This window comes from Emydura macquarii, unplaced genomic scaffold (genome assembly GCF_026122565.2).
Source record: "Emydura macquarii macquarii isolate MOO-44397 ecotype Brisbane River unplaced genomic scaffold, CSIRO-AGI_Emac_v2 contig_2897, whole genome shotgun sequence".
Taxonomy (NCBI): Eukaryota; Metazoa; Chordata; order Testudines; family Chelidae; genus Emydura; species Emydura macquarii.
This window is the reverse complement of record NW_027133034.1, coordinates 3,898,867-4,024,244: the sequence shown is the minus strand read 5'-3', so window position 1 is coordinate 4,024,244 and position 125,378 is coordinate 3,898,867. Positions and strand designations below refer to the sequence as shown.

The 125,378-nt window shown below is 41.4% G+C and overlaps 1 protein-coding gene across 1 annotated transcript; it reads right to left on the bottom strand.

Annotated features, from left to right (window-relative positions):
- Positions 1-6,061: 6,061 nt before the first annotated feature.
- On the bottom strand, positions 6,062-77,131 carry TMC1 (transmembrane channel like 1). Its single transcript, XM_067568565.1, has 20 exons — positions 77,050-77,131; positions 71,330-71,386; positions 69,407-69,782; positions 64,133-64,273; positions 52,504-52,594; positions 51,489-51,570; positions 46,711-46,817; positions 44,826-44,924; positions 41,446-41,588; positions 37,693-37,837; positions 34,217-34,411; positions 24,915-25,094; positions 24,006-24,158; positions 22,358-22,486; positions 18,384-18,451; positions 13,469-13,708; positions 9,632-9,757; positions 7,810-7,888; positions 7,584-7,707; positions 6,062-6,564 (listed from the first exon to the last, which is right to left on the bottom strand). The coding sequence occupies exons 1-20, from the start codon at positions 77,129-77,131 to the stop codon at positions 6,281-6,283; spliced, it is 2,901 nt and encodes a 966-aa protein (XP_067424666.1). The 3' UTR covers positions 6,062-6,280.
- Positions 77,132-125,378: the final 48,247 nt, after the last annotated feature.

The following is a 125,378-nucleotide window of genomic DNA, read 5'->3' as shown; positions in this document are numbered from 1 at the left end:
GACACTGTAATTATGAGTTTATGGGAAAACTGAAGAACAGAAGATAAAAGACTTGCCCAAGTTTGAACAGAGTGTCTGAGGGGAAAGAGGGAATTGCAACTGAGTCATCTTAGACGCAGGTTAGCTCCCTGACCACTGGACCATCCTTTCTTCCACAATAATAATCACTCACACAGAAAAACCCATCAAAGAAGAATTACTCACATGAATTCGGAAATCTGAGCATTAGCAATAATTGAACTTCATTATATTTTTTCCTTAAATTGTTCACAGAATGCTAATCCAGAACTGCATGAGCACAGCAATACAAATGCACAGATACTGTGTCCATACCCAAGGCCTTAGTCTTCATGAGGGGCAAAAGGAGCCAGCCTGCAGGCAGGTGAGGGAATGAGGGAAACAGAAAGAAGAAAGCTAAGGGGTTCGGGTGGCTAGGATGGATAATTATGATACAGACTTTCACCTCCAAGGTCATTAAGTCACATCTGGTATGAGGCCATCTGATGGCTATTGAAATCAATGGAGTTCTGCTGACCTACACTAGCTGAGGATCTGGCCCTGGGTTTCAATATTCCAGAACAATATTCCAGCCTGGAGTAAGGGGGGTCCAGTTCATAGGTTCCAAGGCCAAATGGGACCATAATGATCATCTAGGCTGATCTCCAGTATAACACATGCCATAGAACTTCCCCAAACCCATTCCTAGAGCAGACCTTTTTGTAAAACATCCAATCTTGATTTAAAAATGGTCAATAATGGAGAATCTACCATAAGCCTTGGTAAATTGTTCCAACGGTTAATTACTCTCTGTGTTAAAAACTTAGGCCTTATTTCCAGTCTGATTTTTCAGTTCAAAACAGAGCTTTGTTTTGAAATTATTTCAATTGTATTGTCACCACTTGGCTAAATGTTATTAGGGGTCAGGATAAATGTAAAAAAGCCCACGTAATCAAGTGGCTGAAACAATGGCAGTTATACCCCAAAATTAAAGAGCAAAACAAAAAAACACAGGCCCATCAAAACACTGAGTAGAAGCTAAATCTTGTAATCCAAAGGGGCTGAGGCTTTGACTAGTGTGTGGAGCAGGGGTGGGGCCATCACTCAGTTAGGGAATAGCCTGGACAAGTATGTGGTATGACCCTGGAAGGAACTACAGAGAGAGAGTTTTTTGGGTTTGGTGCTGGCTAGAGAGGCTTGGGGCTATAAGCAAAAAAGCTCTCTCCTGGGTTTGGGTCCCCTTGCATTCGGAGAAGCAGGACTTTGTACATTCCTTGTTAATTGAACAAGGTTACATCAAAGAAAATACCAGACTTCATTGTCAATCTCTGTTCCCAACTGGAAAAATCTACAAGGCACCAAACTTTGACTAACCACTTAGGTTGGATAGGGGAACATTATTCCTAAAACCTTCAAAAATACGTTTTTGTTTTTCAATAATAATAATTATAATTAATAATTAATAAAGCAAACTCAAAAACAAACAAGACACTTAATTTGACCCAAAACAATTTTTTCAATTTTTTTTTTCAGACTGGCCTGAGAACCAGGGGGAAAAATTTTGGTTATTGGCACAGTACTACATACCAGTCACACTTCCCAGGCAGCCCCATTGGGTATGTCTACACTGCATTCTAAACCCAGATCTGTGGGACATGGCTGATGCTTGAGAGTCCACATTGCATTGTAAACCTGAGCCTGGTCTCATAGCCATGCTAACATGTCCATTTTACATTACATGAGCCCCCATGTCAGCTCTGCGTGTGTTACTCACCAGATACTTCCTGTGGAAGCAATACCTCACAGCGCCATGAACTGCCCATAAGCAGAGGTGCTAAAAGCTTTAGTAGTGGAATAATTTTTTAAACATTTCTAAACTGATCCTTGGTCCCTGTTAGTAGCTGAGCTCAAGGGCTATCCATGTGATATGTTTCATGAGCGTCAGAGCTGTCATTTCTTTCCCTGACTCTGCACTAAGAACATTGTAGGAATCTGAAAATGTTAAAAGCAACTCATTTTGGGGGGAATGGGGACAGGCTATATCTCAGGAATCCCTTGATCAAATTATACTAAATTTGCATCCAAAACTTTACCCCAGGCTTACTTTTCAAAGAATACATTTCAAAGATTTATTGGACTATAAAAAGAAAGGAGAACCCTGTTTCTCCATCACTGGGAAGGTTTCAGGGGCCAGAGCTCTTGAAATCACAGAATGTTGGGTCCTTCAGGGAGGTTGAACTCTCTAGGAACTGCATTAGGTAGAAACCTGCTTAGGTAGAGACTGTAAACTGCTGAATTAAGTTTTAGTCTTAGAAGCATTTTTTTACTTTCATTTGTCTGTAAACATTTCTATCTTTACTCCTTATATTTGGTATCACTTAAACCTATGCTTTTTTGTTTAATAAACTTGTTTTGTTTTTCTATTGAGTCCGAGTTCTGTGACTGAAATGTGTTTGTCAAGCACCAGTTAAATTAATGAGCTACAGTGCATTGACTCTTTGAAGAAACAATGAACTTAATAAGAATCTGAGTGCTACGTCAATAGAACTGCGGGGGGGAGGGGGGGACACACTATAGGACAGACAGTGTGGAGGAAATTCAGGACTGGGGGTGTATTGGGTTGGTGAAAGTCAGAGTGTGACCTGCATGCTTGTATGTGGGCTGTTGTTGTTTGGGCTTCGAGCTACAGCAGCATAACATTTAATGCATCCAGAATTGCAGCGTAGTCAGTGATATAACCTCTCACTGGCCTGACTTAAACTCCAAAATGTCACAGCAAAATAAATTCTCTGGGAAAGTCAGGATTAGAAAAGACGGGTGCCTGACAAACATGTCTCTTCAGGGTGTTAATGCAATTACACTTTCTTTTTTCCCTGTGGCAGATGTTTTTGGTTTTTTAAGCAGACTGGGAAAGACACTAATATACCATGACGAATCACAATATGTATGATCTCCTAAGAGCATAACAGTGGTGCTGTTATGTTTTTCTGCAGGAGTGCCAATAAAGGTAGAAGGGAGAGGAGTTTAAAAGAAAAGATGAAGAAGAGGGGAACTGAGAGACTCAAAAAAAGGGGTGGGGGGGGAGATTACACTGAAAAGAAAAGTGAATTGAAATGTGGCACTGGTAGAGCTGCACAAAAAAAAAATTCAACCACCATGGAGCCAGCTGTACAGCGTAAAGAACAGGATTTATCAAGGACAGATTCAGTTTCAAGCACTACAGTACTAGACTTCATCTGGTAAAATCCTGTTACTTTAACAATGTCAGCAAATGATGGAGTAACATATTCATGTTCGTGGTAGAAAGTGGCGAAATAAAAACTTATGATACATAAAGATAAAATATCATTGTTTAAAGGCACCAGACAATGTGGATGAATAGTCACCAGGGTAAACACTGTCACTCACAGCGACCTGATGCTGATCACAGGATGCAGATAACAAAGCAGGTGTGTTCTGCAAATGCAGTTACTGTTGAGGAACAAGACAAAGTATAGATACAATAGAAAGTTCTTCATAATAATTTCAAATGAAACAGAAATGATGGCTTTCTTGCCAGAGTTTTCTCTCTTACATTCCTATAAAACAATAACAATACAGCATTGAATATGAAGCCTGTTAATGATGAAAGAGTCTTTGATACCCACAGGAATTGTTCATTCCTAATAAAAACAGTCAGAAACCTTATTTTCTGGATCAGCACATGTGATATAAACCTCTTTCCTAGTTTTAGTGAAGTAGCTTGTACCCTAATTTGAATTATAGTTGCATCCTATTCCCATGCATTTGTATCAGTCAATTTAATTTCTTTTGTTGATGGTTTATTTATCTATCTGGGAAGCACCCGTGAAATCCATTTACATATTCTATAGTTTAAGCACATGCTGTTCAGGATGCAATCCACTGTCCTGATTTCAAACAAAAATTTTAATCCCACATTCCACTGCTTTTTATCTGCATATCTAATTGCCCTCTCGTTACAGTACACAACTACAATGCACAAAAAGTATTTTAATGCTTTTACCCAGTCCCTATCATTACACATTGTCAAAGAATCCCAATTTAAAAAACAATCATAAAACTTTGATCAAGCAAAGCATTTAAGTACCTTTGAAGTCAGTGGGACTACTGACCCACTTACAGGTTAAACCCATGCTTAAATGCTGTGCTGACTGGGGGCTATAAAAATGCAATGTCTAAAAAATAGGTATGTTAGTGAAAGGTTTCACTGGCCCACTTAGACAAAACACAGTTCAGGTTACTGTGGGCATCCTCCTATGTGTCAGAAGCCCATTCATTGGGGGTCTCCACTGGGAATGATGAATCAATTTACATTGCCCCAACTGTATCTTATCTGACAATTTGAGGCTCTAACTGCACTACAAATATAGCCATGCTTGGACACCCTGTTACAGTCTGATTGTCTCCTGACTTGGTAATAACATAGGTCCATTTCATAGTGTAGAAAAAACCCTCTCTTGTAATACTTATAGAATGATTGTCTGCTGATTTGGTTACATCATATTTAAGTGTAGCCTAAATTGTTTCATGACATGTCACAGATTTGCCCCAGGCTTTGATTACAAAACATGGTTAACATTCCTTCTGCACTACGAAGCAGAGCTGTGTTATAACAGAAGTTCCTGGGTATGGTTGCATTTGTATTTTATATGAGGGCATGTTGACTAACGCTTTTCTACATTTTTTTTATAGATATCGTGGTTCAAATTCTGGCCAGTGCAGTGAAGCTGTGTAACCACTCTCAAACAGGTGTCTGTATGCTCGGGCAGGGACCACCTTTTTGTTCTTTAGATAGCGCCTATCACAGTGGGGTTCTGGTCCATGTCTGGGGCTCTTAGATGCTACCACAATACAAATAAGTCATAATTAAGCAGTAATATTAAGTGCCTATTATCTGTCCCTAAACACCCCCATGCAGGATACCCCAACCTTGAAAAATGTTTTGGAGGCAGATACCAAAAGACAGTGCTGGACTGTTTTCTTCAAATGTTTCCTTTTCCATGTGAAATGCTTTTTTTTTTTTTTTTTTTTTTTTAAAGATGGTGTAACAGGGCAGCTTGCTCCCTGGGCTGAAAAAGTTAGGGCTCTGGAGAGCTTAAGGCTAAGCCAGCCCTGATTACAGGATCAGCTACACCTGGGTTGAAACAGATGATCCCAGGATAAACAAGAGCAGGAAGTTGCTGTAAGGGAGAGTAGGGGCTGGGGTAATTGTAATTGTAGTTGTAGTGAGCTAGCAGATGCCGGGTAGGGCCCTGATTTAACAGTGAAAAAAAGCTGAAAAAACAGGAGAGCATGAGAGGCAAGCTTTCATGCCAGAAGGCCTCTGAGGGCCCCTGACTAAGCAAGGGAGATACTGTAAAGGCCAGGTGGGATGAAGAGTGTGAGTTTGTGTTTTGTATTATTTTGGGTTAATCAGGTGAGATATAGTGAACTGCTTGGGGCCTAGAGGGCAAGTAGGTACCAGAGGGCTAAATAATTAGGACTCCTTGGGAGGGGCTGTTTAGAACCACTTTTGAACTGTGAGTTTTTAAACAGTCCTGAAGAGATAGAAACAGAGGCAAGGTGTTGCAGAGATACTTCTACCTATGAGCAGGTGCTTAGGGAGGTGGTTGTAGGATATTACATATGGTAAAAAATTATTACTGTACTGACAGAAAAAATAGGGATTTTAATAAAATAAAAAGCTTAGCCACATAATGCCTCTGAATTAGGAAGCACATACTTCAACCACTAGGCTTTGTGATGTCTGTCCAACATCTCTGGGCATTTAATGGTAATAGTTTGGTTGTTGAAAGGCAGACATATGTTTCCACTGTAAACTAAGCAGGTGAGTCTCTGCAGAGGGCCACCACAAGCTGTGTGCAATTACCTGTGGTTTTTAAAGTAAATGAAGTAAGTAACAAGGAGATGCTACAGAAACACTTTGAGAAACTTAAGGCAAGAATAAATTAACACTTTCATTATTAGCATAAACATTTACATGTTTAGAAACACTGTGACACAGATTACACCATATATCTTTCCAAGAGGTTGAAATTAACAAGCAGACAAATGGGGTGGTTTCTGTTCAATGTGGGTACTGAAGCCCCCACTCCTGAAAATATTTATGCACACTGAGCAGCTTCATGCCCATGAGGAGTCCCATTGAAATCAGTGGGACACCTCACATGTTGACTGGGTCAGGGCCATTTTTTTTCCTCCAGCATTGTACCATATAATCCTGTTGCTCACTTTTACTAGTGGAAAGCATGGAACAGCTTTATTATCTATAGTTAGGAGTGCCTCTTGGCATTCTTGGGTGTCCTCCAGGATAACTTTCAAAGCATGGATTTCGGGGGAGGTAACTGGGCATGCCATACCCTCTTGGCACTGGTGGTCGAGTCACAGCTATGTGTGGGGGCGGACCAAGGCTTCCTCCCCTGCCATGTGAGAAATAATGAGCATTTGGGCCAGGGCTGTGCTGCTGGGACTGCTGAGAGAGGTTTGTTTCCGGTTGGTGGCTTGGCTTTTTCTTAGACTCTTTTTCTCCTCGTCCTTTCTGGGTACCTAAAATGTATTTAGAGAACCAAATTGAACCATAGAACAGAGATTGCCTGTTAGAGAGGGGCTGGGACATGTCAACCACAGACTAGGAGCAACAGCAGGCTCAGCGCTTACCCTGCCAACACCATCTCTAAGATTGGGGTTAAGGGGAGTGGGCCAGTAGCTTCCCCTGAAGCTTTCCAAACAGCTCTTCCCCTTCCCCAAGACATCGAGCAGGGAAAACAGAAGCCCTCCGCCTTACAGAAGGCAACACCAAGTGGAGTTGGTTTCTAAGTCTACCGGGGGGGGTGAGAGAGATGGCAAAAGTCAGCAATTTCATTATAAAAGTAGCCAATTTCAGTGGGGTGCACTTGGAATTCCGGGGATGGCGCTTCCCAACAGAGCTCTGCTGATGGGCCTCATTCCTGACCTACAACCTCCCTGCTATGCCAGCCCTGATTTCTCCTGGTGCCAAATGGTGTTCTTGTTTTGTGTCATGCACAATGAGGACAGTACTGCCTGAGTACAGAGGGGAGCGCGCACCGCACCCTCTTTAAGGCAGGTAGAGCTGCCACATACACAGCCCGGGACCACATGAAGGAGGAAGTTTGTCTGACTGAGCCAGAATTCCTCCTGAGGATTCCTACTATATCATGTTCTCCCCCCACCCCTCCCCATGCATCCCCTCCAGGAGGAGCCTGGGCTTAAAAGCTACAAGCTGGCCTCAATATTCCAGTATAAAAATGAGTATAGTATTCTGCAGTAAGACTTCAGTCTAGCAAAACATTCAGGCACATGCTTAGGTTTGAAGCATGTGAATAGTCCCACTAACATTAAGAACCTGCTTAAATGCTTTGCTGGACTGGGGCCAAACAGTCCAAAGTACTACAACTTGCAGCTTGTGACTACTGGAGGGTCCTGGATTGTTATTGAAGGACAGTAGTATTGTCCCTCTCAGGATGTCACTGTACAGTAAGTAGAGAAGTTGAGACAGTGTAGAGGGATGGTAGCAAATATACAGACAGCTTGAAAGCGGTCGGCACCTTGATCTGCTGTGGAGTCTTGTTTACTTCCTTGCTGTTTGGGTTTGGTCCCAAGGGGGTTTTCGTCTATCTCCCGTGATTGTTGAGCTTTTTGTTTGTTTCTTTTTTTGTTTTCCTCAGCTTGCTGGCCAAAGGGGAGAGAGGGAGTTACTTTAATTATTCACATTTCTCTCCTGTTTAACAATAATAAAAAGTTACATTTCTACACTTTTTGTAACATCCTTACACTTTGTAGCTTCTTTTTGAGATCCAAGTTAGCTGCCTTGTAGGATTTGGATGTAGCATTCAGATAATAGATACTCAAGCTAAATTTTAAAAGAAAAGGAATATATTTTGTTAGATAACAATTGTAAAACTAACACAATTCTTAATAAATCTAAATAACAATAAATAGGTTGTCCTTATCCTATAATGTGGTAATCTGAGGAGTGGCTTTTACTCCAATACCTTGTCTTGTTAATACTAGCATTTTGACAGTTCAGTTGTGTGCTTCCTCACATGAGAGAGTACATCTTCACTTGAGATCCCAGAACAACCCAAGCAAAAAATTCACTTTCCCTATTTCAGAACCCTCCATTCAGTTGTTTTGGAGTTATGGATGAACAGCTGTGTGGAACTGCCTCCATAACATGGCTGACTTGTAAGAGCTGTATAATATTTTTAAAATGAGTAAATGTTTATAAAATCCTTTAAACTCGCACAAAAATAGGCAAATTCGAGTGCTATAGTGACAGTGAAAACAACGAGCAAAACCATGGAAAGCAGTTGAGCTTTGTTCTAAATTATAATATTCATCAAGCAAACAATCACGACTACATGGCATAATTTTCTTTTTAAAATGTATTGTGCATTTTGGAGATAATTTCTTAACACATTTTTCACCTTATTCTCACCTAATGAAACTCTAACCAGAGATCCAGCTATGTGATGTCTTCACTATGTCATGCTTGTGGTTGAAATAAGTGATTAATCTTCTCCCTATTTTGTTGTCTCTGATTTGCCTTGACTTGTCTTTGTTTTGAGCCAGATTCCCCTATTGCACATTATTAGTAGTTCTCCTTGAAATCAGTGAGTGCTACCCATATCCTTCAGTGGAGACTTTCTATATGATGTAGTACGATTGTAATCAAGTCTTTGCTAAATTTCATCTCAAAATTGCATTCTGCCTGTGTCCGTTCCTTCTGCAGTTTCTATTACACTGTTTTTCACTTCCTGTTCTAAAATATTTAGCAGTGTAACTGTGCAATGTTAAATCATGACTGAGTTTACCCACGAAGTAGCTGCACTTTTGTGCGTGCTAAGTGATCCCATATGTTTATGTATTAACTTTGTAAAGTCCTTTGGGAAGAAAGGTACCAGGATAATTATTCTTGTTCAGGACTGATTTATGGCTAAACATCCATTCCTAGTTCAAAGCCTCAGAAAGCTGGCTTTGGACAGGGAACTTATAGTACAAGGGGGAAGCAATTGGATTACTGCACACCTCTTACACTGGAGTTTTAGCCAAAGAAACTAGATTGGAAGCTCCCTATGTGGCTTCTCTGATACATGCCTCCAACTCTCACCCCTTGCCCAGTTTAGTAAAATCATAGTCGTTCTGCTGCTTTTCAGGCCTCTTTATTATTACGGAAAACCCCAGATGCCCAGGAACAGGCTTTCTAAAAAGAAAGCTCTGTATCAGGGGAATACACTGAGAGTTCATTACTAAACACGCTAAGTTTTATGATGTGCAGTTCTCACTGCACTTTGGACCCATGTTGGTTGGTTGGTTGGTTGTTGCATCTTAATTTTTGGCACTGTGGTAACAAAACAACAAAAAATAAGCCATTGAACAAAGAGAGATTGGGAAGCCTGCCCTCTGTGCAACTACACACTAATTCTGATCAAGCAAAAGGCTCATGAATTCAAGTCCCTCAACACAAGGCAATTAGTGTTGAACCTGATTATGTTTCCAGTGGACACCTAGGGTTGTGGAGGCTTGAAATGAAAGGAACTGGGTAGAGATTCACATAAGAAATTTTTTATCTGAGTTAAGATATTGTACATACACCATAAGCAAAATGAAGGGCAGGATCAGTCCAGGATTAGAAGCATAACTAAATACTTTCCCAAACCAGGAAGGGAAGTCATTCTCCAAGGTTTCTGAAATGACCTCAAACATTCTGGTTTTCCCACTGTTAAAAACAAAAATTAACACTGTATTACATATCCTGCCAATGCCAGTGTAGCATTGTGTATCAATCTACAACGTGATTATAGCTGACCAAGACTGGAGCCAAGAATAAGTTGTTGTAGTTCACATTATTTAAATGCTCTTTACTGAGTCAATTTTCAGGAAAAATATATACCTTTTAAAGCATGTTAATAGATTAGGACAGTACTGAAAAAGCTAAAACTGGTAGTTTGTTCACTCAACTTGATTCTTGGGGGAGGGCGAAGGGAAGGGAGAGAATCTTACTGAAGCTGTTCTAGTATACGTAATCCTAAATTACACATGTTCTGGAATTGCAGTTACACAGACCAGTCCCCAGATGTCACCCTCTATGTCTTCTCTAATCTGAATTACTAAATGAAAATTGGTTATCAGCATCACCAGCTTTATCAGTTCTGTGAAATCCAATGTTTCGTGTCTCACCAGATTTGCTGGCATTTCTTGCATTTCTCCCAACAGTGATTGTGAGTGTTACACTCTACTGGAAAACGTCTCCTGAATGATTTACCTATACCCAAAGGAACTTTTAGAGATAAGACGTCGAGACTTCTGTGCTTTAGAAGATGCACTGCGATCACTTTACTCATGGCATTAATGTATATTTTTCAAGTCCAGAATGTCCATTTTACTGCTTTTCTCCTTTTACTCCATTAACACATTTTTGCAAGCAGGTATCAAAGACTTAAATGTTTTAAAATCTGAATGTCATGTCTATTGCTTTCTTACTAGTGTAATATATCACACTACACAGCAAACAGATGCTGAAGATTTCTCCCCTGATATTCTACTTTTGTAATGCACAGGGTGACAAATAGTGGTGTGGGATCAGATTGTCCTTGGATAGGCAAGTGTCCTCATAGCTATACCCCCTCTGCTGTTAGGCCTGCCTTCCCCTGTAAGTAGATATCTTTTTCAAAAGCAACTCATGATTATGGCTGCAAAGGGGCCAGATTTTCAAAAGAGTTGATGTTCAGCACTTTCTGAAAATTCCCTTTCAGATGTTCAAGCTGGGCCACAAAAAGTGAGGTGCTCACAAGTACTAGTCCTTTTTGAAAATGTAGGCCACATTGTCTCGGATGTTATAAGAATGGCCATACTGGCTCAGACCAAGGGTGCATCTAGCCCAGTATCCTGTGTTCTGACAGTGGCCAATGCTAGGTGCTTCAGAGGAAATGAACAGAACAGGTAATCATCAAATGATCTATCCCCTCTCACCCATTCCCAGATGCTGGCAGAGGCTAAAGACACTTCAGAGCATGATTCTGCACCCATGCTAATCCTGGCTAATAGTCATTAATAGACCTATCCTCCATGAATTTATCTAATTCTTCTTTGAACCCTGATATAGTCTTAGCCTTCACAACCTCCTCTGGCAAAGTGTTCTACAGGTTGACTGTGCATTCTGTGAAGAAATACTTCCTTTTGTTCGTTTTAAACCTGCTGCCTATTAATTTCATTTGGTGACCCCCAGTTTGTGTTATGAGGAGGAGTAAATAACACTACCTTATTTACTTTCTCCACGCCAGTCATGATTTTATAGAATCATAGAAGATTAGAGTTGGAAGGGACCTCAGGAGGTCATCTAGTCTAACCCCCTGCTCAAAGCAGAACTAACCTCAGCTAAATCATCCCAGCCAGGGCTTTGTCAAGCCACAGCTTAAAAACCTCTAAAGATGGAGATTCCACCACTTCCCTAGGTAATCCATTCCAGTGCTTCACCACCCTCCTAGTGAATTTTTTTTTTCCTAATATCCAACCTAGGCCTCCCCTACTGCAACTTGAGACCATTGCTCCTTGTTCTGTCATCTACTACCACTGAGAACAGCCTAGCTCTATCCTCCCTGGAATCCCTGTTCAGGTAGTTAAAGGCTGCTATCAAATCCCCCTCATTCTTCTCATTTGCAGACTAAACAAGCCTAGTTCCTTCAACCTCTCCTCATAAGTCTTATGCTCCAGCCCCCTAATCATTTTTGTTGCCCTCCTCTGGACTCTCTCCAACTTGTCCACATCCTTTTTGTGGTGGGGGGCCCAAAACTGGACACAATACTCTAACTAGGATAGACCTCTATCCTACCCCCTTCGTCATCTTTTCCAAGCTGAAAAGTCCCAGTCTTATGAATCTCTCCTCATATGGAAGCTGTTCCATACTCCTAATCATTTTAGTTGCCCTTTTCTGTACCGTTTCCAATTCCAATACATCTTTTTTGAGATGAGGTGAGCAGATCTGCACGCAGTATTCAAGATGTTGGCATACCATACATTTATATAGAGGCAATATAATATTTTCTGTTGTCTTATCTATTCATTTCCTAATGATTCCCAACGTTCTGTTAGCTCTTTTGACTGCTGCTGCACATTGAGTGAATGTTTTCAGAGAACCATCCTCAATGACTCCAAGATCTTTCTTGAGTGGTAACAGCTAATTTAGACCCCATTATTTTATATGTATAGTTGGGATTATGTTTTCCAATGTGCATTACTTTGCACTGATCAACATTTTTATTTCATCTGCCATTTTGTTGCCTAATCACCCAGTTTTGTGAGATCCCTTTGTAACTCTTCAGTCTGCTTTGGACTTAACTATCTTGAGTAGTTTTGTATCATCTGAAAATTTTGCCACCTTACTGTTTACCCCTTTTTCAGATCATTTATGAATATGTTGAACAGTACTGGGGCCACCACTACTTACCTCTCTCCATTCTGAAAACTGACCACTACTGATCCAGGAGAGGACCTTCCCTTTTATCGCCTGACAGCTTACTTTGCTTAAGAGCCTTTGGTGAGGGACCGTGTCAAAAGCTCTCTGAAAGTCTAAGTACACTATGTCCATTGGGTCACCCTTGTCCACATTCTTGTTGACCACCTCAAAGAATTCTAATAGACTGGTGAGGCATGATTTCCCTTTACAAAAACCATGTTGACTCTTCCCCAGCAAATTGTGTTCATGTGTCTGATTCTGTTGTTTACTATAGTTTCAACCAATTTGCCTGGTACTGAAGTTAGGCTTACCTAACAGAATATTGTTTATACTTATCTCAATCTGCATAGATTTACATACAATTGCTGTCAACATGCACACCCTTTCTTTCCATTATTCCTGAGAACTTCAGAGGATGACTCCCAGGACCAGAAATATATTATAATAGTGCTACTGAATCTAATTCCTTGAAGTACTGAAGAGTCACAGAAATTTTAGATGAAAAAGCCCAGTTAGGTCATCTAGCCCCCCCCTCTGCTACTGCTAGATCCCTTCCTGCAGTATGCTTCCTAGTGCTTGCTACAGCCTAGTTCTAAACGTTCTGTCTCCCAAGCAATGAGTCTATACCACACTTTAACAGATGATCTCAAGCACGTAGAGCATGTATCTCTAACAGAATGGTTCTCTGTTCCCTACACGTTTCAGACTTGATCACACTTGTAAGAAACTTTTTATTTAAAAAGAAAATTTCTATCCTACCAGTTAGTGAACCACTTTTTAAATAGTTAATCGTGGCTCTAGGGTTTGATTCAACTTCAAAGATTATGGTCCTATGCACCAGTAAAATAAGTGTCATTTATAAAGTGCCAGCACCTAGTAAGGAATTGGGTTTTGTTATCATGTCATTCACTGTGCAGTAGTCATACAGTGAGACCCTATCAGTTAATAACGAGATGGATGTAAAATCTGAAAGACCTGAATGGGCCGCAGTCAAAAGATGGTGGGATAGAGACAATGGTGTACACAGCAGGGAGAGTGGAGAGGAAGAGAATAAAAAGCAGCATGGCCATGTAGAAGTTATTGGATCTAGAGGCTTTAAAGACCCTCTCATGGGGGACATTGCAGCACATCACAGCCCAGCACTGCAGATACATCGAGGTGTGGAGACGGAACACGTTGATAGCTGGCAGACATGGGGCGTAAAAAGAACCCATCCTAGAAACAAACAAACAGTCCTCTGTAAAACTCTGCAGCGTTAGATGCACTGTAACCTTTCACCCTTCCTGAGCTTTCATATCCCCTTGTTTTACAGCCCCACACACTGCACTCCTTTTTGTAGCTTATGAAACCTTGTTTAACCTCCTTTTATTGGTCTTGGCTCTGCTCCTCCCGTTGACTTCATGGCATGTGGATAAAATACTCTTTAAATCATCTCTTTCCAAGTCTCAAGACTCCCTCCCCTTGTTTTCTCCAAATGAATTTTAACCATCCACTCAGAAAAATGTTGATTTTTCTCCTCTCCCCCCTTTCACTTTCTTCTTTAAATGGTTCTTTCACTTTCAAATCTGTTCAGCTAGATTGGGATTGTCTATTCTACAAATGAATGACAAACATTATACCCCATAATTTCTTACAGGCTCTGATTGTTTGTTTTATCATAATCCGGACTAGTTTTAATTTAATTGACTTTTTTTCTTAAAGATATTTTTGCTGTCTCCTAAGCTGACATTTTATTTCACTTATTCTGTTACCATGATGTGACTGAGAGCACCCCAGTTTTCACACACTACACATTACTGTAATAATCTTAGTGCAAAATATGCCTTGTCAGGTATCATTTAAAGACTAATAACACATTGATCATTAATATTCTTGTGTAGTAAGAGTTATGAACATAAACTTGAAATTATGACTACAATCTGTTTACCAGACAAGTCTGGGCAAACTGGTTTCCCAAAGGCAAAAAAGACAAGCTGATGACTCTAGCCAGGTGTCATCAAAGTTGATTGGCAATCACCTGTCCAGTGGCTGTTCTTTGAAGGGGGATATGAACAGATCAATCAGCATTTTAGCATATAACAGCATGGAACCTCTTTCTCCATGAGACTCTGTGTCTCCTTCCTCACACTTGGAATGAATGTTATATAGGGGTAACCCTCAGGAAAATGCATTTCAAAGGGTGACTGGACTACACAAGTGAGTGGCAAAAGCACTCCAGGTTTGTTCGTGCACGCGCTCTCTCTCTCTCTCACCCCCTCAAAGATGACAAAGGAATCAGCCCTTTAACTTTGAGGGGAGATCCTGACCTGAGAATTTAGTCAGCCCAGTTGCTGGGAACAGATGATAACGACTTTTACCATGAACCAAGTCTAGCTTGTCAAGTGTTAGCTACTAGAAAGTGTCGTCTTTATTTTTCTTGTAACCATTTCTGACTTTACCTTGTACTTGTACTCAATTAAAACCTATCTCTTTGTAGATAAATACATTTGTTTTATTTTTAATCTAAACTAATCCACTGTTATGTTTAAAGTGAACTGTTTGGTAACTTTGGTTAAAGTAGCAAACTGTGGAATATTGACCTTTTACAGGAGCAACAAACCTTTAATATCTGAACTTTCCAGGAAAGGGCTGGACAGTGCAGAACACATGTTTTGGGGAAAATCCAGGACTGGGAATGTGATGGTGTCACCCTGCAAGTAGCACCCAAGGCTGGTGGAAGCCAGAGTGTGACTGGAGCGTTGCTGACAGGTTGCTGGACCGGAGATGCAGCTTTACATGGACACTCAGGGTGTGACCTGCATGCTGCTAGGCTGTTTGTGAGCAGTCCAGGTTGGGAGCTACAACAGCAAAACACTGTGAGGCACCCAAGGTTTCAGGGCAGGCAGGAACACAATCCTTCACTGGCCTGGATTGCACCCCAGAATGTGACACATGGTTATTTAGTGCTTGATTCTAATTAGGTACCTAGTAATTCTAATAAATGTTAGTTCATTATTTATAACTACATGTTTATGACTTTGAAACACTGGTCATTCATGTTCTTTGGCCTGACCTCACTCTTCTTGTCCCTCTGATTGAAGAGCTAATTCTGTTTATCAGTGTCACTCTGTGGATGGGACTCAAAAGACTTGGTTCTATTTCCAGCTCTGCCATTGACCCACTAAGTGACCTTAAGCAAGTCACATCCCCTCTCTGTGCCTCAGTTTCTCTATGTGTAAAATTGGGATAATGGTATTTCCCTCTGTGGAGTGCACCTGGAGATCTGTGGATGAAAATTGCGATACAAGATCTAGTTATAACTATTATATTGTAATTTTCTCCTTCTTTTTCATCTCTTCTTAACGGAAGACTCTGCTAGCCCTTCGCTGAGGGCACATACTATATATTATGGCCCTGATCCTACTCTTATCAAAATCAGTTGCAAAACTTTCATTGACTCCAGTCAGTTGAGGATTAAGCTAATTTGTGTCCATTATCATTTTAGGTACAATTTTTGAAGCAATGCAGAATAAATTTTGCAGATGACTCATTAATATGCAAATTTATATGAGAAGGCTTACATCCCATTCACTTTGCATAACAGACTGCTTTTCTGTAAAGAGAGAGAGGAATCTCCCTGGATACACACACACACGCGCGCCTCTCAATTCCTCTCCAAACACAGATAGACCCATCCCACACCTAAAACTCTTGTCACTACAGTTCAAATGAGTACGTGTGTGTGCAGCTTAAAGTAAGAGAAATCATTCTAGAAATATATAACTACTAATTATATATTTTAAAACTTTAAATAAAATTGTTTTATTGCTTTCATTTTTATTCTATCTCTTAGTTTCACTTGATGATCAAATGTTTGTTACAAATGAAAAACACTAAAAAAAATAGTTAAAGTTCACTGCTTGATATAAGCAACATGGGTCTCACTCCTGTAGTATGTGGCAGGCAGGAGGACTACCGGTTTCCCACATTGGGGACCACGCTATATTGTATATGTATGTGAATAAGGTAATAAATGTATATGAGAGCAATCAAAAATAAACCCAGTCTGCTCCCTAAAGCCACCTCCCAACTTCTCTCAACCAGAGGCCGACTTCCAATCCCTTCCCATCCTGCATTTTATACTGCAGCTTATCATCTTGATGAACAGCAGAGTGAGTGCAGCAGAAATGTTAAGTAGGATGTCAGTTACTGCCGCCTTTATGAATAGACCATAATATGCTGTTTTAGAAGCTAATTTTTTGGTGTAACCTTGAGTACATGTAAACATACAGTGTATGTCTGCTTGGAAAGCACCCATCTGGCCCTGAGGATTTTCATGTAGCCAGGGCCAAATTTACCAACAGGGCCATATCTCTGTGGTCCTGTGATGTGAGCGATAAACAGACTGGCTGCAGCATGAGGCCGCTCCTCAAGGCCCGTATTAGATACGTAGGCAGCTAGATACACAGGAGCTTTGCTGTGAGTACTGGGGGCTGTCCACTTCTCTTGGTAGCCAGGAAAGGAGACATCCCCAGCTGTTGTCACTGCTATCTGGATAGTCAGAGGAAGACAAAACCACCAGAATGCACTAGAGCAGCAGTTCTCAACCTTTTTTTCCCGAGTACCACACGGGGAAAAAAAGGGGTGGGGGGGACTTTCGGCGGCGGCGGGTTACATGGGAGGGAACAATGCCCTCCGCCGAAACCCTTCTGCCATTTGCCCCTTTTCGGCGGCAGGGTTTCCCGGGGGTGGGTGGGTGGGCACTTCCGGAGGCGGATTCGGCGGCGCGCTACGGCTCGCATACCACCCAGCCTTCTGCGAAGTACCACCGGTGGGGTTGAGAACCGCTGCACTAGAGACTTGGGGCCTATGAGTCTGATGCTACTCTCACTTGCACCAGTATAGAAGCTGAAGTCCAATTAAGTTAAATCAGAATAAAAATACTGTCGGTTAGATCATAATCGGTCCCTGTCTTCACAAGTGAGGGCTGAGAGGCATGCCCAGTAGTACTTGTTTGTACTATAAACCTGTAAGAAATTATGGGATATAATGTCTTGTCGTTCATTTGTAGAATAGACAATCCCAATCTACTTCAGTGGATTTGAAAATGAAAGAAGCATTTAAAGAAGAAAGTGAAAGGGGGGAAATCAATCAGTGCTATCCCAATAATGGAGAGAGGGATCATTCCTGAGCGATGTAAGTCACTCCACAAAGGGACTTTGCATGCTGCCCCGGTGCTCCGAACACCTACCAGCCCAGTTCATGAAGCCCAGAAATGGATATCAAACTCATATCTGTCGTATAGCAAAGCTGAGCGCTACCAGTAGGTGATCCGTTAGTTGACAGTGGCAGGTTTATTTATATATTTATTTAGTGTTTATCTCTGGCATTTTTTCATAGGATACTGGGGTAAGGAAACAGCTTTTTCGCTCAAATTCTTTGTGCCACACTCCTCATACATGGTTAATTTTCAATATAAAACCACATATCAGAGCACCCAGAATGTTTCAGCAGCTTTGCACGCTCTGACAATGTGCAGCAGCTATAAACCTGGCTTTACAGCTGCTTTGTATCACCAGAGCACTGCAAAAGATAGCAGAATATACTCGTGAATCTGGCCTCAGAACCTTAGCTGGGGCTGCCTCACCTCTGTTACCCTAATTCTATGCTGATTTAAGTCCATTGATTTCAGAGTACCCAGTTTGATCTCTATTGAACTACATCTGCATACAGCAAAACTGCAGTAATGCAGTGGTGAATCCAGCCCAGCATTTCAGAAATGACAGATATGTGAATTCCTGTGTTTCATGCTGGATTTCACAGGCTATGTGAAAAACTTCACACAGCCCTGCTGGCTAAACTAGTATACAACCATAATGTTAATACCATAAATGTTCTCTGCCACACCTACCAGATCATGCCTTGGTTAAAGATCAGTCCCAGTACGTTTCCACTTATATCAAACTCTGAATAGGAAGGCTGCAAGAAAACACACAAATCTTCCATTAGACTTGCAGAAAAAGTTTTAAAGTGGGGAGCAGATTAAAACTGTCATCTACAATAGTAGCAACATACTGGCAATGTCTGCTGAAGACTCTTCTGTCGCATATTAACAATGATTCATGAAACAAACAAGTATGACTCAAGACCAATGTGCTGCCTTCAGTACAGCCTGCAATATTCATTATAAATCTTATTGAGCTCTTTGAGGAGGTGAAGGTACTACTGGAGAGTACAAAGAATTCCATTCTTACAGAATAGGCTTTGAACTTTCAAAACTTTCAAAACAATGGTTCATAGAGTCTAATGCCAGAAGAAACCGTTGAGATTATTTAGTCTGACCTTCTGTATAAAAGAGGCCTAAGGATTTCCCTGTTTAAACTAGAGGACAAATTTTTAGGGGGGAAAAAAACATTACATTATCCAGTGATGGAGAATCCACCACAACCATTTTAATTGTTTCAATTAACATTTGCTAATTCACATCACTGTTAAAAATATATATCTTATTTCTAACCTGAATTTGTCTAGCTCCAGCTTCCAGCCATTAATCTTCCTATACATTTGACTGTTACATTGAAGAGTCCTCTATTATCAATTTTTTCCCATGTAAGCAATTAGACTTTTAACCTTTTCTTTGATAAGCTAAATAAATTGAGATCCTTAAGTCTATTACTAGAGGGCATGTTTTCCAATTCTTTAATCATTCTCATGGCTCTTCTCTAAACTCTTTCCAATTTATCAACATCCTCCTTGAATGGTGTATTCCAGAATGGGACATAGTATTCCAGTACTCTGTGCATGTATCACGTATAAATACATACATAAGGAATGTATGTGTGCATGTGTGTGTTTGTATTAAAGCTAGAGAAAATGGGAGGGCAGGAAAGGGAAGATTGTTCTGGAAAAGGTTGCACAGGCAACGTTAGGAAACACTGTAATTAACCTGTGTACTTGACTTTGCAACCTTAATGGTCTTTTAACATAGCTTTTTGTATGAAATATACATGTCTATATATAGTTTTGTGATATGTATGTTGTAAGTAAAATGGATTTTAGTGTACTTCATACAATAGCAACAAAACCATCAATTAAGTTCTATTTTCTGAAGCTTTATTACTGACGATGATGGAAGAGGCAGAATGAACACAGCTTGATTATTATTATTATTTTAAATTAAACATTGTCAACAGTGGGAAAATCTGGGGCAGATTTACCAGGAAATTCTGGCTGCTTTGTGCGCTCCACCAATGTAAAGCAGCTGTAAACCTGGTTTCATTGGCTTGGATTTCAGCTGCTTACATTACAGGGCAGCACAAGGTATCTAGGTTGCACTGGTGAACCCGGACCCTTAACTTTTGACTTGTAAACTGAGCAAATCTCTTAAATAAATGTGACCCTGCATTATCCATAGCTGGTTCATTTAGCTTCATCAACCAGCAAATGCATTAGTGGCACTTAATTAATAACAAAAATAAGGAATCCACTTACTCCCAAGGAAACATTCCATAGTTTTAATTAACACCATTTTATCTGAGCATCCCATTTGCTGGTTGCCCCAGGATGACTGACAATGTATGTTCCCAAGGGAGCAATCAAGAGTGTGTGACTGTATCCTGTCAAAGTGTAGCTGTGCATGGCTGGCCTGCTCAAGCGTAAAAGACATGAGACCTAGTATTGCTCTTTTAGTCCACGCACTTAATTAGAGCTCGTGTCCATCCACGCTATACCTGATTGATTTATTTGTTGTTCTGTTTCCATGCTCGAAGGTAACTAAGAGCAATAGGGAAGTGAAATATGGGCAGCGGTATGAATACTAACTGGAGAAACTGAAATGCCAGCTGGCTTCATAGAACTCCTGATTCAAGCACAAAAGCTAGAAACTAAGACCAGCCAGTTTAATACTTCACACCCACGTGAATAAGATAGTGTTTATGCTATCTTTTATGAGTCAGGGAAAGAAGGAGGAGGAGTGTTGCCTGAATAGCTGGGTCCAGAGGGATGATCTCTTTGTAGGATGTAATGCCTCCAGGGCACTGGACGGCCCACAATGAGCAATAGGACTTGCTTCAAGTTTAGGGCCATTCAGCAATGTACTGAAACATATGCCATTTTTAAATGTGAGTCGCCCATTGACTTTAGTAAGACTATTCCCATGCTTAAAGTAACAGTTTGGTGAAAACCTACATCACCTCATTATCACTTGCTCTGAAACAGTACCACAGGAATCTGGGTCAGGATTATATTTTGGGGTAATGATGGTGAGCTAACAAGTGACACTTACTACTGTTTGCCTTTGGCCAGGATTGAGAAACTACCAGAAAGCAAATTGGCATTTCCCCCCCGTCTTTTTCCTAAAGTCATCAATGACATTAGCATTTTCTGCAGAGAATGATAAAGGAGTTCCTGTCACTCTGGTTCAGGGACTGTGACTATGATCCATGCAGTAAGACTTAGAAAGTGTCTGCTCCCATGGCCTTTGGTACCAGCAACATGCAAATGATCCTCAGCTCTATATTTCCTTCACATCAAACTGTGACACCACCCACCATTCCCAGAGCTTCAACTAAATAGCTCCATTTGTCAGGGATGCTAGTGTTAACAGTGTTAAGGCTGAAACTTGCCAAAACAGAGGGCTTTCTCCATGGCTTGCTCATAGCTATAGAACTCTTCCACCAAAAACTAGAATGACAACACATCCTAATCACCTTGCACTAGCTTTCCTGAGTAATAACCCTACCGAAAGGCTCTGTGTCCTGAAGATAGCTCCTAATACAATTAATAATTCATGCACACGTCCATGGCACAATATGGAGAGAGAGGAATGGAGGAGGAAAGAAAGGAGAGTACAGTTTTACACACTGATTGTCTGCACTCTATTTATTGTGTTGCTTGTTAAATAATACCAGGATGGATGCTTTAGAAATACCAAGAAATTAACGGTGCAAGGGAACACCATTTACACTTAGTACTTGTTTATAGTAGGAGTCCTTTTCTGCTATAGTTATACCTGTGTACTATACCAGCAAAGCACTCCATTCATATCAGCAAAGCTGTGCTTTTACCAGTAAACCCTTCGCTGAGCAAAACTAACTATACTGGTAAAAGCACAGTTTTGCTGGTATAACAGCCTCTAGTGTAGATTGCAGGTCCATCTAGTCAGTCTGAGATCACACTTCATCACACCCCTGACAGACATACCTATGCCTGCAGAAGTCTGTATAGAAGACATAGGCTTAAGTTTACATCAAGTTCCACTTTGAATGCTTTCTATTGTTTGACTTGCTGATGTGGATAGTCAAACCATGGAAAACTGGCTTTAGAAAACATTCTAGAAACTAAGCATGAAATCCTGGCCCCATGGAAGTCTGAGATTTTGCCAAAGATTTAAATGAAGCCATAGAACTTCACTCTAGGTATTCCCAATCCACCTGTCACCAGATAGATTGTCACTCATCTAATCAGTTGAATGTTATGGGATCATGATTAATCTTAGTTAGAAATTGTTTTAGCTGGAACATTGTTTTAACAGACATAAAAACCAGTTCTTCTATACTTTTTTCCCCATCCCTCACTGGCTTAATCATATTAGAAACTATTTAAAGCTTTATCTAAAGCTCTCAGAAGTCGAGAGCCTTTCCAGTGATTCAGTAGGATGTGGATTAGATCCTTTAAAGTGGAACAGTATGTAAACAAAGCAAAGGAGGAAGATAAACAGAGACAAAAGGAGAGGAGAAAAGATAACGTTTAATGTTCAGGGTATTTGAAGTTGATGTGACTTGTCTTTAAACTTGGGATGCTCAGTAGGAAAATACAAATTACTACCAATATGTCAAGTGATAATCTGACAATGGAAATAAAAAAGAGCGAGGGAGAGATACTTACAAATCCATACTCCAAGTCCCAGCACCAGCAGTAATTGAAAAATCTGACAAAGACTGCTCTCAGGAAATCACCAATTAGAATTGTGATATATGTTGTCATAGTGTCAGAGATTGTCAGTCGCACAAATTCCTGTTGAAGCAATGTTTTCTTTTAAGAGAGAGTGTAGGTTGGTAATAAATAAATAATCAATATTGAGGTACATCCCCAGATGTGCGCAGCACATTTTAAAAGAGAAGAAAACTTTCTTCCCTCTTACCATCCCTACTGATCCTGGTAGTTGCCAGGGGCCAAACTGGCCCCATGTTAGAGTGTCCCAGGACTGTTGTAACATGGTGGACAACAGTCTGCTAAGTGACCACTCTACCAATTCAGATTGCCAGTCCCCACTGGCAGAAGGGCTGCAACAGTGGCATTCTTATGCGGATGAGATCCTAAGTCCCCTTTTGACCTCTGATAGTGTAAGCATTCAAAAATGTAGGGTGCACCATCATCTCTTTCCCCTCCCCAGTTCCCACAGGAGGTGGAGAGGGTGGGAGGTGTGGGAAAATCCAACATAAATGTTGCTGTCAGCCCAGATCCCTCTAAGAGGCCCCGATAGATGCTTCACCGCTTATCAGGCCTCGCTCCTAGACCCACTCTACCCTCAATTTTTGGTCCTATTATTGTAGTTTCCAGAAAGTCTGTCACTGTCTCTGATTGGTCTCAAATGCTTCTGAATTAAAACCTTTATTCCTCTGGGGCACACAACAGATTGAGTTTCACAGCTTGTAATTCTGCACCCGTGCATCCAGCAGAGAGCCTGCTAAACTGTTATTTTCTGCCAAGCTATCTGCCCCCTACTGATGACATCTCCAGTGGGCTTTTTGAGGTGGCTGTAAGATTTCCCAGTGAAAATTCCGATTTCCAGGTGGGGAAATAGTCTCTGTGACTGGAGCATCAAACACTGGGATTCAATGGAGACTTTAGTCTCAGAGAGAGAAAAAACTGGAAATTAGGAGAGGGAGGAAAAGAGACTATGGGGGATCACAGAAGCCACGTAGAACATGGATAGTTCAGATGAATAAGGATGTTCTGAACCAAACAGAACTGCTAGGTACATCCATCACTAAACTGTGCTGACTGAAACGGTCTAGTCTTAAATTCCAGCAAGTCACCTGTTGTTTTAAAAAAAGAAGAGAAAAATACTTTCTTAAATGCACAACGATGGCTATTCATGATTTTGTAACATTTGCCTTTCTGAACTACACATTCTGTATGTTTTGGTTCACTCATTTTGCTGTCGCAAATTAGTCTTGGATCATCAAAATTCCAATCAAAATGACTCCTTTCATCTTCCACGTGGTCAATCCAGCACCTTTTATGAGTGCTAAATATGATGAACATGACAGAGAGAAGGACAAGAGACTAGAAAAACAGAAGAGAAAAGAAATGTTTCCAGTCATTGCAAGCTATAGCTGATGTCTGAGGGCCACAGAGAATTCAAAAAAGGAATATATCTCTGACCATGAGCTAAGGAGTGACATGGGACCTTGTCTTCCCTGACCCCTAAGTCTTTTTCCTACTTTAGGGAAATGTCAGATGATAACAGAACTAAGGAGAGGTGGTGATGTAAAATCCTGTTGAGAGAGTCACTAATAAATTGCATTACCTGCCCTACCATTGTTTCCCAACATGGCCCTCTAGGGACGTCTGCAGGATCCACCTGTATTGGAGGAGCAGTGGCATTTTCTGATATTGTACCATTGTAGAGGCTGGCTTCCCATATTGTCATGTTATACTTCACTATCTTCTCTTCTTCCAACTAGAAACATAAATCCCAAATGTGTTTTTAATAAACAGGATGTCAACAGTATGAAATTAAGTCAGTGGTCCTCAACCTTTCCCATTCCCAGATCTTCGCCTAGAACTTCTCTCCATTATAGCTGGGCCTTCCTCCCATTTAACAACATGGGACTGGTGGAGTGATCACTACTAGAGCTGGTGGTGGGAAGCTGGGGAACATTTATCCTATCCTGTGAATATTTTTTTTTGTTGAGATTTTGAGAAAAAGTAACATCCTGAATCAGAATGAAAAGTAAAACTCTTGGGGTGGCAGAGCGGGGGGATTGCAAAATAAAAATAAAAAATAATTAAGTTTAGATCAAAATGTTTTGTTTTGATTTTGACCATTTCTTTAATTTTTACCATAATTAGCTTAAATTTCTGAACAAAAAAATCAGTTTGAACCAGAGACTCACGTTCTGAAAATGTCAAAATGAAATATTTTGACAATTTCAGAATATTTTTTTCAATTTTTTTTTTTCAATTTTTTTGAGTTGAGGAATTTTGTTTAAACCAACTTTTTCCAAAAAGTTTCAGGTTCAACAAATCAGCATTTTTCTGACTGGAAAAAAAAATTATTTTATTGAAAAATTCCTGCCCAGCTGTAGTCACAACCCTTTGTCACCTATTTGATCTCCCTGGAGGTCACAATCCCATCTTGGGATCCCTTGATTTAAGTAATTAGAAGTTTAAAAAAAAAAATCAGTGATGATAGAAGACCTCCTGGTTAGCTTGCCTTGAGATTGATTTCATCCATCAGGGCAATGATGAATGTGTATAGATTGCCCAGGAAGAGAGCAAAGATGCGCCCCAGCTGCCATCTCAGAGCTATTCGAGGGTGGTAGTTTTCCAGAGAACTGATTACATCAAATAAAGTTGGACAGAACATTCCCAACAGAGACATGACCATGTTCACCTGTAAAGAATCACACAAGAAAAAGTTAGAGACAAAACCTGGGCTTTTGCTCTTCCCCTCTCATTTTAGCTAGTATTTCACTCAGTGCACAAACAAAACTTATTGTGGGATTTCACATAAGATGTTTCTGTGGAGGGATGGAGGTGGGGGAAAATCAGCTGTAATCTACTGTAAAAGGTTAATTGGGAAATTTTTCTTAATTTCTATTTTTAAAGTTATTTATTTAACTACTAGCACTGATGGGGCCATAAAACAATAGCTACTTTATTCCAAATGGCCAAATTCTGTATCAGATCTGAAGGACTGACTCATTTCCAGTAATTTTTCATGTCAAATCCACCCCTCTTGCATGTTAAGGCTAACAGATTGCCAAAGGGGTTTGGGTTTCAACAAAAAGAGGTATTTAGAACATTGCACAACCAAATCAACTGTAGCTAGCATCTGGGCTCTTTTATGGCCCTTAAATGAGCGGTAATTTATTGATTGTCCACATTGCAGGCGCAAACCTGAGTCTGTCCTCTCCTTTCTAACTTTTGTGACTAGCATTCTGTAACTACATTAACTCCTCTAGCGAACTGTATGGAAGAGTATTGAGTTGAATGGTCCTAGAGCATAAAGATATCTGCTAACAATTTTGAAACTCAGTATGGATTATACATTCCACTGACTGAATCTAATTCCATTTGGACTCAGAAGGGGTTGGTTGCTGGAGCATGAGTGAAATAGATTTTTTTTCCTTTGTTTGATTTTTGCCATATATCTTGGGACTGCTCTGAAATTAACCTCTTCTGTGCCCACTCTTGCCAAAACTTACACAAAATGTAATACATGTACAACGTCCTAATAACAAAGGGTAAAAAGCTGAGGTTACTCTTCTGTTTGTACATATAAAGTGACACCAGAAAGGGACTTTGCAGGCAAGTAAAATTACCCCTTGCAGTTGCATATACAGAGCTTTGGTGTCTCATAGAGTTTCATCAATAGAATCAGTGTTCTGAATTGTAAGAAATAAATGGCATTTCTATTTGCTGCTTTTCTATTTTTGGATTTTAATGAGTGCTAAGTACTGGATTTTCATATTTATAGACAACCAGTAGCATATTCTATTTGGGGATAGTAGCACAGTGAACTCTCCATGAATAGCTGTTTCCTATAAATATAGAAAGGTGTTTAATTATCACTATTTAAACAACTAATTCTAACAAAAAGAAATCACACTTGTTAAAAATAACAAACAAAGTATGTAGCTGCCAATCCTTGCAGCTCCTGGTTTTATAATTGAAGAAGGCAGAATCTATTTACCACCATGTGCTATTAATTTAGCAGACGCTGGTTCTCATGTGCTTACCTATTTGGTATACCTAAATTTTATAGAAATTCTGGGTATTGGTTCTTATTGTTTTGAGTTAGTGTGAGGTGTTCTTACTTTTTATTGGTGGTGTTGCTGTTGAACAAAACAGGCATGTTGATAACAATACACTATCCAAGAGAATCTCAAAGGAAACTTTACACTTCTGAGTCAGTACTGAACCAAGGATCTAATGTCCACAGAGAGAGAGAGAAACACATGCAGACACATGCGATAGGTGGATTGGAATTACCAAATTTGTCCAGTATCCTGTCTGACAGTGTCCAGTACCCAATGCTCCAAAGGAAGGTGTAAGAAACCACCCAATAGTCAGTTACAGGATAATCTGGCACCCAGCTTAAACCCTGAAGTATGAGGATTTATATCTCTTCCAAAATTCTTTTCTTTGTAGTGTTCATTATCATAACTAGGTATTCTTGTTATTAACATAAATGTCCTGTCCCTCTTTGAATCTTGCTGAATCTGCTAACTCCAAATCTTTGCTAAATCTGACCTCCGTGTCATTCTGGGGCAATGAGTTCCACAGTCAAATTATGTATTATGTGTGGGGGGGAGAGGGGAGAGGAATATTTTCCTTCTGTCAATTTTGAATTTGCCGTTTTCAATTTCAGTAACTGTTCCCTTGTTTCTCTATGATGAGACAGGATGAATAAACAGATATTCCTGAACTTCCTCCGCTCTGCCGTTAATTATTTTATATACTTTTATCATGTCCCCCTTTATTAACCTCCTTTCTTAAGTAAAAAATCCCATTCTTTTCAATGTCTTTTCATATTGGCATTTTTCCATGCCACTAGTCACTTTTGTTCTCTTTCTCTGAACCCCCCCCCTTATTCTGCAATATCCTTTTGGATAATTGCACCCATCAATGAAATGCAGCCATTTCTGGGATGGAAGGTGTAAGTCATAAAACAATGCACAGCAACAGTATGGCTGTTCAAGTCAGAAGACGAAGAATATGGCATACAATTGAAAATGCAAGGAGAGATTGAGGTAGTTCATCAACATTTCAAAAAAAAAAAAAATTAAAAAGTGCCCTAGCTGTCTGGAACACACCAAGCTTTTCAAGCTAATTTCTTTGGTTTTGTTTTCACTTTTTTTTCATTGAAATTCATGATTTCATTACACTTTCTCCAAAACTCAAATTCAGCTACATCTAATATATGTGTATGGGGGGAGGCAGGACGCACCCTGGACATTTGCTGTGCCTCAGGATCAGATACTGAGGCTGATTCTCCCCTGCTATTCACACCAATATTATTACACTGAGGTAACTGCAGTAGTTTAAATGGAATTACACTGGCAAAACAATAGTGTAATGTAGTGGCAAATCAGGTGCTCCATTCCTAGAGGTGCACGTGCACAAGTGAATTAATCTGATACCCACCCCCTCCAATATTCATATCTGCTGGATTTTGCCAACCACTAAAACACTTCAAGGAGCAGGAAATGAATTGCAAAAGTAGCATCCACCCAGAGGAGCTGGGATTATAGGTAATCCCACTAACTAATGTGCAAATGCTAGCTCCAAACACATTCTTTCCCTCTCACTGAGAAGTCAACTACTTTGGAGAGCAACCCTTTGCATGGTACTCTAAGGCAGGGGTGTCAAACTCATTTGCTATGGCGGGCCAGATTTGAATTAAATGTACTTCAAGTGGGCCATACATACCATAAATCGAAATACTAGGCACAACCATTTTTATGTAGTATTATATTTTATTTGCTAGATATCGGCGATATAAAAACTGCAGTAAATTCACTTCTATAACTACTACTGTTTTACGATTAAAAGAATCGATCAATGATTAAGAATTATAGTGCTGCGCGATGCCCCATGACCACACTGTCCCTCTCCCGCCTTTTGGAGCGCTGTGTCTCATGCAGCATTGTACTCTCTGCAATCTCGCAGCATTGTACTCTCTGGCGGCAGCGTATGCTGCTGCAACATCTTGCTCCAGAGAGTACAACGCTGTGAGATATCACGGCAGCACACGCTGCCGCCAGGGGCTGGACCAAAAAGGTTGGTGGGCCATATCTGGCCCACTGGCTGGGTGTGTGACACCCCTGCTCTAACAACATGAAAATAACAGCTGAACAAGCAGTGCTGATTTTCCCGCTGCTAAGTGAGGCTATGAATCTTGTAAGTGGTGCTGTGGCTGCAGTGAAGTCTAAACACAAGCCCCCAGCATCTTAAATCATGCCACACCAACAATGAATACTGAATGCTGATTACTTGCTCTTTAAATTGTAAAGTCATTAAGAATAAACAGTTTAGTAAATATAAATCATGCTTTCCATTCTTGCTGAATGCAGTAGTAATAGGCTTGTCAAATATTCCCTACTACTGAAGGCAGCAATAAAGATCTATTTTTTCATGTAAATATTGTATCCATTTTTCAAAAATTAATTAGGAGGATTTATATTTTATAGTAGCAAAATCTTGATTTCTAGAATTAAAACTGAATGTTGATTTGATGATAACTTAAATGTAAATGTCGTGATCTACTCTATCCCCACTGCTCAGAGCTCTTAAATAAGTTGGAAGATTTTTTTTAAAAAACAAATCCACTGTGTTTGAACTTGCAAGAATTTAAATGTAAAATCTATTTTTTTGCTGCTAGAAAGATTTTTAATATAACAAGACCTCCTTCTCTTTCAAGTGTTATTAATGATTCTGTTTTGGCTGAATCGGTCTGTCTTCTCACAAGTTCTTTATGCTTTTATTATATGCCTTTTGTTAAGTAGTTTTATTGCTTAGGTAGCATGGACACTCTGTAAGTATGTAAGATAAAGGAAGAGAGAGAATTTATGGATGTGAATTCTCCTTCCATTGCCTATTTTCTACCAAATAATAATACCTAGTTTTTATAGAGGGCTTTCCATTAATAGATATCCAAGTGTTTTACAAAGGAGGTAACTATAATTATCCCCATTTTACAGAAGGGAAAACCGAGGTACAAAGAGGAGACTTGCCCACATCACCCAGCAGGCAACTGACAGTTTCCTGAATTTCCAAGTTTCCTGAATTCTAGTCCAGTGCACTATCCCCCAGGCAACATTGTCTTCCACCACAAATCAGACTCTCAGTTGTACAATTGGTACAGCTGAGGTATATGTGGCTCCCAGAAAAGGAGCCAGTTATGGCTCCCTGATTTTGAGGCCAATTCTACACTGGCCCTGGATTATGCCAATGGAGAATAGCTGGCACACAGTAATACTCTAGACATGCTGGGAGCTGCAGGGATGGATGGTGTAGTAGCCAGCTAGGGACCCATTGTACCAGGGAATTTTTGTACCCTTTGGCCGTTCTGTACCACAGACTGGTATCAAAAAGTTGGCTTGCAAGAGAGAATCTGGCCCAACATTGTTTAGAAGGAAAGCCATGAGTATTATACATCATTGTGCCTAATACAGACCCTGGTTTATCACTCCTTAATCACCCCTTGCTCTGAAACTTCTCCCAATGAAGTCAGTGAGAAATTTGCTGGAATAAGGTACTGAATCTTCTTAATAAACCATAGTTTTCAGTTTCTTGCTAGGTCGGATGTTGTTGTGTGAATGTGACCTGTAAGTTAAGCTGGACAACAATAAATAGAGTAAATGCTGTCAAGCACCAGCTGAGGCTCTTCCCTTTTTGTGGCAGAAAAAAGAATTTTGCCTCAGCTGCCTGTAATCAAATCTCCTTGGTTTTAATCTCACATACACCAGTGTAAATCAGGAATAACCGTAAAGACAATGGAGTCACGCCGATTCAGATTCAGTGAAAGTGAGAGGATAATCAGGCTCAAAGTCTCTGCTGTGGAGAAACGTGCTATGTTTGCTAGACCTAGACTTGCATTATGGCATTTGGGGGTTTTCTGTGAACGTTAAGTATCCTGTTTAACCAAAGACTTAATGGAACTCTCCTGTGTCCTTTAATTTACTTTCATTTTGCTTGAAACTGTGATTTATTACTTCTCTTTTTGCTTGTCTTTACCTGCAGGAACCAATAACAAAGGTTTAAAAGACAATTGTTAGTGTTTAATATACAACCCCATCCATTCTTCTGGCTAACCTACTCACGTGGGCTCCAGATATATATGGTGCATTTTTACACCAATATGTTAAATTGCATGATCCCACACAATGCCATTAACAGGCTGTATTAACAAAGTAGGTAAGGCCCCGTCACTAGTTGCTTTAAGTGTGTGCAAGAAATTAGACTGGTGTAGTGTTACTCTGTGTGGGGGGATGTCAGGCTTTGGTCTGACTAAGGGATTCAAAGCAACATCTGTAGTGCTGAAAGACAGAGCAAGGGGAAAAAGAGTGTGGTGGATATTTATAAGTGCACTGAGGTGATTCAAAAGAATCCAGTCAGCAAACATACAGGAATGAATCTTCACGTTCCTCTTTCCTTGTGGGTGAAAAAGGATCAGTAAGCAGCAGAAGGAGGGTGGTCTTGCTGGAGGGGTAGCAAAGGATGCAGGGAATGTACACAGGGTGTCTACAAACCTTACAAGTGGGAACTATGCTTTGTAGGGACTCCATCTACGTCATTGTGAAGGAGGGCTTGGTGGTAGAGTCATCAGTGGTAGCTCTACGGGCCAGTCTCCTCATCTCCATCTCATGGAAGTGAGTGACAGCTGCAGTAACGACTGCAAACCATTCTGTCTCAACTCCTGCAAAGTCTCCTGCCCACAGGTTGTTTACCGGGGCTGTATATGAGGAAAAGGATTTGACTGTGTGGGTAAAATCTAAAACCTAGCTGCGGCTACAGCAAGGGTTAGATCAGCTTAGCTGTGGTACCCAGGGGTGTTAGCTATGTTGACTTAAGTTTTAAGCGTACACCAGCCCTGAGAATCTGTAACCACAACCTGCAGTGGGAGTCAAGACCACTGTAACTTCTACTGAAGCACATGGGCAAGTGTAGCACAGAAGATGCTGTTCCCTTTGTGAAGCTTGCTGGACAGAGACTCTATAGTTCGAGCCCTGCAAATCTGCGGATATCTGCTTTGTATCCACAGAGAGCCGCATTCGTGGATGTGGATATCCGCAGATCACTTTTTGGTGGATCAGATGCAGATCTCAAAGGTGGAGAAGCAGCTATCTGCAGATCATAGCCTTTGAGGCTGTTTCCTTGCCTTTGAGATGGGGGTGGGAGCTGGCTGCTGATCAGTTGTTCCACGGGGCTCCCCTGCCAGCGAAATCAGTGGCTGGCAGGGGAGCCCCACAGAACAACTGATCGGGAGAGGGTAGGAAGGACTCCCCTACAAGCCGCTGATAAGCTGTTGGGCAGCTGCTTGGAGGGGCTGGTTCCCAAACAGCTGATCAGCGGTGGAGGCTGGAGCAGGGATGGCCTTCAAACAGCTAATTGGAGGTCCCACAGCTATAGGTGCATGCAGGTGTGGATGACTGCACTGTGGATGGTAGTCAGAGGTAAGCTGATTGGGGTGTATGCGGATCAGATGCGGATCCATATTTGTGTATGCGTGCAGGGCTGTAGCTATAGTGGGGTTTTGATCTCCAGGCCTTGTGTTCAGTAGAAAGTTGTATCGCTTTAGCTACATTGATATAGTTAAAGTGGTACAAATCCTGTTCTAAGGTGCTTTGTATCTGTATAACTATTCCCATAAGTGAAGGTGAATAACTGTACCTTTATAAGTCACCTTTATATTGGTAGAACTGTGTTTGCCCTAGTGTGTGTACCAGTATATCCATATTAGGACTGGTCTACACTAAGAACTTACATTTGGCATAGCTTACATCATTTAGGAGTATGGAAAATCCACACACATGCGCAACATAGTTAAGCCGACCTAACCCCCGCTGGAGACAGCAGCAGGTTGACAGAAGAATTCTTCCATTGAGCTAGATACCATCTCTCGGGGAGGTGGATTAACCACACAGAAAGGAAAACCCCTCCCATCAGGGTCGGTAGTGTCTACACTGAAGCGCTACAGTAGTGTAGCTGCTGCTGTGCCACTGTAGCATTGCAAGTGTAGACAAGGCCTCAAAATCGCAACCCTAACCAACATAGTTATATCAGTACAACTTCCAGGTGTAAACCAGGCCTCAGAAGGTGCTGAGCACTCCTGTCAGGTTAACTCCCACTGGTTTGAATGGAAACCTCACAGAGCTGCTCAGTATTTCACAGGATTGAGTTCTTGCAAACAAAGCTCTGCTCAGACCCGCAGTCTGCCCCACCACTCCCCACATCCATGCTGTTTTAGAGAGGACTGCTGCAGAACACAGCTCTGTGGTCCAGCCTCTCCTTAGCAGAAAACTCAGCCTTTTTAAAATATGTAAATATCAATCTGGTTCGCTGTGTTCCAAACATAGACTTACTCTGAGGTAACAGCTTTGGTGGCACAGGCTTGTTAGCAAACATCTGTTATCCCACCTTTCAGAATGGGAAGAAGCTGAATTCCTCCTGAACTGTCCTCACAGGGCCTGTTAGACAGTTATAACAGTTAATCTTTGGGACTCATTGGTTTTTAAATCAAGCGGTGCTGTGTTTGACTTTTGTTTCCACAGAATTTAAATCAAACTATTGTTGTCATACACCTTAGACCAATCTTAATATGCCTCCCCCCACATCCAGGATTCTCTTGTGTGGTGCGGGTCTGTCTTTTTTGTTTTTGTTTTTTTCATTTTGGTTTTGTTTAGTGCTTGCTCTTTCCAAAGTAATTCTGACTTGGCTGCTTTGCGTTCTGTGTGGAAGGGCATCCTTTTGACTTGTGCTAAACTCTGGCCTGACCTACACTAGAAAATTAGGTTGGCATAACATTGTAATGAACACGGTCACTGTCACCATTGCCCTTAATTAGATAGAACAAGAATTGCTGAAGCCAGTAATGAGCCCGTTAGTGATCAGTGGTATCAGAGATTCTCCTCTGGCTCAAGTGTTAGGGCCCTGTGCTTTTTGATCAGGAGGTCATGGTGAGTTCCAGGCCCACTGTTGACATCAATTTCTGAATAGCCATGACATGCTGCAAAGTTATAGCTATAAGGCCCTAGGAGCTGTGGATTTGTAACAGCGTACTAGTCATATTGCCTTTATCATAGCTTGGCAGAAGCGATGGACCAGAATCTCAACTGATGTAAAACAGCATATGTCTGTTGAAATCAGTGGTTTATGCCAACTTACTCCAGCTGAAGATCTGGCCCAGTGTTTTCACTTTTAAAGCCCTACACAGCTGTCTATTTTCTCATACTGAATTCCTTACAGTGCTTGACACTCAAATCACAGTGAAAGTATCTCTTCTCTCCCAGTGTACCAGAATTGCATTGCTCACATGCAGACAGGGAACAGTCTAGTTCAGCAGCTGAGCATTTCTGCAATATCACCCACCAGCCCGGCACCTTACCTGAAAGTTCCCTAGTTCACAGTGATTCCCCTGATCATCTCTCTGAGAAAGAGTTTTCCAGGTAGAGAGTTTTCTTATACACCTTTAACACGAAGGCAGACTCTTTGAAGGGATTTTGGGAATCCCCTTAGAAGCTGAAAAAACAGCCTTGGACCAAAAGGCAAGGAGGAGGAGTTTACAGTCAAGGCTGAAATTGAGGTGGGGTTGTTAAGTGTGAAAAGCTATTTTAAAATGCAAAACTAAACATGACTGTCTTAGTGAATACGAGAACCAGGGGAAAGAAGAGGAAATCCCATCTAAGCCTTAATTAGAAATCTACCAGAAAAAAGCACCATGCAGAGCAGAGAGAGAGAGAGAGAGACCCATAGCTTCAAACCACCTCTATTTCATAAAGTGGAACTAACTTCATTTCTCTCCCACCAGCCATAGTTATCCAGGCCTTCCAGGGCAAACTTCTGGGATCTCCTCACAACAAAATAGATGAGGTAACCACTCCCGGCCAGTGTGCAAAGGGCCAGGAAGTTAGCAAGAACTCTCAAGAATCGGGTTAGGTGAATGTTTTCTTCTTTCCGGTTCTCTTGCTCCTCCAAAATAGCTTCCTGCACTTATTGGAAACAAAAGGGTAGCTGTAAGTGAGTAGCATTAAAGGCATCAGGCTCTATATTGTCTGTGAAGCTATTAGGTAACCGAGTCTTGTAAATGAGTTGTGATGAATGGAGTTTACTCCTGGGCTTCTGGTTTCTTAAGAAGGTGACATTGTTGTATCAAAATCTCTGTTGGGGCTATGGGACCTTGCTGGGTTTGGCTTGCGTGGGTATCATCAGGCTAGTTTTTCTATGGCTTTGTCCCCATTGAGTTTCATTTTGAGTTTCTCTTACACCTGAACTCACATGCCAAAGCTATTTTTCAAAACAAAGCCAGCACTGACTGTGAATTCAGAAGGCGCTGTGAGTTTGGGAGACACAGAAGGATAAGTGTATGACCAGCTGTCAGAAACGGTTCTGTTCAGGAACCTGGAAACTTGAAAAAAGTGTGTCTGTGGAAACAGCAAGGTTTCATTTTAAGGGTCTGCAACTGAGGGGAACAGAAAAGGAACCCCAGACTAGAAAAAGTCAGGATGATTTCAGATTTTGAAATGAAACATTTGCACAATGAATTCCAGGGCTCTCCAGTAACTCTAACCCCCCTCTCTAATCCTCTTTCCTGGCTTCATCAGCAGAAAGAGCTCACAGTCTCACCGCACTGTTCTTGTGGAGGGAGAGTTTAGTTGCAGCTTCTTATTAGTGTACAAAAATGTATCAGTTGTCCAGTAGTACAGCTGGATTACTGCCTTCTAATAACTCTGTGGCTCTGCTTCCTCTACACCACTTTAATGAAATGAGGGAGCAGAAATTCTTGGGTGAAGCCTGGCCCCATTGAAATCAGTGGCAAAACTCCTGCTGAGTTCAGTGAGGCCAGGAGTTCACCCCTTGACTGTTCAGTTCCCAGCCTGTTCACAGAAATGAAGGTAGGATGGGTGCAACATGGGATATTCATCAAGAAATTTTTTCTCTCAATTGATTTTCATTCTTTTCACACAGGATTTTAACTGCTCCTGCACAGATGTAGGAGAATGTGAGGAGAGGACACAGGCAGATCTTCACAGCCCTCCAACCTTCGTGTTAATCTGCACAAAGAGCCACTGTTGCTTGAGCTCCTTGGGCCTTATTTTACCCCTACAGGACCTGAGTAACTCCCAGTGAAATGACTTGTATTCTTGAGTGGGGGAGGGGTGCCTTTATTTTGTAAAGTGAGAGGGATTATTGGCATCCTTGACAGTACCACAGAAAGCACAGGGGATGTGGCTGACTGAGTAGTGTGGAATAAGTGAAACTCATAAAGTTCTTGTTCCTCCAGTTCCTTAACACAGCCCTGGCCTCCTGCACCCCTCCCACTAGCGGTGAAGGAGAGCGCAATGAAGTGCACGTAGAAGCTGCGACTGAATGCACTCCCCCTAGTGCCCCTAAGGTGCCTGCCTCAGCACTCCACAGGTAGAATGCCTCTAGCCAGTGCAGCTGTTGCACTACCCCTCACACAGCCAAAAGCACCCCAGGGATTCCTGAAGTCATCATACAGTCCTATGTCTGGAGTCAAGTCAGTGAATGTGCCGTACTGCACAGGGAACCGGGCTGTGTCTCCCGGGTCACTTGAAAATAACACAAAGTGACCCTTTTTATCTTACTGAGATGCAGGTGTGGTGTCAAACTTCTGACTCAGTTGGGGTTTTTTTTGACATGCCAAATGGGCCCTGGTGGCAAAGACATAGCTGTCTATGGGTATCTCTTCTGCATAGCAAGACAATAGGATAATGTCAGTGCTGCAAAATGTCACCAGCATATTTAAAACAATGTTTTGTTGGGAAAAAAGCACCATAGAAACTGGAAGCTAGGAAAGGTGAGGAGGAGGAGAAGAAAAACATGTTTGTACTGGAATAATTTTGCTTGTACATGTACAGCAACCCTCACAGAACACAAACATTGCTACTACTACTGCTTACCTGCAGTACTAGAAGGAAAGAGTGAGTGAGATACCACAGGACCTATGTCATGCTGGCTGCATTGGGGGTGGGGATGTGGGGGGCATTTATTATATTATGTGACATCAGTATGGCAAAACCATAATAATTCATGTAAGACATGCCGTGTCAGGTACTGTTAGAAAGGTTATAATATGCTAAGTAAGATAATAATACTTATGCTCATGTGTTATATTGTGTAATGGAAGTTATGGATATATTTGATATAGCTGCATTTCAAATTGTGCTGTATGAGACACACCCTAGACATTTCTACCAACTGCATCTGAGGAAGTGAGTTGAGGCTCACGAAAGCTTATGCCTACTGAAATTAAATTTGTTAGTCTTTAAAGAGCTACAGAACTCACATTGTTTTTACCCTAGACAGGATGGCGGCAGGACAATAGCCTGCTTAATGGCTCATTGAGACATCCACAGATGCAAGGGGCCCAGGGGAAAAGCCAGAGACATACCTGATGAGGCACCAGGACTTGCTCCTGTCACTCTGAACTCCATTTTGTTCCTGTAAAATTCCACAAGCAGCATGGCAAGGACAGAAGGTATATAAGGCAGAAGCCTTGGGAATCCATGTGGTCTTTCAGCCAGAATTCAGCTTCAGCTACCTATCTACCTCTGAATCAAGCCATCTGCAGCTGAAGCTGTGCAACCAATTACTGGATGTATTCCAGAGGGACTATATAAGCCTGCAACTCCACATTTCTTCTAGAAACCTGATGTACATGGACTTTCAAATCATTTGTATGTATCTGATTACTTTAATCCTTTAACATTTCTCTTATGGTTTGTTTCTTTCTTTTTATAATAAACCTTTAGTTTTAGTTACTAAAGGATTGGCTGGCAGCGTGGTATTTTGGGTAAGATCCAAACTTATATTGATCTGGTACTGTGGCTGACCCTTTGGGGTCAGAGGGAAACTTTTTAGTAAAGAACATAGAGTTTAAATAACTAGTCTCTTTACTGGACCTAGTGGCTGATTGGGAGCCAGAGACTGGAATGCAGTAAAGGGGGCTGTGTGTATTAGTGTACTGGCTTCTTGGTAAACGGTTTTGGGGAATCAGAAGCATGGTTTGTGGTTGGTTGGGAAGTCTGGCTTCAATGCCACCCACCAGCGTTGGGAGAATCTGCTCTCCTTTTGCAGCCTGCCCTAACCTTGGCATTTTCAGGTGGCTACCCTAGGCATGAAAAAGGTTACAACCTAGTTCTACTTTCATACTGGTTTTACAGTGGCATGTCTCCACTTACTGACTTTGTTTGTGAAGAATGGGGGAGAATCAGGTTCCCACTCTTCAGTGAGCTATATCTTACCTTAAAGCTCGTTGTGATTGAGGCAAATTTATTATCTGCTGTTTCAGGATTGCCAATCAAATAATCCCAGCTTGTGAACATTTTCCAGCTGAAATTAAAACTTGTATCATCCCCACCACCTTCCTCATTTGCATTCCTTGCCATTCTGTAAAGGCCAGAAAGATGTATACAGTTAGAGAGAAGCACACAGCTTTGTTAAGTGATTTAGATTTTCACATGTCCCTAATGTCATAGAATATAACTTAATCATGTCATCTCAAATCCAAGAATGCACCCCAATCCCATGATGATGAAGAAATGATGGATAGGTCACTTCCGGTGGAGTCCATTCATTTTCTCACCATAGAATTTTCTTATTTGTTTCTTCAGTGGCACATTAGAAAAATGTAATTGGATGAGAAACTCAGTAGGAAACAAGCTGTCAAGAGGGAGGACTAAGTTATTTTAAACAGAAACCCCCAGAACAAATTAAAACGCTGCAGATCAGATCTTACGTTTGACAAAAGAAAAACATAAATTCTAATAACTGGCCAAGAAAAAACCCGGGTTGTACTAAATAAACAAATTACAAATGCTGCTTTCTTTTATGCTGCTAGTCTGTTATGTACTTGTAACTGGATTTCTAATAGCATCCACCAATATCAAATTATTTCTTAAGTAGCTTGACTTCACCTTGGACTGCTAACTTCCCTATTTCAAGGTCTTATCAGCCTTGTAATGTTGATAGTCATGTTGCTGCATATTACCTAATTCAGTTCAATAAGCACAAGGAGCGGAGTATATTACTAGGGAATGATAAATTTGGCCTTGGATACTTCATTGATTTCATGCTTAGGGAAAAACAATTTCTATTTCAAGGTTATGCTGTGGAATAGAATCATATAATTAGAAATAAACAATGCAAACCATGTTCCCTAAAATCAACTCCTAAAATGCACCAGAAAACATACATGCATTAACCTAAGTAATTGTGTCTGCTATACAGCATTCCTGTTTTCTCGTCCATGAAGTTGTCTCTAGCTGAGCTGGTGTAGAGTTGAAGCCCTGGGAGGGTGGGGATGGAGGGAAGTTACTAACAGTAGAAAGGGCTCATGAGAGGGCCTGTATAGCTTCTGCCCTGCTGCTGTTCTGTGACACTGTAGAAGGATTCATTTGCCCCAGTTCCCAAAAAGAGTCAGTGAATAACTCAATTTGGGGGTGGGGAGAAGTGTATGATGGAAAGATTTGGTCCAATATGCAGGTGGTCATTGTACCATGGGAAATTTGGATATTAAAATAAAATAAAAATAAAATAAAATGTGTGTGTGCAATTACTATTTTGTATCTGCATGCATTATTACTACATGGGTGTCTAGGCAACTAATTTTGAGTCTGTTACCATATATGTGTCTGAGACTCAGGGTCCTGTCTCTGTTAGTCATTTGAAGTTGTATGAAAATAACCTGCTGTGAATACTTCTTCTGACACATCTTGTCCTCATCACCTCCTTCTCTTCTGGAAATCATCAGGGAAAATACTCTCAAGTATTACGTCCCACATGCATTTAAAGAATACAGAAACACTGCATGGTCATCATGCAGCAACTAGATAGTGGATATATATATTTACCATTACAGAGAAGAAAAAGAGGCGGGAGGGGAGGCACAGTAGTCTTTCCAAATCTAACTGCTTTCTTGTGACAATTTCTTGATTCTATCATACCTATCTTTCTGTAATCTGATTCCTGAGCATCCTATCCAAAGATTTTCATTAACATATGGAGCCATTCTTGTATGGAGGCAGGGAGCCCACAGAGTAACATAGAGCTTCTGGGCATGGGTGAATGCCCAGACCCTGGAAGAATGCCCCAAGAACTGCAGGGAGAGCCTGTGGATTTCAGAATGGCTCCGGGTAGGGGCAGCCACATCCCCTGTCCACTTCTTGGACAGCCAAATCTAGTCCCAAGTGCATGATGTGTTGAAAGCTCCTTAGGAGTTTGAAACTAAAATGATCTTACATATGTAAATTATGCAACCTTAAAGCTGTGGATTTTTCCACTTTGGTGTTGGGTGAGGTAGGTGTTGATTTGAGTCCTACCTCAAAATGGTCTCTATAAACATAATAGTCAATTCCTCTCTCTCTCACATCTCTCTTCTCTGTCCCTAACCACCAGAAAAACAACAACAACCTGAATGACATTAGGTTTTAACTTCTGTGCTTATTGTATTGTCTTCTGAAAAAATGGCCTTAAGCAGAAGATTATATAAAGGCTATTTTAGGGTTATCTTAGGGTTGCCTAAATGTAGATCACATTAGAATCTTCTGGCCAGTAGGAAATTTAGCACATGCCATATATATGCTTTCCCCAAGTATATTTCCCTTGTTTTGGCCTCCTATTCTGTGTTTATAAGACTTTTTTTTTCTGGGTAATAGCCATTTCAGTATAATTCCCTGAGAGGATTCAGTGAGAAGAATCTTCTAATCTTCAGAGATATACTATCAAAGAAACATTTTTTTAAGCTATTCTAGGTCCAAAACTATGCCTGCTGCATCAAAATGTTTTTTCCAAACACATACTTTTTAAGTAAAAAGAATGAGACTCAAATAAATGGTTAGACCATTTTTTTTGGTCTGGGAATAATGCTTATCTTAGCCAAGAAACCATGTATTATTTGAGTTAATCTAGTGCTTGTGAAAGTGAAAACAAACAGCCTGATCTAGCATATGAAGGTTGTGTATGAGTTTCTGCTATCCAGCTGCACTGCAATGCCCAATAATCCTGACCGGCGAAGGTTGGACTCTTCCAATCCTGAGCTTGTTCTAAAGAAACTTTATTATGCTTATTTATTTATTTATTCATGTTTCTTATGTTAGAGGACTTTCTGGTGTGAGCAAATCGATAGTAGGGACCAAATCACCACTGGCTTACCTCCTTTGAAGCCAATGGAGTAGTCCCAGTTTATACCGGCAGTGAATTTGGCTCTAAAATAAGACAAGCAAACTCATTTGCACTCTGGACCTAAGCCACGATTTAAACCCAGAATTCCAGAGGTGAAAATGAAATTGGTTAATGCACTAGCCTATCCAGCCTCCCATTTCTTCCTACTGTTTTTAGTATTACGCTCTAAATACAACTTAGTGGAGAAAGCACAACTGGAGACTAATTTATCTGCCACAGGACACTAATCTTTTACCATGACCAATGACATTAATTCTCCTACACCACTGTGCAAATGTAAACTAACCACTATACTCTTGCTGAGAATCATTTACTGCTCACTGTGACTTATACAGTTGAATTTTTTGCTACACGTTTTCCTCTTCCTTTTTGTATAAATGTATTTTACACAGGGTATGATTAAAACAGGAACAACTGAATGGCGTGGATGTTTTCTGACGCTGTGCTAGATGCAGAGTATTGTGAAAGGAAGGGTTGACAGTTCTGTTCCCTGCATTATACGTTCATTTCACACCTTTAAGATGCCAGGGGAAAGTGTTATGTTATTTCAGTAAAGACTTTTTCCCCCTTACCTCTGCCAGACTGAGACAAACTTTCTGGTACAAATAAGTAAATACTGTCCTAAAAAACGATAGATGGCTTTAACATAGTCCAGCATTTCCTTGCGGCTTTGCTCCATCAGAACTGCATCCATCCTGTATTAAAACTACTACATTATCCTCTCTGATGCATCCTTTGAAAGAGAATTGCAGCTGATAATAAAATGGTTTATTTTTAATTCATTCTTTACTTCCCTAACGTCAGAAGGAACTTACGTTCGGATGACAACCATGAAGCTATAGGCAATGGTCCCAACTCCCACAAGGAAATAGGAAAGAGGCAGCCTGAACTTCAGCCATCCAATTGTTCTCTGGTTGTTATAATAGCCATAAAAGAGCACCGAATACTGTGCAAGGCCCTGAAAAGTAAATAGCAAGTAATAGTTTAAGTAGCCCTATTATTTATTTACATATACACACTCCAAACCTCAAGAAATTTCACCAAAAGCAGTGAATTCCAAAGAAACATTCATTTCTACGCCTTCATAACATCTCCAGACATCATTATGATAAACCTGCAAGTTGGGGCATGACCATTCTGTGAGAATTCAGAACAGCCCTATTTTGGGGCCTTTAGCGAGGGTCTGGAAAAGATTTCATATTTATTTTCAGATCTATAACCTATAAGGTATTTTATAGGTTGGGCACTTCATCTACAACATAGCAGCTGAATTTTTTTTCCATCCAAGTAGCGGCTTTTTTTGTTTGTTTGTTTGGTTGGTTGGTTGGGTTTTTTTAAAGGAAAGTAGCTTTCCGACAAAACAGAAAGTTGGTTACTAATATTCCATGTTCTTAAAATTTCCCTGCAGTTCCAGTTTGGTATAAAATTCTTTACTTCCTGTCCTAAAATACAGTGTAGTGTTCCTGTGTGCTAGTTAACAGTTGATACATTTCACTCAGCAGCTCGCTGGGTTTCATTGGATACTGAAATGATTCTTGTACCTACAGTTTGTAAGGTTGGTTATTGAAATTATTAGGCTGGTATTGAAAAAGTTTATATTTCTTTAAAAAAAATTCATATGATGAAGTTTCTGTTGGTTTGGTTTGTTACTTTTTCAAAATAATTTAACAATAGGCAATTGCTGGAGTCTGAAAGTAATCAAGATAGTTGGCTCAGCCTCGTCAAAGACCCTTTTGGTTAAAATAAGGATTCACCCCTTTGGAGAGCACTCTATTTAAAACCCTTTGAACAGCACAGCACATACAGAGCAGCAGCAAATGGGTATAATTAATTCAAATCAAACACTAGAGTTCAGCATGTGGAATTTGTCAATATACTGTTGATGAATCTGAGATGTTTTGATTATTAACTGACTATGTTAATACAAAGGTCTTTAGGCCTCCTAAATTAAAAGGTCCATTTACTTTCCTTCTGTTTAGCTGCTGGTATTTCTTAAAATTCTACCACTGATAGATTAAGTTGTCAATAGACTAACATCCTTCTATTTTGTGTAATCACAAGCTATGCATTTGATTTATTGGAGCTTTTAAGAGTCTAAGTCACACACACTGTTTGCAAAACCTCATTTGCAATTCTTGTGAAAGTGAAAATGAAATATTAATATATGGTAACTAAAGGTAATATCCACAGATTTCTTGGTTTGGTAATTGATGTATCTCCTTAATTGTATTGGTATCAGAATAGTTATTGAGATACGCATACAGGAGAGACACTATTAGGCATTTGATTCTAGGATAAAAGGAATATTATTTATTTGTATAGCGCCAACAGTGTGCAGGGCACATCCATACTAAATGATTTGTCTTTAGTATCTATCTTTCTATTAAGAAATGGTATAATTCTATGTAAGAATTTATACTGGGCTTGGATTATCTAATCTGTAGTTGTATACAGACTCATACATTTCTGAATGGCTGTTTAGATCATTCCATGTATTAAAATATCTCTAAAGTCAGTGTTGTTGTAGGTGTTTAAGCCTTTAGATAATCTCTGCACTGTGAGTAATTAAGGATGTTGTTTCCTGGATTTTGGCTACTGTATTTAACCATGGAGCTTGATATATTTTTAGCTGTGAAGCAGTAGCCATAAGTATAAAGTCTCTCTCTTCACCCTTCTCACAATCTAACATCAGACAGACAAGCATATATTCTTTAGTTTGAATGCATGATTATAATGAGCCTTGAGATTTTGATTGCTGTGAATTAGGGTAATTGTTTGATCTGTGGAACATATAAATATAAAAAATTCAATTCAGCATTAAAATACAAAGGCAACAGATATTTAGCAATTTCTGCGGGATGAAAATAGCCACATTCCTAAGGATAATCTGACCACACACACTTTGGCCCCTCATGTTTTGCTAAACATTTTAGAGTCCTTTTTAAATGATTTTTGAAAGAAATATTCCTGAGAAATTGCTCAGGATAGAAAGAAAAATGTTTGATTAAATATACACATTAGTTTATCATTTTTATTTTGGATCTGAAAATATTAATTTTAGAGGCAAAAATATTCCATCTCCATCTCCAAAAATACTCCATCTCCACTCCATCTCTGTCTGGATAAAGGTTTCCTTGTTCCTTGGCAATGTTCTTTGGCCTGTATTTCATTTGTCAAAGTTCATCACCCTTCCCTGCACCAGGGTCCAGACCAAGGAGACTTTAACTCCTTCATCTTCTAAGTACAGTCATTTTTAACACTTCTCCTAGTGCTTCAGTATGAAGAGAATGAACTATTCTAGAGCTGAGTTTGCCACGTCTGCGCTGTAAGTTGGTGGAACTTGACTTGTTCAAAGAAACGGAGTCCCAGTTTCACCTCCCACATCTTCTCTTATAGCTATCTTTGCTGAAATCCATAACAAGGGCTTAAAGTTAAGCATGTGCATAAATCTTTGAAGGATTGAGGCCTAAATGCAGAAGGGTGATTGTACAGAAGCTGTAGGAAAAGTCAACCTTATCTAAATGCCTATTTATCTGAGGAAAACCTATAATAATGATTCCACCTTTTTCATTTGTGCAAAATCCTTTAGAATGACATCTGCTGCTGCCTGACAGACAATCTGGAGACTTTATTTGCTTTTTAACCAAGGTACTATTGTCTGGACTCAGTGTAATATGGAATTTATCCTCCGCACAGTCATCTTAAATTTTGTTTAATGTTTACAAAAGTAATGAAACTAGGGAGGCATGCCACGTGTGAAAGGTGGTGAAAATATTGTAAGTAGGAGTTTTTGACTTACTTGGAATTTATACTGCATCACCAATTTGAAATCTAAATGCATACAGTCACAAAGGGTCAAATTCATCCATAGTCCAACTCTAGTGAAGCCAATGGAATTACACCACAACCTAAATCAGTCTAGACCCTTATTCCCAAATACCTCTCCTTTTTTTCTCCTAAAGACACAATAATGGGTATGGAATTTTCATATGTTCCTTTTTTAGGTCAAGAAAACCTCTACTCTCAGAATTAATGAAAAAGTTATTTGAATTGATTTCTTTCCATCTGAATTATCTCCTGACATTTCATATTAAACTAATGAAATTGAACAGTGAAGCACTGAACATTGAAATCAAAGCCTTTTAGAGCCAAAATAGTCATGATAACATGCAGTATTGCAATAATGCACACTTACACTAAAGTCCCACAAAGTTGCAAAATTCATAGCACTTCCTTCTTCAGCTCTTGGGACAGTTTTTCTAGGTAATGTGCCATATGGTTTCCCCATCAGTGCCTGCAGCCAAAATATGATGAATGTAGATAACAGTTCAAAACACAACACCAACAATCAAAAGTGTAAAATGCAGATGTGAACAGCTGCACTGAAGATTTGATTTGTGTTCTCCTGAACTCCCTACTGATACGAATCCACCTCTCCCAATTTTTTCCTTCACCTCTTTTATTAGTGATTGAGGCTATTATTGAAGTATGCCACACCATTTTTTTATTAAATGGAATTCTACTAAAATCAATGGAATGTTAAGCTGTATCTCATATTCAGCAGCAACAAAGAGGTTAAAAACATTCATCAGATCAGAGAGTTCTTTCAGTGATGCAAATTCATTTTTCTTGTGCTATTGATTTTGTAGCTTTTGTTAATAGAAAATATACTGGGTGATCACATGCATATCATTTTCAAATGATGACAGCCAGGATTCTGAAAGTATTTGAGCTTCTGGTGAGATTCTTGCACAACCATTGAAGGTACTAGGCCAGATTCTGTTTTCAGCTGTTTCGTAATCCTGTTCCATTGCAATCACTGGGATTTTTTCTGTTGACTTCAATGGGAGCAGGACCAGGCTTTTAAAGTGGTGTAAATCCAAAATAACTCCATTGGCTTCAATTACTTTACTAAAGGGTAACTGAAAGCAAAATTTGGCCCATCCATTGGAAACATTTTGGAAAATGTCATATCCTAAATAAATCTACTGGGGTTAATTGTTAGCTGCTGCACTCACTTCCATCTACATACTGGAAGTAAGTGTAACCAAGAGAATATTCTCTATGGCTGAAATTAGGGGCCAGCCCAAGGCCTATGTACCACTTAAATTCCATTGAAGCCCTCTTTTGAGTCCTGCTTAAGTCTTATGCTGGTCGTTTGCATGGGAAGATTTCAATATGAGCTGAAATCCACATTATGGGTGAGATTCTGTGCTGCATTTTGAAGGCTATGTCTGCACTTCGATCTGCACCTACAATTTCCAGCTTGAGAATACATACCCCATGCTAGCTCTAAGCAAGCTGACAACTAAAAATGGAATGTAGCCATGACAGAACTAGCAGGGGGAGGGGCTAGCTGCCCTAAATATAGTCTCATTCAAGATGCTAGATACGTATGTATGCAGGGTGGCTAGCCCTGCCTGCCCCAGCGCTGCTGTGGCTACACTCTATTTTTAGTGCACTAACTCTTGATCACAGCTGGCACAGAGTATGTCTCCTCAAGCTGCAAATAGTACCTCCAGCTCAAAGTGCAAGCATACTATTAAGGATGCAGCACAGAACTCACAGCACGGAGGATGGGGGCTAAGGTAGCTTTAAACCACCTTTGTGTTCCTGCCTCCACTCCCTGTGCCAATCCTGGCTGCTCCAAATTTTGGAGATGCCTCTGGAATAATTTAGGTTTCCCAGGTTGCCCTAAGGGCTACAGCAGTACCTGGAATATCCCCAGCACTGCGTGATGCAGCCCTACCCCCACACACTGCTCTCACCCTCAGCCCTGCTCTCCTACACTAGTTCCAGGGGTTGTTAAGTGGCTCTTGGGAGGCAGCTTTATGGGCTGTCTTCTGCAATGCCTATGCCTAGAATGCATCCCTGGGTAGAACGAGGGATTTTAGGTCTGTTTGACACCCCTCTGTCTCTTTTCCATGGCTTAAAGGGGCTGGAACATCGATCTGTAAGGATCCTGCCCTAAGTGTTTGAGTCAAAAAAGTAAAAATTTAAGCAACGTTTCTCAGTAACATTTATTCCTCTATAGAAATAAGAAAAGCAGTTTGAGAAAATCCCAAGTCACCCAGTCTCACCTCAGGCACCATAACAAGGCCAAATGTCAATCCAAAGAGAATCATGTTTATTCCATACATCCAGCGCAAAAATATAAAATAAGAAGCTACTGAAGAGCCAAAATGACCTGGGAAAACATTTGCAGTAACAAAAAGACAGAACAGTCAATCCTTTTGTGCTCTTACTTTGAGACAAGATTACATGAGCATTTTCATGAGTGTTTAAGATACAAAAAATCAGATCTTTTTCTTCATTCTATATTCATTCCTATAATTTTATCATGTTAGTAATTTTTCATGATTGCAGACTAGTATTTATTTCATTGACATAATTTAAAAAAAACAGAAGCCCAGACACTATATACCAGGATTATACATTTATACTGAAGATATAAGGAACATGACACCAACACAATGGAATAGTACCGCAGGATGATGTCCCAGGACCAGGTTTTCAAAGGTATTTGGTTGCCTAGTGAGATTTTTCAAAAGTGCCCAAACAGATAAGGTACCTAACTCCCATTTGAAATCACCAAAATACCTTTGAAATTGTGGTCTCCAGAGCTTATCAGTTCTTTTCTACATACGCTTTGTTTCTAGCCTACTCCCCAGGGAGAAAGCAAAGTGTTGCTGGAAAGATAACTTCCTGAATTTTCCTGAATTAAAAACAAAACATGCGTGCGCACACATACACACGCACACACAATACTACTATTATCATTATCATGTAGAATAGGGTAGTATTTTTAAACTAAATCTCTTCAAGACAGGAACCATCTTTTTGTCTGTTATGCTGAAACAGTTTATTTATCTATATCAAATTACAAGGGAGTATATTTTGAGGGTTACAGCCTGAACAGAAGTTTTTGTTTGTACTTTGTCCCCTCTCCACCCCCCCTGTTAAAAGCTGCTTAGCTCAAACTTATGACAATAACCATAGGGAGAAAAATCTTCCCATGAAAGAGTCTTACTACTGATGGTGGGCAACTACCAGGCTTGCAGATCTATGCACATCCTTACCATCTTGTTCCCAGGTCACACCAGAAACAAGTCCCATGCAAGGTTTAAGTATGCTAATACCACAGCCTTGCACTTACTTTTTTGGCTGTTTGTAATAAGAAACTGTGTCAAAGGTCTCCGCAATTTAGCTTGTCATATGAAATAGAGCAGGGGTCCCCAAACTTTCAGCTGTGAGGATCACACCACTCAGTCATGCTCTTATAGTAGGCTGGAGCAGCTGGGCCCACATCACATGGGAGGAGGTGGGGGAAAGGGCCAGGGCCTGGGGGGGGTTATGATTAAATGCATTATGATTAAATGAATATCCAAAGAGATTTTTATCCCCATGTGGCTCTAGTGCTGTAGCTGCTATAACAGAAAACATTGGTCATATGACCTTTTTATTTCCTGCTAAAGTGTTTCCTGTTGGTTTTGGACCTGTGAGCATGTACTGTGCCTGATGATTTCATCAACTGTTTTGTTACTATGTTACCTATTTTCTCTGATAATATATCAGTTAAGATTAGCCTTGTGCCCTAGTTAATTCTAACGTTTATTGACCTGTAGTTATCCATTAAAACTGTCACTAGCTGGGACTGAATTAGGGAGGGGAGAATCATCCAAAACCCTTGTTGCAGAGGAATTGAAATGCCTAATCCTGTTTATGTAGACCTAGAGCTTTTATGTTAGCATTTGCAATTGGCACCGCTTATCCAGCACATTAAACTTTTCAGCTCCTATGAGAGGAAACCTTTATGATTTCTAATATTAGTTTCCCAGATACTTCCACTAGTAACTCCATTTAAGTAGCAAACTTTTACAAGACAAAGGGACAGGCTTTGCCTCTGACTTGTTCTTGACCCTTTGTGCCACCAAACAGCCAGAAAGCTAACTTAACTGGTTTCCCCCTGTATAGGAGAATCCTCAGCTCCTATGCCATCCTGTCATGGGGTGCATAGCTGCATAAAAAGGAATCAGGCCAGGAGTCACTAGGTGTAATTGATTCTGGGCTGACATAAAGGACCTTAAGTTTCACATCAGCAAATTCCCAGGTGTTTTAATGGACCTAAGTACACATTGGGACTGGACAAGCACCTGGTGGCTCCAGGATGAGTGGACTGGCATAGAGGTATCTTAAAAGTAACTTCATGTCCACCCTCCCTTGAGCTGTGCTAGGTGGGGGACAGCCAGTTCTGAAGATCTGACTCAGTCATTTCATCATTGCATTATATGCTTTGCTTTGATGAGCTTCTAGATTTCAAACTTTAGACTTCATTGTTTGATATGGGTTAGATAATCATACATGCTATCCATGGAAGCCTGTATAGTAAAAACATGTTCATTTGCAGTGTAGTGATCATGCTAGTTCATGCTGCAAAATAGTTTCCCCTGGGGCAAAACAGTTTCCCATGCTTGGTCTCTGTCCAAACTTAATCTTTTTAACAAAGATAAATTTCACAATCCTACTTCTTGAGGGTCATTATAAAGGTAACATTTATACTGTGATATTCTGAGTGTCCAGGCATCTTTAAGCTCATGAAGAGAGAAAAGAGCTTATTTCATTGCAGGAGAGAGAAGAAGTGTACATAGACACAGTATCAGTAAACTATCCAGGTCTATTTTTACATACTTCTCCTACTAATGTAACTTGAAACATATGTGGGTTTTAATGGCAAAACAACTCAGTTCAGGCCCACTTATTTACCAAATGTAATCAAAGTATCATTCACATGGGTTCCCAGAATGAATTCTATTCTGTTACCAGCCCACCAAAAGAACCACCTGTCTCCTGCTCTCAATTTGATTTATCTACATTTATTCAACAGCTTCCTTTGTGTGTGAAATTATACCCCCCATGATTGAATAAACTGCTTTGTTCTCTGCTGATAATGATGCCATGTGTTTCAAGTTATTATGTGATGAGTTACCCTTTCTTTTTGGTCTGGTGCCACCTTTCCTCGGATTGCTTTGCAACACAAAATACAAATCAACAAATCAGCTAAAACTCACAGTTGACCATTTTCCTGCTCATGGCCACCTTGACACTATCTATTGCGTGTTCAAAGCCCTCTTCAGCAAAGCAATCTTGCATTATAATTGACTGATCAGTGACTAGGCTCCCACTCAAACCCCTGTGATGTTAAGCCAAGTTTCCTTCAGAGGGGATTTGTTCGTGATGTAAGTCATTACTGAAAGGCCTTCTCCCTGTGAAATATAAAGCTTACCTTATGATAAAACCATTCTCAAATTTTGCAACGACACTAATCGCAAATACTTTGCAATATTATATCCACACTGTGATATCCATGATAATATTCTCTTTTTCTTTATTTTGTATGCTATGATTTAAGAATGCTTAAATAAATAGCATATTATAGGCAAACAACACTGCCAGCCTATAAACTGTATCCCAAGAACACTTTTCCAGAGTTATTTTCAACATTGGGTCATGAAAATTGTTTAAACTTATCAGTGGCATCTGTAGTGGACATTATTATCTGCATGGTAGCTAAGACTTTAAAGGATATTTCTGATGATTAGTTATTAATGCCTTAGCAAGCCAAATACATTTTCACAAAAGACTATATAATATATACATTTTACAATGAATTTTAAAGTATTTTTAGACATACTTCTCTGTGTTTCAGGATCTCCATTTAGTGAATGCGGCCGGTGATCCGGCACGTAGTTCCCAGAAAGAACCCCATACCCAGAGTAGGTCACAATAAATAAAAATATAACTCCCTTTTGAAAGTCATGGACATTTCTCAGTTGATGTAAAACTAAAGTAAACTATAAATAACACTGTAAAATAATTTCAGCATTGGTTAGATAAACAGCTCTTTCTCTTACTTTATTGAAAGAACCTCTCAACAAATTTGAAACCCTCTGATTTCCAGTTCTTTCCAATGGCAACTGAATTCTCCCTACCCAATTCTGCACTACCAAATAGTCAACATGATGATTATATGTATGATCTCTGCAATTAGATATAGTGGTTACAATGCTGTTTATGGTACACTGGATTTGTCCCTTTAAAATAAGAAAAGTGCTATGCAGGCAGAGTGATGGAAGTCATAGTTTGGGTATAAGTTATGTGAGAAACAGTCTGTTTCCGCATACACCAGCACAGCAATTTAGATCAGCTGATCTACTTAAGAGAACAAGTTGTGTGAATTTAGTGGTACTAAAAAGTGCCAGATTGAGAGCCAGGATCACAGAAGTCTAATGCATTTTTTCTATACAACAGGTTCAGCATGGGTAACGGCACTGCCACACCAAAGTGAATTACTCCTAACTGCAGAAATGTTTTTAAGGGTCAGAGGAGTGTTTAGTTTTCAGGTCCAATCAGTCCATTGCCTCATGGCTTTCTCTATGTGCCGCTTAGTCCAATTTCAAAAAGGACTAGATCAAAGCATGTTAACAAACTGTACATCAGCAGGGTCCATGTGGATAGTTAGTCTGGGGCTGGCTAGTGGGAGGTAGATTCATGCTCCAGCTTGCTATAAGTTAGACAAGCTTTGACTATGAAGATTGTTTCATGAAACATAATCTCTTGTTCAGAATGTGACTGTGTCCTGTGCTGTGATTGCTAGAATGAGTGTCAATGCTCTAGAAGGATGACAGAGATCATTTTGGGTTCACTGATAATTAAGAAGCCAGGTCCATCTTCCCTTCTGAGGAATAAAACATTTGGAAAGCTATTTTTAAAAGCAGTAAAAATCTTCTTGGGACCAGGGATGCATCTGGGGTACACCTGCTGCTAAGTTCCAATTTTATTGTTTTCTGCAAGTACTTACTTTCAATCTCTTTGATTTTCATTTCCCATGGTATGCACGCTGTTTTAAAATTCTCAAAATCTCGTTGAAATTTCATCCATTTCTGTAAAGGATCACACACAAAAAAGATGCAGCATTCTTTGTATTCTCATATACATTCAGTCACTCTTCTGAGATTCAGCAAAGAGCTGAGTGAATCATTTGTAACAAATACTTAATTTGTTGTATTTTGCCCTTTTTTTTTCTGTTTGTGGAATGTCTGAACAAATTGTGATTTTTCTTGACTATTATTTGAACTTGTGAACTGTTTCTGATCACTTAACACGTTTTATTCCAAATCTGAAATTCAAACTGTATTCCTTAGTTGTGGTTGGTCTAAATGGTGGTGTCTCTGTCCCTTGATTGAATAAATGTAACTCTTATAATCAGGTTTTCCAGGCAAATTTCAGAGTGTGAAAGTTGAAAATTTGTTGGGTTTTTTTGTGAACATTAATGCTAGTAAAATGTGGTTGCACAAATGTCTGCAGAAAATGAAGCCAAATTGGTAGTGAATATGGTTAAAGCAAAATGTGTTTAAAAATTTGAATAAATATTTGCAGAGATTTTTGTAGTATTCTCTCAGCTCTAAGGCAAAGAGAGAATCTATCAAAGCACTGTCTAATATGCAAAGTGCAGGTTTGCTATATATCATATGCCATTAGTATTTCTGTTACAATGAGGTGAGTGGATCATTCTGAATCTTTTCAAGAAGCATGATCTTCATTGGCTTTCTTTATTCTGGGCCTAATCCGAAACCCGGTCTTAATCTCCAGAGGATGAAACTCTTGATGGAACAGTTTGCAAGGGTCTGGAAGATAGATTCTAATCAGCAGGTATGGATTTGGGTAAAGACTTCTGCTTTGGGATAATGGAGGACAAAAGTCGTCAAAAATGCCAGTGAATTATGGGATGGTATTTATGAGGATGTAGTGAGAGTGATAATCTACAGCAATCTATTGCTTTGCAAGGTTTGAAATTAATTAAATAAAATCCTTACCTTTGTCATCATCACTTTGTATGCATAAAACTTTTTCCCTTTTCCTTTTCCAAGGGCACCTTCAAATTTTTCTACAAAAAGCTGGGCTTCCCTGAGAAATAAGGACAAAGAGGCATGAAGGTTATATTATGGTAAAACAAGAATTCCTGCCACTTCAGTGTTTGAAAGACATGTCATATTGCTCCATACTCAAATTTCATATATCCCTGTTCCCTTAATGACGTGTTAAGAAAATGCTGTTATAGTTTGTATTTCTCAGAAATTTAATCATTCATAGTGTAACCAAAGGAAACCAACTTGAGTCATCTAGTCTAAGCCAACTCCATTTTCCAGAACTGAACTCTACTTAATTTCTGCTAATGCCATCTAGCCTGTTCTTGAATATTAGCAGTCATGGTGTCTTGTTTTGTAATCTAGCCTATTGCCCAGTAGCACTTCCTCTTAAGAATTATTTCCTTTTCTTCAGGCCATTGGTCCTAATCCATTCATCCATGGAACTATATGAATTATTCTTCTTTCATTTCATTTCAATTGTTACACTGAAGATATTTATAGACTATAATCATGGTCCCTTGTATCTGCTCTCTTCTAGACAATATATATTTTACCCTCTCAATGCCTCCACGTATGTCTTGTCCTATTGTACAGTCTCTGAATTATTTTCTCATAATTGTGGGTTCAATTGGCTTCAGAAGATTAGAGTTTTGACTGACAAAATTATTAGTGTTCCCTAGTCAGATAGATATGATAGAAGAGTGAAAGGAAAAAGAAAGAGAGATCCTTAAAACGTTTTTAAGTTTTTTGTGTAACATCGGCACTTTAAAATTATGATCAGATGAGACGAGTCATTTACTAGTCTCTTCCACCCCCATTTTATTCTTATTTGTGAGCACAGACTCTAAGGTACCAGCATAGGTCCTTTATTGAGGAGAGGTGGCAGCTTTAACTGCTGAATGACCAGGTCAAAAGTGCTAGATAAAAGAAAGAAGACTTCTTAAAATCCAATGTTTTCACAGTCATATCAAAAACTTTATATGGTTGGTAGTCACCAGATGGCATTAATACAGAGTATCCTATGCATTCTGATTAATTGCTGTTTAGACATTTGGAGAATGGTGGGCAGTTGGAGAAATGCTAGCTACTAGTTGTGGTGCAGTTCTTTTCTGGAAGTTGTGCAAACAGGCTCATTGCCTGAGTGCGTCTGACTGGAGATATTTCTTATGCATAGATCTGCTGCTCACAGGTTTTATCCACACAAGCAAGGAAAACCATTACAATGTTTCAAAACATTACAAAAACTGCAGGTGAACTTTATGTAAGAAGAATATAATTAACCAACTTAGAATTGCCATGTAAACCAAAGCTAATATCCTCTATTTTTATGAAAAATATTGTGGGATTTGAATGACTGCAGGTGTTTAGAAATAGCCCTGACGCTTCTAACACCATTTGTTCAATTCAGAAGGGTGTCACCTACTGAATCAGCATCAATACTACTTACTGTAGCACTAGTTGATTCTTGGAGGCTTGACATCCAAGCACAGGGCTTAGATTGTGAAAGGGTTGAAGAAATTATAACCTGTAGTACCATGGCTAATATATATGCTTTTGGCCATTCATTCAGTTTATTTTACAGTTCTAGTCTTCAAAATAAAAAAATACACTCCTCAAAGCGAAGCAAGAGGAGATTAGAAAGTCAAATGGATAATATTCAAACAAAAGCCTGACACAGTATCACCAACATGAAAAAATTTCCTCTGTAGTGTGCATTAACACATCATACATCCATAACCAGGTATAAAAATTCTCCAGAAACTTCTCTTTTTCTGTTATACAATGATCATGAGTTTAACTAAGCCAAAACAAATAAATTATTTTCCACAGGCAAAGATATAAAAAACCTGTCTTTTAGATCATGAATGCCAGCCCTCAATCAAATCCAAGGGTTTAAACTGGGCATGCCTGTTTGTAGTGCAATGAATGTCACCTTAAATGCCTATTACATTTTTCCTCGGCACTAAAATATAATTTTTGATTCCTCTCTGGGTCCTGGATTCTCTGGCAAGGAAGGGTTAAAAAACAAATAGCATTTAAAACTAGTGAGTTACCTTGGTAGTCTACAAGCTTTTCTGTGTTGATCTCTAAAATGGTTGCAAATTTCTAGTGCAAACTGACTTCTTGCCCTTTGGATTAGTAATCCAGGTTTCCTAGACTACTACTGGTGTGTTCCCATGTCTTTCCCCAGTGAAGTTCCCATTGCTCTTCCTCTCTCATTTGGCTTTCCCCTCCTCTTTATTATTGACTGATAAGCTTTTCTTCCTCTCCACTTTTCCTCAGGTGTCTGGCTAGGTCCCTGGTGGTTCCTTGTGCATGTTATGAAAATTCCATATCTGCATGACAGTATTTAATCTGTCTATATATTTTTAGGGCTTTAATTTTACTAATCACACTGGGCCAAATTCATGAGCATACACACAGCTCAGAAGATTATACATGCCAGTGGTTATTTAGGCTCCTAACTAGGCATTTATGCATGCAATTAACTGATTTGTACACAGAAGATTGTAATTAACATACAAAACGTTGAAACTATGCATACAAATGCAATTTTTTTTTTACTTGTACGTGGGCTTATGCGTTGTAAAAATTTGGCCCAAGGCAATCTCAGATGAAATTAAACTCCGGCAATCAGTTTCACAAAACAGGTCTTTTAGATGCCTTTCAGCGTTCCATGCACAATTCTAGTCTAGTTAGTATACACTTATGCAGATCTTCTCTTTTAAATAGAAAGGGAGGCCTTCACTTTAACAGGGCTCCACTGTATATTTAATACTGAAATATTTGCTTATCATAATCTAGGTACCTATGCAAAGTATGGGGCACTTGAATACAGGTCTGATAACACTCACCATTCCTGTTAAAGGTTCACTCAGAAGCCTCAGACACATCCCACAGCAAACAAAAGGAGACACATACCACATGGTATTATTGGGTAGATGAAAGAAGCTTGCTACTATTCAGCATCTTGTGTCAGAATGAAAGCACTTTGAGTCAAAATGACACTTGATGTTCTACATATGTGCCTTCTCCTTTGATGGGCAGTGCATTTTTGGTTATAGCTGACTTTTAAAGAGCATTTTTGTGTTCTCATTACAGCTTTAGGAAGACCCAGTGCATAACATCCTCCTAGGGGGGACCTGCCACATGAAAACATATAGAAAAGCCATTACATGCTCTGCAGCAGTCCAGCCATGAGCAGCATCCAGGAACACTTGCATGACTAATTTCAAGTCCCTATTTAATTAGTAGTTGAGTGCAAATCTCAATAACAAGTGGATTCCATGAAAAATTCCCACTGGAGTTTTTAACAAAAGAGATGACAAGCAAATCTAATAGTGGAGCAGAGCTTGAAAGAGGGCACATGAGTGATGAGACAGAACATGTATGCAGTTGCATGCAAGGAACGAATAAGGAAAGCATAAGCCCCTTATGATGCTGCAGCCGTCAAACAGCTACTGCAGAGTGCTTTCTCCTTGCTCCTGCTCATCTCTCCTCCCTCAGAGACTCTCAATGGCTTTGTTCCAAGTTAATTCCACTGAATTAAAATGATTACTTCTAGGTTGTTTGCTGTGAGATCAAAGTCAGGCCCTCAATGATTTGTAGGTCAGGGGGAAACTATGAAAATTTCCTGCACTCCCTCCAAAACTTCCTGGGTCCTGCCTGGCTTTAAACATGTGACAATCAGGTTATATCTAGCCAATGAATGTATTTCCCTGTCCTCTACGTGTTTGTATGTGATGCACATTGTTATTTCCTAAACATATTTTGAAATGCTAATTACCTCAGTCCTCAGTTTTGAGAATAAGAATTTTTTATTTGTGCATCCCTGGAGCATCATAACAAGCCTCTGCACTTTGTGCTAAGAAAAGTGAGAAGCAGAGGAAAAGCAGTCCTGTCATTGCAACAATTTATTAAATTCCTTCTGCACATTTTTGAGAAGCATCTTCAAAAAAAAAAAAAATCAGACTACATGCAAAATGATACAATCTCACAAAAATGAGGCAGTGTCAAAAACAACACTGAAAGACAAAAGTGAGCTTTGTAATCACTGGTATCGTGTTATAGGTAAATTATCTATATCACAAGATAGGCCAAAGTGTACCCCTTTAGCTAACTGTGAGAACTTTTTTGAGTTCAGAGAAAACTTATTAATCTAATTGCCAACACAAGGAGCTAATAAATATTTCATGGGACCAGGTAATATTGCTCTTAAGTAGCCCAGGTTAATTATTAATCCTAGGTATGCGGTTGCAGCTTCCAAAGTGCTAGATATACTGCATGTAGGGCAGTTCAGCATTTACAAGGTAGAGGATGTATTACAGCACTTAGAGGTTGCTGCTGGTGAAGAGGATTCAAGTGGCTAGCTCATATTTTTCAGTAACAGTTCAGGAAGGTTTCAGTCACCAACATGTAAAAAGTCATTAAAAAGAAATGTCCTATTAATATTGATCACCTTGGCCTTCTCCACGTAAGCCTTAAGAAGACTGGCTAAAAGTTGACAGCAACACAATTGTTGCCAGGTGGCAGTTAGCTTGGAAAATGGCTCAACAGTAATAATGGACAAACTCTGGTGCCATTTAATGCCCAGCTGGGTTTGGTGGCTGCCAATAAATTCATAGCAACAGAATCAAAGTACAGATACATGTGGATGATGATCATAGCTGAAGATGAACATTTTTTCCTTCATATCACAGAGAAGAGAAGCTTGTGATTGTTGGTTTGTTTTTGTCATGTTGCATTTATAGAATATTCTATTATCATACATCAATTTTCATGGCTACTTTGGATTATAAAGAAAAAAACTGGATAAAAAAGACAAATTCTAAACACCCCCCCCCCCCCACACACACACACACAAAACTCATCCCTCTTATTTAGAATATCAACCACTGAAAAAAGTTGGTACCTATCCACTCCCGCTGGAGTCAGTGAGAGAGTTAACAGTGATTCCAGTGGAACCAAGCTCAGTGCCTGTAGAACTCAGCACCAGCAGCTGGGCTCTACTTCCCTTACCAAGGATACTAGTAACAGCCTGAAGATTCTCTCCCTCCTCCTTTTAACTTTATATGAGCCAGTTATGTTTTAGGGACCCTCCCAAATATCCTTTGTTGACTGTCACCATTCCTACAGCCACTCCAAAATTGCCTTATGATTCTCTGGGCATTCCATATTTATTTGGAGCTGCTTTGTGAATGATACAGGCTTGATGTATGTCTGCCATCTCCTTCATATTTTGTTATCATTCATTTAATTGCAGTTCATACATTGGTGTTGACTTTATTGTGTAGCTTTACCTTTAACAAAAAATGTTAAACAAGGGAGAATTATAATAGTTACAAGGCACACTATCACATAATTGCAGGATTACATGGCAATTTAATAGAGTACGCTGCCAGATCTGACTACGTAGCACTTAATGGCCTCTGTAGATTATACAGTCCATACCTCGTGTGTGTAAAATGTAACTGACCAATGCCAGCAATGAGAATTAGAACTGTACTCCAAAACCAAATACAGAAGCCCAGTTTTCAAATGTGTTCCTGTCACCCCCCAAGACCTAAGAAACATTGGAAAACTAGGTGGCTGGATAGATGTGGATACACCCATATGTCTCACATCCTCAGGTGATGTAAACCTGTGTAAATTTCACAGAGTTAAACCACCTTGCCCCATCTGAAGAGCTGGCCCATAATATATTATATCTAGGACTAAGTCACTTGTCTAATATCTCTATAAACATCATTTGTAGGTTCACTTTCTTCAAATCCAGTTCAGGTAAATAGCAGCAAAAGGTCATTACCATTGGAGTAGCCTTTGTGAAACATGTTGGTCTCAGGCCAGTTCCTAGAGGATAAGTATCCATATCACAGAAAATACCACCCCCCAAATAAAGAGAAGAGGACAGAGGACAGTTTGCACTACCTTCTAATCCTTAAGGACTCTCCCTCCATTTCAGAATTAATACACATGGGCTTGGTAATGTGGAGAAGTTTACACAGACACTGCCCATGCTGTAACTTTCCTAGCATAAACAAAGCACTTTATTCACCAAAGTGGCCCATCTGACCTCTCTCGTAGGCATTACACTCAGCAAAAGGAATAGGCACATCCTGGAATAATGGTCTGTCCCACGCCAGCTGAAACCAGAAAAAGCCCAGGTAGCTGAACAAGAAGGAGGAAGGAAATGCAAAATGTCTAATCTCACTGAAGCCAGGAAATTCAGAGAGGCTGAATCACCATCCTTCACTACTTCAGTTGTTGGGGTAGTGCAGAGAATCTGGCCTTCTATCCAGTAAATGAGAACAGAATCTTACATACCATATAGGTTAGATCACCCCGCAGAGAAAAAATTTTTGGGATTAGTGGGGGTTGGACTAGCAAGGGACAGAGCATTCCATCAAAGGGTAAATTTTGCCCTCAAATAAATTAAGCAGGATGTTCAGCCACCCACTATGGATTTCTTGAGATTACCAAGATGCAAAGCCTTTGCATAAGCTCTTATTGAACATTACCCATATCTCAGCATGAATATTCCTTATGAGGCTGTTTGAAGGATGATGCACCTAGTTAATCTCTTTCTCTCTCTCTCACACACACACACACACACACACACACACCCAGAGAGCTGTCTGTGAAATCTGAAGATTGGGGAAGAGTGCTACAGAAATTTAGAACCCCAAATTTGTCATAAGCAAGTAATGTAAGTGTGTCTTTTGTATGTGAATTCTAGCTTTGCACCAGAACATTAAAAATGTATAGGCCATACATTTTCAGAACAAAACTAAAGAGCAAAGAATAAAACAATACACTTCCTTCTAAAAGCAGAATGAAATTCTTTACAATGCGATCACCTTTTCTGGTCAGTGTGATACTGGCGTATTACTCTAACTTTGCCATGAAAGTTTAACTAAAGCTTCTGCATTAATGTTTTTTCACCAAGGAAAAGTGGAAGCAAAGGAAACTGATAGAATTGTGAGACAAGCTCCAGTGAAATCTCACTTTCTAGAGATTGGAACAAGCAAAATGGAACAGCTTCCCTCCCTCTAACTATAGAGCATTGATGCACACACTCTCTTCCTTCATTTTATAATTATTTGAAATTAATTACACCAATCCCCTCCCAGCTCAGGTAGTCAGATGGTACAGCTGCTCAGAAAAGAGCCAGGAGGTGGTTGAAGCAAATAATTACTAAAAATTAAAATCTAAGAACAACATTCTCAAACTTGGGTTATTAAAATTAAGTACCTAGAGGTAACATTTTCAAAAGCACCTAAGAGACTAAGTAGCCTAAGGCCCATTTTCAAAAATGACTTTGGCACTTAGGGCCAGTCTATATAAAGTTTTGAGTTTCTTTTCCCCCATACAGGGGTAAGCTATGGAGATATAAGCACCTTCATATCAATATAAATGTGTCTGCTCCAGGGGGTTTAATTTTGTTTCTAAAGAGATATAGTTAAAACAGCATAAAAACTGTGAGTAAACAAGCTCTAAGGCTGTTATTGAAAGTCAGTGGGACTTGGAGTCTGAAATGCCTAAATCACTTTGGAAAATGGGATTTAGACACTTTGGAAAATTTTACAGTAGGTCTGTCTTTTGGTACCTAAATAACTGGCTTCATTTCCATAGGTGCTGCGCATTCACTACTCCATTGATTTCAATGAAATCTAGTGAAATCAAGACACTTATGGAGGGGAATCAAATATGGATTTAGATGCCTAACTTTAGGCACCTTCATTTGAAAATGGGACCTGGTTATTAGCTTTTAGGTTCTAATTTTTGTTTTGTTTTTCTCCACTGAGCAGAGGTCTGAATCTCTATACATAAGTGGCAATCTAAAATAGGATTGTCTGGTATAAACTCTAACTATTTTTGGAATCGTATTGATATAGCTAGAAGGTAACACATGTGAGTCATCAGTTTATAAAAATAGATTTCAGTATAAAGAACTGATCTGAAGAACTGTCATTTCCTCTTGGAACGCAGATATTTTCTGGGGTAAGCTATTACAATGCTCCTAGGCCTACTTTAAAGAGAACTGTGTGTTTAGCACACCACAAAAGAAATCATTGTTTTGGAAAGACACTAGAGAACACATTGGTACATATTTGTGTATTCACATAAACCTTTCGATATGAGAAAATAAAATTTAACACACTTCTAGTGTCCCAGTCTGGATATCAGAAATATAATAATTTAACTAATCTAAATTTAAAATTGAATAATTAAATTAATTTACATATAATTAAAACGGTTAAAGGAACAAGAATATCTTGATTAAAAAATTGACATCATAACATCAAAAAAGAACAGAATATCCCAGGGTGGGATTTTTAAAAGAGCTCAGTGTTTGCCTAACAGAAAATCCCACACTCAGAATACCCAAAAAAAGGGGGCATAAACCACAGAGAAACAATGAGAGAACTTTAACAGACACTGGAGAACATATCCACCACATTATAATAGCAATAGAGTCAGGGGACCTGTTTACAAAACAGTTCATAGATCCACAGATCTTAAGGCCACAAGGGAACATTATGATCACCCAGTCTGATCTTTTGCATAATAAAGGCCCTAGAAAATCACCAAGTGGCTCCTGCTTCAAGCCCATAACTACTGGTTGAGCAACTGCATATATTTTAGAAAGGTCCAGTCTTAATTTAAAGACTGCGGATGATGCAATCTGCCCTGTCCCTAGGTATGTTATTACAATGGCTAATTACTCTCATTGTAAAAAATGTGCATCAGCTGTCTCCAGACAGTTATATTTTATAGTATCATGACAATAAAATGAGAGAGAGCATGTCCGTGTTAAGGCTGGAAGAGAAAACTGAACTTTAAGATGAAATTTTTGTTCCTACTTAAAGACTGTAACTACAAGGGTTATCCTATCTAGGTGAGGATTCTACAGTCCTAGACTAGATAAAGAGTATTCTGCGGAGCTTTGATTTTTCTGAAATTTCTCTCCATTTTCTGAATTCACAGATTCATACGTTATAAGGCCAGAAGCGACCATTGTGAAAATCTAGTTTGACCTGCTGTATAACACAGGCCATAGGATTTCCCTGATTTAACTCCTGTTTGAACTGGAGCATATCCATGGGGGTGGGTATAAGAGGCTTAGGCCCAAACAGCTGCTATTGTCGGAAGCTCCCGCTCGGCCTCTGGCCCCGAGGCCCCCACGCTTGCTCCGCTTCTCCCCACCCCCCACAAGAGCAAGCAGCAGGAAGGAGGGAGCTTGGGGGAGGAAGTGGAATGGGGGCAGGATGAAGCGGAACAAGAGCAGGGGGGCCAAGAGGAGTAAGCAGTGTGGGAGGGGGCTGAGCAGGGGTGAGGCAGGGTCTCAGGGAGAGGAGGCACAGCAGGGGTGGGGACTCAGGGGGGAGCCAGCCTCCCCAAATTCAAAAGTTATGTGCTGCCTATGAGCATATCACTTAGAAAAACATCCAAGTCTGATTTTAAAATGTCCAGTGATGGAGAATCCACCACCACCTTTGGTAAGTGGTTCCAGTAGTTAATTACCCTCACGGATTGCTGTTTGCCAGAAGCTAGAAATGGGTGAAATCATGATTATCTGTTCTTTTCATTCCCTCTGAACCACCTAGCATTGACCACTGTCAGAAGACCGGATACTGGGCTAGATGGACCATTGGTCTAACCCGATATGGCCATTCTTAGGATGTTATGTTAGAGCCTTATTTCTAGTCTGAATTTGTCTAGCTTCAACTTCCAGCCATTGGATCTTGTTACACCTTTCTCTGCTAGATTGAAAAGCCCTCTGTTATCAAATTTCTATTCCCCATGTAGGTACTCAAAGATGCTTTATATACCAAGATATTCTTGACTTAAGATAATTTGGAAGTACTGGACACTTGGAGTAACTTTGCTGGGGATTCTCAAGAGAAGAAAAATGAATTGCAAGATTCAGAGGAGCCTGTGTGTACAGAAGTACCTGCCTGGAGCCCTTGGTCAAAAGCATGGACCATAAGTCCCTTTCCTAGAAGATGCTGGCCGGACAGTGCTAGCAGTCAGAGAGGGTACAAGGAGGAGGGCAGGCAGGCACAGAGGAAGCCAGGTTACCAAAGCACACTGCAGGGCTGCACAGTTTCCTATTCCTATTCCTGTTCATTTCATTTAATTCATAGTTGCATTGACTTCTGTATTGCAAAACATCACTTAACTCAACATGGCCAAGTTGCTTCCCACAGAAAGATCAACATTTCATGTGTTTTGCCAGTTCTGCTAAGGCATAAATGTTCTACCTTTTTCAGATGAATTTTTCAGATCATTTCAAGAGAAAATACATGAGACCCAGGCCTGTCTCAATTAAACAGACTCAAGTGGGTGTGGAAACAAAACTATAACCCCTGAGGGCTCTGCGTGGAACTATATAAATTTCTGCTAAGCAAACAAAGCAGCCAAAGAAGGGACTGCTACATGGGGGGAGGGAGGGGAGAAAATGGGGCCCAGCTAGAGCCACCTCAACCCCCCCCTGGAGCCCCAGAACTATCCAAAGCAGGCCTCCTCTACTCTGGGGGTACTAGAATCCAGGTGGTGCCACCTGTCTCTCCCTCTCAACACGTGGCCTTGGGAAAAAAATGCAGAGAGGAACAACCAGCCAAAGACTCCAGAGGCAGACAAAACAGGGATGTTAGGACTTTCTGAGAACTTTCTCCAGTTTTGACTGGACTTTCTCTGCCCTGTGCCAACTGGCTGTTTGCTCCAAGCCTGGTCCTCTGTCACAGTCTCTTCACTTTCACCCTTACCTTCCTTTCCTCTATCTTGTCCCCCCCTTCCCTTCAATGTCTCTTCTCCCTTCACCTTTCTTTCCATTTAGCTGATCCCCTACTAACTAACCCTAAGGACCCCCCCCCCAAAAAAAATAGTGGCACTAACATGACTGCCATCACATTGTTCACTCTGCTTGTGTGTTACACCTCTTCCCTCACCCTGTGTCTGGTTCATCTATTTTGATTGTAAGCATTTATTTCCACTGGAAACTTATTTGCTAGTGAAAACAACCTTTTAGCTTTAGTGAAAATGGAAGTCGGGCATTCACTAAGGCCAAAGGAAGTTTGTGCTGGCAACAAATGCATAAAATGTGAAGTCAAAGTTCCCAATGTCTTGTTTTTCTCAAATTCAATTAAATTTTTATTCATTTCATTAGCAGACAGAGAATTTTTCCATGAATCTTGAAATATATGCTAAAATTGCAGCATACAAAAGCAGACAAATGGCATTCAGGGCAGCTCTTAAGATAGTGACCTTTCTAATTGATGGCAAATGATCATGATCAGAAAAGTCTGATCAGGGTGGATAATGGAAAAAAAACCAGATCTGACTCCTTCATAATTTGAACCCAGATCTAAAGGAGGTGAAGGAGCATTGGGCCATTGAAGTCCCAAGGATGGTCTTAAAAAAATTTAAAAGAGTCTGATTGCTAAGGCTGCTTAAAGTTGATTAGGTAAAAAGATATAGAAATAAAGATAAAACTTGAGAAAAACAGTAAGAAGAGAGTATACAGTGCAAATACCAAAGTGACAGTGTTATTCATTATCAAATCAGACCATACTTCAGGACATCTAGTTTCTTTTTCATCTGCCATGGTTTGTTTCGTAACGTGGCAATTAGTTTCTTTTTCTCTTCCACCTCTTCCTTCAGCTTGGCCAATTCCTCCTCTGTAATTGGCTCCTCTTCAGAGTCAGAATCAGAGCTTCAAACAAAAATGGAGGAATAAATACAGTAAGTTAAAAAACTTAAGGGTAATAGGAAGTGTCACTTAGGCAGATATTTGGTGCTAGCTCCTTAACGTGAAATACTAGATGATCCTCTAGGTCTGTGACTTGCAATTGTAACTCTGAACTTGAATTTCTGTAACCCTGAACCTGAAATGAAGTATTTGGAGCCTGAAGTACTGAAACTGAGCTGGACTATGACAGTGACAGAGATGTAGGACCTGATCCAAAGGCCATTGAAGCCAATGGGATTTTTTCCATTGCCTTCAATGAGCTGTGGATCAGGCCTTTACAGAGCAAGAGATCTCCTCAAGGGTAACCCAATCTGTTAGATATAAAGGTTCAAGTAAGGATACCCAGTTTGAAACACTGTATAGGTTCTTTTAAAAGGGTGTTTAAACCCAGTGAGGGTGGGGGTGTTTTTTCAAACTGAAGTTTTGAGAGAGTCATTTCCCCCCCAGTTTTTTTCAGTTTATGATTAAAGCCAGAATTCTGTCTGAGGCTCTAGGGGATGGAATGTGGTCAGCAGCCCCAAACCCTGTTAAACAGTACAATATTCGCGCCCCCCACCCCCGTGAAGGCTCATCTCTGTTGGCTAGTTTGAAATGGGAGGAGTCATACCCTCTCTCTCTCTTCCCCAACACCTGCGAAGAGCTAGTCATAATCTGAACTTTAAATTGCAATAATGATCATCACCCATCTTGTTATTAATACCTAAAGACAGACCATATGGCTTTTTAAATTATGCGTGTTTTATAGAGAGAGGAGCTAAAACCAAAAGTTCAGATCTGAACCACTTTGAATTTGGGAGGAGCCTGTGTCATATTCTGCTCTCTGGATTTCAATCCCACCCTATGGCTTTGGTTCCAAAGGGCTTTATTTTCTAGTCTTAGTTTATATGTGACTAAAATCTTGTGACCCCATCTGTTTGCATGAGAAATTGATTTGGCAAATGTACAAATCTCGGAACTCTCACAAGATCATCCAATTTCACATGACTTCTGCTATGTAGAAACAAAATGTCATGAGATTTTACCTCTGTCAAACCTATCCCTGAATTAAACTTAAACCCTAGTCTAAAACCAATGAAGATGCAAACATCATTGCAGTGGCCCATCTCCAATTATATATAAATACAGATACACTACCACAGTAAAGCTGAGCTGGTACCACGCTGTTAGTGGGTAGTTCAGAATGTACTGGATATGAGACTGTGCTGAGTAACATTCCCTCCACTGCATAACTATCCCTGACTGCATAACATGGCTAAAGATAGTTATGACAGATATGGTAATTTCCTGAAATATCATTGAACGATCGTTTGGTATTAAGCTTATGTATTATTATGGGCTGGAATTGTATGTATCTTTTTTATGTGGGAGATGTGACAAATATTGCAACCCCATGTAGTATCTTTGGGCTCCATTGTTTTAAATGAATGGTTGATAGTATGATTATGTTCTACTCCATGAGGGAGGGCTACGATAGTTCCACCAGGAACAAAAAACAGTGGGTGGTGATTAAAGCAAATCAGCCATGTTGTAACCCCCCAGAGAGGTATCACCTCCTGGGTGGCTTGCATATCCTAGCTCAATCTAGATTCTCCAGAGACCAACAGACAAAGAAAGGACTTTTGGATAAATAGTCTTAATTTAAACATACTCTTTCTGATCCAGCAAATGGACAGAACCTTCTGTCCAAGGGGAGCCCAATCCTTCTAGAAGAGGTGGAAGGACTGACTCCTACCAGAGTTCTTCTTGCAGTTGGGGGTGATCTCTGGTGTAAACTATTGGCATGTGTGTAGTTTTTTTAATTGTTTTTAATATGTCTTCTCTGTAATGCTTTCACCTTAAGAATAAATGTGCTTGCTTATAAAAAGTTGTGTGGTAACATGTAACTGTGGGCCCATAGCTTCTGAAGAGAAAGTAAAGTGCAGATGCTGCCCTGTCTAGGCAATCTGGCTTGCTGTGCAGCCTGAAAAAAACCTGGTCAAGAGGGAGAGAGATGTTGGTCTCTGCCAAAGAGAGATGATGGCTGAGGAGCCAGGAACCTAAAGTGATGCTGTCAAGGGATCATGAGAGGGAGATACAAGTGTGGTCACCCTGAACTGTGACAATAACTACTTACTGCTTTCCCTTATATGACTACAAACAGATAACTGTCAGCATCAGAAATCATTTTTTGCAGCAGCGGTATGGGGAAAAATGCTTAAAAATTGGTGAACTCAACTCAATGCAGAGGATAGTGGCTAAAGCTGAACAAACAATTCACAAAAACAATATATCCAATGAATTTAGCCCTTTTTCCTGTTCTGAATTTTCTGTGAATGGACTGAAGCCTTTAGGAAATTGTTTGCTATTTGAATTTGTTTTAGGAATGGATTATACATGCAAAGTCTAGCCTATGAACTTCAAAAATTGCTTGCTGACATTACATCTTTGAAAGTTTGATATGCATTAACTGATATTTGAGCTGTGATTGGTTACTTAAGTCATATAATGTGTTTTCTGTTTCCTGACGGGATGACCAAGGATTTATAAACGGTTTCAAATTTCCTTCAAAACAAATTCCATTTGCTAATGCAATGAATTATGTGATGAACCGGACTTCAGCTATGGACCTAAAATGCGCTTTCTATTAATATTTGCACCAAAATGTTTGTCAGCATGAATGATTATGAAAAGCTAATAAAAAATCTTCATTTTGACTGTGCTGGTGTACTTCTTTTTGGAAGGCATCAAAATATTTTTTTTTTTTCAATCTTCACCCAGCTCTAGCTTTGGCAACAAATGCTATGTGGGAAGAATATAAAAACAGCACTTGAGATGACTGAGTCAGAAAAAAAGAAAAACAGGATCCTACAATTATCAGAAGGTTGGCTAGTAAAGAATCAAATGCTACATATTAGAGACAGCTGAACGTTAAAGAAGTTGAACACATCATCCATAAAATTTCAGCATGCACATGTCATTAAAAAATCACACTGCTGGAAATAAACCTCTCCAGAAAGAAAGATCCTTGCGGAAAGCCAATCAGACATATTTATTATTTATTTGGTGTTGAGATGAGCAAGTGGAAGAACTATATGAAGACCTAGGCCAATCTACTGAAAATCAAAAGTAAGATGTTTTGTGGATAACATCATGAGGATCTTGAATGCTAATCCTTAAAAAAAAAAGAGCAGAAAGACTGGCAAGAAATTGAATATTATTCTATTTATGATAAAGGGGCTACATCTTTTGTCCTTTTCCAGCTGAGGCAGCACAAAGCAGCCAGAAACCTTTCTTACCAAGGCAACTGAGGAGGATTCGCTTTGACACAGGGGAATGTCTGTGTTGTTAAAAGTGTTGTAGCTAGTTCCAAGAAGAGTGTGAGAGTGGGGGTCAGGGAGCTTGGGTGTATGAAAAATAAATCTTGTTACTGTGGAACCTGAAAGGAAGGGATGCTGTACAGAATGAAAGAGAGATTGCAAATGAGGCAGAATAAAATATATATTACAACTTCTACTAGTCTGATCTACTAAAGCTGGTTTAAAAAAAATATTTCCTCAAAAACAAACATTGATTTCTTGTAATCAAATTCAAAATGAAGCAAAACAAATATTTTCATCTCTTCCATTTGGAATTATTTTCATCAGAAAAATAAAAAACGTAATTGAAATCAAATTGTTTTGTGAAAAATTTTGGTTTCAGTTAATTTTTTTTTTAATTAATTTGGGCCAAAAAAATCTGACAGTTTTCCTTTAACTCAAGTATAGGGACTTTTGGAGCCCAGAGAGCTGTGTTCTGTCTTTATTTACAATCAATTTAAATGCTGCTTATGTGAAATTAGTGGGACAACTCATAACGTGCTACTCAGTGCAGGAGTATCACAATCTGGCCCTATAATAATGAACAGGTTTAGATGGAAGGCTTTCAGAGCTTTCAAAAAGACCTTGACAAGGTTCTTCACGGAAGGCTGTTAAGGAAACTAAGTAATGTTAGGATGAGTGGTAGAGTTCTGTCATGGACAGAATATGGACATAGACAGACGAATGTGGACAGAAGGCAGGGAAAACAAATTATTGTACAACATTACAAAAAGTTAGCAGTGTATGCTCCAAGGTTCCTCATTATGCTTTTCTTTTTTTGTTTATTTTTTTCATTCCTAACATCTTATTTTCTCTCAGCATGCTTATCCACTCTGCCTGAGAAGCCAGAAGCAGTGCATCAGTTTTAAACCAGTAGGTAGTCTTTCTTGGGATGAATCCACATGGACGTACTAAAGAGCTCATACCTTCTGCCCTCTCCTCCTCCCCCAAGGTTTGCAAATGCTCTATCTGAATTAATGCCAGACTGATCATCAGCACATCATTCTTTGTTCATATGTTATTTGTGCTTGCCTATAAAAATAAATCCTTTAAACTCCTTCTGTTGTTGTATGAAATTGTCTAAACAATAAGCGACTTAAAAAACTTTCCTTGACTCATTTCAACTTTCTTACAATTACTTTCTAAAATCTTTAAGATGTCAATTTGTGACATACCTCGTAAGCTAGAATATCAGATGAAAGGACAGCCCCCCTACTCTGGTTGTCCTTATTTACAATAGCTTGTTCTCTCAAATAAGTTTGTTAGTTGCCCCATTCACTGTCTAAGAAGACAATGTTGTCGAGGTATCTCCAGGAATAGATAGCTATATTTAGTTATTCCTCAAACATTATCATTGCTATCCCCATGAGCAATGTTCTAGTCTGTATAATGTTTCTAATTATTTAACCTAAATGAATATATCCTCCTGTAATGAAATTTATAATCCAGTCCAAAACATTCTGTTTTCATTCAATTTTACATTTTTTCCATCGGTCATTTTTATTAACAGAATTATGTAATGTTTATAATAGAAGATGATAACAATAAGTGGAAGAATATCTATTGGCACAATGGGAGCTGAGGGAACTAAGCTCTTGAAAATGTGGCCTCGATTGTGAGTCCTGAGTCCCTGAAACTCTGACCTTGATCAATTCTGAAAAGTTGGCTCTGATAGTTAAGGGAGTCATGTTGGGTGTGGGTACTTCATAACTATAACCATAAGTACAGATACGTTTCAGATGATGATAATAATATTAATTACCTTGAACCGTTCTTGTTTTTATCCTTCTTTTTCTTGTTGTCCTTCTCCTTTTTCCCTTTCTCGTCAGGTTTTTTTCCCTGTTTGGTCTCATTTTTGCCTCTTCCTTTTCTGCCCCCTTTATTGTCTTCGCCTCTATCCTCTTTGGGCTCCTGCTGCTTGGATATCTGATTTGCTCTGTTCTTCTTGTTTTTGCAGGATTCATCATCAGAATCACTGTCTTCATTCCCAGCCTGTTTCCTCTGTGCTCTCCTGTTTCTCTGTCTGCGTTGCCCAGCTGTCCTTGTCTCTTCTTCCTCCTCCGAATCCTTCCTGACTCTCCCTCTGGCATTTCCTTTTCTGGTTTTGGGTGCTACTTTTTTCTCTTTTTCAGATTCTTCTTCATCTTCACAATCATGACGGAGGAAAAAAAACAGCAGTTCATCTCCACACACACATACACACACAAAAGGAATTTCTGTTATCAATATGGTATTCTGCAGCTGCACATGACATAACAAAATGATAAAAATTTTAGAAAACCTGACCTATGAGGAAAAGTTACAAAAACTGGGCATGCTTAGTCTTGAGAAAAGAAAACTAAGTGGGGATGTGATGAAGTGTATAAACCTCAGACTGTTGAAGTAAGAGTTAAGGAGCAGTTCTGGGCCCAGAAAGACCTGCCCAGCCACCTCTGCTGGGAGTTTAGCTCAGTCTGAGGGGACAAAGCAGGGGAACAGTTATGTGTTGCAGGCTCATGCTGAGAAGCCACCGAGGCCCCGTGCGGCTGGACCCAGGGCTCAGCGCCAAGCCACTACAGGCCAATCAATCATGGAGATCGATAATGACAAGTCGTGACTGTGAGAGAAAGACCCTTTGGAGCACAGACAGAGAGAATTCCAGAAGGGACCCAGAGGCAAACCAGTGACACCAACAGAGGAACAGAAGCTGGTATAGGAAGTGGCCCACGGAGCAAGTATAGGGTCACCTGCCCTGTAGGCCACACATTTTTGAATAACTGCTTCATTGGGCCCTGGGTTGGAACCCAATGGAGCAGGGAGATCCTGATAGAGGGAAAATTAGAGCATCAAGGCTATCCCCAGCCATTGACTCTCACAACTGGACAAAGTGGGCATTGACTCTTGCCACAGGGCAACGTAACCCAGAGCATCACCACCAGATGGTGCTGCCGGAACCCGATCTGAACTCCCCTGACATGGGAACTGATAAGTCTTCAAATATGTTAAGGGCTGTTATAAAGAGGACATTGACCAATTTTCTCCATGTTCAGTGAAGGTAGGCCAAGAAGTAATCTGCTTAATCTGCAACAAGGGAGATTTAGGTTAGATATTAGGAAAAACTTTCTAACTATAAGTATAGGTAAACTCTGGAATAGCCTTTCAAGGGAGATTTTAAAGTCTCCATCATTGAGGTTTTTAAGAAGAGGTAGACAAACACCCATCAGGGAAGATTTAGGTATATTTGGTCCTGCCTTAGCACTGGGAGTGGACTAGATAGCCTTTCAAAGACCTACATTTCTATGATTACAGCTCACCGCACTCCTATACCCCTGACAGTTTAAAATACCGAGCTCATTACATTATCATCCTAGCTGGTACACTGCCCTGCTGCCTTCCAAACACTGGAGATATTTTCCAAAGATATTAGTTTAAATATAAAATTCAGAGTGAAGTACAATCAAAACATGGTTACAATAATTCATAAACTATGGGATCAGGATGTCTCAAAAGAATGGTAATAGGCTATAGACTTCTTCATTTCAGATGATTAGCTTAAATCCACCCTATGTCTTTATTAGAACCAGTCATTTTGTTAAGCGGAGACCTACCCAACTGGATTAAGCCTCCGCATCTCGTGTCATGCACTGCAAGAAGAAAATATCTGAATGTAGGCTAGAAATGGTCTATCACTGATTACCTGTTTTGCTGTCCTCTTCTTCACTCTCAGCTGCACTGTCTTCTTCATTGTCAACATCAATGCCCACTATGAAAGAAAAGCATATCATGCTGTACATGGCAAGTTGAATAGTCATTAAAGACTTTTTTTAAAGATGTGCTTAGAAATGACTTGACTGTGTCATATTTTGAGCTCTTAATTACATAAACCCAACATACTGGAACATTAAGAGGTTTTAAAAAATACTTTTTAGTCACGACAGCCAGGGATGTATGAACAACACAGTTGCATATGGCACCCCTTAACCCCTTTCTGCAGCCAGAGCACTGGAGCGGAGAATGGAGGTAATAAAGTGAGTTTTTCTTTCTCAAATGGGAAGAAGATGGAGGGTGTGAGAGAGGTAGGAGTCTCATGGAGAGATAAGCTAACCAGCAGCAACCTCCTGGTTGAGAAAAAGCAGAAAGAAAATGGAAAAAGGATTGGCTATGTAGGCATTTTCAAACTTGCTTTAAAAATATGCAAAACTAGCAGTGACTAGAGCTCTGGAATCTTCTAAGCCATAGTTTCTCAACCTGTCGTACGCGTACCTCTGGGGGTACACGAGACACAGGCAGGGGGTATAGGGCAAAAAACCCAGTGAAAGGAGGCAGGTGGCAGCCGCTTGCTTCTGGGGGAGACGGCAGCAGCTACCGGCTTCCCACCCAGTCCCACCTCCTATTTGGGAGGTAAACAGCAGCTGCCCCAGTCCTGGGAAGCTGGGTGGCAGCCGCTGGCTTCTTGGGATGCCAGGCAGCAACTGCCTGCGTCCCGCCTGGTCTCAGCTCCCAGGTAGGAGCCCAGCAGCCTCCTGCGCCTTGCAAGCTGGGCTCACAGCTGGGTGGCTGCCACCTGTGCCCAGGCTCTGAGCCGAGAGACAGCCTCCCACACCCTGGCTTGAAGATGGGCAGCAGCTGCCTGCCACTTGACCAAATCCCCGGGTCCCAGCCTGCACGGAAGCCTCCTCCACCCCAGCTCGGAGCAGCTGCCTGCAACTTACCCAGGTGGCAGCTCCCCTCCCTGGCTCAAAGCCCGGTGCCCAGAAAGCCAGGCAGAGAGCCCAGTGACTTGCCCAGTCCTGGAGCCAGGCTCTGACCACAGGCCAACTTGTCAATTTCATGGCTCTAGTTGTGCAGTGAAATTGACAACTCTGAAGCCCCAGATCTTACCAGTATAAAAATCTTAAGTGGGGCCCACACAGTGTGATTTGCCCCAGGCCCGCACCCCCTAGGGACGGCCATGGGGAGCGCTGCTATCCACTCTGGTGGGCCACTAGAGCCTCCTCAAACCTCACAAGTTCCCACCTGTGTGAGAACACCAGGTGACACCACCATCAGGCCATAGTGATTGGCTGGCATTGACCTTTGCTTCTATATGGAGGAATAGGAGAAGGGGAGAAACAGCAGGGGGTTTTGTGATCTGCCACAGCCACACAGCACTGCAAAACTCAGAACTCTCCTGCTTTATGAGAAATACAGTCATCCAGCACTAAAGGGGGAAAAGATTGTATTTCTCAGAGTGGAAAATTGAGTGTTGGGGTACTTATTAAAATTTTCAGAAGTTAGGGGGTACTTGCTACTTAAAAGGTTGAGAAATACCATTCTAAGCTCATCTGCAAGCTTTCACAAAGAGCCATTTCCTGGTAAGACTGAGTGGAGGGGGAATGAGACCTAGGAGAAGCAGCATAGCTGATGGGTAAAGGGTACCATCAGAGGGGAGGGGAGTTTCTCTCGGAGGTTCAGATTCAGAATTCAAAACTCTAAGCAAAGTGGCAAGAACTGATTTTGCTCTTTCTTGGACAGGCAATTGCCGTACCACATAGCCCCCAAGAGACAAGACAGGGAGTGGAGACTCCAGGGAGAGGATCCCATATACTAGCCACCTTCTACTCCCAGGACAACAATACTAAGGTTGGGGTGGGTTCTCTGATCCTGAGTGGAGGGACATGGCGGGGGTGTTACTGTCTGAGGGAGTCCATTAATGCAGTGAGGGAGAAAGCAGATGGTTGGCTTAAGGAGAGAGGGGTGCTTATGGTCAGTGGTTGCAATGAATAGAGTTTGGTTGAGTTGTTCTATTTACTGAGACATGACTGAAGGGTATGGTTCTATGGTTCTGCAAATGTTATCAAGCCTGTTACCTAAATGTTTATGGAACTGGGTTTATTATTTCTGGAGAGATCTAAAACACAAACCTATCTTCATTTTATGGAAGTTGTTGTTCTAGGGATATTATTCACACTGCTAGAATAGTGATTACTGATTAATACAGCAGGATATTTCTGGTACCTGCTACCCACAAGTACCCAGGAGTATATCCCAAATAATCTACTGGGGCACATTGAACCAGCAGTGGTGATGGAGAACCCTGTGTATTTAATTTCAATGAAGGCCAGCTATAGAAAAGAACTATTTGGTGACCTGTTACAGTGTTGGCCAACTGGTGTCAGACAGTGATGTTCCCTCAGAAAGATTTCTACTGGTGTAAGAGGAGTAGGTTGCAGCCAACCCCCTGAAAAGTTCTCAAAGTATCTCTGACTGGGCCTGGAAGTCCAGATGCATGACAGAAAGGGATTGGGGTGAGCAGGTGGAATATATAAGTAGATATGTGGTGGGAAATGATTAAGGAGGAAATTATTAAATATTGTCCATTAATATAACTATGCAGCAGTTATTCCATTACCATATAGTTTTCAGACATGTGCTACTTAGCTTCCTACCTGTAAACTCAGGACAGTAAGCCTAGAGTGAGCCATACAACTTGATTTTTCTTAAACAACCTTTCAGCCAACAGGAGACTAAAATTATCATTATTATTCTTCCTTGTGCGCTTTTCTTTATAGTAGCTTTTCCCCCCAGTTTCTGTCATGGACTCATATTAAGCAGCTCATGACCTCTTAAACTATGATGTAGAAGTTAATTTATCCAGTGAAAACCGTAATCAAACAATCAAGCATTGTTGGTTAGCTTTACCGAGATAGGAGATTATAAATAAAAAAAAATGGTAAAATATGTAAAGCTGTAAACAAGAAACAACCAAGAGTCTTTTTTCTGTCCATGCATTAACATGCAAAGGGTTATTATCCAGAATTTGACAGGCATATTAAAATAGGGACATATGCACAGAATTTAAATTTCCTCCACAAAGCCTCTTTGTAATAGTACTTTCTGTCATTTCCACAACATCTGCATAATAATTTTTTAAGATTATGCAAAAATGTAATCATGCAATATCATCAGTGGGATGTGAAAATAAGTGCTCTTTTGTTCAGCCTGGACATATGCCTTCTGTTGCTGGCAGTAATTGGATCTACATTTGACAAAGATCATTACATCGCTATTGAGAGCCTGCAATGACGAAGACAGACACTGCTAAAAAGATACGTTGCATGCAACAATAGTGCATATCTTTTATTTGCAACTAATTCCTTTGCTGAGCTCCTCCAGCCAAAAAGAAATTCCCAAGGAAGCATTATAATAATATAGGATTGGCCTAATTGCAGATTCCAATGAGTGCACTCAATAAGCAAACAGCTGGGGGTTTAGAATAAATTCTGAAATGTGTGTTGGAACTAAAAGTATATCATGCAGAAATTAACATTATATCTGGTACAAATAAAAACAATGCACTATGCAGCGTAGAGACTTAAATGCAATAGAAAGTAATTGATTGAATTTAATTAAATATAGTGGCATAAGGTAATAAATGTACTAAACTAAATCCAACATATCAGGCAAGATAATATGTTGTACTAAATAATAGGTTCTACTCATCATCCTGACTGGTGAGGGGAAGGAGGAGGGAGGTCTATGTCTTCCAAATAATAGAAAGTCAACATGTTTACATGCTTGATTATCTATGTGGCCAGCAGTAAAAGTGCTAAATAGCAGAGATGATAAACAACAAACCAAGTAAAAAGCTTAAAGCCAAGTGGAAGGGAGTATTACTGTGAAAAGGAGATGAGAAAGCACTGGATTGGCCTGGAAGTGCAAAGAGAGGATTAGAGAGGATTCCACAACTACAATAATAGTGAGTTCATAGTGCAGACCCTGTTTTTGGCAAAAACTGACAATTGACAGCATTAGATTGAAAGGTGGTTGCTGCCTCCATGACCCCATTTTTCTGCAAAAACGGACCTTGCAAACCTGCCAAATTCAGTTATCCTTATGATACCCTATAAAGAAATAAATTGCCTGCATCGCAGAAAACATTGTGGCAACAGTTAAGTGGCAAATTATCACAGGTTTCTTTTATATTTGCTGGAATTGCACATTATTGTGCTTCAGTCCACAAACACTCTGGTCTTCTTTGCACTAGATAAGAATATAAGAATGGCCATACTGAGCCAGACCAATGGTCCACCTAACCCAATATCCTTCTGACAGTCTTCTGACGGTGACCAGTGCCAGATGCTTCTGAGGGAATTAACAGAACAAGGCAATTATTAAGTGATCCATCCCTAATCATCCAGTCCTAGCTTCTGGAACTCAGAGGATTAGGGACACATGGAGTTGTGTCCCTGACCACCTTGCCCTTCACAACATCCCCTGGCAATGAGTTCCAGAGGTGTACTTGGACTTTCAGAAGCTTTTGACAAGTTCCCTCACCAAAGGCTGTTAAGCAAAGTATGCAGTCATGGGATAAGAGGGAAGAATTTCTACATAGTGAAACATTCTTGGAGTTGAAGGACATCAGAGTTTTTTTGTTAATACCCCAGAATTCCCAGGCGTAGTCAGTATCCCTACCAAAATGAACAGGAAAATAGGCCACATCCTGGACCAGAAATGACAGTACTTGACACAGCTTCCACTGTATAATTGCATTGGTGCTGAGGGTTGAAAAGCATTAAAGGCAGAATTCAGGAACAGATAAGAGCTCTTGAGATTTCAGTTAATGTGCACTGGGTCTATAATGCCCCTTAGCACTGTGTCCCAAGCTCAGCTGTAGGATAACCTACGGCAGCAGGCAGGTGTAGAAGAACAATCTTGCCTTCTTTCAATCCATGAATGTTGCCTGAGTGGAGCACCATTCTGGATGAGGCCTCTGTGTATTTTATGTTGGGATGAAAGCTGGATGGGATGAGAGTGGCTGATAAATTTTCAGATGAAGATGGATGCCTGTTACTATCTCTTTGAAGAAACCATCCCACTACTACATTGATGGTATTGGTATTGTTAGTTTCTGGATGTCTTCTCTCAAGCACAAACAAATAAAAAAAGTCAATAAGGTACGATGACATCATATAGAACACAGTTTGTCTATTATTATTAAGCATAATTATTATAGAAGCACCTTGAAGCCTCAGACAGGCCAGATACCCATTGTCTCAATCACTGTAATACATAGTAAATCACAATCTCTGCCCCAAAGAGCTTACAGTCTGAAAACAGTTATGTCAAAGTCTCCTCGTCTTGTGGCAGTACATCTCCATTTCAGTCATCCTCCTTTGTCAGCTGGCCCTAGAACTCCAGGACACTCTCTTCCTGATTCTTGGCAATTTTCATCAGCCCCTTCCTCACCACACCCCTCCCACCCCCACAAGCACCAACAATCTAGAATAATTGCCTGCATGGAGACAAACTCTACATAAAAGGGCCCAAGATGGAGTGCCAGTGAATCAGGCAGCCCTTTTATTGTGCTGGTTCTGCAGCAGCTTGATCTCGTCCCAGCACTGTTCAGCCCTACACCCAATTCGCCAAACTTCTGTGACATCTTACTGGAGACCTGCTGATTGTGGACCATGCAAGTTAGCACCACCTGGAACACCTCATCATTGCATATCCTGTCCATAGCTGTCATATTGTCCTCAGGCCAGTTTTCAGCTCCATGAGAAATTTTCCCAGAGCAGGCATGGTAGGAAGCAAAAACGAGAGTTCATCTATCTTCCAGAAATTGATGCTAGAAAAGCAAAATCTCCAACTTGCCACCCAACTTACATAGCTGATGCTTGCAAAATGCCTGAGCAGCAATTGTATGCATGTTGTGTAGTTGTTACCAACTTAAGCAATTATACTACATTGCCTTTACACCACATAGATGAGGCCTAAAGGGATCTACCTAATGAATGTGCAGCTGGTGAAACTTGTTAGATCTGTTTTGGGAAACCACTTTTTTGACTAAACTGTTTTTACAGAAATGTTAGGCAGATACAAACAAATATATGCTAAAGTATAAACAAGACAGGAATAAGCAGCAGGGGAAATTAATTTCACAAGGATAAAAACCCTGATCCATGCAAATGTCACTAGTAATTAAAAAAAAGAGGAAGTGGGGGGAGGGCAATACAGGATATATGGTATCAAAAGTTCTAGTGTGTTCTGGACGTTAAATTTCTTATCTTTATTGATTACCTAAAAAGCTCATAGTGTAGGCTGATACAAAGTTATTTATCAGGGTGGTGCTTTTGGATTGTAACTCAGTATGTTGCTGAGCAGAGAGTATTAACATCTGCAGTTCAATGATAATTGAAAGTATCCGGAGAAGAGGTGCAGTCAAAGAGCACCAGACTCTGGGACATAAGAATTTCATGCTAATCAATGTCAGCCATTGCTACCGGTGCCAATTTATAAAATGCTTATAAGACTTCTGTCCTGGAATGATGGACAATGCAGACTGAAGCAAAGTCACATGATCCACACTCTAACTCCCTGTGGCAGAATGCAAACCAGAAAGAACAGGTATGATGTATGTGTAATACAAGGTACAGGGTGTAGGCTTGGCAAATTGCACTTGTTAGATGAGTGCCAAAAAAATGTCTGCTCCACAGGAGCATGCACACATTACAATATCTGTTCAGGTTCACTTGAAAATATGATTTATGATAAACCTAAGTTTAGACTGTATAAGAAAGCCAGAAATCAGAAGTGTTTCCCGTGGCTTCCTCGCAAACATTGCACGTAGCTCTGCACTTCACTGGCAGTAGAAAAGCTGGGTCATGAAAGTGACCATGAAACTATCGAATATTATACACATTAAGGAAATGGATCCCTTGTCAGCTGCTACTGTCTTGAAGACCACGTGAAGAAATACAAATAACTTTAAGATATTTGCTGTATTAATAATTGGCTTTTTGGTTTTGTTTGTTGTTTTGTGACATATCTAAAAAAACAACATTATTGGTAGGTTGGACATTTGAGAGATAGAAGCAATAAATTATGAGAAATGTACTTACCATTATTACTAGAAAGCTACTTCAGATCGTTAACGCTATAATATTTTTCCAAGAGGAAAAGAAAGGCTAAGCAGTCTACAATTCAATGCTCCCATTGTTCATGGCAAACCCTGTCTTATTGAATTATTAGAGGAGCATTCCATCTATATACAAATTACATTTCATGGTGACACTAAATCTTAATGTTGTCTAGCGCTAAACTTAAATGCACTTCTATATGAGACAGCCTACAGAAATGGCAAAGAAGCATTCCTCAGACAATTTACTATTACCCTACTATCAAAACTGAAGGCTTCATGATACACTGGTTTGTTGAAGTGGTTATTTATAATGTTTGGTGCAAGACCACAAACATCAATATGTGGGATGCTTTTTGCTGTATAATTGTCACTTCTTTCCAGCTTTTTCAAGCAGGCCTACATGTGATCAGACTTGTGAACAGCTTAGTAAATCAGGGCAGAGCTATGAAGCAACATCTAGAATGACTCAGTGTTAATGAGAAGGTTTGAAGGGGACGTCACACATCTTGGGGTATATCTTCACTGCAGAATTAACTTGTGTGACCAGCACTAGGATCTGAGCAGCCAGGTTAGTCTAGCCCAGTATGCACAGCCACACTGCAAAGCTCTGCCTGAGTTACTGGTGCTGCACCCACCTGGATGTGTTGCTTGGACTTCTGGAGGCATATCCTGTGGTTCTTTGTGCAGCGGTAAGATGTGTCACTCTGATTTTTTCCCAGTGAATTGTGGGAGAACTTGTCTGTTCTTCTGAATGCATGGAAGGAGTTGTGGGAAGGCACCAAAGGACTATCACTGCTCAAGTGATTTAGGCTGCATCCTCAATACAAAGTGCTCACATTACTAATGAAAGAGTTGTTCAGGTTATAGCCCATAGCCCCAATCAGGTGAGTTATCCTGGATTGAAAACACTGCCAAACTTAGGTGAGAGGATTTTTGTGTGGATGGGATGCGGGGTTAGGGCAACACCCAAAGAAGAGCCTGAGTTAATGCTGCAATTAAGACCTGCACTTACATGGCAATAGACTGCTCAGAGGGAAACCTGCGAATTTTCCTCAGAACTAACCCATAAAATATGGTCCAGTTGTGTAATGTTCCTGGCAACTGTTAACCAGTTGCCTGCAGTCCGCTCTGGAGGAGGCTGCATTTCAGTAATATGCAAAGTGATTTGTATGTAGTTTGGAAAAGCCTGTCAGATTCTTCAGGATACTGACATCATAGAATCATAGAATGATAGTGTTGGAAGGGACCTCAGTAGGTCATCTAGTCCAACCCCCTGCTCAGAGCAGGACTAACCTCAGTTAAATAATCCCAGCCAGGGTTTTGTCAAGCCGCAGCTTAAAAACCTCTATAGATGGAGATTCCACCACCTCCCTAGGTAACCCATTCCAGTGAATAATACGATGCTTTAATATGTAATCATTAGAACAATATACTGGACAGACGGATAGACAGACATGCACGCAATTACCTGGTGTCACAGGGCTGGCCCTTTCAGGGAGTCAAATACCCAGCTACCTGTGGCAGGCTCTGCTGAAGGGAATGAGCCAACCCAGCTCCACCTGGGGGTAGTTAGCTGCCTCTGTAACTGGAAGGCAGTTAAGTAAGTGAGAAGCCTAAGAAAAGGTTTAGGACAGCTCAGCTGGAAAAAGCTTCTGAGGAGAAAGGAAGCTCTAGGGGCGGGGAGCTTCTAGGGACCTTGAATGAGATGACAGCCCTCCAGGCGGGGAAGGCCTAAGAGAGACCTTGAACAAGCAGGGGAAGTCTGCAGAGCTCTCTAGGCAGTGGAGAAACCTGAGGCTGTACAGCACAAGAAGCTGCTGCTGGAACCCAGAGAATTTTGCTTTGGGATTTTTAAGTTGTATCTGGGTTCTGAGGTAAAAGCCTTTTAAACCCTGGTATAAGTGTTCCTTTAAAAGGCTTTATTACAGGGAGCTGTACTGCTGTAAAGTAGAGCTTTTGGCTTCTCCTGGCCAGGCTGTTTAGTGACCTTGTTGTTACCTCATTAAGGAGGTGGTAAGTTTCTAGTGAGGCAGGCCACAACAAAGTTATGCTCCTCCATGGGGGAGCGGTCAGGGGGTGACCGTGCCCTTTCCACATCTGGGCCTGGTAAGCAGAACTGGTAATGTAGCTGGGTCTCTTTCACTGGATACTAGTGAAATTTTCTCTCAATGTCAAAGAGATACAGTCCTCCATGCCACAGAAGAGTTACATCTAGTTGCTTCAAAAAAATCTGAAATTCCCTTCACATTCTTCTCCCACCCTTAAATAATAGACTAATGACCAAAATAAATAGTTCCAGACATCCTAAATTCCTCACCAACCTCCCATCCACTTACAAGTCTCCCTGCAACCCAAGCCCGGGGAAACAAATGGGCCTTGCAGATGACCCGAAGACCCTGGCAGATCCAAGGGGTCAAGGTATGCTGAGCTCAAGTATCCCTCTCCTAGGATGCCAGCATCCCCATCTCAATTAACTAAGGGACTGTCAGTGGAAGCATCCCATCTCCCATAGTATAGCATGTGGGAAGAGAGTAAGTCCTTCAAGTAGCCAAGATCCAATCTACAGAAATGAAGAGATTATTTCTTGATATTTTAGCAAACAACTCACCTCTACTTAATTATAGATCTATTCTGCAAATTTAATGCACATTGAGAAGTTCCAGTTTTCCTTAGCATTTTAGTATATTGTCAGATTTTGCTTGTCAGTTATTTGATATGACCTCATATGTGAAGCTAATCAGATGGTACTTCAAAACTCTAGAAAGTTGACAGGGACTCTGCAACCCCCACTTGCCTTCACTGTCCTCCCCACTTCCACCCTCCCCCCCCCCCCCCACATCTACATTTCAAATATGCTGATGGGAGATGGTTAAATAGACTGTTTATCTGTGTCCAAAATGTCATCACTACATACATTTAATGAGGTTCAGTTTTCAGTAACTAGGCTCAGATAACTAAAGGGAGGTTTTTTCTTTCTGCCCAATAAATACTTTCCCAACTGCCAAGTTGTCAGTCATGTGCCTTCTTCTTATCCATCCCCTACACCAAGCTTTCACGGAAGAGGATTTGCCAACAAAGTGCATCCTTATCAAATGAGGGACACATTCTTTCAACTTTATTCAGCTCTGCAGAATGGGAATTGGTTTCTGTTGGTAGAATGGGAAAGTGGTAAATGTTTTGCTAAACCGATAGGAACTGTTCTGGCTAACTAGGCTGGGTTGGCATCGTGTCATGTACGTGTCTGATATCATACAGTCTGGCTGGCTGCACACACTTGCTTCCAGTTTAGCCTGTACTTGTACATCAAAGGTTTCATTTGTTGCTCCTTTAAGTTTAGGGTGAGACCCTAAACTCCTTATTCAGGCATAGTTCTCATTTAGCTCAAGGGTAGAGAAGCCTATTGCAAGGCTGCAGAATCAGGTCTTTAGTATGTCCAACAATTTTCTCCTTTCCAATGTAAAAACCAAGAAGCAGGCTAAGGGAGGAAAGAAATTGATTGAAGAGCCCCTCAGAATTCGCCCCCCCCCCCCCCCCCCCCCCCCCCCCGAATTGTTCCATCATGGGAGGCATAGGGTTTGTCCTTTTCCTAGAACAGGCTACTCAGAGTTGGTTTTTAATTAGGCCCCAGCTGAGAATCTAGCGTTTTGCTGCAATACACCTAGTGCCATGTGGAGAATAGGGTGCAAGTTCATCATTTTTCCTTGATCAGGCCAGGAAGAGAGAGTTAAAACAAAAACAGGCCCAGCCAGTGTTAATCAGCATAGCTCTGTTGAAGCCCTTTACTTCAGCAGAGCTATGCTGACTTGTACCAGAGGAGGAGCTGGCCTATAGTGCTTTACAGTAAGTAGAATTTTGGGTCTCTGAAGCCTGCAGAACCCCTTAAATTACACTATGACAGGAACAAGAACAGGTTACATCTGTATCACTTTCTATTTTTCTTAACACTTTGGCAAGTGAACAGATTGCTGTAGGGACAGTTCCCCTTCTCATTACAATCTTTGTCCTAAGGATGTAGGATCAGAATATCAATGCCCAGTATAGTCTGTGAAAATTGAGAATGTAGTAAATTTATGTCTCTTACATTTTACAGTTTCCAGAGTGTGACTTGTTTATCTTATTCCCATTCTCCCATTTACAGCATTGGTATTACATTACAGGTGGTATTGCGAGCTACTGAAAAGGATTATGTACAAATTCCAAGTCCAGTGTACATAAAACAGACCAGATCCCAATGCTGCCCCCAATGCCTCACTATTATGAGGGTCATCTCCACCCACTTTTAGCCACCTGAGCACCGTAGCGGACACTCTGGGTCAATCAGATGAGTGGGCTGGCCAGGACTGAGGGGGCAGGGAGCTTCACTGACCCTCTAGAGATCAGGAAAGAAAGTTTGTGTGACCCTGGGTTGCATTACCTTTCTTCTGGGCTCCCTCCATCATAGAGATGCGCTTGTGTTTAGTACCGTAAGTAATCCCACTGGGTGATGCTTCCCGTGAGTACCCAGGGCTGTGAGGCAACCCGCTCCCACCTGCCCTTAGTGTGAGAGAGTCTCTTCTGGGCTTGTCATGAGTCAGCTCCCTGACTCCATGGCCCATGGAGTCAACACAAAGTCTAGGTCTACCCAAGCCATGCTCTTTCTCTCTCCAGATTACGGATAGGCACGGTGCAGCCCCAAGCCCTCTGAACATCTGCCTGGAGTCTCCAGCTCCTGTTCCACTGGAGGCCTGAAGTATTCACTGCTGCTGTACTGCCAAAGAAGCAGCTCACTCCAACTGACCAGGGACACCTCAGATCGCTACTCTGCTTGACACACCGCATTTAGAGATGTGTACAGTGTAAACGTGGAAAAGCTTGAAGTGTAGCAATTCAAGTGATAGCAGGTAGTAGTACTGGAAACGAACGTTTATATATAAAAATCATAGCATGCATTCTAGACCACAAACTTACTTAACAAGATCCTTCATGTCTCATAAAGCAATGCTCACCCGGCTCCAGGCTTGGCTGTGAGCAGGGTCCAAGCATAATTTTTTCATGCCCAGTACAAACTTGTAACACGGGCCCCCTCCCACACACACACCGCAATCTCTCATCTCATACGTACAATCTCATGAGCCATGACAGTTTTTTTCCTCATGGTAATGGGGATTGCAGCCTGGACCAGGGCCTCCGGGTCCTGGTAAAGTGTACCCTTCCCCCGCCCCCCATGTGGGGTTGCTGGCTGTGACCCTCCATTGATAAGACACAGGTTGTTGTTAGCTTGCCTCCTCAGTGAAGGATCCAGGATGTACCTCTGCATCTCCAGATATACCCCAACAGTCCATTGTCTATATTCATTACCAGGATCCCTTTCTGTTGTTTATTTCTTCCTGCAAACTTTCTCTCTAAGATTTTGCAATCTCTTGATTAACATTTGGCTCAGTATGCAAACAAGCATCTGCTGTGAGACACAGAATGCCCATACACAGATGACCAGAGAGTGAGAGAAGCATCTGTTATCTCCTGCTTGAAAGGGACCAGCCTGAGACATGTCGCCTCCTGGTGACATGCCTGACTTTAAGAATATAAATTTCAGTATAGATGCATAATTTCTTAAATATTATCCATACATGCATTTTGCAGAGATTATGATAACCAGCAAGCTACTGGCTCTCAGCAGAGTCCTCACTTGCCACCCTTTAGTGAACTATTAAGCATATATCTGACCTAAAGGATCCCTGTAAAACTCTGTGCACCCACTGTGCCTTCTGCCAGTTGGCACCAAGAGGTTACTGGATCACAATTGGTAAGCATGGCAGAACTGAGCCTTGTGTGGCTTGCTGTGGGTCATACACCAAATCAGTCACAGAACCAGGAATAGAAGATGAGTCCTGATTCCCATGTCCCTGCTTGGTTCACCAGACCACATTCAGGTTTCCACGCCTCTTACTGATATTTTAGTGATCATTTCACATCATGCAACATGGCAACAAATTATTTTATTGCATCACCATGAACGTGCCCCAGAGAACAATGCATCTGACAAACATTTGAGAAAAGCTACACTTTTCTAAATCATATGGATGTCACTGATTAGAGACATGTCTAAGCCACTGCTGCTCCTGGAAAGAGGTGGATCTGGTGTCTCATACCTAGCCTTGAAAGAATTAGGCAGGTGCTGGTAAACATCTATTTCACCATACACAGACAACCCAATGAAAAAATACTTCCATCAGTGATGATAGAAATTTATAGATAGGCAAAGTAAGAAAAATGCTTCTTGGAATCTTATTAGAGTCAAAATCCAGTGATCTAGACTAGCGCATTAGCCTTATTACAAATGGACTAGTCAATGAACTGGTATGATTTGTTGATTTAAGGATATTTACTTTTTATATTTTGGCATGTGATGTTGACAATGTGTTTTAATGGTTTGTAAAGCTTTAACTTTTTGAATCTCAATACCTACTGTTAGTTAAGAGTTGTCTGACCCTCCTACCCCACCCCTCAATTTCATGCAACAAGGAACATTTAAATAGATAAAGAAAAGATTTTTAAAATCAATGTTATCCATCAAAATTATGTTAAATTGAATTCTGCTAAACTTACTTCTACTAAATTGTTTCTGATAAGAATCAATTCAGACTGATAAACTACCATGATTGATATTCCTACCAAATTCTTTTTGTCCAGCAATAATCTAATAGAATTTACCTTTTATAGCAATAAAATTGGAGATGAGCCTGAACTAAAGCACCAGAATCAAACCCCCACCCCCAGCCCTTGAAGGAGTTTGAAATCCAAACATGGATCATTTCTCAGATGGTTTCTATATATTTATAATAAGCTGAACTGATGCTTCCAAGCTAAACACAACATAACATTGGGTATTTGAAATCCAGATCCAGACTTGAATTTAGTAGCATGGGTCCATCTCTAAACAGCGTCAAGGTCATTTCATTAAGACAAATGGATTTTCATATAAATTGTGAAGTGAACCTTACTAATAAAATCTACCTAAAGTTTAATTATGATCCTTCTTTACAAGACAGAAGATATAACACAGTTCTTGTTCACCTCAGGAATGTTAATTCTGGTAAGAGTCACTTCTTTTCTTTTTCTTTTTTGATGGATACTAATATAACTGAATTATTACAGTCAGCTATCTAGAACTAGAAGGCAGATGCTTGCAGCTGACTAGCAAGCTAGAGGCATTAAAATTTAGCACAGTACCAATTTCTTACAAATCTGGGTAAATTCTGTGGTCATTTTGTCTGAGTAAGAAATGATTAAAGATGAATAAACTCCCACTGTGGTCAGTAAGAGTTCTGGCTGAGTAAAGACTTAATGACACTTAATGAGGATTTGTGCCGTGCTAAAACTAGATTCCACTGATACAAAACAACTTCCTGAGCATGCACTATTTGAAAATTGTATCTATCAATTCAAGAGAATAAAAGACTGAAAAAAATCATACAAAGGTATTCGGGGAGGAGGGGAAAGGATGTCATATATATAAATTAACTCAAGTTACTTTTTTTAGAGTCCTGTCCTGCGAAGTGCTGAGCAGTTCTTGGAGCTACTGGCTGTAAACGTAGAACCTACTGCATTATTTCTGAACAGGAATTTGCTAAAAATTTGTTTTTGTGGTATCAATCATGGTACTTAATGAGACTTGATGAATTTGATATAAGACTCCTGACCCACCTCCTTCCATGAGCAAAATCAGATATTTCATGCCCATTACACCTTTAGAAAAGTGCAATATTGCCCATGAGAGCAGAGGGCATGCCACACCTTCAGAAGCTACTCAACACTTTGCAGGATCTAGACTTAGCTAATACAGTCCTAGAAAAAACACTTTTAATATCCAGCACATAATGATGCAGCATCATCATGGAAATACTACTAAAGGCTTTTCTTGTTATTAATGAAGTGTATTACATTTAATATTAAATACTGAAGCAATTGGGATTTTTGCCTGTGTACAGAGCCACCAAAAATTCCAAAAATTCTGTCTTCTTTAGCTGCACCATCTGCTGATAGAAATGTGGGTCAAGCAATGGCTGTTGTTGCATTGTTTTGATTTACAAACTTATGAAATACTAATTTGGCCTATTATAAGAAGCAAGCTAAAAGCAAAGGTGCTTTCAAGTAAAATAAATTTCTAAACAGATAATGAATTACACTTTGATTTAGATAAAGTTCTGCCAGGAAGAACAGGGGAGAAAATAGTTTCAAGCAATCCTGCAGAATGTTGAGCTGCATGCAGTAAGTGAATTGTATAAGATGTATAATTATATTTGTAATTACCAGCACTCTCAACGGTGGTTGGCTTTTCGTGTCTAGGCATCGTGACTGTATTTCACAGAGCTGCTCTAGCTGCTGCCTGTACAGGAGATTGCTTGAAGGATAAGTGGTTCGAGATAAAGTGTCTAGCACTTCATCAGAGTTTTGCCTGTCAGTGAAAAGGAGGTGCTGCTTCAGTTTCACAGTCTGAAATATAAGAAGGTACTAATTTACCGAGTGATTAATTTTTCATGAATGTTTAGTTTACCATTTAGAGTTGGAGTACTGGGGTCAAAAGGAGGGGAGGGCTTGCTTGCTTTTTCTTTTTAATTGGAGAAGGAAAAACAATTATTTTGGAATACACACTCCTATAGAAGCTAATACAGTTGTTTAAATGATTAAGTGCTTTGCTAAATCAGGTCCTCATGCCTTGGATACACAGGAAAGGTTTGCCAATACAGTTCTAGTTGTACCAGTATCACGTCCCATGGATGTTCTTATTCTGGTACAGAGCGACTTTTTGGGTCCTCTTAAACCCTTTCCCAAGCAACATACTCTGAACCAAAAAAAAAAAAAAAAGTGCTTTTATACCAGAATAAGAGTGTCTCTGTTGGAGGAGGGGGAGCTTATACTGGTATGTTGGTTTAAATTAATAAAATAGTTTATATTGAAAAAGCTTTTCCATGTTGACATGGGCGCAGGAATATAACTAAGTAGCCTGATTTTTTCAAAGGCATTGAGCACCCATGAGCTCCTAAGTACACCTGAAAATCAGGCCACAGATTTAGGTGTCTGAATATGGGTTTAGGATCCTCTTTTTGAAAATCTTGACCTCTATATTTAGTAGGTAAGTACTTCTAAAATTCTCATTGCGTCTCCAAACGTTGACTGACAAAGCATTAGAAGAAAAGAAGCAAAAGGACAAAAAGAACCTCTTCCACGGCTAGGATAACCATAGCAAAGTTCACCTTTGAAATGTATTTTTATGCTGCTTTTCAATAGAACCTTTTAGTGCTTGGAAACAAATAGTTAATAGGGCAGTCATAAGTGTATAGTTCCCTTATTTTTTTTTAACATTTAGAGTGAATAAGGTGTTGTTTGGATTCTACTGAAGCACAATTTATTAACAAAATATATAAAGATGTTCAGTTTTAATTTCTACCAGACCATTAACCCTCGGCATTACAAATGCTCCCAGTCAAAAAGATTAATTCTTCATTTTTAACCATAAGAATCATGTTTCTTTGACAATCATACAACAGTCCTAAAAATGTGTCTATAAAATAAGTTTCCTGAACTATTTTCACTTAACTTATTGCAATTTAAAATTACTCAGGATGGGAAAACATAGCTTCTCTTGATCTTTATGTGATTAGGAAAAATTTACAGTGAAAAATTTCTGATCTAGCTACACTTCATATAATGGAAGATTAAATTGCATATGAGATGAGCCTGGGAAACACTTGTAATTCAGAAAGAAATACAAGGATAGATTCTGACCCCTGCTATCCAGTATAAATCCAGAATAATTCCAGTCCATCCACTCTTGTTTTTAAAAAACTGCAGTGGAAATGACAGTACAAAAAATCCTGTAAATTATCCCGTGGGTTTAATTTAATATTCTTTTCTTACATTAAAGGAAATACGAGCATGACATTCAATTTCATGACACTGCAGACATTTAAGAGAAGCATTATAATCATGCATGTTTCAGTTACAGCACAAGCGAAAAACATCAATCTGTTATCCAGGAAAAAACCTCTTGGCGGAGTTTTAAAGTTCATCCTGAAGAACTTCAGGTCAATAAACCCTCATTTCTGTTTGTCAATCACACTGAAAATGTTTGGTGAAATAAACCACTCATCTATATGGAAAAGGGGAAGGAAGGGACGATAAATGCAGACCTGGCTGGCTGACTTTTCTGTTGTGTATGAAATTAACAATAACATTAAGACTGGAAAATCAAGCACTAAAAGTTAGGAAATATGAGAATTAAGACTGCCTATGCAATCTTAATTCAACCACCTGGTATGTACACATTATAGTATCTTATTACATGATGTGACAGGGCCAGACTGCAGGGCTATGAAAGGGTACTGGAAGGCATGTATATTAGCCCCAGGCTCCATAAAGCCCTCTTCCCTGGGTAACCCAGCTGGGGCTAATTGAAGACAGTTGGGCCAATTAGGCCACCTGGAGCCTATCAAAGAAGCTGCCCCGGCAGTTAAAAGCCTCCATTTCAGGCAGGCCAAGTAGGCTGAAAGGGAGTTAACAGCCAGAGGAGAGGAGGCAGAGCAGAGCAAAGCAAAGCAAAGCAAGCAAAGCAGAGCGAAGAGGAGTGAAGTGAAGCAAAGCAGAGCGAAGAGGAGTGAAGTGAAGCAAAGCGGAGCGGAGAGGAGCTGCCCTGCCCTGCCCTGCTGCCACTATAGCTGCAGGGCTTGGGACTATCATCCACGGCCGCTACCATACCGAGACAGAGAGGCTCCAGCCGGGGAAGACACCACAACCCTTCACGCCGGTACGAGGGAGCAGTCTACAGGCCGGGGGGCCACGGACAGGCGGCCCAGGGAAGGTAGTAGGTCTCCAGGACTAAGCAGGGTGAGACCACTCCTTACAGGGTCCCTGGGTCGGGGGCCCGGGGAAGAGGGCGGGACCGGGTCCCCCCCCCCCCTGCACTCCCCTCCCCGCCGCACCACTGGCACAGCCGCTGAAGCGCAGGATCCACAGGGCAGGACAGGCGCACCCTGCCACACTGGTGTCAGAAGTGGGATCCAGCATGCGCAGCGGCTAGAGAGAGGGAGAAGGAGAGAGGAAAAAGAAAAAAAAAAAAAAACCCCAGGAGGGTGGGGGGACTTTTCCTTTCTTCCCCTCCTCACCACAATGGACGACGTGGTAAAGGCACTCATACAAGCCACGGCGGCCCAGCAGGAGGCCACCAGGGCCCAGATGGCCACCCAGCAAGAATCACTGCGGCTTCAGCAAGAGACTAATCAGTTGTTGATCAGCCAGGCCAACCAGGACCGGGCCCTTTTGCGAGAAGTAGTGGCCCAGCTGAGGATCCTGGCTTCTCAAACCACAGGGCCGGATGGGGCGCGAACACTACGTGCCACCGGCTATCTGCAGAAGATGACTGGGGAGGACGATTTGGAGGCGTACCTCCTTACTTTTGAGCGGGTCGCCGCACGTGAGGCTTGGCCCCAGGCTCAGTGGGCTGGTATTCTCGCCCCCTTCCTGAGTGGAGAAGCCCAGAAGGCCTATTATGACCTACCCGCGGCAGCGGCGGCGGACTATGCCCAGTTAAAAGCAGAAATCCTGGCTCGATCGGGGGTAACGACAGCCGTGCGGGCCCAGAGGTACCACGACTGGAGATTCCAGGAGGGCAAGGCTCCGCGGTCGCAACTATTTGACCTCGTCCACCTCGCCCAGAAGTGGCTGCAACCAGAGGTCCACCGGCCGGAGAAGGTCCTGGAGATCCTGGTTATCGACCGGTATATGAGGGGGCTGCCGGCCGACCTCCGCGCTTGGGTAGGGCAGAATGACCCCTCATCTTATGACGACTTGGTTGCACTAGTAGAGAGGCAGGTAACGGCCAGGGGTCTCACCCGGCCAGTCGGAGGGGACTTGCCCCGGGTCAGACGACCCGCCCCAGTTCTGGGGGTCCGGACGCCCGAGAACCCGGCAGGGACCAGGTGGAAAGCGAAGGGGACTGAGGGCCCACCGGAGGCCACCAAGGGACGGGGTGATGCAGGCAAGGAGGACAGAGCTAGACCCCCTAGCCCAAAGAACAAAGGGGTGTCTAGAGCCCCCTACCGCTGCTATGCGTGTGGGGAGTGGGGACACATAGCTGCCCAATGTCCCAACACCGAAGAACCCATGCAGTGCAACCTGGGAACCTGGCCGGACTCCTGTAGCCTAATCCACCTCGTAGGGGTTGCCCTAACCCCCACAGATACACGAGGCCGGTGAAGCTGAACGGAGTCAAGACCCTGGCACTGGTGGATTCTGGGAGTGCCATTACGCTCATCTCGGGAAGATTGGTGAAGCACAGCCAATTAGCACAAGCTAAACGCACGGGGGTGACATGTGTCCATGGGTCCGTAAGCTACTACCCCACCATCCCAGTGAACATTGAAGTTCAGGGGGTGTCACCAGAGTGACAGCAGGAGTGGTCCCTAGGCTCCCATACCCAGTTCTTATAGGAAGAGACTTTCCGGGCTTTGGGACCCTCCTTCCCCCAGAGGGGCCCGGGGGAGGGGAGGAACCTGAAACCCCGGGCGGGCCCTCCCCTGTGAGGACCACCCCCCGATGTTCTCTGAGATCGCCCAGGATCTATTTCTAGCCCCAGGGAAGGGCCGAAAGACCCGGGCCGAAAGGAGGGCGGCTAAGGCTTTGGGCACAAGAATCCTGGCCCAGGGGCTAAAGCCCGCCATGGTAGGCAGACAGACCCGGGCGACAGCTAGAGAAACAGCCCAGAGCGAAGAAGGCCCTGAAGCGGACACTGAGCCGAGTCGCACAGAACCGGAAGCTGGGGTAGAAACCGGTCCCTTGGAGCTGGGACAACTAGGAACAGTGCGAGAGAACTTCGGTCGAGACCAGGCCGGTGACCCAAGATATGTCAACGCCAGGACAGAAGTGGCCGAGATCGATGGAGTCCCAGTGGAGGGAAGAGCTCGAGGCCCGGGGCCATACTTTCTGGTAAAGGGGGACCTGCTGTATAGGGCCACGGAGATAAGCGGGGAGCGGGTGTTACAGCTCCTGGTGCCGCGGAAGCATCAAAATGCCGTGCTGAGCTTAGCCCACAGCCACCTCTTTGGGGGGCACTTGGGTGTAGAAAAGACCCTGGCCCGAATCCTGAGGAGGTTCTTTTGGCCAGGTATACACGAGGAAGTTCGGCGCTATTGCGCCACCTGCCCCGAATGCCAATTACACAGCCCCCAGCCTCATTTGCGGGCCCCTTTAGTGCCCCTACCCATCATTGAAATCCCATTCGAGCGTATTGCTATGGACCTAGTGGGGCCCTTGGAGAAAACAGCCAGGGGGCACCAACACATACTCGTTGTCCTCGATTATGCTACCAGGTATCCAGAAGCCGTTCCCTTGCGGAATACCACTTCTAAAGCAATCGCAACAGAGTTAGTGAAGATTTTCGCCCGGGTGGGGCTGCCCAAAGAGATACTAACGGATCAAGGGACCCCATTTATGTCGAAGCTAATGAAGGACTTGTGCACTCTCCTACGGGTGCGGGCCCTACGGACCTCCGTCTATCACCCCCAGACGGATGGCCTGGTGGAGAGGTTTAATAGGACTCTCAAGGCCATGATCAAGAAGGTGGTGAGCCGAGATGGCAAGGACTGGGATACCCTGTTGCCGTACCTTATGTTCGCCATTCGCGAGGTTCCCCAGGCCTCCACGGGGTTCTCCCCTTTGAACTACTGTACGGGCGTCACCCCCGGGGCATCTTGGACATAGCCAGAGAAACCTGGGAGGAGGAGCCCACCCCGGGAAGGAATGTTATTGATCATGTACTCCAGATGAGGGATCGGATAGCCCGAGTGACCCCCATTGTGCGGGAACATTTAGAGAAAGCCCAGAGGGCCCAACAGGTCCACTATAATCGCCACGCCATGGTTCGACGATTCCAGCCAGGAGACCAGGTGATGATCCTCGTACCTACCGCTGAGAGCAAACTGTTGGCCCAGTGGCAGGGGCCCTATGAGGTGGTCGAGCCTGTGGGAGAGACCAACTATAAAGTACGGCAACCAGGGCGCCGGAAGCAAGAGCAGATCTACCACATTAACTTATTAAAACCATGGAGGGCCCGAGAAGCATGTATGACCTTCACCCAGGAGGTAAGCGCGCCTGAACAAGTGAAGATATCCCCTGATCTAACGCCAAACCAAAAGGCTGAGGTCAAAAAGATGTTGGAGATGGGGGTCATAGAAGAGTCCCATAGTCAGTGGTGTAGCCCAATTGTGCTAGTACCGAAGCCAGACGGCACTACGAGATTCTGCAACGACTTCCGCCGGCTAAACGAGGTATCTCGGTTCGACGCATACCCCATGCCTCGTATAGATGAGCTTGTGGACCAAGTGGGCAAGGCCCGATTTCTGACTACCCTAGATCTGACCAAGGGATACTGGCAAATCCCACTAGCTACAGAGGCAAAGGAAAAGACGGCATTTTCAACACCAGATGGATTGTTCCAGTATACGGTCCTTCCCTTCGGATTACATGGGGCCCCAGCCACCTTCCAGCGCCTAATGGACAAGCTGTTACGCCCTCATGCTGACTATGCCGCTGCGTATCTGGACGACATAGTCATTCATACCCCAGATTGGGAGACACATCTGAGGAAGGTGGAAGGGGTACTGCACACTTTGAGGCGGGCTGGCCTCACCGCAAATCCCGCCAAGTGTGCCATTGGTCTAGCCGAGGCTAGATACCTCGGATACATCGTAGGGCGGGGCACAGTAAGACCCCAGCTCAACAAACTGGAAGCCATCCAGGATTGGCCTCGGCCCAACCGAAAGAAGCAGGTCCGAGCATTTTTAGGGGTGGTAGGGTACTACCGACGGTTCATCCCCCATTTCGCCTCCAGAGCCAGCCCCCTGACGGACCTTATCAAGGCCCGGGGCCCGGACATGGTACGATGGACCGCAGGGGCAGAGGAAGCCTTCGCAGACTTACGGACGGCCCTCTGCAATAACCCCGTACTCCTTGCTCCTGACTTTACAAAGGAATTTATTCTGCAGACCGACGCCTCAGAAGTGGGGCTGGGGGCGGTCCTGTCGCAGATGGTAGGTGACGAAGAACATCCCATTATGTACCTCAGTAGGAAGCTCCTCCCAAGGGAGCAGAGGTATGCAGTAGTGGAGAGGGAGTGCCTCGCCGTCAAATGGGCTATGGAGGCACTCCGTTACTACCTGCTGGGACGCCACTTTACGCTGGTGACCGATCACGCGCCCCTCCAGTGGATGCAGCGGAACAGGGAGAAAAATGCGCGGGTGACCCGGTGGTTCTTGTCCCTCCAACCTTTCCGGTTCACCATACAGCACAGGGCGGGACGTCGCCACGGGAATGCTGATGGTCTGTCCCGGGTCCACTGTCTGACGTCCCAAGTTGCCCAAACCTGGGGGCTTGAGCAGGGGGGGAGGATGTGTGACAGGGCCAGACTGCAGGGCTATGAAAGGGTACTGGAAGGCATGTATATTAGCCCCAGGCTCCATAAAGCCCTCTTCCCTGGGTAACCCAGCTGGGGCTAATTGAAGACAGTTGGGCCAATTAGGCCACCTGGAGCCTATCAAAGAAGCTGCCCCGGCAGTTAAAAGCCTCCATTTCAGGCAGGCCAAGTAGGCTGAAAGGGAGTTAACAGCCAGAGGAGAGGAGGCAGAGCAGAGCAAAGCAAAGCAAAGCAAGCAAAGCAGAGCGAAGAGGAGTGAAGTGAAGCAAAGCAGAGCGAAGAGGAGTGAAGTGAAGCAAAGCGGAGCGGAGAGGAGCTGCCCTGCCCTGCCCTGCTGCCACTATAGCTGCAGGGCTTGGGACTATCATCCACGGCCGCTACCATACCGAGACAGAGAGGCTCCAGCCGGGGAAGACACCACAACCCTTCACGCCGGTACGAGGGAGCAGTCTACAGGCCGGGGGGGCCACGGACAGGCGGCCCAGGGAAGGTAGTAGGTCTCCAGGACTAAGCAGGGTGAGACCACTCCTTACAGGGTCCCTGGGTCGGGGGCCCGGGGAAGAGGGCGGGACCGGGTCCCCCCCTCCCCCTGCACTCCCCTCCCCGCCGCACCACTGGCACAGCCGCTGAAGCGCAGGATCCACAGGGCAGGACAGGCGCACCCTGCCACAATGATCACATACTTTGTATAGAACCCCTGCCTCATTCAAAGCATAGCAGTTGAATGAGCACTTGTTCAATATTTTGTTTTAGCCTCATTGCTCAATGTGTGACCTTATGCTTTATTTACTGAACACTATTCAGTCCCTGCTCTGCAGACAGAATTACTCATTTCCCCATAGGCTTTTCTATGGTGCTCATCAGTATAGTATCTAAATGCTTCATGAACATTCGTTCATCTTCACTGTAGCATATTTGAGGACTGTGCTGGAACTACAGGAATCACAAAACTCAGGGGAGGAGAGGTTTCCTGGCTCTGTCTGCAGGTTAGGGGTCTCTCTCTAGTAAAATTTGTGATCAGAGTAAGTATGGAAAGAGCTCTCTTCAAGTAAGGTGTGGTGTGCTTTGCTGCCTTTGGGTACAATCTGTTTTCTCTCTCTCTCTTGGTTGTGGCGCTCCTGTATGTTGTTCTGTATTCTAGGAAATAAAGTTACATTGTCATGTACACCATGTACATGGTAAGCTGCAGGACCGCTGCAAGCAGGTCAAGCTTCTGTATCAGATATGGACTGACTACAGAGCTTCCTTATCAGATACATCCAAGATGTGTCTTCCATAAGATCCTTTAATGTACTGCCAGGTCTGGCTGATGTTAGCTTTAATAAGGTATGTTACACACAGCGTCATATAGTGGCTGAACCGTATAATACAGTTTAGGATTTCATTACATCTCCCCCTTCAAGTCCTACATTCCTACCATTTACAAAATGTTCACTCTCATGCTGTCTTAGAAATTCAATTGTCCACATACCTCAACTTAGTCACCTGTCCCTTCCTTAGTGTCATAGAATCATAGAAGATTAGGGTTGGAAGGGACCTCAGGAGATCATCTAGTCCAACCTGCTGCTCAAAGCAGAACCCACCCCAACTAATCATCCCACCTGGGGATTTGTCCAGCCAGGCCTTAAATATTTTTAAGGATGGAGATTCCACCACCTCACTAGGTAACCCATTCCAGTGCTTCACCACCCTCCTAGTGAAAAAGTTTTTCCTAATATCCATCTTTCAGATACTAGGGCCAGCTGGCCCCAATGTAACTTAGAATGTCTTGAAGTTGCATGTCTGTCAAGGTTGTCATATTTGTGATTGTCTTCCGTAAGATCCTTTAATGTACCACCAGATATGGCTGAGGTTAGCTTAAATGAGGTATATTATACACAGTGCCACATAGTGGCTGAACGGTATAATACAGGTTAGCATTCCATTACACATTGAAACCTTCCAGTAAGAGTATCTGTTTTTTATTTAACTTCTTTAACTTCTTTTAAGTTCTCTGGGACTACGGTGTGAACATAACATTCATAACCTCCCTGTTACATAAAGGGATCGTATTTTTCAGATATGGAACTGCGGCATAGAGAAATTAAGGTCAAAAGTGTACAATAATTTGGGGTGCCCAATTTGAAATGCCTAAAGCCTAATTTTTTCAGTATATATAGCACTGTATATATTGCAAGCACAGCTCTCATCAACTTTAGTTGCAGCAGCGGGTGCTTATTTCTGCAAATAAGATTCCAGGTCTCCAGTCAGGCACCCAGAAAATGAGGAACACACAGTTAAGTGACTTGCCCAACATCACGAACTCTGTGTCATAGGCAGGGATAGAATTCAGTTCTTCGGGAGTCATTCAACGGCCTAAATCACAGGACTTTTTTCTTTTTCAACAATCCCTTGCCTTTTGCACTACACATTGTCACACACCTTCCAACTTCTGCAACAAACAATAAAGGGATCCCACAGACATGTCATCTTCACTACACAGCCCAGATTCATCCTGAGAGCGCATCCAGCGTGTGCACTGAATGAGTCAGGGATGGTTCTGAGGAAACAAGTGATGTGCTCACATATCAAACACTGTCATATTGTATATGCACAATGGGGTGTAATCCACCACTGAAGTGTAGCCATTGCACCACGTGTTTAGCAGCAGTACACAACAACACTGCATGATGGTTTAGGACAAGAAGTGAAGAATTACATCATACCCAATTAAAACGGCAAGGAGAGAGATATGTGAACAGAATATAATTATCAAAACCCAGATCTTTCTAGTGATCTACCTAATCTATGGAGAAGGCATTATAGATCTACATGATGGAATTTCTGTGGCTATGTCTACACTGACAGAGGCGAAGTCGCCACTGTCAGATCGATTTATCTGGATCGACTGAGTGGTCAGTGAAGGCATTGTGGCTGTGCCTTCCACTCAGCCCCTTTCCTTGAGTCCCCACCCTCACATCATCTCTTCCCCCATGGCCTCACACTCAGGCCACCTCTTCCCCTTGAGGTCCCCCCCCCCCACTTGCTCCTCTCCGCTCCATCCCACCCTCCCATTGCTCGCCCATAAGACAGATAAAAAGTGCACCTTTAAAGTGATAAGCCCATGACCCCCTGACCCTCCATTTTGGCACCCCTGGGTCTAACACCCAATAGACGCCTGAAAGATGCTTAAATATAACAAAGATTTTGCACAACTGTGATGGAGTGTTGAAATCCACACAGGTTAACCATGGGTTAAAAGGAACCTGAGCCCAATTAGGTCACCAGGTGGTACCTGGGGGTGTCAGGCATGATCAAACCCAGCTGGGGAAGAGCTGGGCATTCACACTGGAAGGAGCAGAGGGGAGAGAGACCCAGGGGAGAGGTAGCTGGAAGTTTCCTCTCTTGGGCTAAAGACAAAGAGAGGCCTCTGTGGCCAGAACTAAAGGGTCCTGAGCCATGAGAGAGGCTGGGGGAAATGCAGTTTGGGGCTAGAGGTAGGCTATTCTGTGCCAGGGGAAGCTGAAGGTAGTGAAGCCCAAGAAGTAGTGACAGTAAAATCTAAGGGGTGTTTGGAGGCATTTCAGGGAGAGAAGGAAGAATTCTGCAGTCATTCTTTTGGTGGTAGACAGTAGAAAGAGCTGTGGGGAACAGGAAGTATCCTGCAGGGTGACAAGAAAGCCCAGGGAGGAAAGATATCTGCAAGGCACAATGCTGCAACCAACTTTTTGTGGCTGACTCTGACACAAGTGTAGGAACTGGACCTCTGGGGAAAAGCCCTGGAAAGTGTTGCTTGTTACAAGTTGCCCAGGAGGGGACTGAGGGAAAGGTCTGAAGAAAGGCTAATTGAAGGCAGGAATGGCAAGATGCCTGATAGAACAGACCTTGTGTGCTCATCCCAGGGTCTGTAGACTGGAACCCAGTGTAGAGAATGGCCCTGGATTCCTCTACTGGTACTGGGAAAGTGATGTGAGGCCCCTGAGAAGGGGATAAGGATGTCTGAAAACCCTAGAGAAGTGTGTGAGGACAATGGAGCTTAGAATTTAAGATCATACATAAGGATTGGGAAAACATGCCCAGGCTGGAGAGCCAAGTTGCAAGAAGAGGCAGACCACCATGAGACTGAAGTGACCACTAGAATGAGATGGTAGAGGACGAAAGTCTGCTATGCCATGCCCAGACATGTGAGTATGTGCCAGTGGTGAGTCAACACTTCTACACCAATTTACACCTTATACAACCTCAGTTATATGAGATGTAACTTGTCCCTGTATAAATATTCAATTTAGATATGGCATACAAAACAAGTGTCATTCTCTAATTAAATTCTGTGTGAGCACTTCACACAGGCAAAGCCCACAACGAAGTCTGGAGGCTTGTCTACACAGGGACACTTAGGAAAATTAATCTAAATTAACTAATGTGTGAGTTTCAAGTGGATTAGTTAAACTGCATTAAAACCCTGTATGGATGATCTTATTTGGAAATCACTTTAGAAGTGAATTAAGCTAAACCAGGTTAATGACACTTTCATTCTGAATAAAAACATCAAGATGGAGTTAATGTTGTTTAACTAATGCAGTGCAAAAAATCATTTGGATTAGCTTTCCTGCATGTCCCTGTGTAGACAAGCCCTAAATTGGGTCCTAGGTATGTAATTTAAGAATTAGTGATGGCTGAATTATTTTTGTGTGAATATATGCTTTTTCCTGCTGGTGAATCATTTGCAAACAATCCTGATTTCTGCACATGCTTTTTTATTGATAAATATTTGACAAATAGTTTGGACACTTCTCAGTCTATGGATTTTCATGAACTGTGTAATTTGACTATTTGTGGAGTGGGATTGGTCAACAAAATCCACAGTATCATTTCTGTTCCATGATTGGATGGATGGCTAGATTGGATTAATTAGACTGAAAGACTGAAACATTTCACATGGGAAAATCATGAATGCTGATGTGTGAATGACAAGTAATAGAGACTGTTATATACAAATAGCCTTGTTCAAATGGCTTGTTCAAAAATGCCTGTTTGTACAAAAAGTAGCTACACAACCCTACATGCAAACAAAACCTCCTTTGTGTAAACATTTCTGGATAGTGAATGAAAAGGGGAATTAATATGGCTGAACCAAACAGCTCTTTGGAATTCAAACAAATGTATGCAGGCATACATTTGGGCCTCCCACTACAGAAAGGATGTGGACAAGTTGGAGAGGGTCCAGCAGAGGGCAATGAAAATAATTGGGGGGGTTGGAGTACATGACTTAGGAGGAGAGGCTGAGGGAACTGGGCTTATATAGTCTGCAGAAGAGAAGTGTGAGGGGGGATTTGATAGCAGCCTTCAACTACCTGAAGGGGAGTTCCAAAGAGGATGGGGCTAGGCTGTTCTCCATGGTGGCAGATGACAGAACAAGGAGCAATGGTCTCAAGTTGCAGTAGGGGGGGTCTAGGTTGGATATTAGGAAAATCTTTTTCACTATGAGGGTGCTGAAGCATTGGAATGGGTTACATAGGGAGGTGGTGGACTCTCCATTTAATAGGTTTTTAAAGCCTGGCTTGACAAAGTCCTGACTGGGATGATTTACGTGGGGTTGGTCCTGCTTTGAGCAGGAGGTTGAACTAGATGACTTCCTGTGGCCCCTTCCTACTCTAATATTCTATTATTGTTTCCTGAGCCATTTGAGTAGCCCTTGCTAGAACCAAACCTGTCTGAAATGTTACTTTGCAGTACAGTCTTCATTTTTTGCCTCTCTGAACTCTTTGATTCTAACTAGGACCTGAACTTAAATACCATGAAAAAGCATACTGCAGTACTTCTGACTCAAGCAGAAGCAGAAACTACCAGAAATTTCATAAGGGAGCCAGTTTTAGCAGGTGTTCAGCTACATTATACAGATTTAAGAGCTTTGGATAAGCATATGTAATTTGGGGGAAATTATCCAAACTGACCTTGATCTCTGAGTCTTTGGAATGCTCTTTTAGAAGCTTGAAAACAGAGATGGTCAGAAAAATTGCATTGAAACATTTGTTTGATAGAAAAACAGGCAAATATTGTGTGATGATTTTCACATAAACTTCTGTTTTCAGACCAGCTGGACTTAATAATTGTAGTCAAAAATGTTTGGGGGAAGATGCTGTATTTGAAAACTGTATAAATGTCCACTTACCGTTTATGTCCTGTTCTACTGGCAAAGAAAACTTCTTGTTTTTACCAGAGCTAAAATTAGTACAGCTGCTTTATTTAATAACTTCATCTTATTCCACAGATTGTCACACCACAGCTGGCTGTGGTCGGCACTTGCAACCTTGACTGATGATTGCACTATTTTGGTAACAGTATTGTGTGACTTAGCTATTGCTGTAGAGTCAACAGAGGAAGCACAGATCATTATCTCTCTGGGATCATTCGTTGCTTATTTCTTCTAAGCTGAGTGGTGGATTTAAAAACTGCTAAGAGCTAAATGTGCCTGGAAGTAGCTGTTAGCAGGGATTGGAGCGGTAGCAGCAGAAAAGAAGTGGAGGCCTTTTGCCTGTATAGGGAGATCCAGGCAGGGTGTCTCAGGGAGCACGGCAAATTACGTGATCCATAATGATCAGCTTTGGTCAGGGCCCTGTGTAGTGCAAGGCACAACAGGACCAAATTCTGTCTCTGTGAAATGCCCTTCAATTGCCTGATCCTTACAAAAACATAGTTATGGCTCATAGAAAATAAACTACTCAATGATTATGTTCAGCAATGGGTTTCCACTGTGTTCTCCAGGCAACCTGTTTCCATGGGATTCAGCTGTCACAGTTTTGTCCCACCAAATCAGAACTTCCTTCCCCTGTATGTGCTGGGGATGGGGGAGCGTGTAATCAGTTTCAGTGGCCCAAAATCTCTTTTGGGCCTTGATGACTGCAAATTCTCCAGTCAGCTCAGTTGGCCAGCCTCTGTTTCTGGCTCCTCCCCTCCCTGGCTAAAATCTACTCCAGTGTGGTTTCCGAACTAGAGCCAATGCTGTAGTCCTGAACAGGTTGTACACTAGTGGGACACCCCTGCCAGCATGAATTCCCATGTAAGTGTGAGATTATGGGAGCAAAATGACATCCTCTGTGCAGCAAAAGTGCCAGAATGCTGCTCTGGCTCCAATAAACCTGTGACTAAAGCTGGCTGAATAATGGATTTTTAGGTTCATTGGCAATGTCAAAAAAAAATAACTTTGGCTAAAATGTTTCATTCAATCTAAAGCCATTTGGTTTCAATTTCCCCTCCTCCCTCCTCACCCGCATGGTCCCAGGGCTTGGGCTCCAACCTGAGTCTGAATGTTTTTATCACAATTAGCCTGAATCATGAGAGTGAATCAGTTGGCACGGGCCAGCTGCAGGTGTCTATCTACACTGCAATTATACCCTGGGTGGTCCTCAACACTAGTAGAAGCATTCTGCTAAGTACACAGTGGGGGGAGGGTATCGGAGAACCAAAAGCTTTCAAATCTAGAAAACTTTTCATATCAGAAAATAACTTTAACTCATCTTTTGGGCCTTGAGAGTTTTTCAATGGCAAAAAAGGGAGCAAAGTGAAATCTTTCTTTATCTACAGCTACTGCATGGGCAATGAGATGGCCACCGTCTCTAGGGTGTCCATTGGCCTCAGTGCTGGCATGAAGAGATCATGATCTGAGTGAGAGATTATTTTAATCTGCATTTCCATTCACTCTCAGTCCTCATTACTGAGATGCCAGAATGATACTCACTAGTGCCAAGTACAATGGTAATGTTTGGGATGTAGACATCTCGCCATTAGGAAAGGCATTGAAACAGTTAACTCATTTCACATAGATCTCTAAACAGCTGTTTGACAGTAATGACTTCTAGCGGTTCAGTGACAGACTCATGCTACAGGTTAAGGCTTACCAGGTTAAATTAAGGTTTCCTATACTATTACTGATGATTTCTTGATACATGACTCCTACAATTCACTTAATTAGAGAAATAAATGAGCTTTTTTTAATCTGGAGAGGCCGCAGCAGAGACAGAAAAGGCTCAATAAAAGATAAAGTACTTTTGAAAATCAAGCAATAAAGCCAACACTGTCTGCAGAATGCTACAAACCTGTGGAAGCCCAGAACTACTGGGAAAATGACTAGTTTGCTCCAGCCCCAAATATATTAACACAGACCTAGAAGATGTGCTTAAAACCATAGCTGTAAATTTTACTGCCCCATAAGAATGATTCACAACATCAAAGACCTTTTGGAAAATGGATAAATGTAGCGTTGACTAAATTAAAGTCAGGTATTAAAATTACAATGATTTGGGCAAAGCTCAGACTGTCTTGTAAATTTCTGTAATTTATCTAAGTCATAGTCTGTAAATGAATCTCTTTCCATAGTCTTATGTGCAGGCAGCAAGAGAGAGAAGCTGGCTTATAAGCACTTTTCAGAAAATCAGTCTGGTCTTGAAGTACATAATGTGGCTCTTGCAGTGAGTAGCAGTGAGTAAACATATTCAGCACTTCACTTCTTTAGACTAAGATACAGTCTTGTGGTCACAGTGTGGACAAGAGACAATAAGATCCTCTCTGTACTAAAACTACAGACAAGTCAGTGGATGCATCCAAAGCTTTAACATGGCTAATGTCCCGTATATGCTACAAACTGGATCACCATTGTGGTGATTTACAACTTGGAGATGGGAGAGAGAGGACGGGGGGATGGGAGTGTTATCTTGCTTGGTTTCTTGTGCTTTCCTCCTCTCTTCACTCACATACCTATGCTAGGGTCAGGTACAAACTGGCTCTTAACCCTAGATTAGAATCACCCTCAAAGTTAGGGAGTGGAGTTAAGGATTTCAAATAACTAATTCACAGACACTGCACATAAATCATAACTCTGATTACTAACGAGGCTGTTGTTCACATAAGAGCCAGTCATGGAAACAGTGACGGCCATCAGGACCACCATATGTGATTCTGACTCCCTTCCTAGAAGGTAAGAGAAGAAGGAGCATCTGGGCTCCCCTACCATTGTTTGATCACCAAATACTCCTGTCTTATTATGAAGGCAAAACTCTTCAGCTAAGCTTTCCCATGGTAGTTCTCCATACACAGAAACACAACCCCCTCCACAATCACCAGTCGAACCTACCTGCTGGGGAAAGATTAAAAGACTGTTATTTTTCAGTAATTCCTTGTCTATCACAATGATGGGTGCCTGATAGGAACCTAGAATAAATCAATACATAGAAAATAAACATACGTAAGTACATCCAGTATAATCAGTGTGGATAAGCAATATGTAACCTTTACATTCTCTAAATTTGTTATCGTTTATATAAATGGGGGAGGGGTATTATTTAAATTATATTTTATTCTGACAAACTCTAGTGCATGAAATGCTTTGTTTGAGAAATTGCAGTTTTACCTGCCACCAGCAGATGGGAATGTACATAGTTCAGGCTCACATCCATGGAATACTTCAGTTCAGAACAAAATTGCAGGCAATGAAATATAAAAGTCTCCTCACTTAATCAAGAAAGAAGAAGGAAAAAAATCCAGCAAAGACAGCTGATTTTTCTTTGGAGTAGCAAGTGACAGCATGAAACTTCATCATGTTAATCTCATACTGGCCCATCTGTGGATAGGAGTCTTGCCTACTTTCCATGATTTACCATGCTTAAATGGTTCTCCCATCTCTCAGATGACCAAGATGAAACGTGATTTTTTTTTTTTTTGGTCAGTTTGGCAATGACATGGAAAATGTACTTCACTTTCACTGTTTTTCTCTACCTTAAACAAAAGTACTTTCACAGGAGCTAAACGTAGCCATGCAATTAACTCCCAGAAAAGGTAAGAATGAGCTTAGGCCATGCCAATTTCAGAACTAACTGCAACACTCATTTCCCTGATTTATTTTTTCATCAGTAAGTTTTATATATTTATTTATATATATATATATATATACACACATATATACATACACCATAACCTAGATGACAAGCAAACAAAACACCTATAAATTAATCAAGCTATTTCACCTGCAATTTGGAAGGGAGATGGGGGGAGAGGAATTTTTATTTCTCTTTCTAAGTACTTGGGAGACATGTGGCTACTATGGTGATGTGAGCCATTTAAGTACTTAGACTGATACATAGAGATGGATAAACCATTTGAAATAAAACTGACCTGAACAGTCACGCTTTCCACCTTTTAAACTAGCCTTAGTTTTCCCTCTCCCTGGGCCTTGGTTCTCTGTGACGATGATCCCAGACATCCGAAGGTGCCCTTCATGCCCAAGACTCCTGCTTCCAGGGTTCACCGTCACCTGTTGAAGACTGTTTGAGTAGGGCCCAAAAGGCTAGGCCCCAACTAAGATTAGAGCCCCATTCTGCTAGACATTATGTGTGCACGGAGTAAGGGAGAGCTCCTAGGGCTGGGTGAAATTTTTTCAGGGGAAACATTTCTGAGCCAAATGATGCAGATTGGACAACACCAAAATACCTTGTGAATTCATGTCAGCTGGGCCAAATTGATTCCGTCAAAACCAAAATTCAGACAAACTTTTTGTTTCAGTCTTTTCAAAACAAAAAACGTGGGGGTTTTTGGTTCAAATGACTGTTTTGAACTTTCCTCCAGTTTTGTTACAAAACGATACAAATGTTCAAACCTGAACCAAAACCTTTTTTTATTTTGAATGAAATTTAGTTCAACCCAAAAGGACTCTTTGACTTTTCAATTCACTGAATTTGAAACTATTCATCTTTGCTTCAACAAATATGATTTTTATTATTTTTTTGAATTGCCAATGAACTGAAACATCCACTATTTGCACGGCTTGAATAGCGCCTGCCCCAATCTCCATAGACAACCCAAAAGATGAGAGAAGGGAGGGAGTATAATCCACATTTTACAGCTAGAGAACTGGTGTGAGTAGTTTGTCCGAGGTCACACATGAAGTCTGGGACAGAGCTACACCTTGGAACCCAGATTTATGAAGTCCTAGTCAAGAGCCTTACCAACAAAATCATCCTTTTCTCTAGCCCACCCTTCCCCGCTGTTGTGCCTTTTGATTTGTGTGGCATTGCATATACAGTTGATGTGGATGCCCCAAGAGGTTTGTGTGCCTTTCATAGGGATGCTCCTGAAGGTGTAAGATTTCAATAACGCTTGGCCTCTCTGGGACTTCCCATATCACAATCCTTAGAGTGCTGGGATATACAATTGTGAAGCAATGAGGACCTGACAGAGATATGGTCCATGACCAGCATGTTTGGCCACAACTGTGGGAGAGGGAGATAGTTGTGGAATTTGGAGGGGAAATTAAATATCTGGGAAGTTCACATGGAGCCTGGAGGGATGTGGTGAAGAAGAAAGATATCACCTTAGGGGCTTAGGGACCAAGGAGATATGGTGGGATAATAGGAATGCAGGCATGGAAACTGTTGGGAGTCTTGAATTGTGAGGAAAAAGTTAGGAAAGTGCTTGGTGAAAGACACATGCTGTAAATACTTTCGTAGCTAATAAATAAAGTGCCAGTAGATGGCACTCACGAATATTCAGTCTTGTTCCTGGATTTTGTAAAACCATTGAACATGACAGTGCTGTTGACTAAGTTTCTTGAATTACATGCAGTTCTTAACAGAAAGGAGGAATCCTGACTCTTGTGGGGAGATTGTAAATGAGGAAACGTGTAGCAGCTGTAGGAACCGGTACACGAAGATAGGCATTCAGAAGTCTTATGTTAGTCTAGCCAAACCTCTGGATCCTTAAATTCACCCAGCCCTTACATAACCCTTGCAGTTTCAGTGAATCTGCCTGCCTCTTGGCTTCTGCTGTTTCACCCTAGGAGTCACTCAGCTGTTTCATTGCTAGTGCTGCAGATACAGGCTAAACTGGAAAGTCAACCAACAACTATGCAAATTAGAGCAGTGGTGCAGGTGCAGACCTAGCGGTGAAGAGACACTAAAAGTATAGCAAAGGGTTCACTCGACACAGCCCTGTGTTCCAGTTTGAATAAAGCTATTTTAACTCTTATTAAACATTTTAACAGAACAGCCGATGGCAAGATGCATTCAGGGTTGCATCTCGATGTCCTTGTTTTCCCTACCTCTGTAGCACTGTGCATGCTGTTCTGCTGGAATGGCTAAATAAATGGCATGGCCAGTGAATGATTTATTGGCAAGGAAGCTGTGAAACATGAAGCATGCAGGTTCTCAGAATTTTACAGCTCCCAGGTCCATATACCCAGAACTGGGGAGACAGTCAGATGAGTTACTACTTTGGAACAGCCTTAGGTTTCATTAAAACCTGCCACTAAATTCTTTTACCCTTGCCAAAGAAACTGACCCTAAAATGCTGCTGAAATCAAGAGGTTTCCTTTATCTGGTTTTGGATGTAATAGCTGAAAAGTGGTGGTGTTCTATTTTTCTGTCAAATATCCAGTTTCTGCCATTGGTTACTTTTAAGTATGTTTGACACCTTGTCTCTCCATTATTTTTTTAACCACATTGCAAATCTGCTGAGCTATGTAACTTTTCAAACCTGTGGTTGCTTTTTAAATATTAGTTTTATCATCTCGTTCTAATTATAAAGAACATTATTGTTCCTATGTAAATATAAAAATGAATTCAAAGTGGAGATTCTAATCCATGGTCTCAAAAAAAAACAAAAACAAAAATAAAAACCTTTGTTGCTGTCTGTAAATGCTTCAAGTTGTGTGTGTTGTGTCACAGAAAAGGACATGTAGAGTAGACAGGGTACTAGTAGTAGTAGGTATGGTAGACAGTACACAGGGCAGAGCCACAAACTGTAGAGCGGGATCTGAACTCTCTGAGATCTAGGATATTTAGAAACAAGGTGTGTAATTTTCCTGGGTTTAAACCAGGTACAGCCAGTGGAGCTACATCCTTGTAAAATAGGTGTAAATGAGATCAGACTTGGACTCAGTTGTGATTTAACCCATTAGAAAGATAAAGGACTGACATGAAGTTCAGATGTAGATGTGAATATCCCCAAAGTCTGATGTTCAAATTTAGGATTTTTGTTTAAGCCCACCCTAAATATTTAAAAATCTGCCTTAAAATTAATCAGAAATGAATTAGACTTGTCAACTTTGGAGTTACATAGAAAAGATATTTACAGATGATAAAAAAGACAGAGAATCTTGAATTTTCACCAGCACACTTTTTTTTTTCCTGGGCAAAGTAGTGCTTGCGGGGATGTTTTGGGGAGTTCTTAACTTATTCTGTTCACTTGCCATTCACCTGCTTGAATGTTTGCAAAGTAAAAATTGATCACATTCCACAGCTCTGTTTGGCACAGCTGTAGAATGAGAACCAATACTCTTCTCTCCCTTATGCCCAACAGCATGGTTCTCTTTGAATTGTAACTGCATTGTAACCACTGCAGAGTACCACAAAATGAACAAACTGGAGCAGTAGCTGTGTATGTTGTCTAGGTATAAAAATGTCTGCAATAAGTAAGGACAGTGCTGGTGTAAGGTCCATCATGAGTAAGAGTTAACCCTGGGTATCAGTAGGCCTTAAGCAAAAGTCTCAAAACAGCAATATAGTAATAGGGTCTGTAGGCCACACAGAAAACAATCCAAACACCACTCCCTCCCAGTCACCAAATGGACCTACCAACCACCTCCTTTACAAAGAGGGATCACATCTAGTCCCCAGCTGCTAAACACATCCACCACATCTTTACTGAGAAGGCTTGAATAATACCCAAGCTGCCAAACACAGCTGGTCAGAACATTTTTTTTTTTGACAAAATGATTTTTCCTTTAAATATGCTGTTTCACTGAAGCCAAACTTCAGTTTTGCAAAGACACATCTGTTTTGATGACTATTTTGACAGGCAAGTTCCTGAAGTCCAGGGTGAACTCTCCGGTCAGATCACTTAAAGTGAGAATGAGCCAAACTGGAAAACCTGACCTTTTTGATCCAAAAATAAATGGCTAGATACAATTCTGTTTCATGACAATGGGAGCAAGGTTTTGGTTTTGTTCTGATACAGAACAAAAACAAACTTGGAAAATTCGAAAGTTTTCACAAGATCAAATTGTTTTCCAGCAGCTCTAATGCCAGACTTCCACGTTAATTTTCCCTCTCGGCTGATGAACCCATTCTTCACCTGCCCCGATAAACTGCCCACACACACAATTTTACTAGGTTTAGAAACCATGCTTAAACTGAGGAGTAAAGGTTGGGACTTTCAAAAGCACTCAGCACTGGCCTAACTCTGTTGCCATTGAAGTCAAGGGTAAACTTTAATGGGGGCAGCGGCGGGTTAATGTTGAGTGCTTTTTTAAAAAAAAGAAAGCACCCAAAGTATATATAAAGATTTTATTTTAAATTGACACAAGTGATCAGGGCCAAGGGTGAGGGTGTATTTACTGTGGATTTATTTGTGTTTAAAAAAAAAAAAAGATAGCAAATGTCAAGCAGGGGAAGGTGTAGACACATTCTAAAGTGAAACTGAGACACTAGCTAACACTATTATCCTTGTTCCAATAAATGTCCATGTTTGGTAATAGAAGAAAGTGACTCTTTTCATGATTTTTTAACACTGTCACATGACACTGAGGATGCCTAAAAATAATCCATTTTCTAAATGTAAAAGTTCATGCAAGCCTCCCCCGGGGTACCTTTCTTTGGTGTTACAATCTGACTGATCAGCCTTCATCACCCACCACTGTCTTTAGTTCCTGGCAGAGCTGTGGTAGCCCTCCCTCATGGACTAGAAGACAATCATACATCAACCAGTCATTTAAAACAATTGATTTGCAAAGATAGTGCATGGGGTTGCAATATTTGTTCCATCTCCCACAGAAAGAAGCTATATACACAATTCCAGCCTACAATAATACATAAGCTTAATACCATAAAGCTTTTCAACAATGTTGCAGGAAATTGCCATGTACACTAGTAACATGCATCCATCTCATTCCTGTCCTTAACCAACTCAATAAGAAAGTCATAAATGTATAGTATCATTCTCCCTCTATATGTTTCTGAAGAGCACAATACAAAGAGTGGGCTTAATGGTTTCCACTGACAGTCTCTGTTTTAGATGACACAACTTTGCCAACACATTTTTATATCTTCAATTCATTGTGGAGGCAGAAATTAATAATTAGGGCCAACATTTTCAAAAGTGGCCACTGACACGTGTGGGTGTATATCCCAATTGACTTAACTGGGAGTTAGGTGCCTAGGGGAATTCACAAAGATGCCTAGACAGGTTAGGCACCTGTCTGCATGTTTAAGCACCCAAATACCTTTGTAACTTTGGCCCCTGGTGCACAGCTGACCCAGATTTAAAGCCAACTTCACACACAAACCCCTCCTCCCCCAAAATGTGTGGTGTGCTTTTCCACAGTAGCAAGTATTAGGGCCACTGTCCTCAGAAACTAACTGCAGCCTCTGCCCTCTAAAAATTGCTTCAGCTCAGGTCCTGTGTGTGGACTTGACAGTCCAGTGGCCCAAGAGACAATCTGTATCCCACATATACTTGGCATGGTCTGGAACAATGGTACACTTCATATGGCAAATTTGCTTGGTTAAAAACAAGAAAAGCAATTTCCATTTTTAATCATTGGCTGCAGCTATTCTAGTATATACAATTGCACAGTGTGCACTATCATAAATAATTATTAAAAACATCAGCAAATTAACATAACTGACCTAGTATCACAGGCTGGCTATTGGCCTGAAGCATGTTTTTAAAGTGCTTGTGCTATTTATATTGTCTCACAGTACACTGGCATAAAATGGATGAGTCACTATCTTGCAATCATATTCCTTGCTCCTTTGAACTGCCATCCACGTGTGAGATTGTCTGTTTGAATTTTTGTCTTGAATCATGGGAAACATGATTCAGAATCACGGCCGAAGATTGACTATACAAATGATAAATCCAGATCAGTGTTTCATTCACATTGTAGATTTCCTCTTTCTGGAATAGGAGAGGTGTCATTCTTTCAGGAAGCCTAAAAAAAAAACAGAGAAGTGCCAGGTGTGGGAAACTGAATAGCCTGGGGGATCAATGACTGGGTACAGACCCTTGCACCTGGTTCAAATCCAATCTGAGACAGTAGCAACTGAAAGTCTTTAACTGAGGGCAGCTATTCAGTACCCTTTGTGAAATGAGTTTGGTCTCAACCCAGTTCTTAGGTGTTTAACAACCAGAACTTCCAGTAATGATCATCCTTTTTTTGGATATTTCAACAGAGGCTAAGAAATAAGGCTTAGATCCAAAGCCCTGTGAAGTGGTTGGAGTCTTTCCATTGACTTCAGTGGGCTTTGGGTTAGGGTTAGGCCCTGAATGAGCCTGGAGACCACTTGAGATAGTGTTGAGGTTGCTCTGTGAGAAGGAGGTATTAGCCCTGTCTCTGCCATAGGTGGTATCTGGTCAGAGAACTTCAGTCTTCAAACCAGTATCTTTCACAAGCACCCAATCCGCTAAGTACATTAAGAAAAATCTTCATGGCTGTTTTAAACTATGCCAGCAGCAAATGGTCCCCAGAGGTTGTTCTGGCAAATGGGGATTACTGGGCACAAGGATGTATTAGCCATTCCCTTGCAGAGTCAGCACTGGAATCCGCTGGCTCAAGAGCAACTGAACACTGCAAGACTGTGCAGTTTACCCTAAAGGACACAAGAACCAAGTTCCATACTCTTGCTAAAATGGGTGTACAAACATAAAGCCTTTTATAACTAATGCTAAACAAATGTCCTTTTTTCAAAATAATACTTATAGCTTCAAAAAGAGCAGGGGAAAAAAACCTACGTGGTGTCAACACCAGAAGTTGGTTTTGCTCCTTGTTATTTTATTTGACTTCATTTTTGCTTCTCAGGGTATGTCTACATTGCAGAGTGAAGCTGATTTATTTTAAATCAACCTTCACCTGCCGAATTTTAGAAGTCACAGGAGTGTGATCACACCACACCCATCACATCAGGGGATTGAGTCCCCACTAGCCGCACTTGGGTCAACAATGAAAGGAGTGCACCGTGGGTAGCTATCCCACAAAGCCGCAGAGGCTTTTGGGAAGGTTGTTGTCCTCCCTCCCCCTCCTTTCTTGTCCCAAACAAACAGACTAACACTGTTTTGCACCATTTTTGTAAACACTTCAGTCTCTGCCGCGCGCACACCATTGCTGGAGAGGCATGGAGCCCACTCAGCGCTGTACTATCATTTTGAGTGTCACAGACATTTCACGATTTATCCTGCAGTATCTTCAAGGGCAAGACAGGGGCCTTAGCACTGAAAATTGTGATGTTACTCAAGACATCCTGCTACAAGCCACAGAATGAAACAATACCCGTTTGCTGCTGTTGTTACGCGCCATCTGCAGTTGGTGGAGTGTCACTTCTGGTCCTGGGAAACAAGCAGTGACTGGTGTGATCACATTGTTATGAAGATGTGGGATGATGAGCAGGGCTGCAGAACTTTTGTATATGAAAGGCCACCTTCTTGGAACTGTGTTCAGAGCTGTCCCCAGCCCTGAAACGCATGAACAGTCACTTGAGACCGGCTCTGACAGTGGAGAAGCAGGTGGCCATCGCTCTGCCAATGCCAGACTGCTACTGGTCAGTTGGGAATCAATTTGGAGTCGGTAAATCCACTGTTGGAGCTGCTGTAATACAAGTTTGCGGGGCCATTGACAGACTTCTGCTAAGAAGGGTAGTGACTTTGGGAAATGTGCAGGACATAATGGATGGGTTTTCCACAATGAGGTCCCCTAGCTCTGAGGGGCAATAGATGGCACGCATATCCCTATCTTAGCACTGGACCACCTAGCCACAGAGTACATTAATCAAAAGGGATACTTCTCAATGGTGTTGCAGGTCCTTGTGGATCACAAGCGACAGTTCACCGACATCTACGTGGGGTGGTCTGGAAAGGAGCATGATATGCGCATCCCTAGGAACTCAGATCTGTTCCGAAAGATGCAAGCAGGGACTTTCTCTGTAAGTGGATTTCAGTGGAGTTATCCAGGCATAGCTATAAAATGATGCAGTGGTGAATGAGGCTTTTACGGCCTGACACCCTGCTTCACAGCTCAGTGAAATTAATGGAAAGACTCCTATTGAATTCAGTGGTGGTTGGATCAGGCCAGATGCAGCAAAGCACTTAAGCATAGGCTTAAGTATCCCTATTTGGTAAACCCTAGGTGTGTCACAGAACAAATACAAAGACAAGGTCTTTGCTCCCTCATGTCTAAAATTAGATGATAAATGACAGGGAGGGTTGATAGGGTAAGGAAAGAAGATGATAATTTCTGTGCTATTATGCTTATGTTCTTGCACAACTCTCTTCATCTCAGTATCCAACCATCTTCCAGAAATACATTGTGTGCTGTGACTGGCCTCATTAACTGGAAGAACTTTCTTTCCCTCTTCTTCTCCCCAAGGGTAGAATTGTGACTTTTTTAAAAATAGTATATTAGATGTACATTGTACATCATATTAGTAAAGACAAGGTCAAAGAACTGCCCGTTGCACTTGGAAAGGAAGCTGCAGAGATCTGTTGTGGCTATTAGCTTTGTGTGGGCATTCATTCAGCCCCTGAGAAAGACCTGTCTCCTGAACAGACAAGCTTCCTGCTTAATTCTAAAATCCTGAGACCTTGTCTACACTTACCTGTGAGATTCGGCGGCAGTCGATGGGAGTTACGCAAAGTACGCAAAAAACTTGCGTAACTCCCATCGACTGCTGAGCTTCTTTTCTGCGCTCCATCTTCACTGCACTGCGCCGACGCAGCGCTACGCTACTTGTGTAGCTGGTCTTAGTACGTCGATTTCTGGATCGACTGAGTGGGTCTGCACTGACCGCTCAGTCAATCCAGAGAAATCGATTTGACGGCGGCAAATTTGCCACCATCAGTGTAGCCGTAGCCTGAGATGATTCAGTTTTTGTGTAAGGCTCTATTAAGATGCTTTTCTAGTGTTATAAAACTCACAAGATTTCCAAATCAGTTTTGGAAATAAATTCTGACAATGCAGATAAGGGTCTTAATAAACATCTCGGCTTTTGGGTGCTTAGTCAAACTGAACCTTAATATTAAAGCTTCTAAAGCCTAAATTGATTGCAATCTCTGATAAATTGTTATCTTTCAAAGACTGTTCAGTATTACCCATCCCTTTGAAGTATCAGGCATCATTAACAGGATTAAGGAACATCTCATTAATGTTCGCAGTATTTCCAACTCTAAACATTCAAAAATCATGAGTCAGGTTCCCAAAAATCATGAGATTGGTTTAATAATCGTGAGATCTTAAATAAAAATAATAGATTTGAAATTCTTTAACTTCTGGGTTTTTAAACTTTAAAAGTTCATTTGTAAACTTATCTCCAAGGACTAGAAAGTTTTTTTTAAATAAAATATGAGATGACGGTGTGTTCATGCCAGGGTCTAGAGCAGTGATACTCAGACTGAGGGTCACGAGCTGCAAGTAGCTTTTTAATGTGTCTCCTGCAGTTCTTTGAGAACATGATGATATTAAAACACTGTGTGATTTAATTATTAACCAATCAGGATTCTTTTACTATGTTATTAACCAATTGTAGTTGATAAAATAATAATACTTGGTCAGTCATTTTGCTGTGAGAATAATGTTTAAGAAAAACACCAAATATTGTGAGACGTGCCATAAAGTTGCAAGAGTTGGAACCACTGTTGTTGGCTACTTAGAAAACAGGCTGTAAACTGGAATGAATAAAATAAGAAATTAACCTTTGCCCCAAAGAAGCTTGCAGTTATCTTATGGCCATTAGGTTGAATTTGCATACCCTTCTTCAGTTCCTGGTTCTGGCTGGGACAGGAAGTTGAAGTGCTGAAATTCCACAGGAAAGACTGAACCATTTATGTCCTGGGAGGAAGAACTGGAAATCTCATGAAAGAATCTGTTCAGGTGAGGTTTCCAGCTCATTTTTGCTGACACAGGGAGTTTGGATAATTCACTTGTTTCTGTGAATTGTCCAGTTCCTTTTCAAAACAAAGCTTTTAAAGTTTGTCCATTATTATTTAATGTTTGGTTTCACTCTAAAATATATGTACTGTGTATGATCTCCTTATACATAACATAGGAATGTACAGTTCAGATGTGTAATATCATGGAGATACAGGAAAGTGGACCCCTTTCAGATAGTACAGTCCATGCACATGTGTAGCACCACTGAAAATATATATGGCATATTATCTCTGAATGAGAAATGCACGTTACTTCCATTTGTAAATGTTGGCTCAAATCTTACACTATGAGGTGCCCTCAAGTTTATGGGTAATGGGGACACTGAGGCCCCATCTCATTGACAATACAATGTGTCAACAGAGCCATTTCAACACATAGTTTAAATATCTTTGAGCTATGGACTAGGCATGACTGTTTTCATTTAAAACCTGTTCTGAAGTAGGTCCTCATTGGCTAGGGCAACCATGTTTACATTGTAGTGGCAGGAATGCTGCCCAAGGAACGGTGCTTCAGAGTTTCTGTTTAATGTGGTTTAATTCATCAGTGTGACCAGGATTGGAATTTAGTTCAACTGGGTCTGGATTTATCTCCTACAGAAAACAAGTTCAGCCAGGATTATTTGTAAATTTTCAAACAACCTTTTTTTATATTCTTGATTATGATCTGGTAGAAATAGAGGGCCCAAACCTGAGAAGTTCAGAAAACCCATAATTAAAAGTTCATTTGTAATTTATGAGAATATTCTGAAAGTATAATGAATAAGTTCTTTTAAATCATACTTAGCAAGCACAGACTTAATGAAGGAGACTAGTGATAGCTCTTTCTGAGATTGATGAGTTGACTTGAAACTTCTGTCTTGTCCAACTGATGATCACATCCATATGAAAGGGTTTTTGTGTGTGTGTATGTGAATGTATATAGTATGAGCTAAATTCTGCTTTATGCTATTGAAATTCAGAGTCACTTTACTGACTTAAATTGTGTGACTTTTTAGATTTCAATGGTATAACTGAGATTAGAATTTGGAGATAGATATTCTTTGTCTAGAGGATTTGTTGTGTAAGTTTCACAAGTGAAACACTTAAAAATCCCCTCATAATTGTCTGAAGTATCACTCCTTAAAACTGGCAGAGCTTAAAGGCCTGAACAGAGTGCCAGTTTTTCAGATGACTCCCAATTCACTCAAAAACAGAAAGAGGGGAGACAACATGGGACTAAGAGTCAGGAGATTTGGGTGCTCTTCCTGGCTGGACCACTGTTATCTTGCGTAAGTCACCTTCCACCTCCGTTTCCTCTTCTGCACGTCTGTCTAAATGGCAAGCTCTTTTGGGGGCAGAGATTACCTCTCACTATGTGTTTATACAGTGCCTAGCATGATAGGTCCCAGAGATCAGTTGGGGTACTATGGTAATACAATTAATAAATAATATTGAAGAGGGAGAAAGAGAACCCATTTAAATCAAAGACAAATTACATAGTGGAGAAACTCTGAGTCCAAGTAATAAAGTTTATAAGCCCTATATCAACCTGGAAGATGAGCATAGTATGTTGATGTGACTGAAGGGTAAATTTCTACACTCATTGCACAGCCAGTTTTGACCATCTGCTCTCCCACTGGCATCAACAGAAGTGCCATGTTCCTGGACAGTAAAATACTGAGTCAAGAACGAGACAGGAGCAAAATTTGCCAGGCAGTCTTCTATCCCCCTTTTGAATGTTGGAGATCTAAAATATTTGTTCTCTCATTTGGTCATTTAATCTACATGTGTAGCTGGAAACAATTAGAATAACAGCAGCCAAAGTAAAAGTGAAAGATTTTTAAAGACAGTGAGGCCTCTGTAAGGGCATAAAACTTCTGTTCCCCTGGAGCCATTGACTTGGAGGGGTCAATGAAATTACTTCAAATTTCACATCCAGGGAGCCAGATGCCACTGATATAACAATAGTTTTAGAAAAAGTAGCTTTTCCATATAACACAGGAAACTTTTTTTATACATTGTTATCCTGATCCTGTAGACACTAAAGTAAGACACCTCAGTGAAATCATTAGTGTTTGCTGGATGGTCACTCTTTGAAGGATTGGGCCCTTTATCGCTCAGCTGTGTAAAGAAGTAAGCACCATTTCAAATAGGAAAGGGCATTAGTCCACATTCGGTATTAAAGGCCTATCTTTTATTTAGTTATTTAAGTTACAGCTAGTCTTCCCCACTCCATTTGTAATGAAAATGCTGCCTGTTTCCTGGGCCCTTTGTTTTGAGGCCCACATGCTCTGCCTCTCTGACCTTCCATCTAGACCACAAGTGCTCTTTCTGGCTGTGATTCAGCAACATACTTAAGCACATAATTAAAATTAAACAGGCTTAAGTCTCGTTGTTCCTAATGAGATTTATGCACATGCCTAAAATCAAGCTTCACTAACTAAGGATGGGCTTAAGCACCTCCTTTACTCTCTCTCTCCATAACCCTAAGACACACTCCCCTTTCCAGGTATCCTGCCTCATTCCACCAAATCTTATTTCTTCATTTGACCCTTTCCCTTTCTTCTAGTCCCTTCTTTCTACCTGACAACAGATGATTCCCTCAGCTAAGAGTGTGAAATTGACCTCTCATGCCCTCTATGCCATAGACAATGTCCTCCCAAATAATTTGCTTTCTTGCTTATTGTATGCCCATCTAAACCATATTCCTAATGGCACGATGAGGAAAGAGGTGACAGAATAGTGACTTCTCTGTTCATTCAGCAAATGTCTGTGATCAGTGGTTTTTGGCAGCACTTGTGAGAGCTGACTCATGGGTTCACTGCTGTATCACAGAAAACATAGTGGAACTATGTCTGCAGAACATGAAACCTTTCAAGAAACAATCCTATGAGCAGAATTCAAAACCATGACGTTTAAACAGGCTGGCTTACAATTTCCTTTTAACACGTTCTCTCATCCAGGATAAATATAGCTGGAAGCAGCACAGCCCATGATTCATGACATGGCAGTACACACCAGACTAGTTCTCCTTTCATGGATCAGCTGGGCTTGCATCATAATGGAAATAATTAGGAAGTATCAGTTCACTGCATGACAAATACAGGTGAAGCAATGCTAGTGATTAACAATCCATTTCCCTGCAGAATCAGCCAGAGTGTGTGACCACGCAAAACCCCACTCTCAGGTGTGCACTTGGCCTTTGGATACCATAGGTCTGGCTTGAATAACCCTGCCTTGTAAAGCACGGAGATGTATTAGGCCAGTAAATTCATAGCAGGACAAACCATTTTATTTTTCACACCCTCAAATACCTGCCTTTCTTTTCATCTCCCTCCTCAGACTGTTGGGGGTGCTCTGCAAATTATTTAAATAAGGAGGCTATCACCTGGCAGCATAGTCTCTCTCTGCTTGTCCAGTCTCCAAAAGTTGAGTCATATGGTTATGGATTCACAGCACAAAAGCAGAACCACTATCGGAAAGACTTGAGCAGGAACAGTCAGCTGCTGGCTCTCCATATTTTGTAAATCTATCTTTACAACCCCACCTACTTAAAGTGCCAGTGTGGGAACTTCCAGTGTGATTCATACATTTAAAAAAAAAAAAAAAAGACAATAAAAAACTGGGCTGCGTTCGTTTTCAGCTCTGTGGCTTTATTGATGAGCGGCTGCTTCTTTCTCCTCTCTCCAGCCGTGTGCTTCTTCCTGCAGCTGCTTTTCTGCGTCCCTCTACTTGGCTCTAATATCAGCTTGGCACTTTTGGTACACACGCTCTTTGTCTTCCTGTTGTTTCTCCAGCCTGGCAGCTCGAGCTTTGTAGCTGCTTTGCTGGTGCTCATATTTATGCTTTATATTTATTTCCCTTACCCAAAATGAGCAAACAGAAAATAACAAACTAACTTTTCTTGGACTGTTCCCAGCCACCACTCTTGAGACTCATTTAAAACTGTCACACCAGCTTAAAGTGTAAATCTCAGTTAAAATTGCAAACTGTATAAATCCTGCCAACTGTGACATTCTGGCGTGCAATCCAGACCAGTGAGGGTCTGTGTCGCCCTGGTCCTGCAACCAGGGGTGCCTCCCAATTCTTTGGTGTTGTAGCTTCCAATTTGGGTTGCTCACAATCAACCTACCAGCATGCAAGTTACATGTGTATAGCCACAGCCCTGGTCCAGAAACTGACTCCAGCAGCTTGTCAGCAGCACACCAGTCATACTCTGGCTTCCAGCTGCCTTGGTTGTTACTTGCAGGGTGACCACAACACATTTCTAATCCTGAATTCCCCCCGCCTCCCCAAACATGTGTTCTGCACTGTCCAGCCCTCTCCTGAACAGTTCAGATATTTTCAGTCCTAAGGAAAACCCCAACTGATGACAAATCATAGAAAGCTGGGACTAAGAATTCAAATGTGATTCAGGATTTCAGAACAAGTAGTAATTAGTATGGCAGTGATTCATTTAAAGAAAAAAAGCTGGGCTACCTAATATTACTACAGGCCCTGGCAGTCACAGCTGGATGGAGCAAAAAGAAAGCAGACATGGAAGAGACACAAACAGTTATTTAATGGCTTTTTTAAACCAGTACCAATAAGCAAATCAACCTGCTGAGTCACCCTGACAGATCTGTCATCTTAGACACACCTTGCATATTGCAACAGTCAGTAATATATAGTACGTTTGAAAGAACGACTTCTTCTTTCTGATATAGATTGCACTAGACAAAAAGAAACCAAATGGGTATTTACAACAAGGAGTTAAAAAATCAAACATTAATTTCTTGTTGAAAAAACAGCTCAAGTAAAGTGTTAGTAGAGTCAGCACTCGCAGCTGGTTTGCCTTAGTTTCTACTTTGCTTTCCCAGAGAATGAACTGAGTAAGGATACCAGGAAGGCAAGCGTTGCAGTCAGGTAGACAGGAAAATACCAGCTCTCCTCCTGACCCATTTTTAAATAGTAGAAATGACCTGTCTCAAAATAGTGATCAGATGTTGAACCCAGTTAGTATAGATGTCGGGTCAACATGAGGGTCCTGCAGAAAATCTAGGGGACACAACATAACTGCTTGTTTGTACGTGTACGCTGGTTTTACCAGCTACGTCTTCCCCTGCAATTAATATTGGTCCAAGTCATCCCTTTCCATATAAAAACCCACAGGATGGAGTCAGATATTATCCCATATCACCAGAGTGAGGGGGAGGGAGAGAGGGAGAGTTCAGGCTCTTCCTCTCCACTCTATGAAAAAGGTTTGGGGGATCTGCTTTTCAAACCTGACAGCTTACCAGGGATCTGAGTCAATTTCCTGGGATCCATCCATGGGAGGACAGGGTCACCTGTGTGTAGGGCCTGTTCCTCCATGTCCTCCCTCTGTTGATCCTCTACACCCATACCAGTTATTTCCTGGTGATCCACAAAGATCTGCCAGGTTTCGGAGTGGACTTTGCAAGGCAGGGTCATCTTTTCTGGATAACTTCCATGGGATTGAAGGGTAGCAATGTGCATCCTCCGTGAGTCTCTTCTCAGCCCACCCAGTCTTCATCCCCTCACCTAGCACAGATCCCAGACTAGTGGAGAGGCCTGAACACATGCTGGTAGATAAGTTTGGGGAACCATCAGGATGCATGGTCACAGGTGGGCCCAAAGGAGACCAGACAGGGCCATCTGCCAGCCTGAAGATAGGCCAACCAGAGAGTGTATGCATGCATATTGTATAAAACCAGTTCAGTAAGTTACAAAGGAAGATCCACAAGAGGAAAAAAACCACATTCCTTATTCAAGAAGGATGCAGATTTAGCATATTATGCTATTCAAAACATTGCCATTGTTCATGCAGTGCTGGAGCACATATAAGGAACTCTAATATTCTATATAAATAGGGCCAGATTTTCCTCTCCATTACACCAGTTTCTTGATCACAACTCTGACCTCAATTGGAGTTACTCTGATGCCTGACTTACACTGTACTTACAGTGTAAACAAGGAGAAAAGCAGCCCCACAGTCTTGGAGGAATAGGACTATTTAAAAATAATAAACAATGTTTGTTGAGCTCTCACAGAGAGGCTTCTCATACCACCTTTTCTGCATGTATAATTGGGATGTCTAGTGTCATACGGGATATACTAGTAAAAGAACATCGCCTGCCAGCTGGCCCGGTATTCAGCTGAGTGCCGATAACAGCCTGAGGAAAGTGGTGGTGGTGTTGTTCAGTTATCAGCCCTTCTCCTCTCACTACACAAGACTACACGTGCTGCAGGTGGAGCAGAGAATCATAGGCAATGCTATGGGATAGGATCAGGAAGTACCAACATCGCTGATGTAGTATTACTCCCACTGTGTGATTATCAGGGCGTGTGGAGGCAGGAAATCTCAATGATAAATGCTAAGTGCCCTTAAGAAAGTAAAATCTTTCTGTTAAGCAGAGGAGAGGCCAAAATGCTGTACTACATAGCTGATGGACTCTGGAAAGGATTCCTCTCCCTCCATGTTGTATCATACCCTCAGCAGGTGGAAATCATCCTAGCGCTATCGAGTTACACTGATTCACACCACTTGAAATCTGCCCCTTCTCAGGTCAGTAGAGTCATGTTGATTTACACCAGCTAAGGATCTGGCCCATATAACATAATATAATATCTCACTAAGCCTGTTCCTATAGATCTTCCACACACAATTCCCACTGATTTCAGTGGGAGATTTAAGTGAGAAATGACTGCAGGGCTGGGCCGTAATCAGCTGGGTTGCAGAGAATTCCTTATTTTAAGTATTCACACTCATTATGTTTTCTATATGCTTTGGATCTCATATAATGCATTGTGTGGAAATGTTAAGTTAAGGGCCAGTGTGATATGTTTGATTTTGGAGGTTTGGGAGCTGCTGCCATTTAATATATTGCACAAAAAACTTGCCTTCTCTTGTTTTTATTCAATAAATTTCCAAAAACATACTTAGGTATTTTGAATGCTAAAACCATCAGCAGCTATTAAGGCAACATTACTTTTTAAAGGTCTTCTTCACTACAGGCAAAATATCTCAGTGTTAGGGGAAAATATCCCAATCGTTTTGGTGCAAAAATTCTAACTGAAAGCCTGTTCCAGTGAGCTTTTCTCACAAAATATTTACAACACCTTGTGTTCTCATTAGGATGCCAAACAGAGGCACATCTTTGTTCCTGGGCTGAGACTGGATACACGGCCTTTGCACTAGAGTTCTTCCTCAGAGGAATCCTCCCAGCTACATCTAGGTTGAGAAAAGGCAATGGGCATTCCTGCAGCTTCGAGGTGCTAAGATACTAGGTTGAGCAGGAAATAATAATAGATGTGGGAGGAAACAGTAGTTGCTATATGTAGAGAGGAGGGGGCAGGGAGAATATGTCCAATAGCTTATTCTGTATTTGGAAATCTACCAGCGTCATTCATTCAAACTCCATCCTAAGTTGCACAGAATGAGAAAGGGTTTGCACTGCCTTTTTGCACCCAGGGAAAGGGGTGGACAGTGTTTACTTACCTCATGATGTTTTGCTGTTTCCCCTTCCTTCAAAACTAGGAAGGGGCACAAAGATGAATTTTTATTTTATTTATTTTTCTTTTAAGTTAGCCAAACTTTTTCAAATCTCAAAAATAAATATGTTCAGTTAATATCTTGGGTAAAGGTTCAGGCCATGGTTTATTTCAGTCCACCCAAATCAGTTTTCCCATATCTAATTTTTTCTGCTTTCACCCATCCTATGCGATGGCCTTCAATAGAATGTTTTAAATGTACACAACTCCTCCACCCATTGTGCTGGATACCACAGGTCACAGCTGTTTGTTTGGGCATGCTTGTTATCACTGGCTGTCTTAATGCCTCAGGTCTGAATCTACACAGGGGAAACTATGCCAGAAATTCAAGCCAGTTTTAAAACTGGATGGAGCTGCAGAGCACACAAAGCACTACTGTCTGGAAATGTCCTTAACTTGTTTAGTTAAACCTCCATGAAACAGGTTTCATTAAGCCAGTTATAAAAATGGTTCTAGCTGCCGAAGCTTTGTCTGCACTCTGACCAGGTTTGCACTAGGAGCGCTTTACTACTATAGCTAATACCAATATACGATACCAGCAAAGTACTCCTATGATGGACTCAGCTTATATTGGCAAAGCTGTACTTTTACCAGTTTAGCCTCACCATCCCCTCCCTGAGCAAAACATGCTATATCAGTAAAGCATAGGCTTGCCAGTATAACTTTCTATACTAGGGCTTTTGAGTGCATCTATGTCACTCAGAGATGGTACCTCATCACACCTCTGACCAACATAGCTATGCTAGCAAAACTCTGTAGTGTGGATGTGGCCTCTGGCACCAACCAGTTTTAAAATTGGTTTCCCAGTGTAGACAAAGCCTCAGAGTTATTTATGAGACCAAATAATGAGAGATTTGGTTTGTTAATAGTATTTCACTTTCTAGATGGTGAACCTGACGTGAGAAGACCAGATCTTTGGTCATACTAGATCCATAATGGTTCTCTGCAGAAAAGAAGCTCATGCAATACTGACATATTGAGTTCTAGCAGTACTCATATGCACAGCCCCAGCACACATACAAAATATACAAGAGCAGGACTTTAGCATCTTAGCTGTGTGCTGCATGTTTTATATGGGAGTAAGCTATTTGTACATTATTGCTCAAGTACAGAAAGGCAGTAAAAATGAATCACATGGCTTTGGGAGCCATTTGATTCATTAACTTCACATAAAAGCTTAAATTGAAATATCAGCATTCTGGCAGGGTCACGAATTCAAAATGAACAGGGTATAGACTGCAATAATTATTTATCAAAGAGTGGCACTATACATGGTTTTACACAATTTACTACTATTATTGGTCATTAGCAGAGAGCTGCTAGATTCAAAATGACCTCCTTTATGTCTCAGAAGCCACAGCAAAAATTCCCAGTCTTCTACAGAATGAGAAATTTGAAATACCATCTTGCAACTATAATTTCCAAAACCAACACCTCCAGAAAGCATTACTTTCAAGAATAGGGTCAAAGCAATAAGTCAGTCAATTTCCAACTAACATCTAGGCTTTAGATGTTGTTACAGAGTTCCTAGTGTGTAAATCTGTTCAGTTTGCTGAATTCAAAACTGTGAATTGGCCTGTTCATACCCTTTTATTTGCTGTTTGCAAACATTCATACAACAAATAATTTGTTTAAAAAAAAGTTTGGAAACATCAACATTTTGGGCTTAAGACCCAAAAAAGAAATGGGTTTAGGGAATTTGAGGCAGAGATTAGTTCATGAAAGGTTATGTCATCCAATCAGGGCACAGAAACAATACCCTGTGACTAAATTGACCTGTTACACAGCTTATATGGCAATATCAAATAAATGACTAGATGTTCACTACAAAATCTGTGACAAGGCTATCAACTCCAATGCATTTATAGACACTTCAGTGGATAATAATGAATAACAAGCAAAACTGTAATATCTTAATTATGTCAACAGCAAACTTCATGAATGGAAAGGAGGATACAATTCACTGAAACTGTTTGCAATGAATACTTCAACCTGCTGTACCCACAAAGTTCTGTTTCAGAAAGTGGTCCTCATTTAGTGATCTATTTAAAAGGCAAAACCCTAGTGGTAGCCTATACACCAGTGATACTCAGACTGAGGCTCATGAGCCACAAGTGGCTCTTTAATAGGTCTCTTGTGGCTCTTTGCAGCACATATTTAAACACTGTGTGATTTCATTATTAACCACTCAGCACACTTTTACTATGTTATTAACCAATTACTGTGGCTCTTTTGGGTAATGCCGATCCCTAATTTGCTAATCACTAATCCCCCTCCCTGCCCAGGCTCAGCATAATGGGGGCAGAACCAAGGCTCCACCCACTCCCCACATACCTGGTTGGGGAGGAATAGGGTGTGCCCAGTTCCTATTTGCCCATGCCTTCCTGGACCCCCATGTGTCTGGGTAGTCAGGGCAGGGGCATAAGGAAGGGTTCTTGCTCACCTTGTATCCCATACATGGCACCAGGGTGCATGCAGTTCTCTACTACAAGTGGTTTGTGTCAAACAGATAGCAATTCACTGCTCTAAAGTGTTTACATACTGAGTAACGAAGTAGGTACAATAAACTACCATGCCTGCTCAGAAGGGAGGGAGTCCCATCTCCATGATAACATCCCCCAACTCCCATGAACTCAGGAACAGCAGGGACAAAGCAGCAAAGTGGCTGTCCTTCATTGTACCATGCCGTACAGCTCCCTCTCGGGACTTCCCCACAGAAATCCAGGAGAGAATATATATTGCACAGAGTTGCATTAATGCCCTCTGTGTCTGCTGCTGAACAACTGCAATGACCCGGATGACAACAGCATGGCTCTTTCAGGAGTCATGGCGCTAGGAGGAGAATATGGGCAGATGAGGATCATTACATGTGGATGGCTCCTTTCTCTGCAGATCTAGGAGTTCCTTCCCTGTGGATCCCTTGGATGTTCAGTGTTGGGAGGCCATATCATCTGCAAATACTGTATGGCCTCAAATGCCTGCTCCCTTGAAGGGATGCTTTGATGGCAACTTGACGAAGTTCACCTCAGAGTTGTCCTGCCCCTCTAACAAATTTATCTGGGACAATGGGTAATCTGGGTCTGCAAATGATTTATGGCCATAATGGCTGGAGTATCATATGGCACTCCTAGCAATATAGCCAGTCATTAAAAACGTTGAGAGAAACTGTTGTCTCTCTTCCATGAAGCAAAGGAGTGAAGAACTAGCTCAAATGAGTGATAAATTATCTGCAAAAGCTGCAGACTCTGTCTGTGGTATGTAATGATCTTACAATCAAATCTGAATAAACCCACTGTAGGTGAAATGCTAAATGATATCATAGGTCAGCTAGAATATAATTATTAATCATGTAATGGAAGAATTCCTGGCAGAATTTCAAAGCTGCTTCAAAGGTTATTAAGGAGTAATGAAAAAAAAAATCAAACAAAGGCACTATTCAGATATTTTTATCATTCATTTTGTAACCTACATTGCTGAGCAAAGTGCCAGAGAGGAGCTAGTCAAATGAATGTGTTAAAGGACCTCTGACAGAATGACTTCTATTTATAGTTTGCAGAGCATATGTGTTTCATACAGTGGTTGCAAAGTAATTCTCCAAACCATTACAACAAAGACAAAAGTGAATTATGGGGAAGCACGTGGGGATGCTAATGTCTACCTGGCATCATAGTCTTTGTTTTAATAATCAATCAAGGATACTTAAGAATGCATTGTGCTTCTGGAACTTCTTCCACTCAAGGACCTCAAAGCACTCGGCAAACATCAGTGAATTAACATCATACCCTTGGGCTCTAACATGGCAGTTAGGCACAGCCTGTGCTGGTGTAGAGTAAAACCACCTCTGGAGGGGCTCTTGGAGGAATTCTACTTCAGAGTGGCAAAAGTCCTACTAAACCTCCCTTCTGCTAGCCAGTGTATGGGGAGGGGAGAAGAGGA

What these genes read in the sequence shown, in the direction of transcription:
- TMC1 (XM_067568565.1), bottom strand. Translation starts at nt 77,131, where the DNA reads ATGACAGCTATGGACAGGATATGCAATGATGAGGTGTTCCAGGTGGTG. An exon ending in ACAAAGTGATGATGACAAAG is followed by an intron (nt 51,571 to 52,503) that starts GTAAGGATTTTA and finishes GATCCTTTACAG; the next exon opens with AAATGGATGAAATTTCAACG. An exon ending in TTTAACCAAGGCATGATCTG is followed by an intron (nt 13,709 to 18,383) that starts GTAGGTGTGGCA and finishes GTTTGTTTCTAG; the next exon opens with GATGGGTTCTTTTTACGCCC.